This window comes from Mesoplodon bidens (genome assembly GCF_964165515.1).
Source record: "Mesoplodon bidens genome assembly, chromosome: 20".
NCBI classification, from domain to species: Eukaryota; Metazoa; Chordata; class Mammalia; order Artiodactyla; family Ziphiidae; genus Mesoplodon; species Mesoplodon bidens.
Window position 1 is genome coordinate 34,731,695 of NC_138181.1, and position 143,502 is coordinate 34,875,196.

Genomic DNA, 143,502 nt, shown 5'->3' on the forward strand with positions numbered 1-143,502 from the left:
AAAATCCAGGAGGTAAAAGATCAAAGGAAGTCCCAAAGTTTAAGGCTGCTTGGGCGGGTTGGAGCTTAGCAAGGGGACAGCTGAAGCTGGGGTCACCCGGGTTTTGGTGTGAGGGATCTCGTAGTCTGTGTTGGAGCGGCTCAGAGCTCCACAGGAGGACAAGAAACAGCCCTTGGAGACTTTGGGGCAGAAGTGAGGGTCAGGGCCTCGGAAGGTCTGGTCTGGCTGCAGACTCCCAAGTTTGGAGGATCCTTATTTCACCCCCAGGAGAAGGATGTAGCCTGGGACCATGGGTGGATTTCTGAGCTTCCAGGTCCTTGGTTTCCCTGACTCCTCCGTACGTGATCGGGCTCTACTAGGTTCTTTCGGAGGAGATGGCATCATTTGCGTTTCGAGGAGGAGGGTTCTGTCCCAGAAGAGGAAGTTGACAGGCTGCGCTCGTGCAACATGATGGTCAACGTGTATGGCCTGTGGCCCACTTTGGAGGGTTTTCGTGTTGTTTTGTTAAAATTCCATCACAGCCTTTTCCTGCTGCATCGCCTCCAAGGCCGGCGTGGGTTTCAGAAGGCAGAGGATTGCTATGGAAGCGTGAGCAGGCGGGGCTTGGCCCGAGAGATGGTCCATGGTATTAGCACAGTCACCTCCACAGCACGCGGTTGTTGCAGGGTAGGACCTGGTGGCAACGATCTCCTTCAGAGGCAGGTGAGGGAGCAAGCTTGTCACCTTTCTCTGCAGTTTACCTGTGTTCAAAGACCCCAAGACATGGAGAGGGCAAACATGTTCGTCTGAAGAGTCCAGATGAACCTGACAAAGATTATCGACACTGAACTCGGCTGAAGGACTGTTTCACCCATGAAGGGTTTAAAAATCCACTCAGGCTATAATTGTACAGGGAAAGACCTTGTGTAAATGGGTCTGTGTGTATGTATGTCTGTATTCTGATCACTAAATTATTCCACCCACTGGTATTCAAATGTGATGTGTACTATTTCCACGTTGAAAAGCAATCTCAAATCATTCTATGTCTTATTTGAATCGAGAAGTTTCCACCATTAATGAGCAAAATTAATCACCCGTAGAGGCCCAATGCTCTACCATTCACAAGGAATCTGAAATCAGTGGATAAAAATATATGCCCACATTTCAAATGAGGAGCCTGACAGGCATGACAGTTACCGGACTGGAATTGGGGGTTTTGATTCCTCAGTCAAGAGTCTTTCCATGACACTGTGCTCCTTACTGGGGGGTGGTTTGGTTAAATGACCTCTTGGGCCCCTTTTCCGTCTACAGTTCTGTGTCTGAGGGGCAGGCGCAGGCAGGCGAATACTTGTCGTGGAGACTCGGGGTCCAGGAGGGCTCTTCAGGGCTTCTCCCAGCCTTGTTCCTCTAGTTCTGCTGCCTATGGTGGGGAGCAGGGAACCCCCGAAAATGAATGGGTCATGTGCTCGGCTGTGAGGCTGTGTAATAGGGCAGAGCTAGTAAGGTCTTTGTCCCACTTTCTGACCAGTTGTGAGAGAAAAGAGGGGGATGCAGGCTTTAGGCTGTGACAGGGATGCGGCAGTCATCACAGTGTGGTGTCCCCAGTCCCCTGGTGGCTCCCACGTCCTGTCCTTGGGGCAGAAAGGACAGCAGTGGTAGATCGAAGATCGGAGTTTGAGGCTTGGATTAATTTATTCATTTCTTCACCTCTTTCACACTGACTGTGCTTGGCTGGTCACTAAAGTTCCATATAGGAGTAAGACCCAGACCTGTCCTGAGGATTTCACAGGCCAGCAAGGAAGTAGCCATGTCAATAAATAACAGCAGCACAGTGATAGATCCTAACATGGGGGGCACCGAAGAGCCTGTGGGGGCACAGAGCTCCAGCAATAGATTCCGCTGTGCAGCGTGCAGGGGAGGGGCCGGGAGGGGCCTGAGTGGAGGGCACTGGAGCCCGCTGGAGTGGATGGAAGGACTGCTCTTTCCTTCCTCACTGCTACTGGCCATCTCAGAAGAGGAAGCTGAGTCTTTGAGAGGCACCGTGGGAGATAATTATACTTAGCTCAGAAAAAGGAGCCATGGGGGATGTCTAAAGACTTTGCAGGTATAAACACTGGACCCCTGTGGGACCCAGTTGGGCCCCTGTGTCTCCCACCGGCTGCCTGGGGCCCAGGATCACCACCAGGAACAGTCCAGGCCCTCCTGGGGCCAGTAGAGCGTCCCTGCTCCCAACTCCACTTCCACCCGGAGAAGAGACTAGCCAAAATCCTGGGCGTGCCCCTGCCCCCCTGCCCCAGCCCCAGCTATCCCTGATCACTGATGAGACACTGATTCTACACCCACATGCTAAGCTGTCATGGCTCTCAGAGGTTTAGACCAGCTCCCTCATTTTATTTTTGAGGAAAATAAGGTCAAGTGAAGGGACTAGAGGCAGAACCAGACGCAGGTTCCCCAGTATTCTGGGCTCTGGCCCATTCCTTTGTGTGTGTGTTTGTTTTTTTAGTCGTTCGTGGACAGAGGTATGGCACATGGAGAGACAGGACCCCTGGCTGAGTATGTGTCTGCCTGTCCCGAAGCACGAAGACCTGTCGTGCTTCACCTGGGAGCAAAAGCTAAGCCTGTTTCAAATCCTTTCCCAGGCAGGGATTCCCTCCAAGTCCGGCAGAGCTCCTCCGTCCCTTGAGGGGACGACAAAGGGCTCCACAGAGATGCCTGTGATTAAGAGAGACTCCACTCCATGCAGCCCCATGCGTCTGTCTGATTCCATTTAGAAAACAACCACGAGTAAGTTTAGGAGAGCCTGGGGAGAGGCCAAGGCATTATACCAAATGTTCATTGAAACTTGAGCTGGGAATCAAGACAGGAACCAGAAGGAGAATTTCTTGGTGACTCTTTTTTTTTTTTTTTTTTTTTTTTTTTTTTTTTTTTTGCGGTACGCGGGCCCCTCACTGCTGTGGCCTCTCCCATTGCGGAGCACAGGCTCCGGACGCACAGGCTCAGAGTCCATGGCTCACAGGCCCAGCCACTCCGCGGCATGTGGGATCTTCCCGGACCGGGGCACGAACCCGTGTCCCCTGCATCGGCAGGCGGACTCTCAACCACTGCGCCACCAGGGAAGCCCTCGTTCTGCTTTCTGATAGACAAATGTTGGCAACGTCCTTATAAAAGCAGTTGGTGTCACACTGGTCCTAACAGAACAAAGTTCTGAGTCCTCTTCCAGAATTCTGTGTTCTAAAAAAACCATAAAGCAGTTTACCTGCCAAAAGCCACATCCATCCTGAGGGAGAGGAGAACCCATTTCAGAACATTCTAATCAATATAGCTCTAACTCTTGTTTTTTGTCCATGCAACTAATAACTAGTATTCCTTTTTGTTTGTTTTTGGAAGCCGCTTAGTATGTGAGATCTTGATTCATCTGAACCAAGTAGGTGAGCTAAAGTAAAATGGTAGAGGCTGCTCTGCCTAAGAAGATAATCTACAATAATCCCTGCTTACCCCACGTTCACATTTTCCAGGATTTAATGCGGTGCCACTGAGGAGGCAATAAAGAGGATGTGCCAGGGCTGAACATCTCACCCCCTGCAAGTTTCCTTTTTCCATGAAGAACTTGGATGGCAGAGCTGCTCACCCAGATGTTTGCTCCGTTAATCGTCCAACCTTCTCTCTCTCTCTCCCCACCTGTCTCGCTCTCTCAACTTCAGATAATACAAAATGTATAAAGGTGTTTGCAACATAGTGCTATCCTCATCCTATCACCCTTCCTTCCTTTATTAGCTGGACTACTGTCTGAAATACAGTTTGGACAGGAAAGCCAGGTCAAATGCTTTATTACTCCCCTTACTTTGCCGGTTTGCAGGTTAAGGAGTCCGAGGGCACCGACCCAAACCCTGCCCAAGGCCAGAGCTACTCTCTGCTGCCACCTGCTGGATGGGGCCCTCCATAGCCATCCAGTGGGGTCAACCCCACTGGATGTGAGATGCTCTCACAGAGCATCTCTTTGGTTTGTCTCCCTGGAGGTCTATGTTTCGAATTACAGTGTATGCCAAACAAATTGCACTTAATATTGATTTATTCCATTTTAATTAATAAAAGACAGGTAAAACTGTTGAGCAGAACTTCTGATCAGAAAAGAAACCCAATGTTATCAAGATCCATCGATATAATTCAGGCAAAAAATAAAATCACTTAGGCTTGTGGCTGATTGGATATGTTGTTTGGTTCATCTTTTCAAGTACTGAGACTCTCACGTAACCTGCATTGCCCTCCCCCCTCATCAGGTGGAGGCCCTGTGTTCTCTGCATCTCCTGTACTGGCTCTGCACGGGGGGAAAGCTCTCAGCAAGTCCTCCCTCAGTGGTTCCACCGGGGATGTTCCAGCTGGAAAGCCTGGAGAAGACTCAGAGGTCTAACTGTCGACAATTCTAAGGACCAGGCTCCACTGGGTTTCTGTCTTTCACTGGATTCAGTGAGTTGACGGTCCGCTTTTTCAAACAGCACGGATAGGTGTTGGGGCATTTTCCAGTTCTGAATTCTGGTCTTTTACAATTCCTCCAGCAGCGAGAAGTCCCGTAGCCGCGTATCCTGTCTGCATTGAGGTCACTTCTCACTAAATAGCAGAATAAGTCAGTGTGATTAATTGTAACCGAGGACCGAGAGGCGAGGCTTAGGCAGCAGGTGTTTGGGGGGAAATGACGGAAACTGACTGGAGAATGCGGGGAGGAGGAGTGGTGGGACTGACACAGGATGACAGCTTCCCGGACCACCCCACCTCCTCCGCTTTCCTAGCTGATTGGCTTCACCGTCTGATTTGCTTCCAGCATGACTTTTGCGTGTGTGTGTGTTTTAACCCAGTGGCCTTTAATACCATCATTTTAATCAGAATTATAACAATGTTGAAAAGTTTTAGCAAGAAAATATTTTACGTGGCCACCTTCATTCAGCCAATTAAAGGGAGTGTGGGGGATAGATGGTGGACTTTTTTGTTTCACGTTAATTGGTTCATGTCACACTTCTTTTTAAAATCCCTGCAAAAATTTGCTATTACTGGGCTTCCCTGGTGGTGCAGTGGTTGAGAGTCCGCCTGCCGATGCAGGGGACACGGGTTCGTGCCCCTCCGGGAAGATCCCACGTGACACGGAGCGGCTGGGCCCGTGAGCCATGGCCGCTGAGCCTGTGCATCCAGAGCCTGTGCTCCGCAACGGGAGAGGCCACAGCGGTGAGACGCCCGCGTACCGCAAAAAAAAAAAAAAAGGCGCAGCAGAGATGAGGTCGGGCCGCCCCGGCAGTTCGCGCTCCCTTTCCCCCAATCTCCCCACACCGCGCCCCCGCCGGGGGCCTTTCTCAGGCTTAGACCGCAGCAGCCAGCCCAACCCAGCCCTCAGCAGCCAAGGGCGGGCAGTGGCGACCAGGTCGGCCTGAGCATCCTCCCGGTCCTGGAGGGACCCGGACCCAGGTTCCTGTCTCAACAGGTTCTTTGTCTTGTGATCACAGGTCGAAGGGAAGCTGGTTTTTGATAAATAAATTACTATCATACTTTGACAGACCTGGAACACGCTGATGGCAGAATTTCAGGGAGGCGTCCATGGGAAATGGCCCAGGAAGAAAGAGCAAAGAAGGAAGAGTTAAGCTAAACCTGAACCCTTGGGATAAAGAAATAACCCGTGTGAATTACTGCAGACACTTAGTCCACAAGGGGACAAGGTGGGCAGGCTGGGCACCCTTCAGAGCCATGGAAATTCACCAAGCAGCTTGAACAAGATTAGGGAGTTTCTAGGAGTCAAACAATTGGTGTAATCCCAGCACAGCTGGATTCCTCTTAATCCTAATCCCCCGACATGATATGAAGAGGTGTTGTAAAATTTAGGAGGGTGAGTGGGATCCCCTTCTGGGTAGATCAAAGCTTTTCAGGGGGCTTCCCTGGTGGTGCAGTGGTTGAGAGTCCGCCTGCCGATGCAGGGGACACGGGTTCGTGCCCCGGTCCGGGAAGATCCCACACGCTGCGGAGCAGCTGGGCCCGTGAGCCATGGCCGCGGAGCCTGCGCGTCCGGAGCCTGTGCTCCACAACGGGAGAGGCCACAGCAGTGAGAGGCCCGCGTACCGCAAAAAAAAAAAAAAAAACCCTACAAAAGCCATATAAGGTCATAAAATTTTTGTTTTTGTTAATGAGCATAAGACTGAGGACCAAAAGGCATCTTTTCTGGCATATCTTGATGTCTTCAAACCTGTGACGCCCCATCCTAGATGATAACAAAAAATGCAAAGGCTTTACAGCAGAGGCATTAGAGGAGAATTGCTCTCCTTTGGCAGATTCAGGGCTCCTGGGCCGGGGGTGTCACTGCATCCTAGAGCGGACTGCACCCAGGTGCCCGCAGAGACAGACTCGCTCTCGGAGCCTCCACCTCCGATCACCTTCCCTGCGAAGGTGCTCGTTTTACCTGGGGCCAGAAAGAAGACGGCAAAGAGAAAGAGGGACATCCTCATGACTTGCGGGTCTCGAGAGATCAGCACGGTGTCCTCGAGAAAAGAGCAGCAAACACCCACATTTAAACGGTTCTCCAGCCCGATAACATCCTGATCGGTGAGGCGTGGCGGAAGTGAAGATGTGTCTGTGGTCTTCTCCTGGAGGCCACAGTCACGGGTGGAGAGAAAGACCTGAAATGTCCACTTTAATCCTCCCCCTTGTGAGAGAGGGAATGCGATACCTCTCTTTAAGAAGACGTGAAATTAGGGGGATACGCATCCATCGGCATCACCCCACTACTCCGATTGCTGCTAATGTCGAAATACCCTAGACGCATTTGTTAAAACAAGAATAACCCCCGCCTCGCCAGCCGCCACAAAGCAACAAAGGATTGCTGTGTTATGGAAAAGGTGGTTTTCACACGTGATCTGGGTAAGATCACCAATTTAGTTCCTTGTGCTCCACTGATACCAATGAGGGACTGAACGTATAACTACCTTCGAGAAAACATATAACTACCTTCTTTGCTTCCAAAGAATAGAATACAGAAGGGGAAGAACAGTCACTGAGGACTAGGCGAGCCTGGCAGGCAGCCTCACCAAGTGGTCAAGGTTAACCTCAGGAGGGGTCAGTCATGTGTCCCTGACATGAGGGGTGGGAGAAGACACTTCACTCTGGGCTCTCCTTCTCCCAGACCCTAAACCCCAGTCCACTCATGAGAAAACACCAGACAAACTGGAATACTGTAGTCATGTACTACTGTGACCTTCTCGGTTTTGACAAATGAACCATGGTTATTAACATGAATAACTATTAACACGGATGCTAAGGTTGGGGCACTGGGGGGAGGGTAGATGGGCACTCTCTGTACTATCTTTGCAACTTTTCAGTGCATCTAAAATTATTCCAAACTAAAAATTTTATTTTAAAAAACCATCGGGGAATATCCTATCTAACTTTAGCCTCAGTCACCATGATATTTTTGTTAGGCATTTTTTTATGCATATTGATTCTATATGATGAGTGATCCAGTTAGGAATGATAGACTGAAAACATGCATTTTCTCTATTCCCTTCCAACCTCACCTAAATAGATTGAAGCCCCCAAGAAAAGACAAACTTCCAAATATTTTCAGTTATACACGGTTTCATTTATCTTGTTTATCATCTCCTCATCTCATTTATTTTTGCTTCTTACAAAGTGAGTCTGATTCATCTGCAAGTGAAGGTTGCAAACATGAGAGACTGACCGTTGGATGCTCTGAAACAAGTGAATGTTGATAAGGTGATGGAAACTCCACTTCTTGTCAAGGATTCATGTGGTTTCTCACCTAAATTCAGGATGTATAGTGTCTCAGTCTGTTCAGGCTGCTGTAACAAAATACCACAGACTCGGTGGCTTATAAACAAGAAGCATTCATTTCTCACAGTTCTGGAGGCTGTGCAAGATCAGGGTGAGGACCCTCTGCGGGGTGGCAGATGGCTGACTTTTCACTGTGTCCCCACATGGCAGAAGGGGAAGGGAATCTCTCTGGGGGTCTCCTTTATAAAGGCACTAATCCCACTCATGAGGGCACCACCCTCATGACCTAATCTTGCCCCAAAGACCCCATGCCCAAACATTATCACCTTAAGGGTTAGGATTTCAATGTAAGAATTTGGGGGGGACACAGACATTCAGACCATAGCCTAAAGAAGCTTGTCTGAGCTCTCACAAAGAGCCAGCTAGCTCTCCTGAGGGAAGTGCTGTGTGTAAACTGCTAAAAGAGCACTCCTCCTGTTCACACCTCACTGGGAAGAGGACAAATGTATTTTACTGGGTGAATTCTAAGCGCAGGACTATGCTGAGTTCCAGGATTTGGGGGCTGATCAAGGAAAAAGCAGGACCGCGAGAGGCAGTACCACCACAGGCCATACTGGGGGGCACGTGGACAGGGTTACAGGAGGAGACCTTCCAGAGGGCGTGGCCTGAGGCCACCAGCCCAAAGGGCAAGGGGACTCTGAGGAGAGGGGCATCAGAGGCGGGCTCCTGCGTCTAGATGGCGTCACTTGGCAGCAGGGTGGGGAGTCTCTGGGTTGGAGGGCACGAAAGGCGGCAGCACGTTGGGGTCATGGCTACAGGGTGTGCCTGATCCGTGGTTAGCAGGTGGTGGGTGTGATTTTGCAGGGTGTGCAAAGCAGGGGGGGGGCTCTTCCTGGCTGAGTAAATGCCTATTTGTGCTACATTTGGAGCAATTGGATGTGGAAGAATTTGAGTTTGGAGCCGCGGGATCTGTGCTACAGAAGTAAACGACACAGGGACCAGCACACCGGGGCCATCTTTGGACCACTGGTACAGGGAGACCTCACGGTTCCCACGACGAGGACAGCCCTATAATTAGAGGTGGTTTCAAGCGTCATTTTATTTTTCTGAGATTGGAAGTTCACTCCAGGTCAGGACCAGCTACATCACTTGCTGGGCCTATCGCAGGATGAAAACGCAGGATTCCACGTTCAAAAAGCAGGGAAACGTTGCCATTAAAGCCACCAAAATATGAAGCTTTTTCCTTTCCTCCCAGGTCTCTGTCATAGTATTTTTTATCTGCTGTTTAATGTCGTACTCCCTTGGACACAGGGACACTCAGGGACACCTTGCAGACCCTCCCCGGTGCCCCCCAACCCTGCCGCTCTGCATATATGCTTGTGGCCCACCGGCTGCTGGGTTGCCCCCGAGTCCTGCCACCCGCTGCTGGGCAGGTGTGCCTTGCCCCAGAGAGGGTCAAGCCAGGCATCTCTCCTTCTCACGGGCCTGCTATCCCCACCATGACAACTGGGCGACTCCTGAGACACTGAAACGTCTGTGCTGGCTGCAGTCGGCACTGAATTGCAGCTGGGGAGAGGCTCGCTCCTGTCACGCTGCCCGCCTTCACCACAGCACTAGCAGCCCTGGGGCGGGTTGGTCGGTGTCCTGTCCTGAGACGCTCAGGGCTCAGGACCATAGCCCCAACCCTCTCTGGGTACCAGTCCAAGCTAAGAGTGCACGGTGGCAGCGGTTGCTGGGAGGGAATAGAAAGGAGGAGGCCAGGTTGGGGCCCAGGGCTCATGGGGCAGGGCCAGGGACCAGAAACCCTCCCAGGGAGTGTCAGGCTTCGTTTATAAAACACATAGTCAAAGGTAAAAGGACTGAAAATTTCAATACAGTGAGTGCAGAGCTTTAAACCCCAAGGTGGCAGGAAGAGCTGTGTGACCACCCTAGTCACGTGTCCACAAAGCCGGCCTGGTTACAGGTTATTAAAAATGCCCCGAAGTTGAAAGGCATTAGGCTCAGCTCTATCCCCCAGCACATACATATTAGCTTGTGTTCCTGAAGCTTAACTGTTGAAAACACATACACGTATCAGCGATGTTGTGTTTTATGAGCCGGGAAAGCTTCATTATGAATTAGTGGACTTGGAAAAGAGTTTACAGAAACGCTAGAGAGAGAGAGAGATGTGAATCAGTCCTAGTAACAATAGCCAGACACTCTGCTAAGCACTTTCCGTACATTATTTCAGTTAATCCTCTCAAATATCCTATGAAGTAGGTACCATTATTACTTCCTCATTTTAAGGATGAAGAAGCTGAGGCTCAGAAAATTAAGCAAACTGATGGAAGTCATATACTGGCTAAATCAATCTGTCTGACTTTAGAGTCTAATTATTAGAGTCTACTAGTTTTAAAATTATCCTATTTTTTCATTTCAAGAATGAAGAACAGGTGCTTCCCTGGTGGTGCAGTGGTTGAGAGTCTGCCTGCCAATGCAGGGGACGCGGGTTCGAGCCCTGGTCTGGGAGGATCCCACATGCCGCAGAGTAACTGGGCCCATGAGCCACAACTACTGAGCCTGCGCATCTGGAGCCTGTGCTCCGCGACAAGAGAGGCCGCGATAGTGAGAGGTCCGTGCGCCGTGATGAAGAGTGGCCCCCGCTTGCCACAACTAGAGAAAGCCCTCGCACAGAAACGAAGACCCAACACAGCATAAATAAATAAAAATAAACTAATAAACTCCTACCCCCAACATCTTAAAAAAAACAAAAAACAAAAATGAAGAACAGAGCCTTGCATGTGCATAGGCAACAGGATGGGACTTTCGGGGTACAGCAATACGGGTATAACTTCTAATACCCATGCTCTTCATGAATTAAAAGGGTGTGATAATTATGGCTTTGGTCTTCTAGGTGATGTTGTTACGGGCTCAGGGATTCAGAGGTAACTTGGCAAAACGATCGCTACCCCTCCCTTTCTCCTTGGGAATTTTAGGGACAGTACACATGAAAGCCAGGGAAGTGACACTATATTTATTGAGCTCTCACAGGGCACCAGGCCTCCTTCAAAGCACTCCATGTGTTCAAAACACTTTGTGTCATCATGACACCAGCTCCTCAGAGCAACCCTGAGAGGCTGGCGGACTGACTGTGCTCTCTCTCAGTAACTCTGAGTTGGTCCTTGTTTGATAGATACGCAAGCTGAGCTGGGAGCAGTGAGGCGTAGTTTGCTTTCTCCCTGGACTAGGGCAGAGTTGGCCTGGTGTCCTTCCCACCACCCCAGTCAGAATCCCCCCCACCCAGTTCAAGGCTCTATGGGGGCCAAGGGTTATGATGCATCACATAAGTCCTTGATCCTGGGAAATGGAGCATATAAATGTGCTTTCTTTATGGATCCACTTCACTGACCAACAGCATATCCTATTACTTTCAAATATAAGGGAGCCTCTCGTCCTCTCAAAGGAATCCCGAACTTCTGTTTGAAGAGTCTTCCCTCAGAGATGGCACCAAGCAGGAAGATGTTTTATTTTGTCTTTGCCTTTTTCTTCATTTTGGCTCAATTTCCATCAGGTAAATAGAGTAGATGGGGTCGTGACGGTGCAGATCATAAAGCTTGATGATTCTTCTGCGTACCACCCTAAAACGAGAGGAACAGTCAGCTCCCCTCTGCACGTCTCACGAGAATTCTTGAACCTGCAGTAGCATTTTCTATGAGCAAACTATGATTCCTTTTATTTGTTTTTATGTTTTTTAAGTTAATTAATTTATTTATTTTTTTGGCTGCATTGGGTCTTCGTTGCCGCACGAGGGCTTTCTCTAGCTGCAGGGAGCGGGGGATACTCTGTGTGGTGCACAGGCTTCCAATTGCGGTGGCTTCCCGTGTTGCGAAGCACAGGCTCTAGGCACGCGGGCTTCAGTAGTTGTGGCATGTGGGCTCAGTAGTTGTAGCTCGCACGCTCTAGAGCACAGGCTCAGTAGTTGTGGCACACAGGCTTAGTTGCTCCATGGCATGTGGGATCTTCCCGGACCAGGGCTCGAACCTGTGTCCCCTGCATTGGCACGTGGATTCTTAACCACTGCGCCACCAGGGAAGCCCTATGATTCCTTTAAAAAAAAAACAGACAAACAAACTTATTCTTGGATACCAGGAGTCCTGGCCTTCAAAAATAGAATAAAGATTCAACCTCTGTGAGTTGGGAAAACTTTTACACAGTGCTATTTCCCGCATGATATTCATATCCAAAATGTGCTTTGTTTTGAATTTAGGGTTCCAGGCAGGACTCGAGTATTCCCAGCCACTTCCAGCAGGTAGGTTGAATCCCTTTTTACTTTTAGGAACTCTGGCCCTGTTAGGTATCTCTGACTTCATGGAGATATCTCTGACTTCAGGAAGCCATGTAGATAGTGGTGAAAACAGAATTGCCTGAGATCGCAGCCCACTAACTCTACCTTCTTCTCTTCCTCTTGTTCCCAGCGCCATATCTGGATTTTCCATTTCACAGAGAAATCTCTGTTACTGGATTGTAATTTTGGTCATGGAGCTTTGGACCTCGTGGCTGTTCTCATTAGCTCATGGTACTAACTAAACCAAGGTCACAGGACCAAGCTGGTACCAGCCAATTAACACTGCCCTGAGAGCATGCTCGCCTATCTCTCATAGCCTCTGCTCCTACATCCAGCAAGGTGTGTCCCAATCGTATACCACTGGTCTAAAAAGGATCAAATAAAGGAGTCAGGGCGTTTCGGTGAAAACTCATCACCGCTGCAGAAGAGCTGTTCACAATGAATAGCCCACTGATCTTTTGTTCTGTGAACTCACCTCATACAGGGGAAAAAAAAAAGCATATTATAAACAGAACTGAAAGAAATATTCCTGGGTAATTCTAAACAAAATTTACAAGTGTTCAGACAGAATTACAGAGTGAGAAAGAGTAAGGTTGCCACTAGTCCATTCAGTGCTTACGGTGTACCAGGCAGTCTATTAACAACTTTATGTGGATCATGTCATTTGATCTCCAAAACATCCCTTTAAGGAAGGTACTATTGTAACCACCATTTTACAGAAAATGAAGCAGAGATATAGATTAGATGTTAAATAATTTTGCCCAGGGGATACAAATAATCAGTAGTAAGCTAGACTTCCAAGTCAGGACAAGTTTTAGTTCCGTGACTCTCAACCAGGTAGAATAATGCCCAGCAATACTCGTAAGCAGAGGTAGCAAACAAAATCTTCAACAAACTGTGTTGCACAAGCATTGAACAATCAGACCATATACTGCCTGGAGAAGAGCAGACGCTGCCTTAAGCAATGATTTTGCCAGTGCCAGTGGGTGCCAACTGCACGTAAGCCCTGTGTATAAACATAACCAGAGAGGGTTACTAGGGTGATGGGTGGGAGAATGGGTGTTCTAGGTCTGTAGCAAATGGGAATCTAGAGGTAATCCCTGGCATTCCAAAGAGTAAGTCAGGCGAGAAATACAACAGAATCCCATATCCTACCTGATTCCATGGCTGAAAATGTTGATTCTTCCCTGATTCAGTGATGAGAATCTCAGGAAGTAGGACAGGCTGAGACAGCAAAGCACAACTATTAGCAAATCCGTGTGAAGAGAAGTGGAGCTTACACAAGCTGGGAAAGCCAGGTGGATGTTAATGCAGAAGATCCTAGGTGAGGAAGGAGACTGGAATTTAGGAGAAAATCATAAAATTAGAAGCTAGACATGAACAAGAAGTTGAGAAGCCTGAGATTCAGCTATTGATCTGAGGTGCCTTGGAGCCACAGAATTGTACTGTAGGCGTTAGACCAGGGTGGTGGAGAAGAAAGATACTGGTTTGATATTTGTTATCAGGGAGACTTTGATGTCATCTGCTGCTAGCAGGAGTGCATCTTCAGTAGAGCTCTACCTGACATCTTCTCTCAACTCCAGTCAAAGAGAGTGAGAATAAGTCACCAGGGACTTTGTTTCGGAGTCGATCAGAATTCTTATCCGAAGGTGTGATGAGTGCACAGCGTCAAGGAAAAGGGGAAGGTGATATGAACCCAGGCTTAGTTTCGGGACTTCCCTGGTGGTCCAGCAGTAAACACTCTGCCTTCCAATGCAGGGGATGCCACAACTACTGAGCTCGCGTGCCTCAACTAGAGAGCCCACGCTGCAATGAATGGTCCCGCATGCTGCAACTAAGCCCCAACGCAGCCAAAAATAACAATAAATAAATAAAATATTTAAAATAAAATATCTCATTTTTCAAATTAAAAATACTTTCAAAACAATAAATAAAAAATACTTTCAGGTAACTGTGGTAATAAAGAAAACTCTGAAATTACAATATATTAGGACAATAAGGACTTATGCAATGTATCGGATGTCATTCACATGTCTCAAAGGTATCACAGGACTCACAGGACACGCTCCCAAAAGGGATTTTTGACTTAAATCATTTTCTATTTTTTGAGAAGGAAAGGTCTCCGCATTCAGCACAAGTGGCCGCCCAACTCTAAGCTTTTACCTTAAAGCACCGTCAACACCTAACTTGAACGAAGGTGTGCTCAGCGCCCCGCGCCAGACGCGGGACACCCTCCCGCCCACGCGGAGACTCAGCTTCCGTGCGCGGCGGTACCCACCGACCGGAAACTCCTTGGGGTCGGGGCGGAGGGCGCAGGTCACGGCCCCACGCAAGCCCCTCCTCCCTGGCCCCGCCCCCCGATCTCGCAATTCCGGCCGACCCGGAAGCGGCCCTTCTGGTTCGAAGGCCTGTTACCTGGCGTGTGTTTCAGTATTTCTCGTTCAAACTCGCTCGTGGATGCCCTCAGCACCGCGTCCTCCACACCCGGAGTCCCGGGCCCCTCGACCGCTACCGTCCCCGCCCGCGGGGAGCCCCGCCTAGCCGGGGGGAGCTCTGCTGCCGGGGCCGGACCTGAATCTGTTCCGGTAAAATCGCTGCGCGGCTGGTCCTCGCCCGACCTTTCTGCCCCGGTTCTTTTCACCGTCTCCGCTCCCCACCCCGCGCCTTGTCAGGTCCCTCTCGGTGTGTATTCTCCGGCCTTCGAGGGCGGCGTCGGGCCGTCCCGCCTCCTCCCGGCCCTACGTTCTGCAGCCCCCTGTCCTCTCCTGAGTCTGCGTCCCCATCCTGGCTTCATTCTGGGGCCCAGCCCTGCTGCTCTCCAGGCGTTCCCGTCACAGTCACCTCTTCAGAGAGGCTCCTGAGCCCAGTGCTGGGGGCGTTCACCCGTCCCCGCCCCGTGACGCCCCGCGACGCCCCGCGGTCTCGAATCCCATCCCACCGGCCGTGCCTGCAGGGTGTGTTTACATTCCCGGGGCCGCCCTGGAAAGCGTGCTCTTGCCGTGCTGGGGCTGCTGCATTCAATTCCTGCGACTGCAGAGGTGCGGCAGGGGGATGACGAGGAAGGCGCGAGATCAAGGGAGAACCAGGGAGACAGAGTGAGATCGCAAAAGCAGGGGTGAATCGAGGTTGGGGGAGTGGGTCCCACGGGCTTGAAAAGACCCGCTAACAGTGAAGGAGGATGACCTGGGCCGCAGGGGAATAAATGAAAATAGACGAAAAGAGGATCAGCAGAGAGATGGAAGAGGGCGGAGAGGAGGAGGGAGTTAAGAGCACCAGCAGCAGCGGGGGCAAGAGAAAGGTAGATCCCGGATTCATTCGTTTTGTTTTTTAATTTCCAGCTTACAGTCCCGTTTACAGGTATCGTGTCAGATTCCGATGATGAGGTCTCAGTGGTTTTCCAATCTTCATCACATGTTGAAAATATTCTTCAGTGCTTAGCAAGTAATTTTACACTATTTCAGTGTGTTCTTACTAAGGATATCGGTAATTTTCTATGTCAACAGTCAAAACCTAGATTAACCACTTAGTCTGATATTCAATATCTTTATCCCCTTATATGAGCTTTTAACTTAGTGGGCTGTGAGCTGAAGCTTCCAGCCAAGTATATATTCCCTTTGTCGCGTCTCTGAAAGTGATCAAGGGTGAGCTGGATTGTCCCCAGAAGTAGTTGGAAGAGAGCCCCTCTGTTCATGGTGAATAAATTGCTGAGCTGTTTCCAGTGCTGACCTCCTTTCGTGTTTTCCAGTGCTACCAGTTAGGTCTTCTTAAGATGATAAATTTCTTTTTGTATTTTATTTTTGGCTGTGTTGGGTCTTCATTGCTGCACGTGGGCTTTCTCCAGTTGCGGCGAGCAGGGGCTGCTCTTCGTTGCCGTGCGCAGGCTTCTCATTGCGGTGGTTTCTCGTTGCAGAGCACGGGCTCTAGGCACACGGGCTTCAGTAGTTGTGGCACATGGGCTCAGTAGTTGCGGCACATGGGCCCTAGGGTGTGTGGGCTTCAGTAGTTGTGGCACACAGGCTCAGTAGTTGTGGCGCACGAGCTTAGTTGCTCCGTGGCATGTGGGATCTTCCTGGACCAGGGCTGCAACCCGTGTCCCCTGCATTGGCAGGTGGATTCTTAACCACTGCGCCACCAGGGAAGCCCAGTGTCATTTTTTGATGGTTTTAATGTGAAGTTCTGGAAAATAGGAGTTACATACTTGAGATTATTGTGATTAAAATCGTGAAAGGAAGTGGCTCTTGCTCAGGAATAGGAAATGTGATTTTTAGGGGCAGGCAGGGGTGAGAAGGGCAAACCCTGCACTGTCCCATCCAGGCCGTGTCATTCCTGTGAGGACAGTGCTGGTTCCTCTCCGCTGGCCGTTTCTGCTGACCCCCTTGCCTGCTCCAACCCAGCAGGGAGTCATGAGGCCACTCGACAAGGGAGGGCCCGGACTCACAAACTAAGCGAAGATCAAAAGCCTCTCTCCAGGGAGGGAGAAGAGGGCACTTGATGCTGAAGGGAGCCGGAAGAAAGAGCAAGAATGCTGTCGAAGGTCAGGGAGCCGGGAATGGGAGGGAGACTGAGAGGCTTGGGACCAAGAGGAAGGGAAACGTCTTCCCGTCCTCCCCGGAGGTGACCCTGTGCTCAGCAGGCACGGAGGAGACCGCGGGGGCTCTCACACTCACTGCTGCCCCGGGGTATGTGGGCTTCCGTAGGATGGGAGGGTGTTCTGAAGAAGTGGGCAGAAAGACCCATCTGCGTCTCCTGTTGAACGCTTCTGAGTCCCTGTGGTTTCACTGGCAGCAGGGGACGGTCTTTGCCACTTAGTGAGTCCCTTCCTGTGTGTGGCTGAGGCGTAGGGAGCCGGTGTGAGAGGCACACCCTCCGCACCGAGGGAGGATCTCAAGGCTGATCTTGGTTGAGAAAGAAGCTTTCCACGTGTCTTTATTAATTCCTTGATTTGACCGTCAAAACTTTCATTGATTTCTGTCAAATAATCTGTTTCTCCGTTTTCATCTTTAATCTTTTATTTATTTATTTATTTATTTTTTTTTTTGCGGTACGCGGGCCCCTCACTGCCGTGGCCTCTCCCGCTGCGGAGCACAGGCTCCGGACGCGCAGGCTCAGCGGCCATGGCTCACGGGCCCAGCCGCTCTGCGGCACGTGGGATCTTCCCGGACCGGGGCTCGAACCCGTGTCCCCTGCATCGGCAGGCGGACTCTCAACCACTGCGCCACCAGGGAAGCCCTTTAATCTTTTATTTAAGCTTTTGTTTCTTTTAACTTTATCTTCTTAATTTGTAACAATTTGAAATGTCAACTCACTCTTGTTTCCTTTTACTTTCTCCTGGTTTATAAAGTTGAACAAGCCCTCTCTGCTTCTATTAAGTGTATTTAAAGTTAAACCCTTTTTCCAGGTAACAACTGTGGCCCTATTCTGTGGAGTTGATATGTTCATTCTTCATGGTGATGATGACTCACCCGAATTGGCAATGGTCATTCGATTGTAGTGTAACCCTGTTGTTTAAACTGTCGTTGTCTTTCAGATTGTTAGTTTTGTTTGTACTACCTGATCATTGTTTATTTTCATTTTCATTTTACTGTGGTAAGCATATGTGGCCTATTTGATATATTCTCTTTTGCATTTAGCTAAAATTTTCTCTGTGGCTAATTACAAAGTCACATTTGATGCGTGCACTGGATGTACTGAAGTCTCTACGTTGGAATAAATGGGGATAAAAAGGCTCTACATTTTGGATGTACACACATATACCCACACGTTCATTAAAGTATGTGTGTATGTGTCTTCCAGGGAATCTGGCCTCCTGGGAGGAAGGCCAGACTCAGGGACCATGCCCTGCCCACCAGCCCTCCAAAGCTCCATCTACTCTGAACAATAGCACTAGAGCACTTCCTCAGCCCCGTCTTGCTGTACTTTCTGCCACTGCTCCACCCTACAGCCTAGAGGTATGTATCATTACTTTGGGATCTTGCTTCTGAGCCTGGGACTGTTGGTGGGCAACTGGGTGGTCCCTCCCTGCCCTCCTGTGCTTGCAGGACTGTAGAGCAGCATGAGCAGTTGCCTGGTTCTGGGCGCACTTAGAAAATACTGCACAGCCTCCAGGCAGCAAGGACCTCCTCTTTAGCTTTCCACGCTTGTTCTCGTGTACCTATTCCAGGGCCTCTGAGGGGTCTTAGGAAATTTTTCATTGAGCCTGGCCAGCCGTGGACTCCCTCCCCAGGCCTTGCAGGCAGGCTCACATGGTTGCTGGTCCCCAAGATGACTTAGAATGTTTTCTAGAGGCTCAGGCAGGCCAGAAAGTCCTCGTCTCGTCTCTCCTGGCAAAATGGCCACTCCAGGCCTCCTGAAACAAACTTGGGAAATGTGTGGACACTCGTTTCTGGAAAGGGCGCCGGGAATGACTTGAAAACATCCGTGTGTTTGTATTTTGTGGAAGCCTCTGTTGTCTGCTTCAGTAAACTCGACACCCCGCGTGGGCAGAGAGAGCTGATTCAGTGTTTTTTAACAAGAGTGATAGATCATGATTGTTGTAATAAGTACAGTCACGGTGATTAACATCAATAATGATAATGGTCTTTATGACAAGAGCAATAAGAAGAAGAAACTGAAGGAGATGGGAGAATAGACTACAGACCTCAGTGAATGAGTGATCGGATACCCAGTAGGATTGGGGTGGTTCGAATCAGAGTCCTAGGTCTGCTCCTTGAAACGCATTCTCTGAAGGTGAAGGACAAGCAGCAAAAGAGAAAAAGAAACACCGGAAGTGGGGCATAGGTGAAAGCAAGGGCTCCTAGGAGATCATCTGCAGGCGAGACTTTCCAGGAAGAGAGGAGCCCAGGTCCAGGGCCTCCCTGCCGCCCGATCCCATCCCCTGGACGTCTGGCAGGCGTGGGGGTCTCCCTGGAAGGCAGGGATCCCTGCTCCCCTACAAGGAACATTAAGCCCCAGCGCTCTCAGCCCTGAGTTCTGGCTGCCTGTCTGCCATCTGCTCTTCCTGGGTCCTTCAGTATCTGTCCACCTCTGTTCCAGTATCTCTGCCTGGGGCTGCTGGAAGGTGTCATCTCCCTTTCTGTGGCTGGCAGGAAGCCTGGGAATAAAACACCAGATGAAAAGGGGGGCAATAATTATGAACAAATCAGAGGATGGGAAAGATTTTTAATCATATGAGTACTTATAAACTGTAGACACTCAAAAAAATCAATTCAGAGCCAGAGCTAGATCCCATTCTACCTGGAGTAGACTTTATGAAGAACTCCGTGAGATCCTCCATGATAGAAGGATGGTTTAAGGGAAGATGCAGTGACGTGTGGCACTCTGTGGACAAGAAGATAAAGTTGAGCCAGAGCCTTCTTAAAAATGCCATGAAATTTAGTGTAACTACAGAAAGCAGGAAATTCATATTAACTTGCTATAAAAACTCCTCCAAAACAGGCATAGCATACGAACACTCATCGCCCAGAAGTGCTCGAAGAAATGGATGTACCTCTGTAAACATAGGAAGGTGCACAGACATATAGATATGGACACAGGGGAATAGCTCTGTATATTGACAGTGGGAGGGCAAAGTATTGAAACAATCATACAATAATGTAAACGTGCCATGCTTAATCTTCTCTGACTGGTAACATTAACAAAGTGAAAAATCCTACTTCATATGATGAAAGAAAACTGGATTCTCATACGTTGCAGATAGAACAAAAGTGTGCTACATTTGGGGGTTAACAACCAGGCAATATCTGTTCACTTTTAAAATACACATGAGCCCACAACTAGAATGCATCTTCTGCCAATCTCCCTCAAAGTAATAAACTCATTATTAATTAAGAATGCCAAGTATTCGTTCATGTTGACATCAATGTAAGGGGCCGGAGAAACCAACTTAAAATCAAGCAGTGAGCAAATGGTTGATTAATTTGAGGTTCGTTCCTGTATTGGAACAATAGAGAAATTTAAGGAATAAATTCTGTCTCTGGCAGAACGCTCAGAGAGCATTCCAGCCTCATTTTTTTTTCAGTTTTTTTTTATTGTGATAAAATACACATAGCATTTACCATCTTAACCATTTTACGTGTACAGTTCAGTGGTGTTAGGTGGTATTACGTTTATTCATACTGTTGTCCAAACGATCACCACCATCCATATCTAGAACTCTTTTCATTTTGCAAAACTGAAACTAAATCCATTAAACAATAAATAGCTTCCTGTTCCCTCCTTCCCTGTCTCCTGTCCACCATCATTCTGCATTCTGTCTCTAATGTACTGTATTGTTGTATGTATTCCTTTTTTTGTATGTTTTAATACTTCTTTATTGAATTAAATCATAACATTTTTGTCATATCATTTCCTTTGTTATCTTTACCATTAACATGGATTTTATAGGTTGACATGTCTCTCACATCTTTCCGTTTCTCTCTAATCCTTTCAGTAGTTTTTACTTAATCCTTACTTACTTAATTCTTTTTTCCTTTGCTGATATTAAAGCCTGTCATCCATGTAAATTAATGACTTTTTAGCATTGTCATTTTCCTTTCTCTTATCTCCCACTGTGGTCTTTTCTCTTAAATTATTAATAAATCTTTATTTATTTTACTTTGGAAGTTTTGGAGCTCAGTCAAGTCATTTTTCTTTCTTCTGTTGTCTTATAATCTCTTACTTTCATTTTTGTAATTACACTTTGAAGTTCTGTTAAGGTTTTTAATAGTTTGTAGTCCATTACTAAAATTATTGGATAGTTTTTTTTAATTTATTAATTTATTTATTTTTGGCTGCGTTGGGTCTTTGTTGCTGCCTGCGGGCTTTCTCTAGTTGCGGCGAGCAGGGGCTTCTCTTCGATGCGGTGCACGGGCTTCTCATTGCAGTGGCTTCTCTTGTTGTGGAGCACAGGCTCTAGGCACATGGGCTTCAGTAGTTGTGGCTCGCAGGCTCAGTAGTTGTGGCTTGTGGGCTCTAGAGCGCAGGCTCAGTAGTTGTGGTGTGCGGACTTCTCATCGCAGTGGCTTCTCTTGTTGCGGAGCACAGGCTCTAGGCATGTGGGCTTCAGCAGTTGTGGCTCGCAGGCTCAGTAGTTGTGGCTCGTGGGCTCTAGAGTGCAGGCTCAGTAATTGTGGTGCACGGGCTTAGTTGCCCCGCGGCATGTGGGATCTCCCCGGACCAGGGCTCAAACCCATGTCCCCTGCATTGGCAGGTGGATTCTTTTTTTTTTTTTTTTGCAGTATGCGGGCCTCTCACTGTTGTGGCCCCTCCCGTTGCGGAGCACAGGCTCCGGACGCGCAGCCTCAGCGGCCATGGCTCACGGGCCCAGCCACTCCGCGGCATGTGGGATCTTCTCGGACCGGGGCACGAACCCATGTCCCCTGCATCGGCAGGCGGACTCCCAACCACTGTGCCACCAGGGAAGCCCTGGCAGGTGGATTCTTAACCACTGCACCACCAGGGAAGCCCCTGGATAATTTTTAAATAATGTTTTGCTCCAAGGCATAGGGTTCCTTGAATATTAATATTCAATTTTATTTTACCCCAACCTTTCTTATGCTTTAGTCTTTTAATAGTTACTGCTTTGGTTATTTTTTCCAAGTTATTTTCATTGAGTTGAGTTCTCCTTAAGCCACATCAGTTCATGGTAATAGTTTGGAGAGAATAGCAGGAGCTCCTCCTGGCTCAAAGAAGTGACTTTAACACAGGACATTTGGAAAGTTTGTGGGACCTGGTTGAGGTTTTCCACAATCTAAGAAAGATCAGCTCCTGAGGGGCTGCTTTTATTTACAGTTCTCATCCACTCGTGACCTTCTTTGATGCCTTCTGTTTTGAAGTGTGGGCAAAGCACAGTGATACCTAGGTACATTCCTTCCCGCTCACAGGGCTGTTCTGTTTCATGTGCATAGTGGTTCCCTGGATGTCCCTGGATGTCCTTAGAAGAAAAATCCTCAAGGTAAAAAAAAATATTTTATGTTTCAATTTAAATCTGCCCTGAAGTCAAAACCTAACACAATCCCATGGACAATGCCTTATTAGTCTTCCTAGATTTTCCTTCCTTGTCCTTGGATTCTCCCATATGCTCTTGATAACTCAGTAGGTAAACCATATTTATGGAGTATCTTCTGGAGATTGTGAACTGTCCTAGATATTGACTACCTTTCCCTAATTATCAGATCCTTGCATTAATCTGGGGTTTTTCTTTCAGATCTGATTGAAAGTACTCTCCTCCCTGCTGGGTGACTCACAGAGGAAAATAAGAAGAAACAGTGCCCAGAATCCAGCTATCACGCCACCCACCCACCCACAGACATTTAAATAACCCTCCAGTTCCTCAGTCCCCTCAACTCACCCTAGAAGATTCCACTTCCTCATCAGAGTGCATGCATACAACGGGCAGAGAGCAAAGCTCGAGAACCACCCTGGCACTACTTGTCTCTGTGATGCTGAAGTCATTCTCCTTCCTGTGTGTTACAGAGAAGATTCAAATTTCCAGGTATGGACCAGTGTCTGGGGGAGGGGCGTCCTCACTATTCTAAGATCAGGTACCTCGAAGCTTGGGGTAGAGGCAGGTGTTTGAGGGGTGTAGAACATAGAACCCAGTCCAAGTGCACTAAAACGGAAACACTGGGAGAAGAGCTTAGGGCACAACTGCAGCAGGGTTTCCAACCACTTTCTGGCCTTGTGGTCACGGAGGAGGACAGCAGGGGCTCGGAGGGGAAACCATGGACTCGCGTCAGTTTCCGAGATCAATGTCAGTTTTCTCTCTCTGCAGAGTTTGTAAGCTTTGGAAGATGCCAGTTGAACATTCTGCACTATGGAGATGTGTACCTGACACCTTACAAGGTACGTATGGCCTCTATTTGGGAAAATGCTTGAGGGTCTCTGCTGTAAACTGGGCATGGCAGTTCTTACACAAAACCCATGCTGGGCTCCTCGGAGCAGGTATATATGACGGCTCAGTGAGCTTTGATATTGTCCAGGGGCCCTGAATATCTGTCATTCCACTCCGTGATTCAGGCTGAAGGCAGTTGATTTTTGTCCTTTGATCATCGGAATGCTTGGGTGTTGCAGGGAGAGGCCCCGGTTGTCAGGCATCTCTTCCAGAGACATGTGAGAACAGGGTTCCAGTCACTGAGTGTGGGGCTGTACGTGATCTGAAGCATAAAACCTTCTGAAGTCATTCCAGCTTTAATTAAGGAAGCTGGGAAGAGGTGCCCTCACCACACTGAACTCTAGTTGCATGTTCTATACTTGAGGAAATTCGCAATCACCAGACTTCCCCAATCCTCACAAGTGTGGAACTATACAACTGTGAAATTACAGAGTCACAGATCTTCAAGGAAAGTGACTTGTCTCCACTGCTTTTCTAACACAACCTTGTCCTGGACCCTCTTCTTACCTTCCAAGGCAGGCAGATGATGAACCTGCCCAGGCTGCAGGCTCTGTGTTTCCTGGAGTTGGTGGACGTTCCCCTAGTGCCTGACTAGGGGCTCATGATGGCTGTCTCTGAAGTTGATTGACTCCACAGCCTAAAGCTGGTGACCTCCTTCTCGTCAGGTGGATTCCTGCAGGCGGTAGCCCAGCATCTTCAGGAGCTCAGTACGAGAGTGGGCTCAACAACCAAAGTATTGTCTCAACTAGAAAGGGTGGATTCCCTGCTATAACTGGAGCTAAAATATTCCTCCCAGCACTGAAGCCTTCCTCTCTGCTTCTAACATCCCCTCTGTTTGCCTCAGAATGCCAGATTCCAAGTCCTGCAGCTCCTGGAAGTCCACGCCTCAGGCCAGGGGAGGGAGGATGCCAGGGCTCTTCTGCAGGAGGTGCCGCTCCGCTGCGTGGTCACTTTCAATTCCAGGCCACACTCACCCACCAGGTGGTGGAAGCGATGCCCCAGTGTAACTCAGGCCTACTCCTCACCGTCCTTACCTGCACACCCTGCATCCTTTCTATCCATCCCCTCCCTGCCGAATGGTTATCCCTCTGGGGTTCCAAGTTTTCAGAGGCATTTTAAACCATGAGAGGACACAACTCACATTAAACTGTGGTCAGGGAACAGACTTTTGAGCCAGATACACGTGAGCGTGAAGCATAGTTCAACCAATTATATGCTACGTAGTTTTTGTTAAGTCACATGAATCCTTTCCAGGTTGGTTTCATGAAAGGAAAAGTGACAATAATAATGGCAAATGAGGGAATTCCCTGGCGGTCCAGTGGTTAGGACTCTGCACTCTCACTGCCGAGGGCCCAAGTTCGGTCCCTGGTCGGGGAACTGAGATCCCACAAGCCGCATGTGCCGCGGCCAGAAAAAAAGTAATAATAATAATGGCAAATGAATAAATGGCAAGATTATAAGAATACTCCTGTTACCTAATATGTGATCAATATTGATGACAGGTTTGGGTAGAGGGCTTCTGAGATCTTCCGTAAGAGTTATCCATAGACTTTGTTGTCTGTACTTTCTGCTCAGTTTGCTTTGAACCTAAAACAACTCTAAAAAAATAAAGCATTTTTAGGGGCTTCCCTGGTGGCGCAGTGGTTGGGAGTCCGCCTGCCGATGCAGGGGACACGGGTTCGTGCCCCGGTCTGGGAAGATCCCACATGCCGCGGAGCGGCTGGGCCCGTGAGCCATGGCCGCTGAGCCTGCGCGTCCGGAGCCTGTGCTCCGCAACGGGAGAGGCCACAGCAGTGAGAGGCCCGCGTACCGCAAAAAAAATAAAAATAAAGCATTTTTAGAAAAAGAATGAAAGGATATCATCTGTTTTCCTTAATTCCATATATGTGATTTACCTAATTAGAAAATATTTGATTAAAAAAGGTATGCCTTGATTAGATCTACATTGACTTGGAATCCAAATTAATCAGGGTGTGTCTTTCGATTTACATGATTGATGAGGTATCTGTAGGAATATCTGTAGCTATCATGATGGTGAACCGAGTTACTTTGTCACATCATGTAATCCGTCTGTTACGAACTGAATTGTGTGCCCCCAAAAGTCAAATATGGAAGCCATCCTCAGACCTCAGAGTGTGATGGTTATTTGGAGATTAGGCCTTAAAAGCGGTGATTAAGTTAAAATGAGGTTCTTAGGGTGGGCCCTAATCCACTTTGGCTGGTGTCTTTGCAAGAAGCAGAGATTATGGCACAGACATGTCCAGCGGGAAGACACAGGGAGAAGACAGCCATCCAGAAGCTAAGACGGGCAGCCTCAGAAGAGACCAGCCCTGGCTTCACTTTGATTTCGGACTTAGAGCCTCCAGAACTGTGAGAAAACCAATTTGTTTAAGCCGCCCAGACTGCGATACTTTGTTACAGCCGCCTTAGCAAACCAATACAATGTGTGTAGTAGGAAATCACCTCATCTTCTGAAATGTGAAGAGTGTAGATTCAGAAGGCATGGTGACAATCTGAAATACTTAGGGAGCAAATATTTGAAGTATTTCTGTTTTATGTTGCAAAACATAGTAGAGTTGCCAGAAATACTTGAAAACAACTAGGAGTAGTGATTCTGTGTTTAGACAGGGGTCAACATCGTCGTCGTGTGTGTCAGATGCACTCATGGAAAAGGCAGGTACAAGGAGTCACCTGCTATTGGGATTTTGATGGGGAAATCAGGTTAATAGTCCAAGGGACATAGAAAACGTTCTGGTCTTGGTAAGTGCCTGTTGAAATGAGTAAGTGTGGATTAAACTGAGCAGGAAAAATGTAGAGAGATGTAGCTTGATGAGAAGTGAAAAAAGTACATTGGGGGTCCCCATGTGGCAGAGGACCTGAGTCTGGGGTATCAGAAGGCAGAGGGGTTGTAGGTACAGGTTGGGGCTCCTGATTCACGTCAGAGGTGATATCCCAGGTAAAACCTGGATGTGATGTGTATTGCATAAGGAATACGAGCATAGGAGACAGAACAAACTTACAATTATAGACGCGTCATTTCTAGCTGTGACTTTGTTATATGATTAACTGTTTGGACCTCTTCTGTGTATGTCCTTTGTTATATTGGTAAACAAACTAAAATCGCCAGATTTATTTTAAGGCCTAAATGAGTGAATATACGTAAATATCCAAAAGCACTAAGTCATGTTTGATGCAAACTTTTTTTTTTTTCTTTTTCTGGACCTCAGGTACAAATGGGTGAGTTAATCCTACTTTTGTTTATGATGCATTATCATCATTTTCCCATGAAATATATTTAGTTATTGGTATTTTAGGGGAGAATTTACACTTTATAATTGCTTTCTCTGTGTGTCTCTTGCACACATTTGTGTGCATATATATATATATATATATATATATATATATATTTATGCATGTACACATACGTGTGTTTGTGTATAGTGAAATGCAGGGATATTGCAGCTAATGAAGATTAGTGCAGAACAGGATTTCAAGGATTTCAGCTACCCCTTTACTAAGATAATCAGATGGACTTACCCCAGCCATCCTTGACACAGAGGGCTCAGACAGTGCACGACCGTAACACTATGACTCATGTACCCCTGCTACCTTCTGGAGCAGCGGATGTTAAGGACTAGACCGGAAGGGTGGGTGCCACGGTTCCTCCAAGTGGAATAAGTCCTTAACTTACCTCCCTCATAAAAGAGACTTTTAGTTGATTGACTTCCAGGTCTGTGGGGGTCAGATCCACAGAGTTAAGGGAGCACTGCCATGAATGCGGGGGAACCCCTGCCAGTGTGTACGTCAGAATAATGAAATCTGAGAATTCCCAGTGTTTACCTGCAGGTGGGAACCAAAATCTACCTGCAGCGTGGGTCAGGGGTCACTGGTTTGGAGTCAGGGAGAGAACTGAATAACTCTGGGTACCACAGGCTAATTAACATAGGAAGCTCAATACTTTCCATGTTCTTGTCTGTAAGTTATTTGTATTTCTGCTTTTTAAATTAACAATCACAGTGAAAGTCTTCTTACTTTTGACCCTGGGAGAGGAGCAGAGACCTCTGTGTGTTTCCAGTAGAGTGTGCACTGCATGTTTGTTGGTTAGACTGGGCGTCACACCCAGGTGAAGGTTTGGGGCTTCGTGAAGGTGTGCACAGGACTGGAGTCTCACGGCTTCTTCTCGATCCTCAGCTCTGCCTGCTTAGTGCTTGGACTGTCTGTGAGTGAAAACCCAGAGAAAGCCTGCTCGCAGCTGAGTTACTGACAATGCAGCCATTGGTGAGTAAGCAGTGCCTCTTTCTGCTGGAGTTGCACACGCTGCTGCTGACAGCAGATGGGCAGGTTTCTCTTACTTGCATGCATGTTCTAAGCGCAGTCAAGAAACATTCAGGGATCTGAGCTCCAGTGAAAGTTCCCCAGGACTCTGGGATGGTTGTCACGGGTCAGGAACTCCTTAATAACTAGTATCCTTCCTAACATCACACTCTTTTATTCCAGCCTCCGCTAAGCTTGTGTATTTACAGAAGAGGTGAGAGAAGTTTTCTTTCTCTAATCTGTCCATGGTCTCATTGGGGAATAATTCACTCGTTAATCATGTTAGTGGCTATCGTGGTCTAAGGTTGTGGTGAATAGAGAGGAGGGAGGAGGAGAACATTACAGTCCAATAGGGAGGCCGAGGTCTCATCAGGTGGGTTCAGTCAGTCCTGTCTTCACAGGTCCTGGGTGCGGGCTGTGAGCTGTGAAGGGAGCACGAGAGAAGCTGAGGCCAAAGGAGGCATGAGGAATCATTCATTTATTTTTTTCCAATTTTAAAGTTTTGATAGAATATATTTGCTCTTTTAGGAACTTCTTAAAAAGAAAATTAACCCTTTTTTTCATTTTTGGTAACTGGAATTAATGTATAGGGAGTACTATTTCCTTAATTGTGGCTCCATATTGAGGAGGAATAGAGTAAAATTTAAGACCCTGTGGAAAGTTTTGAAGAACTAGATAGACCAAAACCAGTCAAGAGGCTTCTGTTATCCTTTAGCAGAGAGACAAGCTAAAGAAAGGTGACAGTGAGGACTGGTGTTTGAGGTCCCAGAAAAAATTGAGAGTGGGGGTCCTCCCACCAGAGGGATGGGTCAAGCTGGGTCTGTCCTTCAGGACAGCCACCCCAGAGTCCCCCCGGCTTGTGCTGCTGGACCATCTGACCTTGTACCTTCTTATGAACACCCAAGTTCTGTAGAGTTCAGCGAGACCACACCTGTTGATACCAAGTCCTGTATGAAACTTGTTCATTTCTGAATAATGCTGGAGATGGTTTCAAGGTTCTTGGACATTTTAATAAGTAATAGACTAAGGCTTGTATTTAATACATGTCTGCTTAGGTAGGGAGAACTTCATTAGTTCATTGGATCTTTCAATACTCATAACAGGTTATTAAACCATTTAATAGATGAGTCTGAAGTTCATTTAGGGGAATGATACAACTACAGTTATGGTTTAGAAGTGGCAAATCATAGTTATCGTTTGCCTTGGATGTGTCAATAAGTTATTTGAAATTAATCAGGAAGAGTTTTATGAATTTCCAAATGCAGCTTTTAATCACGTCTGAACTCACAATTACCAGTTTTGGGGGGAAATTTCCATGTTTTTTTTTTTATTACACCACACTTCATGTGATATTCCTTTATAATAAAGTTTTATTAATTCAGACTGTGTGTATCTCTGTGATCTATTGAAAAGCAGATGCCAGCTCAGCACTGAGAATGAACTGATGGGAACCCCAAACTCAGTTTGATCCTTCTGTACCCAGCTTCTCCGCCCCTTTCCTCAGTGCCGCCACGTCAACCCTCCTGCTCTGGACATTAGTAGGGGCTGCTCTGTCTGAACCACAATATCCATGTTTAGGAATCAGTGACGTTTGAAGATGTAGCGATCAGCTTCACCCAGGAAGAGTGGGCCCTGCTGGACACATCCCAGAGAAAGCTGTTCAGAGATGTGATGCTAGAGAACATCAGTCATCTGGTCTCCGTGGGTGAGTCTGTGAACATTCATGTGTGTGTGCAGGTAGGTAGGTAAGTAGGTTGGTAGGTAGGTAGGTAGGTAGGTAGGTATTCATTGATTCAGTCAATAAGTATCTAGAACAGCTTCTGCATACTCACTCCACTCCCTGTCCTGATTCTTTCATAGACCTTATAACAACATGAGAGAAAGTTGTTTAATATATTACTTACATCTAGTTTGTCACCCAACTGAAGTGTAGTCTTGACCACAATTTAATGTCTTCCTTGCTACTCAATCTCTAACACTCAGAACAGACCCAGGAACTCAATGAATGTTTCTGAATGCATAAATAAATTGAGTAAATATTTTCTAAATATTCTGCTCTAGTCACTATGCTGAGGCTTGACAGCAGACTAGAGAAAATAGCAAAACCTTGATTATTCTTGTGGAACTTATGTTTACTGGCGTCTGTTTGAAAATAATATTCAACCGACTGTGGAGACATTTAATTTCTCCATTTTTCAAAAGACTGAGGATTCTGTGTTCTGTCTTCGAACTTGGCCATGGACATCCGCATCCAGAGGTCTTCACTATTTTGGTCACGTGATCTATACTTCAGTGTTTCCTCTGCTCATGGTGTTGTTGCCTGGGCTGAACTTCAGTGGTCTCCTTGTTCTTCCTCAGTAGCGTGTCCTGAAATTGATGATAATGCCCTTTTATTAGCACAGAACTCAAAATCCACCTTTTTTCCATGAACAGGGTATCAGCATTGCAAATCAGATGTGATTTTCCAGCTGGACCAAGGTGAAGAGCTGTGGATTGAAGGAAGAGGATTTTTCCAAAGCCACAGTCCAGGTATGCAGCAGCAGCCTGTGCTTCAGTATGAGGAGATGCCTAGTCAGTGAGTGAGTATGTACTTAGAAACATCAACTGAAGATTTTGTTAAGTGAGTGAGGTTTTCTAAAACATAGGTGAACGACATTGGGGCAAAATTCTTTAGATGTTATTATTCCTTACATATTTCAGTCACATTCATGTGTACTCCTGCCATTATCGTTCTTTGGCTTTAGGGAAAGTTAAACTTTCACATAATAACTCTTGTTCTCATCCTCCCCTTTGAAGGTTTTCCCTCTCTCTACCCAACATCTCATCTCCATTTTAATATTTTCATATTTCAGTCCTGAAAATCTTTACTAATTGTCAATGCCCTATAATGTGTTTCTGTTTCCTAGAGTATTCCCTATTGAAGTACCAATTTTTGAAACATACTCATAAAGGTCTTGGAGCTTTTCAACATTTTCATTCCCCTAATGGCATTCTAATTTTTTTTTTTCAATTATTTTAGGCAGGGAAAGTGCCCTTAAAGAAATGTTAGCCACACAGCATATCAGCAGGAAAGACACATCTACAATCATCCCACTGGTAAGTTTCCTGAGTGTTAACCCTGGTCATCCAAATTAAAGACCTGGCAATGGAATGTTAGTAATTGAGCACAATAGCCTGATTTACATTAAGTTGGGATTAAGCTATGTCTGAGCAAAACGTTATGGGTGGTTTGAATTTAGTGCAGAAATTAACCTGAGCTCAAAACCATAACCTCAGATCTTAAAAAAAAGGGTCAACTGCATAAACATTGCTCATATGCCTAGTCTTTGAAACATATTGCAGTCTTCAAAATTAACCTATAACCTCTGCAGCTGGGAGGCTATAAAGAGAAAGCCTTTGTGTATGTAGGGAGTAACACATCAGGCGTATGCAGGTCATATCGGAAGGATTTTAAATGGAGACTCTCACTGAATGCTTTGTTTTAGATTCACGTGTAGAGAAAAGAATGTATGTATGTGGACAAACGGTTAATAGCCTTTTATCTCCTTCCCAAAAGCAGGTATCTCACGCTCCAGAGGATCCCTTCGAATGTAATGATTTGGGAGAAGATTTCACTCATAGCTCCACACTGAGTCAACATTTGTTAACTCACATAGAAAAGACACCCTATATCAACAAACAGTGTAAAAAATTCCTTAGTGACCAATCATACCTTAATCAACATAAGCAGATCCACACTAGAGGTAAATCGTGTGAGTGCCATCTATGCGGGAAAGCCTTCAGTAATTGCTCTAGCCTTAGAAGACATGAGATGACTCACACTGGAGAGAAACCGTATGAATGCCATATCTGTGGGAATGCCTTTATTCAGAGCTCTGACCTTAGAAAACACAATCTAACTCACACCGGAGAGAAACCATATGAATGTCATCTCTGTGGGAAAGCCTTTAGTCAGTCCTCTAACCTCAGACAGCATGAGAGGACGCACACTGGAGAGCAGCCGTATGAATGTCAGCTCTGTGGGAAAGCGTTCAGTAAGTGTTCTGCTCTTAGACGACATGAGAGAACTCACACTGGAGAGAAACCGTATGAGTGTCATCTTTGTGGAAAATCCTTCAGCCAGTGTTCTGCCCTTAGACGACATGAGGGAACCCACAATGGAGAGAAAATTATGAATGCCTTCAGTAAGTATTCTGACCTCAGATGACATGGTATTATAAATGTAACAAACGTGGACAAGACTTCAACCATAGCTTTAACATTTAAACACACCAGAGGACTCACATCGAAGAAAATGCCGTAATCAACGGGGAAGATCCTTCGGTTATTCTTATTCAACTTGACATATGCAAACTTCTAGGGAAGAGAGTCCATATGTGTGATATTTATGTGGCAAAACCTTCAGTCAGTGGTCTGACCATAGATGACATGAGAGAACGCATACTGTCAATAATAACAACAGCTCTAAACTTTAAACACACTAGGGGACTTGCATCAGGGAGGATCCAGGTCTGCCATCAATGCGAAAATGCTTTCATTTATAATTCATGGTTAAACAACATGAGCAAACTCCATTTGGGAGAGCCCTTAGGTCTAATCACTGTGAACAAACATTCAGCCAAGCACAGTCTTGATGTGCACGAGAAAACTCAGTGAAGGAATGAATAACCACTACAACAGGAAGTAAGAAGATGAAGGCTCCTAAGGAATACCAAGTCCTTCATCCAGGAGAAGTGATTCAGTGTAAAATCATGAGAAATCCTTTATTCGTAGAGCCACGCTTGTGGCACCTGTGTGGATTCAGACTGTACAAAACATGCTCAGTGTCATGAAAGAAGGACGACACTGCAGTGACCTCTCAGTTCATCATCAACGTCACGGTTCTCACACTGAGGAGGCGGCAGTCCTCCAATCAGTGTGGCGAACACGTCCTCTAGACTTCACGTTCAGGAAAGCTAAGTTGAGGGGGTGGAAAACCCTTTAAAAGAGGCCTTAACGTACAAGTCAGCAAATAATTCAGAACTCTGAGAGAACTGTGGGGAAAAACCTGACATAGAAGTGCAAACAGTAAAGTGATCTGGGAATACTGAATGCAGAATTTTGTAAGAAATTAAACTTTTTCCAATAGATTGTTTGTAAATATTTAAACAATAAAGTCGGTTGCTGAAAAGTGTCGTCTGTTGGTGACGTTGTAGTTTTCTCCAAGCAGCTGCAAACACACAGATCTGGGTCTGCACTCCATGGCGTGTTGGGGAGACTCGGCCCGATTCTCTGTCTTCCCTTTCTCCACAGCCCCTTCCACACAGCTCACCTCCACTCATTCCAGCTTCCCACCAACATCAGCTGTCTCATCTATGCACTGGTGGTGACACAACAGGGGCCTTCACCCCACTGGCTGGTTTCTCAATGTGCCATGACCCTGGCCTACCAGGTGGACAGTAGCATGGATGTCTAGTGTAAACCACGGGGTAGTCCCCAGCCTGTCTCTGCCCCTGGGCAGCTCCACGGGGTCAGAGAGACGGGCAGCTCTGCTGTTCGAGGCCAAGAACACTCCTGGGACTTTTCCGTGAAGCCCCTGAGTTGAGCTAGCTGGGGGCAGGAGCTCATCGTACGACGCCATCCCACATCTTACTCAGGTGAGTCCTGAGTTACGCACCTACTTGCTTCACCAACGGAGCCACTACTGTGCCCTCCCCGCCAACACACATGCACACAGCAGCCCTGAAAAGAAGACCCCAGCAATATATCCCCTAATCTATCAGACACCACACAAGCCTGTCTTATTAACTTAATGTTCTTTTCCCCAAGCAAAACGAAAGTTCTCTCAAAGCAGGTCTCTCCTGCTTGGCGCCTAGGTCGTGTGCGAGGATGATGAGCAACCAAAATTCAACATCTTGGTGCTCTGGCTGGAGGGGTATTGGCTGTGATCAGGCAGCGACACGTGGAAGTGTGAACAAGGAACAAACTAGTGAGAAGTTCAGATCTGGAAGACAGACCCCATGGGTTATTTCCATTGTCACAGCCCATGAGACCTTGTTACTGAACCTTTCTGTGGTTCAGTCTCCTCCATTCTAAGGTAGAAGCAAGCTTAGTGCCTCTATCTTAGAGTTGTAATGAGTACTACTGAGTTGATAACTGTATACACCAAGTTGTTACTGCAGGTAGTAGGCACTTTGTGTTTGCAAATAGAGAATATTTTTTATATATTGAGATCTGGAAACACCATTCTTCCTTACCTCATTCTTATATTGAAATATTACATATCACCTAAAAATATAATAGATTTGTATTATGACTACATTTAATCTGCTTAGGACATACATAATTTACCCTAAAGCTATAGTTGACTTTAGCTGTGATCCTGGGCCACAGATGAATTTGAGACTTATTTGGTGGCTTAGTCAGAAATCACCTCCTCTGCCTGTGTCTCCAGGAGGGAAGGGCCTGGTGCTGCTGGGGGCAGGGCCTGTGTAGGTGCCGGGGCCCCCAGGAATGAGGTGCACACTCCCTTCTCAGAGGAGCTCATGTCCCACTGGAATCTCTCTACACTGACCTATGCCTGTGAGTGTGCTGGGCATTTTCAGTGAGATCAAGGGATTTCCGGACTGATCACATAAAGTCATGACCACAGAGGAGTAGCATCACAAAATGAGAGGTATTGGGTGGCACAAAGGTGCAGCTTCCCTGTCAAGGATAACTCCTTCCAGAAGCTAGAGTGTGGGACCACCACCAGGAAAGGGAAGATAACAAGGGAACACCTGGGGGAGAAGGAGTTTGGAAAGGGGTGGTGGTTTCATTGTCCAGATGAAGTCTCTCAGCCCAAAGATGGGGAGTCTCTTGGTCAGAGAACTATAAGAGGCCAGCAGCAGCTTAGAGACTTGTATAGTCCATGGTTTACCTTATCTATGGTCAGCAAATGTCGGGTGCATTTTCACAGGGGATGCACAGCAGGCAGGCTCTAAATGGTTAAAAATCTAACGTGAGCTATGTTTAAAACAATTCAGTATATAAAAATTTAAATTTGGCACTGGTGGGCTTTTGAGCTAATGGGCCTGGTCTCTTGTGAAGACATAAACAACAGGCCCAATATACAAGGACCATCTTGGACTCATTTATAAAACACTACTTGATCATTTCAACGGATTTTTTCCTTCATATTCACTGGTTATTTATTTTGCCTGCTCAAATCTGATGTTGCAACCCTCTGTTAGTATTTTATATAACATAAAACATAGAGGTGAAAACCCATAGCAATTTTCAACTCCAGAATTCCTATTTGACTCCATTTTATAATTTCTATCTCTTTATCAAAACTCTTGATTGGGTGAAGCATCATCTGCCTGCTTTCCTTTCATTCTTTGAGCATCATTGAGACAGTTGTGTAAAGCCTCTGTCTCGTCAAGTCCAATGTCTGTACTCCCTCAGGTACAGTATCTGTTAATTTTCTTTTTCTTCTCCCTGAGGATGGGTTGTACTTTCTTGTTTCTTTGCATGACTCAATTTTTTGTTGAATACCGGATACTTTGAATATTATAATGTGCCTGGAAATCAGATTCTCCTACCTTCCTGGGATTTGTTGTTGACACTTTATGTGGTCTGGGCTTAGTTGTTTATTTACTGATTTTCTGAACTCTTCCTGTAAAAGGTTTTGTCATGAATGCCACTGAGGTCTCTGTTCTATTAGCTTAATGGTCACCTTGTGATTTGAGAAGTATCTCCTTAAACACTGGAGCCAAAAAAACCAAAACCAAAACCAAACAAATAAAAAACCCACACACACAGAATACTCTGCCAGTCTTAGCAAATCTCCTCTGGGCTGGTGCTTTTCTGAAAGCTTCGCAAGGCACTTTACAACTGCCTTACCCTTCACTTGCTGCTTGCACCACTTACTCTCTTACCATCTTGCACCACTGTGCCATATTTGACACGATTTGTGAATACTGATACATTATTAACTAATGCCCACATGTTATTCAGATTTCCCTAGGTTCACCCTTACTGTTTCAGAATCCCATCCAGTAGACCACATCACGTTTATTCAGAATGGCTCCTAAAGCTTCTCTCGGCTGTGACGTTTCCTCAGACTTTTTTATTTGTGATGACTTTTGACAGTCTTCAAAAGAACCAGTCAGGTTTATCTGACATGAAAATGTTTGAAACACAGGCCTACTCGTTTTACTGGACTTCACTTTATTCGCTTCACAAATGCTGAGTTTTTCACTCAGCATTTGAAGGTTTATGGCAACGCTGTGCATCGATCAAGTCTACTGGTGCCATTTTTTCAACAGTGTCTTCTCACTTAATGTCTCTGTGTCACATTTTGGCAATTCTTGCAATATTTCAAACTTTTTCATTATTATTATATTGGTTATGGTGCTCTGTGATCAGTGACCTTGATGTTACTGCAGGACTCACTGAAGTCTCAGGTGATGTTTGGCATTCTTTAGCAATAAAGCATTTTTAACTAAGGTCTGTACATTGTTCAGACAGACATAATGCTACTGCACACTTAACAGGCTGCAGCATAGTGTAAACGGCACTTTTCTATGCGCTGGGAAACCAAAACTTCCATGTGACTTGCTTTAGTGCAATGTTCACTTTTTGCTCTTGTCTGGAGCTGGTCCCACAGTGTCTCCAAGGCAAGCCTGTATCATCTTAAACCATTTTTGAGAGGCGGTACTTCATGTAACGGCAATAAAACAAATGTCTATCACGACGAACGTGTGTGCACCTTACTTCTAGGTAGGCCTCTCACTGCTGTTTTCCATACAGGACATGAAAACCACCCTCTCTGTCACCTACCTCTGTGTCCCCAGATGGTGCATGGGAACCAGGTTTTTCTACGAAACCCTGGTGTATTCCATCACCTCACACAACGGTTATACACGGACAATACCTCCCAGATAAGAAAGCAGGTCCTCAAATCCTTTGAGAAGTTCCTCCATAAGACATGCGTTAAGACCTGGAGATTCCTAAGTTTAAATATATAAGATATTGAATGACATGCAGAACTGTCTCTAAAACTGGTTCTAGTGTTGCCAAATCAGAGAAAAAGCCATTCGCGTACGTGGGTCTCCCCTTATCCACTGCTCTGTGACCCTCCTCATCACAGTACCCAGAGCCCAGCCACAGTCCTCTGAGTAAATCAGCCATAACTGCAGGAAGGAGAACCATCAGCCGGTTTCTAGTCTTCTCCATATGGGAAGGCAACCTCTGGGTGATAACTGTGCTGTATTTAGAAGATTAATATCCCCACTACACTTAATATTCAAAGGTATCCCTCACTCAGTTTATTAGTTCCTGAAGACAAACTGTACAGCTGCCCTTTGGGGAAAACTAGCCCCGAGAAAGGTTAACCAACAGGTGATTCACGATCACATGCATATGGAAGCGTTCTGAAAAGCATCTTTGAATTGAATGAGAAGAACTATAGTTAAATTCAAGTTCCACTGCATTTAATAAAGAGACTATTCTTAGGGGTTTTCACATTTTAAAAGTTGTTTTAATTAAAATGTTAGAGATCAAATATGACTGAGATGAAAACAAAGTTACATTTCTTCCTGCAGCACCCAGGCAGTCAGAGCCCTCAGATTTTAGAACAGCAGGATTCTATGATAGGTGGACTTGTAGTCATATCTGGAATTCCAAGGAAAAACCAATGAGATTTTGAGTAGAAGGGTGAATTAAAATAATAAGCATTGCAGTATTGATGATACAGTAATTAATGAAAATATTAATTCATAGCAGAATATTTTAATGGTAAACATAAATTTCAATTTCATTAACATATTTATATAACCTATGCTTACTTATACTATTGATACTAAATTATGCAGTGACTAAAAGTAATGATACTTTAATATCAAATTATGAATACTGTTAATATATTCTAGTTTACATGACTAATATTATGTTAGAATTTGAAAGATATGTGATGTTGATAAAATTTTTAAAGACAGTTTTTTAGAGCAGTTTTAGGTTTACAACAAAATTGAGAAGGTACAAAGATCTCCCATTTCCCTCTGTCTCCACCCACGCATGGCCTCCTGCATTATCGACACTACTACCAGATGGTACATTTTTCACTAAGGATGAACCTACCCGGATGCATCATAATCACCCACTGTGCAGAGTTCACAGTTCACTCCGGGAGTTGTACATTCTGTGGGTTTGGACAAATGTACAATGACATTTATCATCATTATAATGTCATACAGAGTATTTTCACTGCCCTAAAAATCCTCTGTGCTGATTAACTTTTTAAAAAGTGTATATTTGCAAAAGAATGGGTTATCTGAAGTTATAGTTTAATGTCTTGTAATTTTTCACATAATGAAATGATTACCCCCTTATATTTATGAAGGATTCCCAGTATTGGTTAATGTTCTCATCTGTAATGTTAAGTGAGTCACACTCTGGCATACTTTAAATATATCATTTCCTGGTAAAGAGCGCTTTATTTGAACGTTCACATGACTATTAACTAGACTGCCTTAATCTACAATATCTGACAAGTGCTATAAAAATATTTGTTAATACTACTGATTTTAAATTTCATAATAGTTGGTTATATTTCAATGTACATTTTTCATTTTACATAATTTTTTTTATTTCAGTTATTTTGGAAGAGTTTCTTCTGTACATCGACAGTGCTGTAGTGTGTGAATGAGCCTAGCATGATATGTTGCTAGATGACAGACCCTAAGATAGAATGTAAAAGAGACATTATTTCAGTCTTTATATGCCTGGAACATAAGAATCCACATATTATCACAGGAATCAGCAATGTACATCATGCATAACTAAAAAGACACTTTAATTTTTCCACTCTGCTGATTCTCTAAAAAACAAGCTGTAGTAGATTTCTAAAATCAACTTCTGGGTATTCCCTGGTGGTCCAGTGGCTTTCACTGCCGTGGCCGGGGTTCAATCCTTGGTCGGGGAACTAAGGTCCCGCAAGCCATGCAGCATGGAAAAAATAAATGAATAAAAAATAAATAAATCAATTAACTTTTAATATATATTCCAAATGTGATAACCCAGATTTAATAGTGGCAATAACAAAACAGCATCATATTCCTGTACTATGTTAGAGGGATCATTCAAAAGTACTTAGTAATTACTCATATGGTTCCTTGTTATTCTTCTCCTTAATCAAATTAAAAAGCTAGAGAATGGGCTTCCCTGGTGGCGCAGTGGTTGAGAGTCCGCCTGCCGATGCAGGGGACGCGGGTTCATGCCCCGGTCCGGGAAGATCCCGCATGCCGCGGAGCGGCTGGGCCCGTGAGCCATGGCCGCTGAGCCTGCGCGTCCGGAGCCTGTGCTCCGCAACGGGAGAGGCCACAGCAGTGAGAGGCCCGCGTACCTGAGGATGAAGACAGTTCTTCATTACATTTATAGTGTGGGTTCTTTCACGTCAATTAGGGTTAGAGAACCATTTGAAGGCTTTTCCATTACACGCGGCTATTTTAAGGATAGGACGTATGCCTGGAATTCTGGCCGTATTCATTTCATATACAGGGTTCCTCTCTAGTGTGAACTCTCTTATGCTAAAGCCAGAGTTTTGACCAAAGTGTTCCTATGGTTTTTCCCCAGTGTGAATTCTCTTATGTTGACTAAAGGATGAAGGATGATAAAAAGCTTTTCCACATTTATTGTAAACATAGGAATTCTCTCCCATGTGACTTTTTTTGTGTGAATCTAAGTTAGCCTTTTGATTGAAGTGTTTCCCATATTCATGACACTTATAGGGCTTCTCTCCAGTGTGTGTTCTTCGGTGTATACAAAGCTGAGGGCTCCGATGGAATTCTTTGCCACACACATTACATTTGTAGGGTTTCTCTCCTGTGTGAATTCTTCCATGTGAGCAAACATTAGCCTTTTGGCTGAAGCATTTCCCACATGCGTTATGTTTATAGGGTTTTTCTCCAGTGTGTGTCCTTTTGTGTATAGAAAGCTGAGTGCTCTGGTGGAATTCTTTCCCACATTCATTACTTTATAGGTTTTTTTCCCAACGTGAGTTAGCACATGGTGCGTCACTGTGGATCTGTTAGTGAAAACTTCCCCATACTCATTATATCCACAGGCATCCTCTCCAGTGTGAAATCTCTGTGGTTGGAAGGAGATGAGAGGCTGTTAAAGAATTTCTCACAGACGTTCATTAATTCGTTTCTGTACACATGACTTCTACTTTTTTTTTTTTTTTTTTTTTTTTGCAGTACGCGGGCCTCTCACTGCTGTGGCCCCTCCTGTTGCAGAGCACAGGCTCCGGACGCGCAGGCTCAGTGGCCATGGCTCACGGGCCCAGCCGCTCCACGGCATGTGGGATCTTTCCGGACCGGGGCACGAACCTGTGTCCCCTGCATCGGCAGGCGGACTCTCAACCACTGCGCCACCAGGGAAGCCCCATGACTTCTACTTTGACCGTGATGTGAGTGTCTCCTGCTGAAATCTTCCCCATGTTATTTACATATGCATTGCGTGCTATCTTCCAAACACAAAGAGATTTCCTGTTTCATAACATTTCAACTGCAGGGCTATCAAACTTGTTAAAGATTTCACTAGTTTCAAAGACTTAAGTATGAGCCACGTTTAAGCAATTGTTCTTTTATAAGAACTCAGGTTATGGTTTTGAGCACACATTAATTTTTCCCTAAATTGAAACTACCCACAACCTCCTGCTGGGGCAGCATTTACATCCAACTCAAATAACCATCGTGTCCTGCATTCTAAAGCCTTTCAGTTCCCATGACTTTAATATGGAGGAAAGGGTTTACCCCCTTGAAACTCACCACTGACATGCAATTAGATGGGTCCTTTCTGCAGATATCTTGTACGAATATTATTTCTTCTCCCAAAAGGCCACTCTTCCTATCTAAAATACTGTTAAAAAATGCTAGTGTGGCATTGGAGAAAGAAACCTGCTGAAAGCATGCAAGGCCTGTGTGAGTATGTTTCAAATACTGACCCTGACACAGAGCAGGAATGTGAAAAGGAGGTAAAGTGAGTTGAAACACATTTCAGAAAACTGAAAATTAGGAAGTATTTTCAGGATTGAAATAAGAGAAAAAATAAAATCAATATCGGTAAAGAGAAGGAAAATTGTCTAAGGGAAGGGAACAGGACAAAGGACACTATGTGAAACTTTAACTCTAAGAGGACATGAACAGTCCCTTTCTGAGGCCAAAAGAAAGTGCAAAAGAGAGTATAGGCCCCAGTGGCCTCTACTGCTTTCCTAAAAACATAACTCGCTCAAGAAAATCTTCAGTGAGGACTTCCCTGGTGGCACAGTGGTTAAGAATCCACCTGCCAATGCGGGAGACACGGGTTCGAGCCCTGGTCTGGGAAGATCCCACATGCCATGGAGCAATGAAGCCTGTGCACCACAACTACTGAGTCTGTGCTCTAGAGCCCGTGAGCCACAACCACTGAGCCCGTGTGCCACAACTACTGAAGCCTGTGCACCTAGAGCCCGTGCTCTGCAACAAGAGAAGCCACCGCAATGAGAAGCCCATGCACCGCAACGAAGAGTAGTCCCCGCTCACCTCAACTAGAGAAAGCCCACGCACAGCAACGAAGACCCAACGCAGCCAAAAAAAATGAATGAATGAATAAATAAATATTAAAAAAAGAAACAAAATCTGCAGCGGCCATTTCCCAGCTTCTGCTCTCCCAATATCAGGATCTTCCTCGTGCTGAGCACACGTGAGCCTGGAGCTCACCTGGACTCAGGCACTGGTGAACTCCTTTTCCTTCCTTCCTCAGCTCCACTCCCTGCTCCAACTGGGAAGTCACGTCTGACTTGCGGAGTTGATACCCTGTTTGTGTGTGTGTGTGGGGTGGGGGAAGGATACATTGGTTTTGCATTTTCTGCTGAGAACCATGCACGTCCTTTAATTTGAGGGCAGGACACCAAGGAGGGACAAGGTGAACACTGGAGGACAGCCCAGGGAAGAGCACCCCCAACGCTGAAACACTGCCACTGTGACAACACAGGGAGCTCTTCTCGTTGCTGCTGTGCAGGCCCAAGGTCAAAGCCAGAGTGAAGAATCCTCAGCGTTTTCAATGGAGAAATTAAATGTTCCCACAGCAGGATGAACTTTTTACATTTTAAAAAAGAATCCGAAACACAGAAGCTCCACCAGAACAATCTAATTTCTCTTTGGAAATAGATCACTGGTATCATTTTCAAGAATGAATTTTTAACCATCAGGTGAGTATACAGAGCAGGACAGTTATTTAGTAAAAATTTATTACTTTTATTCACTTAAAAATACTCATTGAATTCCTGATTGTTAAAGATAAAGAAGAGAGAAAGGGAAGAGTGGTCAGGAGAACTGTATTCTTTTGGGCTGACAAAACAGGTGTAAGTAAATAAATAAATGAATTAACTTCAAGTAGTTTTAAGAACCATGAAAGAATGTGAATGAGGGTTGAGAAGGGAGGGGGATATGTGGAAGCTGTTCTGGATACTTGTTAAAAATATATCAGTGTTGACCAACTCACCCACAGACAGCAGTTGACTGATGTTCTCCAGCGTCACATCTCTGAACAGGTTTCTCTGGGATGTGTCCAGTAGGGCCCACTCTTCCTGGGTGAAGTCCACAGCTATATCCTTGAAGGTCACTAATTCCTAAAACATCATGGACATTTTGTGCACCCAGGGCCTTCCCTACAAAGGGCCACGGGAAGATACTGGACACGGCAGTGCTGTGGCTGAGTTGCTGTATAAGAGAAAGCCCAACCCTGTTTGGGGTTCCAGTCAAATGTTTATGGTGACATGTCGTGTGTCTTTCACACAGACAGAAATATCCACCCACTTTGAAAACATAACATCATTATAAACATGAGTGAGATAACTGTGGTGGAAATAGCCTGGGCACAGATAATGGCCAAATTCTGCAGGACTGAACGTCCTCCTAGAGAATGAGGATAATCAGGGGTGGCCTCTCTCATCTCTACACAACTCACACGTTCACGACACAGAATAAGTCGTACAGTTCAGAAGCAAACCCCAAGGGGCCCTGAGACTGCTGTACAGAAGGAGTGTCCTGGCCTGACCCTCCTGTGGTGAGGCTTTGCGTTTCCATTTTCTCTGGGACCTTCAAGCAGGGGTTATCGTTACTCTTCCCGTTATCACAGCCCTGTCTATATGCTGACGGGACATAGAGGCCCCTCAGCTGAACTTGATCTTTCCAGTCCTTCAAAAACTGCTACAAGACCCTAGGTTTATTCTGTTACAATCCTTCTTTGCAATGCACAGCCCGAATTAAGAAAACGATTCCAGACATTTCTTTCTGTTTTCAAATTTGAACAAAGTTTAATTACAAAGAAGGGAACTGGGGTTTGGGGAGCAAGAGGGGTAAGGAGAATTGTTTTCTTTTTTCAAGTTATTTAAATGTTCAAGTGTGTTCTATAAACACTTGAATAAATTTAAAATTGGCAAAAATAAATCAATTATTCCTCATTGCTCTCCTCCCCGCTACCCCAATCTCAATGCTGCACAGCCCTCCTCTGCAGCATCTGAACCACTGGATGGACTGAACTCACCTGAAGAAACATCTGTCTCCCTGTAGGACTATAAACGTTTGCTCTTACTCATTTCCATCACCTGCATCCACCACATGCCTAAGCCCAAAGCGGACACTAACATGGGATAAATTAGCAGAAACAACTTTTCACCTTTTCTTCAAGGACATGATTAAGGGGGTGGGGAATGGAATAAAGTAGTGTAAATATTGGGTAGGGGATTATTTCTTGATCGGTCCCTGACCTGCCGTAAGCCTCCCAGAGTCCTGAGGAAATATGACAGACAGTAATTTAATTTCACGGGGGCACAGAGGAGATCCAGGCCAGGAGGGGAAACGCCCTCCTCCCCTGAAAAAACAGGTATCAATTCACAAGAAAGAGCAAGTCCTACTCACCTGGGGTTGCATTGTCTGGAACTCAGTCGCCCTGTCTTCCTGTGTATTCTCACCAAAGGACAGTTCAAAAACGAAGCAGACAAAGCTGAGGAAAGAGAAAGAAGCCATGAGAATCCAGTCTTTTCTAACATTCCCAGGCATGCCCACCATCTTGAATCTGCAAACCTTCACATGGTAGTGACCCCTCACCACAGTCCAACCCACACGTGTCTGCAGCAGGGACAAGGACAAATGGGGAGGGGGCTCTCCTCTCCAAGGGTCAACTATAAGTCTTGGGCTCTTGAGGCTCATACTGCAGATATTAACATCCTCACTACATAGATAACAAAACACAAGTATGGGGCTTTACAGTTTAATTAGACGTGGCGTTCCGATGTATTATTTAATTCCATCCCTGGCACCAAATCCTAAGAGAACCTGACTTCTGCCATATGGAGATTCTCGCATCCATAACCCAGGACGCCATTCCAGAGTTGCTGATTTTATAAATCTTGGTGAGGTCCACTAGCGTTGGTTTGCACCACCCGTCTCAGCTCAGTGTCTCGTACTCTCGCTCAAGATAACTTGCCTTTAGTCATCTGGCTCCTCCACACGTGGAATTCAGGCAATGTCAGTGTCTCAACCCTAGCTGTATCCTTCAGGGCCTTGGCTATGTGACCAAGCAAGTCTGGAATCTCTTTCATGCTGAGCAGAAACAATTCAGAGACCAATCCCTTGCTCAAGTGCTCAATGACTGTCATCGTGCAAGTCTAGCACATACAACCCCTTGCACAGAAACAAGCAGGAGTACAAATGTCATAATGCTACAGTTATGCTGCACAAGCCCCATAAGGCAGACAGGCTCATAAAATATAGTGAAGGGGTTTTGTTCTGGAGGAAATTTATTCACTGGGATATCTCAGTGAAATGGTGTCTGGAGTTCCAGTTATTTTTATGAACAAGATTATCCCTTCATTTTATAATTTAAGGATATGAAAGAATCTTGTCAACTCTCAAGTACTACCTCAAACAAAGTTTACAATTAAATATATTACATCACCAAATACTGATACTGTGTCAACAGAATATGATTAAAACCCTTTGATGCTGAGGACCTGGAAACAGAAAAAAAAAATCTGCTGGTATTAAGTGAGACTCTGAGTGGAATTCACATGTATTTGCTTACATACATATGTTGTTGCATTTAATACAAAAACCCTGCCTTTATGGATTATCACACATTTTTCTTTTTTTAAATAAATTTATTTATTTATTTATTTTTGGCTGAGTTGGGTCTTTGTTGCTGTGCGCGGGCTTTCTCTAGTTGAGGCGAGCAGGCACTACGCTTCCTTGCTCCGTGGCATGTGGGATCTTCCCGGACCAGGGCTCGAACCCGTGTCCCCGGCGTTGGCAGGTGGATTTTTTTTTTGCGGTACGCGGGCCTCTCACTGTTGTGGCCTCTCCCATTGCGGAGCACAGGCTCTGGATGCGCAGGCTCAGCGGCCATGGCTCACGGGCCCAGCCGCCCCACGGCATGTGGGATCTTCCCGGACCCGGGCGTGAACCCATGTCCCCGGCGTTGGCAGGCGGATTCTTAACCACTGCGCCACCAGGGAAGCCCTAGTCACACATTTAACAACTGTTGTGTGCTAGGTTCAGGAAGCTTTATTTACATGACAAAATTGCGTGGCTAGAAATCGACAGAATAAGAATTTTAAATGAGCTCTGCCCATCTCTGAATATCAAATAACTAAATATTCTAATCTTGTGGGTAGACACCAAAACCAGGTTTTACCTGTATATGTCACCAGTTAGATCCATGACCAGAGACCTCTCCCTCACAAACCTCCTCCTTTCAGCCTGTTCCTACAAATACCGCCCATGCCCAGGTTCTCCTACTACATGGGAACCTCCAGTTCACTGACCTCAATTTCCCAACTCAGCCCTCACCTCTCCTCATTTTTACTGACCAGTGTAACACACAATTACTCATTTCAGCATATACACACCAAGACCAACAAGTCTAATGCCCCTTAGTCCTTCCCCATATCCGCTGACTGAGTCGCCAGTCCCAGGTGACCCCAAATATCTCCTCTTCCCATGGCTGCATCTGTCACAGTTCAGGTTTAGGTACTGATCTGGTCTAATTACAGTGTCATATATCTCCCAAAGGCTTTTTCTAAATCTCTGGCATCTTACTATGGCTTACTAATCACTCTGCCATGCTTCATTAATATGTCAGTATTCTCTGTACCTTTCAAATCTCACAAATTCTCTTTTCCTCTTTTCAAAAATGGCTTCACTTCCTACTGCAGAGATGAATTAGATAATTTGAAGAAACAGTTCTGCTCACTGGCATGAAATCTATACTTATTCCTGAATTCCAACTCACCAGTGTGTCTGCTCATGTAAACACTGAAAAGTCATCTCTATTCCTAACTAAATCCAACCTCTCCAGTTGTACCCCTTTTTCACCTATTGCCTCAAATATTTCATATTATAGATTAGAAACTGAACTTACTGTACCACCAACCTCTTCATCACTTCCCCATCCATCTCCTTAAACTCATTTAGTCTCTACACTCTTGAAATAAAAACCAGCTCTAAGCCAATTTACATCTTGTCCCTGCCACGTGACCTTTCCCCTTCAAAATAAAACTGAAAAACAGTACACACTTGGTCACAGTTTCCTCACACTCCCTCACTTGTAAAAATCATTAATGATCTCGTTAATAAATTTTGATAAGATCACAGTTATTCCCCCATAATTAAATGCAATGAGTGTTTCTCAACCTTCTACTTGGAACCAAAGCATGATCTCCTTTTGGGAACTTTCTCTCTCCTAGGATTATCTGACGGCTCAAATTCCTGTCTTTAAAATATTCTAGGGCTTCCCTGGTGGCGCAGTGGTTGAGAGTCCGCCTGCCGATGCAGGGGACACGGGTTCGTGCCCCGGTCCGGGAAGATCTCACATGCCGCGGAGCGGCTGGGCCCGTGAGCCATGGCCGCTGAGCCTGCGCGTCCGGAGCCTGTGCTCCACAACGGGAGAGGCCATGGCAGTGAGAGGCCCGCATACCAAAAAAAAAAAAAAGTAAAACAAAAAGTGATCATCTTTATATAGCCCCTCTGAGCTTTTAGCTTGCCTCCTGTTGCCTGATTTGAACTTGTTAAAAAACATTTCAGATAAAAACACACTGGCGACACTGCCAAGAAGCAAACATACTGGGGGTTATGGAGAGTTCATGTGTTAATACAAATTAAGAAAAGCCAACCAGTTTGCATCTCTCCAAGAGTATTTAGCTATATCCTAAGTATGTAAATCACTACTACAAAGTTTAAAAATATTAGGACCTTTCAGAATAACTGAGCCACAACTTATAAGTGATTTGAGTATAAATAAAATGTGTTTTAACTAATTTTTTAATGCAGGGGACACGGGTTCGAGCCCCGGTCCGGGAAGATCCCACATGCCACGGAGCAAAGAAGCCCGTGCACACCTACTGAGCCTGAGCTCTAGAGCCCGCAAGCCACAACTACTGAGCCCGCGAGCCACAACTACTGAAGCCCTTGCGCCTAGAGCCCATGCTCCGCAACAAGAGAAGCCACCGCAATGAGAAGACCATGCACAGTAACGAAGAGTAGCCCCCGCTCACCACAACTAGAGAAAAGCCCACGTGCAGCAACGAAGACCCAATGCAGCCAGAAACAATAAATAAAATAAAATAATAAAATTTATAAATAAATAAATAAAACTTAGAATTCAGATGTCTCAGGCTACTGGTGCAAGAAAGAAGAATATAAGATTCTGAAAAGCCATTTAAAAACAATCTACTGTCATTTTGAGTATAAGCTATTGTTTGAAAATCAATATTTTCCCTCCATGTCTTTTTATGACAATTTTATAAATTTGGGAGTGTCCTCGGTTTATTTCAACAATTCCTGTCACACTGAGGCCCTGCAGAAGACCTGTCATAAGATGAAATTAATTCAAAAGTATCTAGGGCTGTCATTGGGTCACACACAAAAAGTTAATCATGGTAATAATTCAACTTGAAAACGAGATACACTGAGAAGCATTATTTTAAATATATGAGAGAGAAGGCAACTTCCTTTAAAGCCTGCCAAGTGAAATCATAAATTCTGATTTGGATGTGAATAAAATATCAACATTTAAACATGGTTGGGAGTTTTAATTACACCTACTCTTCAATTCTTCAATGTTTTTTCAACTACTTTCACTTTATAGAAAAACTACCCTCTAGAAAGTAATAGACACGTGTAGCGTTGCAAACACTACTTCCCTTTCCTCTGGGGACCGGGTGCGAGTTGACCAGGCCCTTCCCGTGTCCCCAGGTCACTCAACCAAACACCCCGGCTCGTCGTGGTGCTTCCACCAGCGTCCACACGGGTCCCTTCCTCCAAATCTGTAGCAGAATTTCCCCTCAGAAATGATCTTGAACCCGTAAAAAATATGACAGCGTGCTGTGATTTTCACCCCGAACCCCTCACTGAACGCATACTTCTGTAAAATAAGTCTTGCTAAATCACTGCACAAGACAGGGAAGAATGAAACACTTGGAAAAGCCCACAAAATGGAAAGCACTTTCCCACTCTTTGAGATAAATATGTACCTCCGGGTAGGGTCTGTCCTGAGGAAACTAACCGCCAACTGTCGGGGGCAGGCGGCGTCCTCGAGGTCGGCGGGCAGAAAGCGCATGCGCCCTATGTGCGTCACGCCACATGACGCTCCTGCGCCCTCTGCCGGCGGCCGGGCGCGGTACAGTCCTATGTTAGGGAACCTTGCCGGTTGGGACCCATTCGGGCTACACAAAAGCCCTCTCTAGTGGCACCCCTGGAAGAAAAGGAGCCCCAGACAGAAGATCCAAATACTTTCGAGGGGCACATTGTATGTGCAACCCACTTCATCCGCCAATCAGCCCCCCACATCCGTCGGAATCTTCTGAAGCTTGCCATGGGCCTCCAAACCCCTCTTAACCTTATTGACAAGATTTCAGCGTCTTTAACAATAGAGACCAGGCTGAAGAGGAAAAGAAGGAACAGTGTGACTTAAGGAAGGGACGACGGCAAGCCAGGCTTTGGGCAGCTGTGATGACAAGACCTAACCCACCTCCTGGTCACCCCAAAAGGACTCCCAGAAGACCTCCGCCAGGGAAGGGAGCCTGTTCAGCTGTGGGAGTCCCAAACACTGGAACGAGGACTGCTCAGGAAACAGGTCCCCGCCTAAACCCCAAATGCCATGCCCACTCTGCAAGAAGATGGGCCCCTGGAAGAGGGACTGCCCCCAGCTCCGAAGGGAGCAAGGAAATTCCTCCCTGTCAGTCATGGCAGTGGCTGATTGACAGGACCTGGGACCTCCCAAGGCTCGCGAGAAGGCAGCCATCATCACGCGGGAGGAACCGCGGGTGACCACTGACATGGCAGGTGAGCTTGTCCAATTTCTAGTGGACACAGGAGCTACTAACTCTGTCCTGACTTCTCACGCTGGGCCCCTTGCCCCTGTAATCTGCTCTATTGTTGGGGTCAAAGGAAAGCCAAAACTAAAACCCCTCTAACTTGCACCTGGGGAAAAAGCCTTATAACTCCCAAGTTTCTTGTCATGCCTGAATGCCCCAGCTCGTTATTGGGAAGGGGTTTTCTCTCAGCCTGTGGTCAACTCTTAGTCTCTGAAAACCAAAGCCAAGGAATGGTTTTGGCTGGACTATGTATTACACAAGACATGGACAGCCCAACCCAAAATATTCCTCCCCAAATTAAAAAACTTATAGATCCGCAGGTCTGGGATCAGGGAATCCCAGAGAAAGCAAAGTTTGTCACTCCTATAAAAATCACCTTAAAGGAAACTAGTAACTTCCCTTCCAGGTGCCAATACCCTATAAAACCAGAGGCTCAACAAGGCCTCCAACCCCTAATCTCAAAATTCGTTAAATACAGGCTTTTGGTGCCATGCCAATCTCCCTGTAATACTCCAGCCCTACCTGGTCTTTTCCAGGAACCCTTATCTCCATCATCCTTTTAAAATGCAATTTCAGACTTTCCTGGTAGCACAGTGGTTAAGAATCTGCCTGCCAATGCAGGGGACATGGGTTCGAGCCCTGGTCCGGGAAGATCCCACACGGAGCAACTAAGCCCATGCACCACAACTACTGAGACTGCGTCCTGCAACTACTGAAGCCCATGTGCCTAGAGCCCGTGCTCCGCAACAAGAGAAGCCACCGCAATGAGAAGCCTGCGCACCGCAATGAAGAGTAGCCCCTGCTCTCTGTAACTAGAGAAAGCCCTCGAGCAGCAACAGACCCAACTCAGCCAAAACAATTTTTTAAATAAAATAAAATGCAAATTTCAAAGAGGGTAAGGCAATTTAGAACTTAACTTGTGAAGGATAAAGGACACTTAGAAATCCTAAGTGTCTTCTGTAAACATTAGTAAGAAGGGTTTAGCCATCTAGACAGGTGACGTTGATTTTTCCATCTGCCAGAAGCCCAGTTTGAATCCAACCCCTTGAAACTGATGGGTTTTACGTTGTACCTGACAGAGCTGAAATTTTGAAATGGGATCTATGAAGTCTCTGTCTGTGTGTTCGTATGCATCTATGTGTGTTGTAGGAGCGTGGTATTGCCAAAATTAATTCGTAAAAGAGCTCTATTTAATTGGCTTAAAGGAAATTAAGTACTTATAGCTTATATAAATACTCAGAAATATGATCTGGCCGGAATGAATTTCAGGTTTATGTCACCTGGAAAATATTCAACACTAAATTAATATCTGGCATTGAAGATGGCTTAAGCTTGTTGGTGTAGTGAATATAGACATGTCTTTCGAGTCATCCATGTTAAGTATAATATTTCTGTTGTACCTAGGTTTACTAGAGGTGAAATAAGACCTCATCCTATCAGCTAAAATTTGTCAACAAGAAAAGTAACTCGATGTGAAAAAAACTTTTAAGGAAAGTAAGGTGTGTGTTTTTAGTAAAGAAGGTATGAGGAATGGAACTGCATTTTATTAAGGGAAAAGAAAGTAAGTCTGGATGGTTTTGGATGGACAAAAATAATGCGGTGGTTGTAAGGCCAACTGGCCCGAGGCAGGGGAACGCAATCAGATTCACAGGTTGCATCAGACCGAAACTCTCCGGACCACCCAGTTCCAGAAACTGACCTGGGGACCTCCCTCCCGGCCCAGCCTTCCCGCCTTTCGAGGGGTGGGACTAGCGGTCCCAAGTCTGATGTAACCGGCACCACGATACCCGAAGAGACCACCAGATAAGGAATACCCTGCGCCCTCCCAGATTCACCACGCCCCTTTCCCTTCTTCCCCTATAAAATCTTGCCCAACCCGCGCCCGGGTGCGACTTCTCTGGCCCCTTTCTCTCGGACCAGTGAACCTCGCCCGGGAGCGCCCCCTAATAAAGCTCACTTGAAACTTTCCTCTGTTTTGCGGTGCCGTTTGTTAGGATCCGACCTTACAGTGGATACAGAAAGTGATGGAAGTTTTGTGGAAAGTGAACCCTGAGAAAAGAGTTTTGTGCATGGTCAGGATTGAGTAGGTTTAGAATACATTTAATTGAGTAAATGAATTTTAAATGTAAGCTGGTGCAAAACCTGAATTTGGCCTTTCTCTCTGTTAAAAGGACACATTTTCTTAAAATGTTAAACTGCCTTTGGTAACAGGTTTTAAGTTCTTTACCTTTTAAGTGATCTGTTATGTATTTGCCTTTAAAATCTTTTATTGTGGGGCTTCCCTGGTGGTGCTGTGGTTAAGAAGCCACCTGCCAATGCAGGGAACATGGGTTTGAGCCCTGGTCCGGGAGGACCCCAACGCAGCCAAAAATAAAATTAATTAAACAAAACAAAACAAAACAGAAAAAACCAACAACAAAAAAACTAACCATGCCATGTTTCAAAGTCTCTTGCCTTCGGTGGCCCACACTCTGTCTGTGGAGTGTGTTTCTCTCTAAATAAATCTGATTCTTACCTATCACTTCATCTCCAAATTCTTTCATGACAAAGAAAGAACCTGAAATTCACTGGGAACACTAGGGGCAGTGAAAGTATTATACGCAATAATGATGACTCTAAAGACAGGTCTATATTAATTAGATCAACAAGCTTAAGCCACCTTTAATACCAGATATCAGTTTGATGCTGAATATTTTCTAAGTTACATGAGCCCAAAATTCATCCTGGCCAGTTGTGTATTCCTGAGTATATAAGCACTTAGTTTTGTTTTTCTTTTTTAGTCAATTAAGTAGAACTTTTTTACGAATTAATTTTGGTAATACCATACATCTACAACACACATAGACACATACAAAAGACACATACAAACACACAAACAGACCTCATAGTTCTCATTTCAAAATTTCAGCCCTGACTCAGGTACAGCAACGTAAAACCCATCAGTTTACAAAAGAGGTTGGATTAAAATTGGGTTTCTGGCAGGCGGAACAAATCAAGCTCACTTGTCTAGACGCTAAATCTTTTTACTAATATTTACAGAAAAGACACTTAGGATTCCTATTTATACCTTGCCCTCTTTTAAAAGGATGGCAGAGGGCTTCCCTGGTGGCGCAGTGGTTGAGAGCCCGCCTGCCGATGCAGGGGACACGGGTTCATGCCCCGGTCCGGGAGGATCCCACGTGCCGCGGAGCGGCTGGGCCCGTGAGCCGTGGCCGCTGAGCCTGCGTATCCGGAGCCTGTGCTCCGCAACGGGAGAGGCCACAACAGTGAGAGGCCCGCGAACCGCAAAAAAAAAAAAAAAAAAAAGGATGGCAGAGATAAGGGTTCCTGACAAGACCAGATAGGACATTTGCATCTCAAAGATACAGGCAAGTTTCTCCTAGGATGACTTTGTAAAATAAGTAAGGAAAGTCTGGGGAGTGGTGAAAGGATTGGTGGGCTCTGGATTATTTTTGGAGCCACACCTCTGGTCCTGTAAAGACTAGATTTGTAAAACAAGGACAGTTTTTTTCTTTTTTTCTAAGAATTGGGTGGCTACCTCAATGACATGGGAGGACTGACATACCCATTTACCTATGCTGGGATGTTTTACTTTTAGCTGCTGTGATTCTTCTGCAATCAGATGCAGATAAAAGCATCTCTTAAGTCTAGGACTGAGAACCAGCAGTATTCTCCCGGAATAGTTGTGAGCAGAGTGTATGGATTAGTTTAGGCACCACAGGGTGTAAGTCTTGGATACTTCATTAATAGCTCTCAAATCTTGGACAAAGCAATACTCTGCTGCGTTAGGCCTTTTGACTGGGAGGATAGGGGTGTTATATGGGGACCTGCCAGGTTTAATCCGTCCTGCTTTCGAAAACTTTTCCAGAATTGGCTGAATTCCCTTTGGGGCCTCTTGTCTCAGTATATTATTTTAGATTAGGTGTCCCAGCATCCCTTTTGCAAAGGGGATCTCATCCCAAAGAGGGGATTGGACACTCTGGCATATATAAGAAGCTATGTTTCAGGGTGAGGTCCCCTAGTTGGCATTCTAGAGGTTGTAAGAACAAACAGTTTTGTACTTCTCCAGGAACTCCCATGACCACGATAGACTGAGGTGTGTTCTGTGCAACCTTAGTATTTACCACAGAGCATGTGGCACCCGTATCTGCTAGAAAGTCAATCAACTTGCTCCCCACTTGTCAAAGTTACCCGGGCCTCCAGTGGAGAAATTAGAATCGGATGCCTCAAGTCCAAGGGAGTCCCCCGGCCTCTTCATTCATTATCAGAGTGTTCCTCTCTTTCCACCATATGAGAGGCTCCTGTCTCCTTTTTATGATTCTCCTTCTTATTCTTTAGTCCAGGGCAATCTTTTTTCCAATGCCCTTCCTCCTTGAAGTAAGCACATTTTCCCCTCCCCAATGGTTGCGTACCGTCCTTTAGGTTACTCGCCTTCCAGGAATTCAGTGCTGCCAGAAAAGCTGCCTCTTCCAGTTTGCATCTTCTTGCTTCTGTCGTCATTCCCTGGTGCTGAATCCTTTAAAAGCAACATCTACTGATTGAGAAGGGTTCATTCCACATACACCATCTAACTTCTGTAATTTTCTTATATGTGGGGCGCGTTGCCCGATGAAGGCGCATCCTTACGTTCTCAGGGTCTGTATCTGTGTAGTGCCTATAACCTTGATAAATCTTTTCTAGAAACTCCGATGGATCCTCATTTGGTTTTTGTTTTATCTCCTGACTTTTGTTAAAGCTCTTTTGTCTAGGTCTGCCCTTGGGTTTCCTTTCAACCGCTGCACCATAAGGGGGCAGCCCTCTGACTCCTTTCCTCCTGATGCAATAGCATAAATGCTTCTACATATGGAATCTCGTCTCTTTCCCCTGCTCTTTTGCAAAACACTTCTAATTGCGAGATCATACAGTAACTGAGGGAGCCATTCAGGAGCCATCTGTCCTCTGATCCTAACATATATTGGGTCCACACCCTATTACAATAGTATATCACCTCTTTCTTAGTCATAGGCTCATGGCTATGTTTTGCCCATTTATCTAATATACGCCCCAAAGGGCTCTCCTTTGGGATAGATGGAATATTTCCCATTTTTTATGTTTGATAACACCAAAACACAAAAGACGCAAACAAATTCCAACATCGATGCAGGCAAATGAACAGCTTCCCAAATCAGGTAGAGTCCAAGAACAATTCCCCTCTCCAACAGGGTAGCCCAACCAAATGCAAAACAAACTGAGGGGGGAATTTGTTCACAGTAGTACCAGAGCTACATGCCTTACAAAGAGCGAGTCTCGCAGAAGTTTGTGGATTCCTTGCTCCAACTGCCAAGTGCTGGGGTAGCCGGTGCCACTTCAGGGAATTTTGAAGGGAAGATCCTCAGGAGAAATAGTCCCAGAAGTTGCTAGGGCCTTGTCTCAAAATTCCTGACTGGGGCCGGCTAGCCATGATCAGCAAGGCTCTTGGCTGGCTAAGCCAAATTTGTTACCGAGTCCAAGCTCACTCTGCTCGCCACATGACAGGCCAATAAATTGGAGATGAGGTGTTGAGGAAAGGAATAGCGACTTTATTCGGAAAGCCCGGCATCCAAGAAGATGGCAGACTAGTGTCCTAGAGTACCATCCTATCGGGGTCTGGATGCTACTTTCTTTTATAGAACACAGAGGGGGAGGAGGTGAGGAAGTACAGTAAGAAGGGCCATAAGTCTTGCAAAACCCCTGGTTTGGCCAGCCTGTGGAGGAGGTGTGTTAATTTCTTCTTTCTTGCAACCCGTTCACTGGTGGGCAGGGTCAGAATTTCTCCCTGTGAGCTGAACAAAGGCACTTTAGTTTATCATTCAGGCAGAGGGACAGGGTTCCCAGAGGCAGGCTATTATGGATGCTTATAGCTACAGACAGATAGTAACAAAAGCAATGGAGAGCAAAGGTTAAAGTAAAGGAAACAGATCCAACATGGAGTGAGATTTTGTTCTTCCCTGTTATAAAATGTATAAATCAACTGTGAATGACCTGGAAGTAAATTTATTTACTATATTTTACTATGTAGGGACATTTTTTATTGATTCCTCCATTAACCAAGAAATAAAGTATAAAATTGTCTTCCCATTTTCTTTGGACAATTAATAAATTATTAACATGTTCTTGAAAGTTCTACGCAGCCAGTGCTTTAAGAGTCAAGTTCTCCATCCCAGTAATATAACTTATATTGTCACCTCATAATTTACATTTCAGTTTTTCATATTTTCTCATCTTTCATTTTATTTGTAAGTACATGTTTCCTCCAGGGAACTCCAGCTTCACATACCTAGAATTCCGTTATGTCTGATGTCCTGCTTTATTTCCAAGATACAGAATGTTTCCCCATACATAGAATGCACTCAAAAGTATTTATGGATGAAAAAGGTTAAATGGATTTTCCTAATATCCTTTTACAATGTCCTTTCATCTTTGCTCTCCAACTGTGTGTGAGGGTTATAATTTTATATCAGTCTGGAAAATCCAATCCAGTTGAACAGGGTGTGTGGCTCACAGACTGAAGCCCTATTAGAGTCTAGTTAGGGTGTGTCCCTGGAATGTAGCCAGATTAGGATTCCAGTAAAAGGAAAGTCAAACAGAGGAGGCATTTGTCCCAAGAAGAAGAAACAGAACAGGAGCAGTTTGGGATGGTGGAGGAAGAGGAATTGGCTGCTTGCAGTGGAACTTGCCTCTGAATCTATTTTAGCTTCACTAGCTCCTCTGATTTTAGGTTCTGGTAAATTCTCCAAACAGTGAGTTGTGAGGTGGCTTCATTCCCTTAAAATTGTCTAAGTCGTATCTGTCTTTAGACTTTTGTCCTATCAAAGCTGCTTCTTATGGTCTTTAAATTTTATTGTGCCAAGATTTATTTTATCACTCTCATAATTTTAGATTTGACTATTTGTGTCTTTTTTTGTTGTTTTTTGGTCCCAACAATACAGTCACTACCAGCCACATGTGGCTATAAAATTTAAATTAATAAAATTAAATAGCTATATTTCACTACCTCTGTAGTGTTACTTAAATTTCAAGTATTCCATAACCACACATGTGTGGCAGTTACTGTATTGTACAATGCAGATACAGATCACTTCCTTCACCTTGCAAAGTTCTATTGGCACGTTGATCTGTAACTTATGTGTTATTTTTTGTTGTTGTAAATACTTCATTTCCTGCCTTTCTGGATTAATTTCCTTTTATGGGTTTCATCAAGCGATTTTCTTCATTTATTTACTTATTACGTTTTATTTATTACATGTCTTAAGTATCTCAAGATAAAATAAATCTCTTGAGGTATTTATTTTAATTATTTTTAAAAATTAATAAATATTAACCTTTGATTCTTATTACTTGAGAGATGGAGTTGCACAGGGATTCCTAGGTATATTGGTTCTTTCTGCTTATAGGGGTGCCCTGTTGCACATGCCTGGGGATTTCCTGCATACCAGATAGGGACTTACATATTCCTATCTATCTATAGAGTAAATAACCTGAGAGTAAAAAATAACAGTCCATTTCACTCTGAATTTGCCTTGACGTCAAAACCAAACATAATCCACGGCCAAGTCTGAATTAGTTTTCCTAGATCTTCCTTCCCTCCTTGAACACTCCCATGTTCTCTGGCTAATCCAAATCCTACACAGTATTTCCTGGGGGTCCCTTAGGCATAGTGAATTGTCCTGGGTAAATGAGTTACTTGGTCATAATATGTAGTTTATCTGTGGGTGCATGAGGTAAGAGAATGATCTGAGGAGTTGCAGAGTGTTTCCCTACAGGAGGAAACCACAGTCTACACGTGGCATGAGTCACGATTCCTGAGAGTTTGAATCAAGGAGGACATTGAATCACTCTGGATGCCCTAGGCTGCTGAACACACAAAACTCAAGGCTTATCATGGCTTATTTGTAAGAGGTCTGTAGTTTGACCTTCTTTATTAACATCCACGTCTGTAGCCTTCTAACATGTTACCCTGCAGAGAAGATTCTTAGAGTGCATCAATTATTTTGGTTTGAGGGGCTGGGGGTCACGCCCAGGTGACAGTTTTGGGCTCCATTTCAGGTGGGTCTGGAAGTTCTGCACAGGACTGGAGTCTCATGACTTCTTCTCCATCCTCAGATTTGCGTGCTCAGTGCTTGGATTGGCTGTGAGTGAAATCCCGAGAAAGACTCCTGGCGACCGAGTTGTTGACAATGGAGCCTCTGGTGAGTAGTGACGCCTCCTTCTCCTGAAGCTACACCCCGAGTGCCATTAGATGGATGAGTTTTTCAAACTGGCTTGTATGTTCTAAGTGTAGTCAGGCAGTGTTCAGTCATCTGAGCTCAAATTACTTTGCTCTAGGACTCTGGGATAGTTATCATGGGTCAGGACTAATCAGAAACTAATCTCATTCTTTAATTAAACTTATGAGAGCGGGCACTAATCATAGTATTTACAGAAGAGATAAGAAAACTTCTTTTAACTGGTTCAACCCTTGTCCCGATTGGCAAACAAAGATTAACTTGTTGACCCGTTTTTGGATGTGCTGGGCTTAGGAGCTGGTGATGGCAGGTAGCAGAGCTGAGGAAGGAGCAGACCTTCCAGTCCCTAGAGAGTCAGAGCTTACAGCCTGTGATGTAACGAATCCAGTGTTACACCACCTGGTGTGAGGCTGTTCAGTGTTGACAAGAGCAGAACACAGGTTTAGAACTAAAGGGGAATCATTTTACTTTTTCTCCATTTGAAGACTTTCACAATTATTCAGTATCTATGCACTACTGAAGATTTTGGAAAAAGTCACCAAACTATCATTAGCATTCTTTCCCCAAATCACACATTTTACATACCTGTTAGTAATTAACCTTTTATTCATATTTGATAACTGGGAGGAATGTGTAGGGAGGAGTATTTTCTTAATTATTCTAAAGAGAAAGGAGAAAGACTAGAGTAGGTAGAATAAAATTAGGTTCTTTTATAGATTTTTTAAAAACTGGAGAAAACAAAACCAATCACTAGGCTTCTTTCATCCTTCAGCATGGAGACAAGATTAGATTACAAGAGAAACAGTGATAACTAAGGTCTAGGTCCCTGAGAAGGTAGAGAGTGGGAGTCCTTCCATCACAGCGATGGTCAGGCTAGGTCTCTCCTTCACTCCAGCCACCTGAGTCCCCGGCTTATGCTTCTGAACCATCTGACCTCAGAGTTTGTTATGAACATCTGTGTCCTGTAGCGTTAAGAGGAAACACCTCCTGCGACCGAGTTCTGTATGAATCTTGTTCACTTCTGAGGAATGCTAGGCATTCCTTCATAGGTCTTGATTGATAGAATAATGTATTTCTTGTAGGTTTGCTAGACAGGAACCACTTAATAGAAAAATACTTTGGATGTTTTAAAGCCCATAACAAGTTATTAAAGCAGTTCATATTTGGGGAATGAAAGGTTCCCCTAGGGAAATAACTTAAGACAAAAGTCATGTTTTCAAAGTAGCCCATCAAGATTATTGTTTGTCTTGTCATGAATCTGGAGAGTTCCTTGAAATTATTAGGGAACAGAAATTGAGTTATGAATTTGCAAGTGAATATTTTATAATCACCTGTCTGGAAGTCCTAATTCCCAGGTTATTAAAAAATGTCCATGTCGTATTATAACACACTTCAAGTGATATTTCTGTGAAATAAAGCTTCATGACGTCAGAGTGTGTAGGTGTCTGTGAATGTACCTGAAAGGCAGACACCAGCTCAGCAATGACAGAGAACTGAGGGGAACCCCACACAGAGCGTGATCCTTTATCCACCCAGACCCGTCATTTCCTCATCTCAACCCTCCCACCCTGGACAGTGGTAGGGACTGCTCTGTCTAAACCATAATATCCCTGATGTTTTAGGAATCAGTGACATTTGAAGATGTAGCGATCAACTTCACCCAGGAAGAGTGGGCCCTGCTGGACACATCCCAGAAAACCCTGTTCAGAAACGTGATGCTGGAAAATATCACCCACCTGGTCTCTGTAGGTGAGTCTGTCAACACGGATGTATGTGCACCTGTATCCAATCCATTCATTCACTCACTGAACAAGCATTTAGATCAGCTTCCCCGTGTCCCACTCCAAGTCCTTCCTGATTCTTTGATAGTCCTCATAACTACTTAAAACGAAGACGTTTCATTTCACGGCGCTTTTCATTACTACACTGGAAAGTAATCTTGGCCACATTTCATATCTCTGTGGCTACTCAGTGTTTACACTCAGAACAGAACTGGGGATTCAATGGATATTTTAATGCATAAGTAAATGGATCAAATATTTTAAAAATGATTCTTCTGTTCTAGTCACTCCATGAAGGCCTGAGACCACACTCGTGTATATGACATAATTTTGATGATTCCTGTAAGGTGTATCCTTCCTGGCTCCTGTTTGAAAGTAATATTCAGCCCACTGTAGAGTCTTTTAATCTTTCCCATTTGGAAAACACTGAGGATTCTGTAATCTCTCTTTGAACTTGTGCGCAGGCATCAGCCGCTAGAGGGCCTCACTGTGTTTGCTGCTGCTCTGGATTTCCTCCTGGTCTGCTGAAGGACCTTCACTGTTTTGTCTGTTGAAGATGTTGTTGCCTGCACTGACCTTCAATTATCTCTTTATTTTCCTCTTTCCCTTACCCTGGCCTTGAGCACAGCAAAGGGTAATTATCCCAGACTCAAAATCCAACATTTTTTTTTCTTTTTCAAATCAAACAGTGTATCAGATCAGCAAATCAGATGTGATTTCCCAGCTCGAACAAGGAAAAGAGCTATGGAGTGAAGCAACAGGATGCCTCCAAGGCCAGAGTCCAGGTAAGAATCAGGGGCCTGTGCTTCACTGCAAGAAAGTTTCAGTCAGTGTGTTAAGTCCTTGGAAACACCAATGAAAGTTTGATGAAGTGAGTATTCTAAACTGGAAGTGAGGACACTGGGCTGAAATTCTTCATGTTGTTATCATTCTTTGCATCTACCAATCACAATTCATATTACTTCCTGCCATTTTCTATTCTTTAAGGAAAGGGTGCTTGTGGACTTACTGCAGTTAAGCTTTCACTTAGTGATTCTTGTCCTGATCGCCCCATTTAATGTGTTTTCCATCATTTGCTGACCCAGTGTCTCTCCACCACATTATATTTTTATATTTTAATCCTGTTTTTTTCTAATAGACAATGACTTTTAAAGTATTTCTACTACCTTGAGTATTTCTTTATTATACATTGTTTCTCCAACTAAGTGCCAACTTTTGAAAGATACTCACATGGACCTTGGTGTTTGTTTACATTTCTATTTCCCTAATGCCATTCTAAAATCTATATTTTTTCCATTTCTTTAGAGGGTGAAAGTCCGCTTAGACAAGAAATGATATTCACGCAAAGTGTCTACAGGAAGCACATATCTGCCACCATGCCAATGGTAAGTTTCATGGGTGGAACACCAGTCATCCAAATGAAGCACCTGGCAGTGAGATAAGTTGGCAGTTGAGCACAATTACTGGTATGTAATTAAGTGGAGATTGAGCTCTTTCTGGGAATATTTTTGGACAGGCTTAAATCAGTTAAGAAATTAATATGAGCTCAAAACGACAACATGAGACCTAAGGAAAAAAGGCAGTTGCACAAACATTGCTCATCTCCTAGTCTTTACAACAGACTGAAGTCTTCAAAATTAATCTGATATCTGGGTTGGGAAACTATAAAAGAGAACGTTTGTGCCTGCAAGGGAGTAACACAACATGTGTATGCAACTGACACTGGAAACATTTTAACAGGAGACTACAACTGACTGATGCTCTAGGGTGTAAATGTAGAGGCATGAGTGTCTGCATGGATGGGGGTGAACCAGTAACAGCCTCATATCTCTTTCCCAAAGCAGGTTTCTCACACACAAGGGGATCCTGTTGGATGGACTGATTTGAGTGATGAATTTACTCCTAGATCTTCACCTCAACATTCACCAATTCCCTTAAGAAGGAAAAGTAATGTCAACAAACAGCATAGAAAATCACTTAGTCAAGGGTCATTCCTTGACGGACAGGATCACATTCACACTAGAGCTAAATCGTATGAATGTCCTCTATGTGGGAAAGCCCTTAGTACTTGCTTTAGGCTCAGGCAACACAAGATGATTCACACTGGAGAGAAACCATATAAATGTCAAGTGTGTGGGAAAGTCTTCAATCAAAGTTCCCACGTGAAACGACATGAGAAAACTCACACAGGAGAGAAGCCATATAAATGCCGTCTATGTAAGAAAACTTTCAGTCAAATCTCTTACCTTAGAAAACATGAGAAAATCCATCCCAGAGAGAAGCCCTATGAATGTCATCTGTGTGGGAAAATCTTTAGTCAAAGTTCTAGACTTCGCACTCACAAGAAAACCCACACTGGAGAGAAACCACATGTATGTCTTCTGTGTGGGAAGGCCTTCAAACAAATTTCTGAACTGACTCGGCACAAAAGGACCCACACAGGAGAGAAACCCTATGAATGTCAGCGGTGTGGGAATGCCTTCAGTCAGCGTGCAAACCTGAGATGCCATGAGAGAACCCACACTGGAGAGAGGCCCTATGAATGTCAGCAGTGTGGGAAATGCTTCAGTCGTGGCTCTTCCCTGAGACGACATGAGGGAACCCAGCACTGGAGAGAAAGTCAGGAGGGCCCTCAGTAGACGTTCTGACCTGAGATGACATGGCGTCATATATGTGAGGAATGTGGATGGAACACCAGCCATAACTTTAGCATTTAACCACACCAAGGTTCACACCCACTAAAGAAACTCTGTCTGTAATCAACATGGACAATTGTTCAGGCATCACACTCCTCAGTCCAGACAGGCATCACCTGTGGATGTGGATCCATACGTGTGTGCCCTGTCTCTGTGGCAAAGCCTTTAGTCATTGGTCTAATTTTAGGTAACTTAGTAGAACTCACTCTAGAAATATAATATGGGTGTTTTCAGCAACAGCTCCCCACTCTAAAGACCCTAGAGCAGTGGTCCCCAACATTTTTGGCACCAGGGACTGGTTTCGTAGAAGACAATTTTTCCACAGGCAGAGGGGTGTGGGGTGGCATGGGGGATGGTCCAGGCGGTAATGCGAGTGATGGGGGGCAGCAGATGAAACTTGGCTCATTCTCCTGCCACTCACCTCCTGCTGTGCGGCTGCGTACCTGACAGGCTGTGGACCAGGTGTTGGGAACCCCTGCCCTAGAGACTTGAGCAGAGGATAACCAACCCCTAGTCCTTCTTTGATAATTATTGTTCAACACGAGCCAACTCCAGGTGGAGAACCACTAAGACTGTAATGACTGTTAACAAACACTCAGTTGATCACCAGGCTTGATGCGCACGAGAAACTCAGCAAAAAAAATAAAATAAACACTAAAACAAGAACGAAGATGTAAAATCTTGAGAAATACCCAAGTATGTTGAGCAACACAAAAGCATACTTATAAATAATTCATCCTGGAGAAGTGAATCAATGTAAAGTCATGAGAAATTCTTTCTTCATAGAGCAACCTCTCTGGAACATGTGTGCTCAGACTGTACAACACAGCCTCCGTGCTGTGAAGGAAGGAAAGTCTTCAGTGATCACTTATTTCTTAGTCAACATTAAATTCTTGCACTGAGGATTCAGCAATCCTAAAAATCAAAGTGGAGCTACAGCTAGATTTCATATCAGAAAAAACTGACCCTCTGAGTGGGAGGGGGAGCCTCTAAAAGAATCCTTTAACACACATTCAGGCAAATTGTGATTTGTGGAAATACCTCTTCATTAAAATGTGGCATAAAATGGAGAGTGAAGTGATCTAACAACATAGAATGTAGAGTTTGGAAGAAATTAAAATTTGTGTATAGAATAATAGTTGCAAATATTCAAACAATAAAGTCTGTGGCTAAAGGAGCTAAGTGTTGGTGTCTGGTTTTCTTTGTGCCCCTGTAAACATAGGAATTCAGGTCTGCACCCTCGGAAAGTGGGCAAAGACTCAGCCCCACTCTCTGAGTGTCCCCTTTCTCCACAGCTCTTTCCACACAACTCAGCTCCACTTATTCCAACGTCTCTCAACCCCATCTACCCTTTCAGGCCCTGGTGGTGACACAGCTCTGATCTTCAGCTTCACTGGCCAGGTTTCCCAGAATGTCACCAACCTGGTCAGGCAAGGTCATGAGGAAGTCTCAAAGACATCTATCTAGTCCTACACTTTTTGAGGCCTCTCAACATATTTCTGCAGATGGAAACCACCGGGGGCTAAAGAGACAGGCATCTCTGCCCTCCCAGACCTCAGAAATCTCTTTTGTTATTTTGTCCCAAAACCTCTGAATTGAGCTAAGTGGACGAAGAGTTCCTTCCAGGATCGTACTCTCTATCTTATTCAGCTGATTCCTGAATTATGCACCCAGCAGTCTCACTAAAGAGGAACCCAGCCTTGTTACCCACGCATAAGCTCATGGAATAAACCTCCAGGATTATAAAATGCCTGAAACTGTCAGCCATCATGCAAGCCAGTTTTTAAAATAATTACTGCAATGTACTTTTCCCCAAGAAAAAAATGAATGTTCTCACAAAGCAGATCTCCCCACTTTGTCTGCAGGACTTGGAATTTATCCTTCAACACAAACCAATATTGAACATAAATCTCAAGGGAAATTCTTCCAGGATATCCACTGGGATTACTTGTATTCTTGTAACACAAAGTAGCACAATTCCCAAACCACAGGCCTGAGTTCACTTTCAGGAGCACATACAAGGATGATACTGATCCGTCATTACTTTTCAAATCTCCACAAGGGATTCTGGGGAACAGTCAGGGTGAAAAACAATCTTGTGTGAGGAGGATGAGCAACCAATTCTATTGTCTATCTATTGTGACAGATTTCTTTCCTTGGGTACAAAAGGCTTAACAAGGTCCTGTGAGCTTGGAGCAGCATAAAAATCAGCTCGGAAAGAAAATTTTCCCCATGGACCCTTCCTCAGCCACCTTGGAAGCTGCATCTCAACCAGTGGGGTTTGTCCAGCACACACTTTTCTGAGATTCTACTGACAGGAGGAGCACAGCTGGATTTCAGGTTGGTTTGAAGTAAATTTGGTGTTCAGTTAATCCCCCAGAGAAATAGGACAGTGGTCAAAATATGTAGTGATATGGCTTTAGGCAATGGGGTAAAGATTCTTTAATTTTTTAAAATTTACATTCCAATTGTTTTCTTTTTTTTACTGAGGTATCATTCAGTTATAATATTAGATAAGTTTTATGTTTACAACAATATATTTCAACTCCTGTATACCATGCACCTGCTCAGGACAAAAAACTTAGTTTCTGTCTTTTCCCATCTTGTGGCATTTTACAAATTGGGCCTTCCACCTGCCACTTCCCTTCTGGTTTCCAGTATTCTATCTTGCGCATCTATGTGTTTGTTTTGGTGCCCTTTGGTTTCATCATTAATTTTTTTCTTTATTTTTTCTTGTAATTTTTTTGTATTCCACATATGGGTAAAGTCATAAGGTGTTTGTCTTTTCTGCCTGTCTTACATTGTTAGCATGATACCCTCCAGGTCCCACCATGTTGTGGAAAATGGCAAATTTCATGTGTTTTATGACTGAATAGTGTTCCATTAAATAACTACCACCTCTTCTTTATCCGTTTTTCCATTGATGACCACCTATCTCAAGGAGTGTACTGCCACTGTTTTCTTCTAGCATTTTTACAGTTTCAGGTCTTATATTCAAGTATTTCATGAGCTTTGAGTTCACGTTTGTGTATGGCATGAGTTTGTGGCCTTGATTCTTTATTTTTAAGGGTAATTCTGAAAACAGAAACTGGTACAATACATCATTCTTCACACTATTTATTACAAGAAGATGAAAATTCAGAGGGCATGTAAATCAGCATTCTGATTTATGTGGGGAACTGAAACAGCAGTTATCAAAACAAGGTGGGATTTTCTATAGGCATTGAAAGCCTAAATAATGGATTTGTTCATTCTTAGCTGAAACCTCTTTGTCTTCCATTAACAGAAACTAGATAAAAAAGGAACAGTGAAGAGAAAAGATTTAAAGCTCAGCTGTGAAGCTTCTAGTTTAATAGAGGGGAAAATATTTTTCCTGAGTGAATTTGTACTTGAAAACGGCCTGCTCTGATGTGCGATGGGAAAGTCAAATTTTCAAGAAGTAAGCATAGTTTCCTTTGATTTTCAAATGCATGTACCACAATATTAAATGCAGCTTTCTCATTGCATAATTATTTGTTCCATGTGGGGAAATGTTGTCTTTCTTTCTCCTGTCTTTTTTATCAGGACATGGATGGTGCTGGTGGCTGCAGGATAACATGAGCGCACTTGATGCCATAGGACTTGACACCTCACTGTGATTAAACAGTAAATTTTATGCCATGCATGTTTTGCCACAGTAAAAATTGTGATTCTCAGAAAAAATAAGCATATGCAAAAATGTTTAGTTTTCTTTCAGATCATAATTATTCTTAAAAGTAAGTACAGGTGTCCCTCTAGTTTTAAAATGCATGATAACAATAAATCACAATGTATAAACCTTCCTTAGAGACAGGGTAAGAAAAAAAGGGATAGATATCTTTCCTTGGCTACAAATGTCTTAACAGGGTCACGTGACCTGGAGTAGTATAACAGTAAGCAAGAAAAGGACCCTTCTCCCATGGACCCTTCCTCAGGCACCTTGGAACCCACACTGTGTTCACTGGGGTTTGTCCAGCACACATATTTCTGATGATCTACCAACAGGAAGTACCCAGCTGGATTTCAGGTTGATTTGCTGTATATTTGGTGTTCATCTTGTTCTTCAGGTAACAGGGCAGTGGTAAAAATAATGATGTGGTTATGGGCAAAAGATATGGATTCTTTAATTTCTTTTCAATTTATTGTTCAGTAGACTTTTTTAATGAGGTATTTTTTGGTTATAATATTAGATAAGTTTTATGTGTATGACAATATATTTCAACTCCTGTACCAGGCTGGATTTCAGGTTGTTTGATTTTATTTGGTGTTCAGAGTATCCCCTAGAGAATTAGGACTCTAGACAAAATATGTATAGATGTGGCTTTATGCAATGCGTCATGGATAATTTAATTTTTAATGTAATTACTTATTTTTCTATGGTATCATTGGGTTATGATATTACATGTTTTATATGTATAAGAACATATTTCAACTCCAGTATGCCATAAAACTGATCAGCACCAAAAACTTAGGTTTTTTCTTTGCCATCCTGTGGACCCATTTTACTCATTGGCCATCCCCCTGCTGCTACCCTCTGATACCCACTACTCTGTTGTGTGAAGATATGTGTTTGTTTTTGTGTCATTTGCTTTCTTCTTTAATTTTTTTTACTCATTTGCTTTTTCTTTGTATACAGTGTTCCACGTATGAGTGAAGTCGTAAGGTATTTGTCTTTTCTAAATGCGTCTTCAAGACATTATTAGAGTAAAGGTGATACGTAACCTTGATTGGTTAAGAAAAAACTCATCAAGGTCATGTGGCCTGGGAGCAGACTCAAAGGCAGCTTGAAAGTGAAATTCCCCCACTGACCTGTCCTCAGCCCCCTTCAAAGGTGCACAGAGTATCCAGCACCCACCATTCTGAGCATCTACTGACAGATACGAGGTACACAGGTGAGATTCAGGTTGTTTGATTTAAATTTGGCGTTCAGCTTGTCTGTCAGAGAAATCCGACAGTAGACAAAATATGTACTGATGTGGTTTAAGCAATGGGGTGCAGATGCTTTAATCTTTTAATTTAATTATTTTTGTAGGGTATCATTCGGTCAAAATGCTAGATAAGTTTTATGTGCACAAAAATATATTTCAACCCCAGTATATCATTAAACTGCTTACACCAAAAACTTAAGTTTTTTTGTTGCCATCCTGTGGACCCATTTTACTCAACGGCCACCCCCCCCAACCCCCCACCCCCGATCCTACCCTCTGATATCCACTGCTCTGTTCTGTCAATATATGTGTTTGTTTTTGTGTCATTTGTTTTCCTCTTTAATCTTTTTTACGTATTTGCTTTTTGTATTTGTGTTTAGTGTTCCACATATAAGTGAATTCATAAGATATTTCTCTTTTCTAAATGTGTCTTCAAGACATTGTTAAATACAAGGTGATACATAATGTTGATTGGTTAAAAAAACCTCATCAAGGTCTTGTGACCTTACAGAAGTATAAAGTCAGCATGAAAGGGAAATTCCTTCCTGAGCCACCCATAAAGCTGCATCTTCTCAAGTGGAGAGCATCCAGCACCCACCATTCTGAGCATCTACTGACAGAGAAGAGGTATCCAGCTGAGTTTCATGTGGTGTGATTTAAATTTGGTGTTCAGCTAGTCCCTCAAGGAAACAGGACAAGAATAAAATTATGTAGTGATGTGGTTTTAGGCAGTTGAGTATTGATTCTTTAATTTCTTTTTAATTTAATTAAAAATTTTAAAAACTTAGATATCATTCCATTATAATATTAGTAAGTTTTATGTGCACAGCAATACATTTCAGTTTCTGTGTACCATACACCTTCTCAGCACCAAAAATGCAGTTTTCCTCTGTCACCATCTAGCTGCCCCATTTTGTCCATTTTGCCTCTGCCTGTGGCTTCTCCTCTAATTTCCACTACTCGGGTCTGTGTATCTTTGTATTTGTTATCGTGTCAACTTTTTTCTTCCTTAAAGTTGTTTTTACTTATTTTCTTTTTGTTTGTTAAGTTTTTGTATTCCACACATGAGTGAAATCACGAATTATTTCTTTCTCTTTACATGTCTTCAGACGTGGTTAGACCAAAGGAGACAGATGATGTTGATTGGTTAAGCAACCCTTAACAAGGTCATGTGACCTTGGAGCAGTATCAGGTCAGCTGGGAAAGGAAATTCCCCCTTGACCCGTCCTCAGCCCCCTTCAAAGCTTCATTCCTCCACCCACCTCCCTGATACTCTCCTGACAGAGAGGAGGAGCACAGCTGGACTTTAGGATAGTTTGCTTTAAATTTGTGTTCAGCATATCCCTCAGAACAAGAAGTCCATAGTGAAGATATGTAGTGATTTGGCCTGGCAATAGGGTAAGGTGTCTTTTTTTTAATTAATTAATTTATTTTTGGCTGCGTTGGGTCTTTTTTGCTGTGTGTGGGTTTTCTCTAGCTGCGGCGAGCCGGGGCCACTCTTCATTGCAGTGTGCGGGCTTCTCATTGCGGTGGCTTCTCTTGTTGTGGAGCACCAGCTCTAGGCATGCAGGCTTCAGTAGTTGTGGCACACGGGCTTCAGTAGTTGTGGCTCATGGGCTCTAGAGCGCCGGCTCAGTAGTTGTGGCTCACGGGCTTACTTGCTCTGCAGCATGTGGGATCTTCATAGACCAGGGCTCGAACCCATGTCCCCTGCACTGGCAGGTGGATTCTTAACCACTACACCACCAGGGAAGTCCCAAGGTGTCTTTATTTTTATAATTTTATTTTTTAAATTGCATTAACAGTGGGTGTCAATATTAGATGTTTCATTTGTACAGTATTACATTTCAAATGTTGTAAACCTTAACACAGGCTCACCACCAAAATTTTCCTCTCCCACTGTCACTACACATTTGACCACTTTTACCATTGTGCCTTGGCCCCTGAGGTTTCCTCCTTGGTATCCACTACTCTGTTCTGTGAATCTATATGTTTGTTTTTGTCACTTGGTTTGTTCACCGATTTGTTGGTTTATTTCCTTTTTGTTTTTTCTTACTATCCTACTCATGAGTGAAGTCCTTTGGTATTCACCTTCAGCCTCTGACTTTCTTCTTTAGCATCATAAGACTAAGTTCTATCCATGTTCTGGAAAATAACAAGATTTCAACTTTTTTTACGGCTGAATAGATTTCCATAGAATATACATACTATTGTTTCCTTATCCCTTTTTCCGTTGATTGGGAACTATGTCAAGGAGCATATATCTTTTGTTTTCTTCTAGGAGTTTTACAATTTCAGGTCTTATCTTCAAATCTTTCATCGATTTTGAGTTGAGTTTTAAGTATGGTGCCAGATAATGATCTAGATCATTTAACTTCAGTAGCAGTTTTGAGAACAGAGGCTGAAAAAATATATCCTCTAAATGCTCTTATGACGTGAAGATTCAAATTCTAAGGAATTTAGCATCCTAGCTTTCTGATTGATGTGGGGCACTGGATGAGCAGTTGTGAAAACTTGGTAGGATTGTCTGTAGGCATTGAAAGCCTAAAAAATTATTCATTCACCCTCAGTTGAAACATGTATTTCACATTTTATTAACTAGGTAAAAGTGAGACACTGAGGGTGAAGGATTCAGAAAACAGTTCAGACCCTGCGTTGTGCCCCGTCTAAGCTAGCAGAGGAGAAAATAATTGTGTTACGTGAGTTTGTATTTGAGAATTGCCTTCTCTGATGTCCGATGGGAGAGCCCAATTCTCAAGGAGTTATCAAACTTATGTTTGGTTTTCAGATGCCTGGGCGTCAGTATTAAATGTGGCCTTTCCATAGCGTAAGTATTTCTGTACGTGTGGGGAAATCTTTTCTCACTCTTATCTGTTAGACTGTGATACATGTAACCAAAGTCTCTAACTTTAGTCTTTCAAAGATGCAAATCCAAATTCACAGTTCTGCCTAAAACTTCTAACCAAGTCAGGGTCCTCATCTGTGGGTAGGTATCTGGAGAGAATGGAGAAATGTCTGGGCAGAGAAGTCAAAGTATCAGAAACCTGGATTTCCTTAGTGGTCGTGAGGTTTCATGACCCCATTTGTGTGGAGGGGGCAGGGGTGACTTGTATGAATATGACAGTTTTCTCTTTCTTTTTACAGAGGAAATCCAAAAAGTAAGATTGGTGAGAAGCACCGAGGAGGCGGGGAACATGGCCGGTCGCTGCAGACAGCTGGGTCCCTGCAAACTCTCTCAAGCCCAGCAAGTGAGGAGGCAAAACCCGGGCGCAGGGAGGCAGGTGGCTCCCCAACCAAAGGACGAAGACCCCAGGGTAAGTGGAGGCATGGACTCTGGAAACAGGGTTTGGGCCTGGAATACCTGGGTCCATAACTCCCTTGCCCAGCCCCATCCAAAGACAGCTGCCTTGGGACTTCATCCCCAGGGAGACAGGGCCGTTCAGAGACGGGGGCCACCTGACCCCTCCTTAGTGTGATGTCTGGCCTGCTGTTATGCAAATCCTTCAATTGGGGTCTCGCTGTGCACACTTAGAGCACCAGCCCTTCCTCCTTTGATGCTCCCTGGCAAAGGCTTTGGGAAGCCCCACAGTATCATAAATATCCTGGCAGCTAAGGGGCCGTGTGCTGCCGTCCTTTCTCCAGAACCAGTCAGTGTTCATCACTCTCAATACATCTGTCTCAATCTGTCCTTGTGTTCGCTTTGCACGTGCGCCTGTGAGTTCTGCTGACTCACTGACCTTGTTGCCCTCCACCCACAGGTGAAGTGTAGGGACTGTGGAGCCTTTGGGCACAAAGCGAGGAGCCTCAGGTGCCCCATGAAGCGCTGGCATGGGGCCCTGGCCCCCCAGCCCTTGGGCTCCAAACTCGGCAAGGAGAACCTGGAACCACAGAAGCTGCAGGACCTGCAGACCCCCGGGACCCCTAACACGGCTGAGAGAGAGAAGGCTGAAAGGCAAAGGTGAGCAGTGAGGTGGGTGGTACCCAAGCTTCGGGCTGAAGTCGCTGGAGACGGTTCCCGTCCTTCTCTACACTGGGTGCTGAGCCATCTCTGGAAGTGACAGGGAAAATGGGGAAACAGGAGCCATGTCCCGAGGGGGCCACACTCGGGAGCTCAGAATATGCCTTGAAGTCACTGAGGGGTGTGGAGAACACATGCAATTTTGCACCTGACAGGCCCCAAGGCCATAGGGACAAATAGACAGGACTTGCTGGGAAACTCAGGAGGGAACCCTGGAGTTGGGGGGAAGGATATGAGCGGGGGAGGAGTCTGCACAAAGCACAGGGTTTCAGGTCCGGTGTCACCCCTAGACTTGGAAAGGGTCTGGGCCACAGCACCGTTGGTCCCAATGGTGACAAGGAAATTGAGTTTCTGCCCCTTAATGTGGTTTGTTTTGCAGGAGAGACGAGCAGCAGAGGAAGCTACTCCAGAGATTCCCCAGGAAACCCCAAGGGTGGCGGCGGCAGCACTGGAAGGAGGCGACAGGATCCTGCCCCTACCTGAGGGTCCGTCTCCTGGTTCCCGCTCTTCCTCCTTCTGGGGTAACACGATTGGCCTCAGTCCCCTTCTGTGGGAGGGAGCGGGTCACATTCTTTTCCAACCAACGTGATCCTTTAGAGTCCTTTTCAGAGGCCATTTTCCCCGGTTTCTTTGATTTTGCATTCTTACTTGCATGGCTGGCAAGATATGCTGTTTGGTAAATGGAAGTGATTTTATCAGCAGCATTCCATAAGCAGAATCCTTTAAGTGAAAACACGAATCTGTCAGTTGTGATTCATCCTCCAAAACTGGCCATCCAAACTTATTTTGCCATCAAAGTGCCTGCAAAACACCAAGTTGTGTGCAGCCCTAGGAAGGGGGTATACAAAAAGCTTGTTTCCACTTACTTAACAAGAGACATTGTTAAACTCTTTCTATTTGCCTATTTGATGTATAAATGTCTCAAGGTGATTTTGTAATTTTCTTTTTCATGAGCACCACTGAGGTTGAGTGTCTCATCACATACAATTAGTTCCTATGAGATGGTTTTTGGTTAATTTTAATTTTTCCTGGATGGAGAGAAGATTCTCATCTCTGGCCTTTCTGTTTGGTCTTCTCCTACAGCATCCAAACACGCCCACGCTCATCCAGGCATCCAAGAGGAAACCCCTCCGGGATCCAGATCTCCTGAGTAGGTCACCTGTCAGGAAAGATGACAGGGAATCCACCCACCCTGCAGTGTCTCTCATCAGCAGAAGTTGGATCCAGGACTCCAAAAGCAGCATCAAGGCCCCAGGCAAGAGATCTGCCCAGATCCCCATCCAGACATGTCTGAGCCCCCCAAAGAAACCTAGACTCAGCCCCATCCAGACTCCCCAGAGGAGCACTCTGACAGCAGATCTGGGTGCTTTCCAGAATCTCCCTCCTCCACCCAGTACAACTGGACCCACAGGGACCCCCCAAGTCAGCAGGAAGACACCTGCCCAGGGGCAAAGCCTTACCCTCAAACCTCCACTGGACAGATCTGGCCCCAATAGTGTCCAAGCCTGCACTAGACACCATCCTCCACCCATCAGCCATGCTCCAGGCCAGCCTCTCAGGAAGCTCTTCGTGAGAGTAGACGAAGGCCGGTGGAGCTGCAGGGACGTGGCGCCTCCCTCCTTGCCTCGTCCTGAGCAGTCGGCCCCTCCTGCTCACAACCCTCCCACTGGCAGGAAGCCTGAGGGACACTGGGCCCCTGGCCCCCGGAGTGTCCTCTACGATGACCTTCAGGTGTCTTCTTCCTCTGAAGACAGCGACTGCGAGGGACACGCCAATGGCAACTAAGACTTGTCCTCCAGCCCCAGGTGCCCTGGAGGTGACTGTGCACCTGAGGAGGGGGAGGCACAAAGAGCAGCTGTTCCTGGAGAAGCAGTGAGTCCCCACCCCTGGTGGGCGAACAACGCTGGAAACTCAGACGAGCCCCAGCGACACACACGTGCACGCACTGCACTTTCTCCTGATGGAACTAGAGTCACCTGTCAAAGGGTGCTTATCACGCTGGCATGGCAAGTTGTTTGTCAGCCTGAATCTATTTCAAGTAACTGAGACAAATTCCAGGAGTAACTTTGAACTATTGTGTAAATAGGAAGCTATGGTAGTAATCTGCATTTGGTGCAAATGTCTGAACTTTTAGAACCTGGCTAAAGGGCCCAGCGCTGTGCTTTGCAGAAGGTCAGCAGTGCCCTGTCCTGAGATGAGACTCGTGGATTCTGTGGAGTCTTTCACTGTAAATCATGGTGGGGACACTCCCATGGCTCTGCTTCTTATGTTTCATTAAATGTTACTATAAAGCTTTGTTTTCAAAATTTCTTTCCATTTTAATAAAGTTCTACCGTATAAGACATGTTGTACGTGGTTTTTATCTCTAAGCCTTGAAGATCATCTTAACGTCTATTTTTACTCCAGATAGGTTTTGTGGGGGCTTCCCTGGTGGCGCAGTGGTTGAGAGTCCGCCTGCCGATGCAGGGGACACGGGTTCGTGCCCCGGTCCGGGAGGATCCCACATGCCACGGAGCGGCTGGGCCCGTGAGCCATGGCCGCTGAGCCTGCGTGTCCGGAGCCTGTGCTCCGCAACGGGAGAGGCCACAGCACTGAGAGGCCCACGCACCACAAAAAAAAAAAAGAAAAAAAAAAAAAGGTTTTGTGGAGACTTCCCTGGTAGGCCAGTGGTTAAGACTCCCTGCTTCCAATGCACGGGTCGCGGGTTTGAGTCCTGGTCAGGGAAGTAAGATCCCACATGCTGTGTGGCCAAAACACAAAACAGAAAAAGTAAGATTGATTTTGTAACTGAGGGGAAAGAGGAGCTTGGGAGGACCTAAGGCTTATTAAACATACAGAACCTCCGGCCCTCCCAGATCCACGGGTCAACATATGCACATTAACAATGCACCGTGTCAATCCCCTGCATGGACAATGTGATAACGTGTAGGCTGCCTTATTCTCACACTGGGCCACATTGGACTCAGTTGGTGAATCTTAATAGGTGCACAAGCCTGAATCCTACTTCAAAAGGTACGAGTTTATGTTGTCTGTTTTGAGGCCTGGGCATTGGGATTATAGCTGCTCTGGAGGTGATTATATCATCTAGTTTGAGAACCACTGGAGGTGGTGGCAGTGATGTCACCTACGTCACATGCTGCCTCTGTTCTCTAACAGGAGGAGACCTGAGCAGGTCCAGGAAAATTCACTGAGCTGCGTAGAGAGGGCTTCCTGGGAAGAGCAAACCACGTTCCTACCTCCACACGGAACAACTGTCTGGGGACAGCATCTTCATTCCGTAGAAGCCTGTACCTCAAGGGCAGCAAGCTGCTGGTTGAAGGCACAAGGTTGTTAAAATATCGGGAAAACGGAGCTGGCACACTCGGGGCCATGCCCACACCTACTGGAACTTCTGAAATGACCTTTCTCTTTGTGACCTGGGTCTAAGCCTATTCCTTATACTCCCTTATCTCATGACCTCAATCCTGTCCCAGTACTCTCTTAGAGGTTCTCACAAAACAAAACACCATTGATCCTTACTTCTGGCATTTCAAAGGGTCTGAACAGGCCCTGACAAATGTTCTATTTTATGGAATCCTCTGAACATCACAGGATTAAAGAGGAGTCTGTCATAGTAGCCATCTGGGATTGGAGTTGTTAGGATTGGCTCGGTTTTCTTGGACCTGCAAATACAGGGGACAGGGTTTCCGGACACAGGATGGGTTTAATGAGACAGCATTGATCTGGGGCTCAATAGAAACACGTGTTGTCAGTTTTGAGAAGATGGTGTTCCTTCCGTCTACCCAGGTGATGGCACACAGCTCATTATCCATACTCGACCCAAAATATTCAGAGTAAGCAAAAATGGGTTCAATAATCTCCTACTTTCAAAATAAAGATAATCTTTCAAATAGTCCAGGGAAGAAAGATAATGAAAAATGCGAAATGACAATATATTTAGAAAAAGTGAAAAGTATGGGATACCATCCAGATTTTTAAAAAAGTATTTGAATTTATAACTTATCTCAAGATCTGTGAAATAGAATATGTGACAAATAAAGAATATATACAGGTGATATCGTATAGATATTAGATATATACAGTAGCACGTGTTCTTTTCAAGGAATTCCTAAGCCCTCCAGCCTCACTGACCACATCCTGGCCCCGTGAGGTCCCCGGAGCTGAGCCCTGTGTGGAGTCTGCCTCCTGAGGGAATGGACAAAAGACATGGAAAATACGTTCTGAAGTCTTTAGTGTGAAACAGTGCATTCCTTCCAGGCCAAGAAGGAGTTTCCCATTAGTTTCCATTTAAACAAAGGTTTCTAATTGCTGGAAGCAGCACAGTCCTGGAGCCAGAATTTCCCAGATCCAGGTATAGATGGGTTTGTTTCTCCCCAAGGCCTCCATCCATGTCGAGCCGAGGGGAGCTGACTTGCTGTCCTCGCGTGGCCTTTCCTCTTGCTCAGACCCCTGGTCTCTTTTCCTACTTCTAAGAAGTTCACGTACTGCAACGAAGAGTAGCCCCCACTCACCACAACTAGAGAAAGCCCGCACACAGCAACAAAGACCCAATGCAGCCAAAAATAAACAAATTTTTTAAAAAAGAGGTATTGATACAAACTGCCATGTATAAAATAAGTAAATAAGCTACAAGGATATATGGTACAACACAGGGAATCCAAATTATTTTTATAATAACTTTAAGTGGAGTATAATCTATAAAAAATACGGTATCACTATGTTGTATATCTGAAACGAATATAATATTGTACATCAACTATACTTTAAAAGTTAAATGAAAATAAAATAAAGTGTATTTGATTTAAATTATAACATACATTCTGACATGGCAGGAAAGAATAGGAAAGAGCACAAATCTAGAAATAAATTCCTGAGCTGAGAGGAAAGGCAATTCCTTTCCTTTTTTTTCTTTTTTTAATGTATTTACTATTATTTTATTTTAGTTTTTTAACATCTTTATTTCTTTCCTTTTATACAGGAGATGGCACGAGTAATGAATGACAGTACAGAGCTCTTTAAATCTCACAGTGGAAAGTACCTACATCCAAAAACGTCTATTTCATTTGGGAAATAGGTTATATATAATCTGAGGGATGTAGGAGAAAAGGATGAGTCCTTGGAGATTGAGGGGTAATGGAGAAGGTTTGAAATACTCTTTTTTAAAAAAAAATAAATTGAAGTATAGTTATTTACCTTAATATACTAGCTTCAGGTGAAATATTCTTTAATGTGTATGGGAGATGGAATTGAAATGCACGAGATAATAGGATTGCCAGTCATTGTATGCGGTACAAGCAAAATGTCCTCAGATACAATGAAATACTCACCATGTCCCCTGGTTTAATTTTTTCCATTTGGGAACCAGGAATTTTAAACTTAAACAGCCATCTCCACACCCGTAAGATTGCCACTCAAATGTATAAATCAACTGTGAATGAGATGGAAGAAAAATTATCTACAATAGTTTACTATGTAGGAACATTTGTATGGATTTCCCCACTAACCAAGAAATAAAGTATAAAATTGTCTTCCCATTTTCTTTGCATAGTTAATAGATTCTTAACATGTTCTTGAAAGTACTACGTGGCCAGTGCCTTAAGAGTCATGTTCTGCATCCCAGCAATATATCTTAGTTTGTTGCCTCATTATTTAGATTTCACGTTTTCATAGTTCCTCATCTTGCATTTTATTTTTAATTCCGGATTTCTCCCAGGGAATCCCAGCTTCGTTTCCACAGAATCCCCATGTGTCTGATGCCCTGTTATTCTGAAGACACGTAATGTTTCCCGGTATAGAGAATGCACTCAACAGTGTTTACGGATGAAGAAGGGAATGAATGGATCTTCTCACTGTCCCTGGACAATGACCTTACATCTTTGCTCTCCAACACTGTGTGAGGATTACAATCTCCTATTAGTCTGGAAAATCCAATCAAATTGAACAAGGTGTGGCTCACAGACTGAAACCGTATTAGGGTCAGTAACCTTCTGAGAGGGTGGATCTTGGAATGTAGCCCAGATTGGGTTATAAACTGTTATCCAGGTACAAAGGAAAGTCAGACAGGCAAAGGGATGCATTTGTCCAGAGAAGAAGAAGCTGGACAGTTTGGGGCTTTGGAGGAAGAGAAATTGGCTGCTTGCTCTGGTACTTGCCTCAGAATCCATTTGGCTTCACCAGCTCCTGCAACTTGGGGTTTTGGTGAGTCCTCCAAACTGTGAGATGTGCCTTGGCTTCATTCCATGAAAATGTTCTAAGTCCTATCTGTCTTTACACTTTTGCCCTATCAAAGCAGCCTCTTATGGTCTCTGAATCATATTGTGTCAACATTTACTTTGCCACCATCATTTCCTACTCTTGACTGTACATGTCCTTTTTTTCAACTCCAACACCGTTGTCTTGAATCTATTTAGTTATTTTATCTGCCTAACCTAAGATTGTAGCCTTGTGCTCTCCCAATACAGTGACAACCAGCTGCATGTGGCTAGAACATTTAAATTAATGCAATTAAATAGCTAAACTTCACATCCTTGGTAGTGCCAGCCAGATTTCAAGTATTCTGTCACCACATGCATGTGGCAGTTTCTGTATCATACAATGCATATGTAGAGCATGTTCTTCGTCTTGGAAAGTTCTATTGGCTGTTGATCTACATCTGATGTTTTTACTAATTTGTTTCTAAATACTTCATTTTCTGCCTCTGAATTATTTTTCTTTTATGGGTTTCATCAAGTGATTTTCTTCATTTCTTATGTGTCTTAAGATAGATTTTTATGTTGAAATAATTATCTCAAGGTAAAATAAATCTCTTGAGATATTTATTTTAATTTTTCCCCCAAATTAATATATATTAACGCCCTTTGATTCCTCTGACTTGTAATCTGGACATAGACAGGGTTGCCTAGGTTCCATCTTCTTTCTACTTGTAAGGCTGCTCTTTTGCATATGCCTGGTGTTTCCCTGGATATCATAGGGATTTACATATTCCTATTATCAATAGAAGAAAAATTCTAAATGTAAAAAAAGACATTTCATTTCACCTTCAAATTTGCCTTGAAGGCAAAACCAAAGGCAATCCATGGCCAACTCTTGATTGGTTTTCCTAGGTAGTCCCTCCCACCTTGGATTTCCCAGGTGCTCTGGATAATCCAAGCACTAAACTTTTTCTTGAGTGTGTTTTGGGCATTGTGAATTGTCCTGGATACTTGATTCCTATCCACAATAAGCAGATGCTGGCATTAACCCAAGGCTTCTCTTTATTTCTGATAGAAAATGATCACTGCACTTTCACTTTGATTGTGAAGGGAGTTCAGGAGAGAAGGAACTTGAGAGCAAATACCTTTAGAAGATATTTCTGTTTCAAGATAGACAGGATGTAATGAGGGGATCCATTGTGCATCAGACGGAGAGGTTTCCCCCAAAACTGGGCGATAAAAATGAAGACATAAATAACAGGGAGCTTCTTCTGATTGTTAATGTTAGCGGTCATATTACAAGTAAAACCTAGGTGATCTTTGTTACCCTAAAGGAATTTAAGCACAGGACACAGACTGAACAAAATTAAATGACAGCTGATCCTTCTTCTAGATGTGTAACTCTGTCATATATTAAAGTTTTTGGAACCTCTGAATGTCATTGGTAAATAAACTAATTTCCTGCTAAACCTAAGCCAATCCATATTTCTGAGCATCCTTGACACAGAGGGTTGAGACAGTCCATGACCGTAACACTATGACTCGTGTACCCCTGCTACCTTCTGGAGCAGCAGATGTTAAGGACTAGACCGGAAGGGTGGGTGCCATGGTTCCTCCAAGTGGAATAAGTCCTTGGTTTAACTGCGTCCTGAAATAGGTCCTTGGCTGATTAATATCCATGTAGATGGGGGACAGAACTAAAAGGTCAGGGTTGAGGGAGAGCTGGAAGGCAGTGAGGCTCCAGAGGGCTGTCAGGGGTGTTGGAGGACCATTGTGGGTGCATAAGGGAAGAGAGTGATCTGGGGATTTCCAGTGTTTCCTACAGGAGGAAGCCAAACTCTACTCTGGCATGAGTCAGGGTTCCCGAGGGTTGGAATCAAAGAGGACATTGAATGCTTCTGGATGGCCTAGGCTGCTGAACACACAAAGTCAACGCTTAGCACATTCTTATTTGCAAACTCTCTGAACTTTGACTTTCTGTATTAGCAACCACAGCTCTAGCTTCTTACATGGGATCTGGGAGAGGAGAGACTGCACCGTGTTCTTAGGATGCACCACTGGTTTCCGTTTGCTGGGCTGGGGTCACACCCAGGTGGAGGTGGGGGGCTCCATTTCAGGTGGGTCTGGAAGTTCTGCACAGGACTGGAGTCTCATGGCTTCTTCTCCATCCTCAGGTTTGTGTGCTCAGTGCTTGGATTGGCTGTGAGTGAAATCCCGAGAAAGACTCCTGGCGACTGAGGTGTTGACAATGGAGCCTCTGGTGAGTAGCGACGCCTCCTTCTCCTGAAGCTACACCCTGAGTGTCATTAGCAATCGACCCCTCATTCACACCTTCCACCTCTTAGTAATTAAGCTTTTATTCATATTTGATAACTGGGAGGAATGTGTAGGGAGGAGTATTTTCTTAACTGTGCTGCACAGAAAGGAGAAACAGTACAGTAGGTAGAATAAAATTAGGTTCTCTCATAGATTTTTGAAAAATTGGAGAAAACAAAACCAATCACTAGGCTTCTTTCATCCCTCAGCATGGAGATGAGATTAGATTACAAGAGAAACAGCGATAACTAAGGTCAAGGTCCCTGAAAATGTTGACTGGGAGTCTTCACGCCACAGTGATGGTCAGGCTAGGTCTGTCCTTCCCTCCATCCACCCGAGTCCCCGGCTTATGCTTCTGAACCATCTGACCTCAGAGTTTGTTATGAACACCTGAGTCCTGTAGTGTTAAGAGAGAGGACACCTCCTGGTACCAAGTTCTGCATGAACCTTGCTCAGTTCTGAGGAATGCTAGGCATTTCTTCATGATCCTCTGACAATTGCATGATTAGTAGAATAGTGTTTTGTATTTAGCGTAGGTTTGCTAGAACGGAAACACTTCATACAATTATATATTTGATGATTTCAACACACATAACAAATAATGGAAGCAGTTTCTTTTTGGAGAGTCAAAGTTTCCTCTAGGGACATAATTTAAACCAATAGTCATGCTTTCAAAGTAGCCCATCATGGTTATTGTTTGTCTTGTCATGAATCTGTACAGTTCCTTGAAATTAATAGGGAAGAGAGATTGAGTTATAAATATGCAAGTGAATCTTTTACTATCAACTGACTGGAAGTCCTAATTTCCAGGTTATTGGAAAACTTCCACAATGTATTATAACACACTTCAAGTGATATTTCTATAAATTAAAGCTTCATGACATCAGAGTATGTAGGTTTCCATGAATGGACGTGAAAGGCAGACACCAGCTCAGCGCTGGCAGAGAACTGAGGGGAACCCCACACAGAGCGTGATCCTTTATCCACCCAGACCCCCTCACTTCCTCATCTCGACCCTCCCACCCTGGACAGTGGTAGGGACTTCTCTGTCTAAACCAGAATATCCCTGATGTTTTAGGAATCAGTGACATTTGAAGATGTAGTGATCAACTTCACCCAGGAAGAGTGGGCCCTGCTGGACACATCCCAGAAAACCCTGTTCAGAAACGTGATGCTGGAAAACATCACCCACCTGGTCTCCGTAGGTGAGTCTGTCAACACGGATGTATGTGCACCTGTATCCAATCCATTCATTCACTCACTGAACAGGCATTTAGATCAGCTTCCCCGTGTCCCACTCCAAGTCCTTCCTGATTCTTTGATAGTCCTCATAACTACTTAAGAGGAAGACATTTCTTTTCATGGCACTTTTCTTTACCACACCGGAAGGTAATCTTGGCCACATTTCATATCTCTGTGGCTACTCAGTGTTTACACTCAGAACAGAACTGGGGATTCAATGGATATTTTAATGCATAAGTAAATGGATCAAATATTTTAAAAATGATTCTTCTGTTCTAGTCACTCCATGAAGGCTTGAGACCAGAGTCGTGTATATGACATAATTTTGATGATTCCTGTAAGGTGTATCCTTCCTGGCTCCTGTTTGAAAGTAATATTCAGCCCACTGTAGAGTCTTTTAATCTTTCCCATTTGGAAAACACTGAGGATTCTGTAATCTCTCTTTGAACTTGGGCACAGGCATCAGCCGCTAGAGGGCCTCACTGTGTTTGCTGCTGCTCTGGATTTCCTCCTGGTCTGCTGAAGGACCTTCACTGTTTTGTCTGTTGAAGATGTTGTTGCCTGCACTGACCTTCAATTATCTCTTTATTTTCCTCTTTCCCTTACCCTGGCCTTGAGCACAGCAAAGGGTAATTATCCCAGACTCAAAATCCAACATTTTTTTTTCTTTTTCAAATCAAACAGGGTATCAGATCAGCAAATCAGATGTGATTTCCCAGCTCGAACAAGGAAAAGAGCTATGGAGTGAAGCAACAGGATTCCTCCAAGGCCAGAGTCCAGGTAAGAATCAGGGGCCTGTGCTTCACTGCAAGAAAGTTTCAGTCAGTGTGTTAAGTCCTTGGAAACACCAATGAAAGTTTGATGAAGTGAGCGATATGTTCTAAACTGGAAGTGAGGACATTGGGCTGAAATTCTTCATGTTGTTATCATTCTTTGCATCTACCAATCACAATTCATATTACTTCCTGCCATTTTCTATTCTTTAAGGAAAAGGGTGCTTGTGGACTTACTGCAGTTAAACTTTCACTTAGTGATTCTTGTCCTGATCCTCCCATTTACTGTGTTTTCCATCATTTGCTGACCCAATGTCTCTCCACCACATTACAATTTTATATTTTAATCCTGTTTTTATCTAATAGACAATGACTTTTAAAGTATTTCTACTACCTTGAGTATTTCTTTATTATACACGGTCTCTCCATCAGAGTGCCAATTTTTGAAAGATACTCACATGGACCTTGGTGTTTGTTTACATTTTTATTTCCCTAATTTCATTCTAAAATCTATATTTTTTCCATTTCTTTAGGCAGTAAAAGGCCACTTATACAACAAGAAATGATATTCATGCAACAAGTCTACAGGACGCACAAACCTCACGCCATGCCAATGGTAAGTTTCATGGGTGGAACACCAGTCATCCAAACGAAAGACCTGGCAGTGAGATAAGTTGGTAATTGAGCACAATTGCCTGTATGTAATTAAGTGGAGATTGAGCTCTTTCTGGGAATATTTTTGGATAGGCTGAAGTCAGTTAAAAAATTAATATGAGCTCAAAACCACAACATGAGACCTAAGAAAAAGTCAGTTGCACAAACATTGCTCATCTCCTAGTCTTTAGAACAGACTGAAGTCTTCAAAATTAATCTTATATCTGGGCAGGGAGACTATAAAAGAGAATGTTTGTGCCTGTAGGGGAGTAACACAACATGTGTATGCAACTGACACTGGAAACATTTTAACAGGAGACTACAACTGACTGATGCTCTAGGGTGTAAATGTAGAGGCATGAGTGTCTGCATGGATGGGGGTGAACCAGTAACAGCCTCATATCTCTTTCCCAAAGCAGGTTTCTCACACACAAGGGGATCCTGTTGGATGGACTGATTTGAGTGATGAATTTACTCCTAGATCTTCACCTCAACATTCACCAATTCCCTTAAGAAGGAAAAGTAATGTCAACAAACAGCATGGAAAATCACTTAGTCAAGGGTCATTCCTTGACGGACAGGATCACATTCACACTAGAGCTAAATTGTATGAATGTCCTCTATGTAGGAAAGTCTTTAGTAGATGCTCTACACTCAGCAGACACAAGATGATTCACACTGGAGAGAAACCATTCAAATGCAATCTGTGCGGGAAAGTCTTCAATCAAAGTTCCTCCTTGAAACAACATGAGAAAACTCACACAGGAGAGAAGTGCTATGAATGTCATCAGTGTGGGAAAGCCTTTCTTCAAAGCTCTGGCCTTAGTTCGCACAAGAAAATCCACACTGGAGAGAAACCACACATATGTCTTGAGTGTGGGAAGGCCTTCAGTCACAGTTCAGGGCTTAGTTCACACAAGAGAATCCACACTGGAGAGAAACCACATGTATGCCTTCTGTGTGGTAAGGCCTTCAGTGGACATACTAAACTGAGAGAACATGAGAGAACCCACACTGGAGAGAGGCCCTATGAATGCCAGTGGTGTGGGAAATGCTTCAGTCGAGGCTCTTCCCTTAGACGACATGAGGCAAATCAGCACTGGAGAGAAAGTCAGAAGGGCCCTCAGTAGATGTCCTGACCTGAGATGACATGGTGTCATACATGTGAGGAATGTGGATGGAACACCAGCCATAGCTTTAGCATTTAACCACACCAAGGTTCACACCCAGTAAAGAAACTCTGTCTATAATCAATATGGATGCTTCTTCAGGCATCACACTCCTCAGTCCAGAAGGGCATCACCTGTGGACGTGGATCCATATGTGCCCTGTCTCTGGCAAAGCCTTTAGTCATTGGCCTGACCTCAGGTAACTTAGCAGAACTCACTCTGTAAATACAATATGGGTGTTTTCAGCAACAGCTCCCAAATCTAAAGACCCCAGAGGACTTGAGCAGAGGATAACCAACCCCTAGTCCTTCTTTGATAATTATTGTTCAACACGAGCCAACTCCAGGTGGAGAACCACTAAGACTGTAATGACTGTTAACAAACACTCAGCTGATCACCAGGCTTGATGCGCACGAGAAACTCAGCAAAAAATAAATAAACACTAAAACAAGAACGAAGATGTAAACTCTTGAGAAATACCCAAGTATGTTGAGCAACACCAAAGCATACTTATAAATAATTCATCCTGGAGAAGTGAATCAATGTAAAGTCGTGAGAAATTCTTTCTTCATAGAGCAGCCTCTCTGGAACACGTGTGCTCAGACTGTACAACACAGCCTCCGTGCTGTGAAGGAAGGAAAGTCTTCAGTGATCACTTATTTCTTAGTCAACATTAAATTCTTGCACTGAGGATTCAGCAATCCTAAAAATCAAAGTGGAGCTACAGCTAGATTTCATATCAGAAAAAACTGACCCTCTGAGTGGGAGGGGGAGCCTCTAAAAGAATCCTTTAACACACATTCAGGCAAATTGTGATTTGTGGAAATACCTCTTCATTAAAATGTGGCATAAAATGGAAAGTGAAGTGATCTAGCAATATAGAATGTAGAGTTTGGAAGAAATTAAAAATTGTGTATAGAATAATAGTTGCATATATTCAAACAATAAAGTCTGTAGCTAAAGGAACTAAGTATTGGTGTCTGGTTCTCTTTGTGCCCCTGTAAACACAGGGATTCAGGTCTGCACCCTCGGAAAGTGGGCAGAGACTCAGCCCCACTCTCTGAGTGTCCCCTTTCTCCACGGCTCTTTCCACACAACTCAGCTCCACTCATTCCAACGTCCCCCTAACCCCATCTACCCTTTCAGGACCTGGTGGTGACACAGCTCTGATCTTCAGCTCCACTGGTCATATTTCCCAGAATGTCACGACCCTGGTCAGGCAAGGTCATGGGAAAATCTCAAAGACATCTACACCTACACTTTTTGAGTCCCCTCAACATATTTCTGCAGATGGAAACCACCGGGGGCTAAAGAGACAGGCATCTCTGCCCTCCCAGACCTCAGAAATCTCTTATTTTGTCCCAAAACCTCTGAATTGAGCTAAGTGGATGAAGAGTCCCTTCCATAATCGTACTATATTATTCAGTGATTTCTGAATTATGCACCCAGCAGTCTAACTAAAGAGGAACACATATCCCTGCATAAGCTCATGGAATAAATCTCTAGGAATGAAACTATCAGCGATAACACATTCCAGTTTTTAAAATAATTAGTGCAATATACTTTTTGCCAAGAAAAAATGAATATTCTCACAAAGCAGATCTCCCTACTTTGTCTGAAGGACTTAGAGTGTTATCCTTTGGCACACATCAATATTGAACCTAAATCTCGAGGGAAATTCTTCCAGGATATCTACTGGGATGACTTGTGTTCTTGTAGCACAAAGTAGCACAATTCCCAAACCACAGGCCTGAGTCCCCTTTACAGGAACACATACAAGGATGATACTGATCCATCATTACTTTTGAAATTCTCCACAAGGGATCCTGGGTGGAAAAACACATCCTGTGTGAGGAGGATGAGCAACCAATTCTATTGTCGGCCTAAGAAAAAACGTGTTTTACCCACAAGCTGTATTCGAATTTAGCTGTAATTATGGGCAACCACCTTATCTGAGACCTATGTGGTGGCTTAGCCAGGAATGCTCTCTTCTGCCCCAGTGTGTCTCCAGGAGGGAAGGGCCCGGTGCTGCTGGGGGTGAGGCCTGTGCAGGTGCTGGGACCCCCAGGAATGGTGATGTGCACACTCCCTTCCCAGAGGAGTGCACGTCCCACTGGGATTTATCAACACTGACCTATGCATGTGCCTGTGCTGGGCATTCCTAACTAGACAAGGGATTTCAGAGCTGTTCCCCTACAATGGTGACCACAGGGGGGCAGCATCTCACAAGGAGGTGTGTTTGGGGGGCACCTTGGCAGCTTGTCTGAGTGGCGGAGGGGCCCGGAGTCGGGAAGAAACCTCTCTGAAGCTTAGTCACTGGGGGGAACTCAGGGCTCTCTTGGTCGGGCTGACCCAGGCTTCTTCACAGGCTCAGGTGCTGAGAGTGACAGGCCCACAGAGACAAAGTGAGAGGCAAAGGCAGAGAAACAAAGAGAGAAACTCCCAGAGAGAGAGAGACAGAGACAGAGAAGCAGTTGCGGGGCCACTGGGCTCGGCTTAGAACTCCTACCACATAACTTCTCCCACATTCTGTTGCTCAGAGCAAATCCCAGGCTGGCCAAATTCTGGGGGTGAAGAAAAAGGTCCAGCCCTTAATGAGAGAAGCGGCAAAGGCACACAGCAGAGCCGTGGGCCCGAGAAGGTGGAAGGAATCTGTGATTTGTTCCAATCTAACTCAAAAGGCTTAGATATGGGGTCAGGTGTTTACACTTTAGTGATACACGATTCTCTAGTTTCCAAGATTTCTGCAGAACCCTCCCCCTCACCCCCTCACACCGCATCACAATCTCTTTCATCCCATGGCTGTGATGTAGAGTGGGAACCACTATTTTCTGAGCTGAGGCTATTCTCCTGGGACAGTATAAACCCCTCTCTCCATGAAGTTTTCTATTTTCTACCTTTCCTTCCAAAAACCCTCCCATAGCTTCAAGGCAGAAGACATTGACTGTAGCTCCTATTCAAACTGCTGCTGTCCCAGGAGAAAGACCCTCCTCCTAACCTTTAAATCACTGCGTTCGTTTTTAACATATGAAAATGGGATACATGTTCATTCTTCAAAAATACCTAGGGGGCTTCCCTGGTGGCGTAGTGGTTGAGAGTCCGCCTGCCAATGCAGGGGACCCGGGTTCGTGCCCCGGTCCGGGAAGATCCCACATGCTGCAGAGCGGCTGGGCCCGTGAGTCTTGGCTGCTGAGTCTGCGCGTCTGGAGCCTGTGCTCTGCAACGGGAGAGGCCACAACAGTGAGAGGCCCGCATATCAAAAAAAGAAAAAAAAAAAAAACACTAGGAATTCAGGAAACATTTTTTTCTAAAACTTGAAACTTTGAGCAAAGTATGGAATACCACAACAATTCCCCCTTTACTCTCAATCACAATTTCTGTACGTGACTTCCATTTTCTATTCCTTTACTAGTGGAGGAGGGTCCTTCTCCCCGTGTGTCCACATTATGACATACTCCCTTTGCAGGACAACCAGGAAAAGAGGATCTGGGGACTGGAAGTCAATAAAACTGGAGGCTGTCGTACACCAGAGGCAGTGGGCCTCTTAACAATGAGGTATGAAGCTGAAGGTACGGAAACCCAGACCGTAAACCTGCTCCCTTGTATTGATTTAGAGGGAAGAGACCCAAAAGGTTTACAGGGGGTTTGGTCATCGGTATCACAGAACTGAAACTCTGAAATGGGGAGAGACATAGAAGATCAGAGTTCAAAGTTCTGACCAGAAAACCAGAAATGCATTGAAAAGTTGAGTGGAAAATTGGTCGTGGGGGAGGGAAGGAAGCCTCTTAGGATAAATAAACATTACCTTCAATGAAATAAAGCATTTTGTAAGAATCACATCGAAAATGCAGGGAAGAGCCAAAGATGTCTGACTTTGAGGTTTTACTTTGGTAAATGGAAAATAATCATGAGTTTTGTAGCTTCACTTGATTTGTAGGGTCACCCAACTCTATATTTTTCCTTCAAGATGTAAGTTCTTCAACTGTGGCTCTTTCTACTGCAGGGCTTTTGTAGGGAAGGAGGAGGTACTCCATCTCATTAAACCAGTGGGATCAGCGCAGCAAGATTGTTTGGACGTGGCAAATCCTTGATGGAGGTGGAAAACTCCCCCCAAATAAAAAGGAGGAATAGTTTGGATAATTGCCTGCTTTAAAAGTTAAAGACCCCAACTTCATCTCAGCATCACCATGACTAAATACCACTTCTCCTTTACACCATAGTTAGATAGATAGATGGATAGATAGATAGATAGATAGATGATAGATAGATGTATGTCCTGGAAGAAAGTTTTCCAGTGGGCAGTTTTACTTCTTGCACGTGGGAATCTTGATTAACCCTCAAGCCCATGTGGAAAAAAACCTTTTGTGAGGACAGAGATCGGGATGGAGTTGAGAGGGAAATACAGGAGAAGATACCAGTTTACATGCCCTCTAAGATTTTGAAAAGACTAATGAACGGTTCTAACTCAACTCCTTCCATAGACCTACATGTGCTCTCTGCCTAGTGGTTGACCAGACTGCCTTTCAGCGGCTCCGGAGGCGGTGGCCAATTTAACTTCCTGCTGACCACCGACCTGCGGTCCTAAGGTTCACGTAGTACTTTTCCAGGGCCCGTTATAAGGTTGGGGGACGGCAGAGGAACCGCTTCTGCGCACATCTAGAGGCCGGGTGTAATCGGTACTTTCCCTGCTTAGGAAGCAGACAGCGCAACTCTGCCCCGCTCCCTGCCTCCCTCCGACCCGTCTAGTTACTCGGGAAAACCCAGGACGAGACGCTCCGTGCCTAAAGGCTCCGCCGAAATGCATCCTGCAGTCGGGTCTCTGGCCGGAACCCTCCCCGACTCGGGGCGGCCGGAGGGGAAGGGGCGGGGGCCCGGGAGGCAGGCCAGTGGCGCGGCGGGCGCGGAGGATGCACGCGGGGGTCCTGGGCCTCTCCGCCCTGCTGCTGGCGGCCGAGCAGAGCGCGCGTGAGTGCCGGGCAGGCCATGCTCACCCCTCCGACCCACCCTGACGCCCGGGGACCCACACGCCACCCCGGCCACGGCGGCGGCCTCTCCCCGCCTGCGCCCAGCACTGCGCGCCAGTGCACGCATGGTGGCACCCCAGCTGCCCAGTGCCTGGTAGATCCCCGCGAATGCACGACCCTCCCGGGGATGCGTGATTGCCCCCGAGGATGAATGCCGCGCCCCCTCCGCCCCCGCATGCATGGTCCCCGTGTATCCGAGGCCCCTCCGCGGCGGCTGCACGATCCTGCCCCCTCCCCCTCGCATGCATGGTCCCCGTGTATCCGAGGCCCCTGCGCGGCGGGTGCACGACCCTCCCCCCTCCCCCTTGCATGCATGGTCCCGGTGTATCTGAGGCCCCTCCGCGGCGGGTGCACGATCCTCCCTCCTCCCCCTTGCATGCATGGTCCCCGTGTATCCGAGGCCCCTGCGCGGCGGGTGCACGATCCTGCCCCCTCCCCCTTGCATGCATGGTCCCGGTGTATCTGAGGCCCCTCCGTGGCGGGTGCACGATCCTCCCTCCTGCCCCTCCAGCGGGTGCGTGATCCTCTGCAGGAGTCGCGGCACACGTGCCCCCCACCCCCTTTCCCTCCAGAAAGGCCTCCAGGACTCGGCAAAGTGCTGCAGGTGCCCGAGGCGCTGCACGCTGGCCTGGGGGCGCCCTGCTCTCCCCACTACCCGGCCGGCCTGGGAGTCTGGGCGGCGGGGGAAGCCGCTTGGGGCCAGGTTGTGGTGGGACTGGGCTCGGCTTCCGCGGAGCTCTGGAGGGAGGACCGTCTACAGCCGGGCCGGAGGCGGCGGGCGCGGGACGCCCTGGTCGCGTAGGGAGAGCGGTCCGCCGGCCGAGGCGGGGCCCGAGGGCGGAGCGGTTCAGCGCTTTTCCAGTTTGAACTTGTAACTCCTTCGGTGCCGGAGCGGAGGCCTCCGCCCGCTGCCGCCCGGCTCCCTGCAGCCGCTTCTTCCTCGCGGGGCCCCCGCAGATGGGGGGAGGGGTGGGGGAGTGGAATGAATGGGGCTTCAGCATCCAGACCCCCCAGGGTTCCTCGCCACTCCCCAGCTCTCAGGCCCTTGGGGACCCCGGCGGGCGCTCGCTCTACACTTTATCCTGGGAGGGAGTTGCCCCCGCGCCGCGTCGGAGGGTCCCTTGTTTGAACCGCGGTCCACGAAGGCCCCCCGGGGTCGTCCCCGCCATGAGGTTTCAGAGGCGCCCAGAGGAGGTCCCAGGTTGAGATCGGCTCCAAAGCTCCGGGGTCCAGCGCCGCCACTGAGCAGGGCTAAGATGAGACAGGACCCCGGGTCTCAGCACCCACCGCAGGTGGCCCCGCGGACGTGGGTTCCTCCTTCCCTCCCAGCTCGGAACGCCTGGGCCTCAGCGTTCCTCAGACTGGTCAGGGCGGTGACTCCCCCAGAGGCTTCTGGTGCTTGGGGCTCCTGGTTTGCCTTGTGTGCCGGGTGATTAGAGCAACAGACAGAGCCTGGGCACCAAGGAATGGCTGCCCAAGCCCCGGCTTCTCGGGGAACCTGCAGGGTTCCCGTCTGTACCTGCGGCAGCGCTCTCTTACCGCTGCAGTTCACAGCTTTATGTGCCCGTAAATCCATGTTAAACTCTAACACTGGGAAACCCAAGCAGTAGGCCTGTAAAACAATTACTGTGAGTCCCGAGCACCTACTAGTACTGGACGGAGGTAAGCACCCACCTCTACTGTCATTCATCAGGGAGGGCAGATCCTAACCTAGATTTATCAAGCTCTTTGCATTCCCTGACCCTATCCTACAACCCTCAAAAATAAAATAAATGAAGCCGTCCCCAGAGAGGAGGTTTTACATTTTTGAGCCCATACTAAATGCCAGGTGTTTTTTTTTTTTTTTTTTTTTGCATGCGATCCAACAGTCCCTTTGTACAACCATGGTGTCTGGGCCTTTGGGATCCTTTGGGAAGCTCTGGCGCTTTCATTCGACCTCATTCTGGTCTAGACTGCCTGCAGGCTCTGCCCACTTCAAGCTAGGTGTAGGAGGCAGCACTGCTGGCCGTAGGGACACAGCGTTGGCTGGTCCCTCCCTCCTGCCTTCCACTAACCCTCTGGTCCTTCCTCTGGTCCCCAGGCCTCTGCACCGTGGTTTACTACTTCACCACAGGCCGGCTCCTCTGGGGGTGGCTGGCCCTCTCTGTGCTACTGCCTGGCTTCTTGGTCCAGGGCCTGAGCTACCTTTGGTTCCGAGAAGATGGACATCAAAGTCACTGCTCGTTGGTGGTGCTACACCTCCTCCAGCTTGGCGTGTGGAAGCGGTAAGGCAGCCCCTTTCAACCCTGAAGCGTGATTTCACACGTGTGATAGGAGGGTTCTTCTGAGCATTCGTATTCCATCCTTAGGATCACAAAAGTGCAGGCTTGGGAGAATGTTCGAAGCCACCATTTGCTCTGATATTGGTCACCTCACCGAGCCTGAACTTCCTTGAGCATCCTCAAGGGGCTCCTACCAGAAGGAGCCGTGACCCTTCAAAAGCTTTTTCTTGACTTGGGCCAAATCCTATGTGCTCTTGTTTCATTCAGTTGGTCTCGCCTTTAGAGTCATGGCAAGTGACTCAGTTAGGGTCCATGTAAACACCTACTCCCTGACTCCAGGAGGGTGACACAGATTTAAGCAGACTCAGCAGTGGGGTCGGCCTGGTAACATTTGCATTAAGCTTTTATTGCAAGAAGAAGCCATTTGGGTGCCAGGGCCAAATGTTTCCATTAAAAAGCATCCTGGACCGGCCTAGTGCTCAGCAGGCTCACCTTTGGTCCAGCAGTGCAGGTAAGTTGTTATTTTCCCTGGGATACCTGGATTCCTGGAGGGTCAGGGGAAGTGCGGCAGTGAGCTTACACTGGGGCAAATTTCAGCTCTCAGCTGCCTCATAATCCCATAGAGTTGCCAGGAATTTTAAAAGGGAGAAACTTGGGAGATCGGCTCGGTGATGGCCTCCGGCTCAAGAGCACATGAACTTGTAGACGCTGAGGAGAGAAAGGCTATCAGGAGTCACGGCCAAGTCTCAGACCTCGGGCTGTGCTGCTGGTTGTTCTGGTGGTTTATGCCTTCAAGCCATGCCCAAGGCTTTCTTTGGAGGCGCTGAAGTGAGTTTTCTGATTTCCCAGTCTCAGGAGGGAATGAATCTCAGCTTGGAGGCAGAGGGTACTTCTGATAAAGACATCACCCAACCACCCGAATTTCTCTGGGTCCCTCGGAGCTGGAACCCTACATCTCTAAAGGCACCAGAAGCAGTTTCAGCTACAGCAATTTTGCCTAAAGCTGAGCCTTTGTGTTCAAGCCATGTGGTTCCTCTGAAACGATAGGACTCTGACCAGTGGGAAGAGAGCAGAGGTGGCTTTCCTGTTGGACTCAGGGAGGATCGGAGCCTGTACTGGGCGCTACCCACATGTGCTGACCCTTCTGTCTGCCCAACTTGGTATGAAAACCATTAAGGGCTCAGGTCCTTCCAGGGACCACGTGGTACGTCATAGTCATCAAGTTTGCGACCTCATTGAAAAAGAAGGAATCAACTCTCCCCTAAGCAAACATGTCATAGCTCAAAAGAAGACTGAAGTCAGGGCCAGTCACTTGAGAGAAGCCTCCTGAATAACTGTCAGATAAATCTGTCTTCTGGGGCTCCGTGGGGACCCTTGGTCCCATTTGATCCAGTGCCTTCTTCAGAGATGGGGCAGCGTCAGGCTTGCATGTATCCACCTCCATGCTGGTGTCCAACACTGACCCCCGCTCATCTTCCCCAAATTTCTCAGATGATGCCATGACTACTAAATATATATTTTTAAAAAAACTAAAATGGGTAAATGAACAGAGACAGGAAAATTAGAAATTAGGAAAAACAACTAGTCATCTATATCTCTTCTTATTTAAAAAAAGAAGTTAGTGGGACTTCCCTGGCAGTCCAGTGTTTAAGACTGCGCTCCCACTGCAGGGGACACAGGTTTGATCCCTGGTCAGGGAACTAAGATTCCATATGCTGCTCTGTGCAGCAAAAAAAAAAAAAAAGTTAAGGTGACTAAAAATATATATGTATAATTTAAAAGGACAAAAAAAAAAAGGCAAGAAAAAAGAAAAGAAGTGAGAAAAGCCAGGAAACGGAAGGGAATGTCGGAAAAGAAGATAACGCCAGAAAACGCACAATTACTCTTGCTCACCGTGAACCACAAATTTGTCTCTCAGTTTTGTAACAAGCATAAGAAGCTACATGGTTTGCAATGCTTGTGTGATAGAAAATAAACCAAACAAATGGAAATCTGCTTCCTTAGAAGAAAACTTTGAAAGTCAAAGTAGAAAACAAGAAATCTATTCCTTATCCTGCAACCAGCTTACTGGGCTTTCACAAAGAAGACACTGGGTAATGGAGTGTCTTTCAGCACATCCACACGGAACTTTGCAAGACTGATTCCCAGTCAGGGCCAGCAAAGAAGCCGCTCAGAAAACTGCAGTTCAGCGAAAGCACCTGTAGGAGGAGCCAAAACAATTCTGTTTGCACAGCCCTATACAAATAGCATTTAAAAAAGGGGTCGTGGGCTTTCCTGGTGGCACAGTGGTTGAGAGTCCACCTGCCGATGCAGGGGACATGGGTTCGTGCCCCGGTCCGGGAAGATCCCACATGCCGCGGAGCGGCTGGGCCCGTGAACCATGACCGCTGAGCCTGCGCGTCTGGAGCCTTTGCTCCGCAATGGGAGAGGCCACAACAGTGAGAGGCCCGCGTACAGCAAAAAAAAATAAAAAATAAAAAAGAGGTCGTAACGTAATGCAGAAGAATCTAGTGACAACAAAAAACCAATTAAACGCAAACTTCATGAAATGGCATTGTAAAAAATGCAAGGACTTAAAACATAAATGTAGGGCTTCCCTGGTGGCGCAGTGGTTGAGAATCCACCTGCCAATGCAGGGGACAGGGGTTCGAGCCCTGGTCCGGGAAGATCCCACATGCTGTGGTGCAACTACAACTAAGCCCGTGCGCCACAACTACTGAGCCTGCGCTCTTGAGCCCGCAAGCCACAACTACTGAGCCCACGAGCCACGACTACTGATCCTGCTCTCTAGAGCCCACGAGCCACGACTACTGAGCCCGCACGCCTAGAGCCCATGCTCCACAACAAGAGAAGCCACTGCAATGAGAAGCTCGTGCAACACAAGCAAGAGCAGCCCCCGCTCGCAGCAACTAGAGAAAGCCCCTGGGCAGCAACGAAGACCCAACACAGCCAAAAATAAATAAATTTTTTAAAAAAACAAAAAAAAAAAACCCAGGAAACAAGTGTTAGCAAGGATGTGGAGAAATTGGAACCCTTGCACACTGTCGGTAGAAATGTAAAATGGTGCAGCCACTGTGGAAAACAGAATGGTAGTCCCTCAAAAAATTAAACATGGAAGTACCATATAATCCAGCAATTCCACTTCTGGGTATATATCCAAACAAGTTGAAAGCAGGGTCTGGAAGAGATCTTTGTACACCCATGTTCCTAGCAGCATTACTCACAGTAGCCAAAACATGAAGCAACCCAAGTGTCTATTAACAGATGAATGGATAAGCAAAATGTGGTCTGTACATACAATGGAAAAAAAGAATGAAATTCTGTAATATGCTACAACGTGGGTGAATCTGGAGGACATGAGGCAGTAAGCCATGCAATAAGACAAATATATAATTCCACTTACATGCGGCACCTAGAGTAGTCAAGTTCATAGAGTCAAGTTCATAGAGACAGAAAGTAGGAGGGGGGTGCCAGGGGCCGGGGGAGGAGGGAACGGGACTTATTGATTAATGGGGACAGAGTTTCAGTTTTACAAGATGAAAAGAGTTACAGAAGACGATGGTGGTGATGGTTGCACACCATTATGAATTATTGCAAATTGTCAATAATCTATTAAATTATGACATTTAAATTATTAATGTCACTGAACTGTACTCATAAAACGGTAAAGATGGTACGATTTATGTTATGTGCATTTTACCGCAATTTTAAAAAGTTGAAAAAACTGTACAGTCCGAGCGGAAACCTCAACTGTTCACTGTCTCAGCTTTCACGTCACCATAAAGTGTTAAGATGGAGAGAAGTATCACTAATTCTTCACCTTGTGGGGCTACGATAGACTATTCCGGGTGAAGCAGATAAGTCTGGTTTTTTATTTAAGCTGTTCAGTGGAGCTTGCTGAGAAACATCATCCCAAAGACCAAGTTAGTTTAATTAAACGTGTTAAACAAACGTCAATTTTTAGTGCATGTTGCCCTTAGTGCAACTAGAAATCTTAGATCATCATTAGCACAGCTCAGTATGCTCGGTATTTATTCGTTCATGTTTACTAACCTTGTGTGACCAAAGGGGCTGGAGACACGTGATTAAGACACAGTCGGAGGCCAAATTGGGAACAAAGCTGGAACAGTGAATTAGAAGAAGAGAGAGAAGTTCACAGGATGCTGGGAGCCCCCAGGTTTGCCACGGTGCATCCCTGGACCAGCGACGTCTTCATCACCCGAAACTCGTTAAAAATGCAAATTCTCAAGCTTCACCGGGACCCACATGACATCACGGCAAACTCCTCATAATTCTCCAAACGCGTCTGTTTAATCAGAAATTCTAGGCCTGCGGCCGGGCAACATGTCTTTAAACAGCCCACCTGGTGACTCTGATGCTGCTCACGTTTGGAACCGCCGTCCGGACACAGGGGCCGTCGTGTGAGGGCTGAAGGATGAGGTGGACTTGGATGCACGTGGGAGGGGGAGGCACTTCTGACCCAGGCAACAGCAAAGCCGCTGCAGAAAGAAGTGCTGGAAGTGGTGGTTTTGGAAAACTAGAAGTCTGTTGTGCTGTGAGTGCAGGGTAAGGATTTTCTGGACAAGAGCAATGTGGATGGAGACAGATTGGGCTGGACCATGAAGGAACTTGTCCACCAGGTAAGGGGTTTGAGAGCCACTGGAAAGGTTTAAGCAAAGGAGTAACCTGGTCAGATAAGGTCCTTAGAGACAGCACAGGAAAGGAACTGAGAAGGGAGAGTCCACGGGTCAGGCCAGAAATCCGGGCAGGAGCTGGTGAGGACCTGGAAGGAGAGCATCCATTCCCATCTCCGCCCTCCTCCCCCCACTCCCCGCCCCGTACCTCAGCTTTCACCTGGGCCCCCCGAACCCCCCTAACCAGGGATCTCAGCCTGAGTCCCTCCCCCTGCAGCAGGTTCCAGAAACACGATTCAGAAAACCAGGTGAATCGCATTCCCACTGGTTCTCCGTTTCCCACTGGTCCAGAAGGGACACCCAACTCCTCAGCTGGGCCAGAAGAGGCCTCCGCTGTCCAGCCCCAGGAAGGACCACCTTCTCCTGCCCCCCACCGATGCCGCCGTGCTCCCTCAGGCTTTGTCCCTGTCCTGAGTATGCCCGTCCCTCCTGTCCCTGAATATGTTTTCCTCTCTCCCCGGGACCCCTTCCGCCCCGCTCGTTTTCACACGTCTTTCTTCCTGCTTAAAACTTTTCGCGTGTGTATGTCTTTCTTTCCACAACTGAATCTTGGGCTTCCGGAGAAGGTCTTCAATTTCGTTTGCAGCCTCTGCAGTCTCCAGCAGGTGGGAGCAGCCCAATAAAGATGCACATGAAATGAATGGAGGAGGCTGGGAGGGTAGGAAGGGAAATAGGCACGTCCCCAGAATGGAGGATTCAGGACTGAAAGGGAAGCTACCGTATTCAGCTTCATATGCTTTTTTTTTTTTAAATAAATTTATTTATTTTTGGCTGCGTTGGGTCTTCGTTGCTGCGTGCAGGCTTTGTCTAGTCGCGGCGAGCGGGGGCTACTCTTCGTTGCGGTGCACGGGCTTCTCATTGCAGTGGCTTCTCTTGTTGCAGAGCACGGGCTCTAGGTGCACGGGCTTCAGTAGTTGTGGCACATGGGCTCAGTAGTTGTGGCTCGTGGGCTCTAGAGCGCAGGCTCAGTAGTTGTGACGCACAGGCTCAGTAGTTGTGGCTTGCGAGCTCTAGAGCTCAGGCTCAGTAGTTGTGACACATGGGCTTAGCTGCTCTGCAGCATATGGGATCCTCCGGGACCAGGGCTCGAACCCGTGTCCGCTGCCTTGGCAGGCGGATTCTTAACCACTGCGCCACCAGGGAAGCCCCATATGCTTTTTCTTAACCTTATATTTGGGTCAGAGATCACGGCTTCAAAGACTCAGTAAGAAATCAGTTCACTCCAGGATCCAAATCATGAAAGAGGAAAGCTGTCTTTCTTACGTGTCTTTCCTGGGCCCTGTGTACCCTGAACAAAGCCATTTCAAAGAGGACCCCCTTCTGCTCTGGCCGTAGAAATGTTGGCTGGAGATCAGAGCGGGGTGCGTTCGGGGTAACTTGAAAGGCGCACCCAGCTCTCTTTCAGGAGTCGGTAAATTAAAACAATTCCCAGTTTTTCTGAACTTGAACAGGACAGAAGTTCACAATTGCACGTGGACTTGGCTGGCACGCCAGCCCCTGCTGCAGGCAGGTGTAGGGGTCACAGTGTTCCTGCTTCTGGGCGCGTAAGTGGGAAACTGCTGTGAAAACCCGAAGTCCCCAGAGCCCACACGTGCCTGGGGAACGGTGTCGTTTTTATACGTGCACGACCCTCCTGGGGGCGCGGGACAGCGACCCGTGGCACCTCCAGACGGCTTTCATAAGATGGAAGCATCAGAAAGGTTTCTAGGGTGGGTTTTGGGGGAAGTAGAATGAAACAGGCGCATTTCCTCCTTTTTCTTCTGTTTCACTGACTCCCTTTCCTGGATGTGTGTCCCTGCAGCCAGGGCAGCCCGTCCTTGCACACCCCACAATGGCACCCTGACCTTCCTGCTGTCCAGCGGAAGTGGATTCATTCCCATCCCGAGAGGCCCTGGGGCCGGGGAGGTAGTTCAGGGTTAGCTCTAAACTTTGCAGGGCTCAGAGAGAGCCCGCAGCAAACCTGTGTGGTCCAGGCTCCCGGCCTAGCAACCCTTCCATGTGTGGCCAGAGTGTGTTCCACTGGCCGGGCCTTGCTGGGCAAGGTCACCTGCTGCAGCACTTGGGTCAGACGTGCCACCTTCACTCTGGAGTCAGAGCTCAGGGACTTGGGGTGTAGATGTGATCGGTTAACCCCTGGAAAGCTATCGGTCTCTACGCGATAAGCCAGAGAAGGGGGTTCCTGTTTAAGCTATCACGGTGTGGTTCTGAGTCCTGGGCTCTCCTCTTCCTCAGGCACTGGGACGCCGTGGCCCCTGTTCTCCAGAAGAAAGGGGAGGCCTCCCCCTGGGGCCAGCTGCGGATGCAGGAGGCCGACCTGTCGGCCCTGCGCCTCCTGGAAGCCCTGCTGCAGGTCGGGCCCCACCTGCTGCTTCAAACATACGTCTTTCTCGCCTCGGACTTCACTGGTATCGTGCCGGGTGAGTGTCTCCTACCACTGACCTCAGACCGTCCGACTTCTCAAGGGGGACAGAAAGAAACGCCTTATTTAGCAAAACCCGGCAACCTAAGATTTCCTGTTTGGGAGAATTAGGACAGCCAAGGGCATGGTTAATACTGGCTTTTGTTTGGGGCGCTGAGTTCCCGGGGGTCGGCTTCCTTCATGGGGCTCAGTCCATGGGACAGAAATTGCAGAGAGTCAGATGACCCTGAAAGCACCTTGGGAAGGTACCATGTGCTGCCTCTTGTGAAATCAGTGTGTCTGTTTCTCACGGGACTAACTGTGCAGCCTGAGCCTCACACCTCGAGAGCCATGGAAACAGAGCAGCTCAGGCCCCAGCAGTTGTGCATCTTCTGCCGGCTCTCACTCGGGGGTGCAGGCTCTCTCCTGTGGGCCTGGAACCATTTCATGTCCTGGTCTCATTTCTCTGATGAAACCTCCTTTATGTGGATTGAATGGCAAAGTGCGTTTGGGATGAAATAGCACGTTCAGGCCATTAGGATCTGCTTCGTCATAAACCAGAGGTGCTTGAGGAGCAGTGACTGGGATGCTTTTCTTAAAGGGTGAACACAGAGAGCCCAGCCCACCTGAGGGCACAAGCACCCATGGGCTAAGCAGAGGACACCTCTCCTGCACGTCCTCATTTCTTCAGAGTGGAGAAAGACATGCGTGTGTGCCCGGAGGTGACGATGCCCTCTGAGAAGTCAGGTTTCGTTAGGGGTTAGACGTCCTGTAAACACGAGGTTGTCCTGTCCGCTTCGCTCGCAGGGATCAGTGCTCTGTGCTCCTGGTCCGTGCTGTCCTGGGCCCTGGTGTGCTATGCTCGTGCCATGGACTCCGTGAAGCCAGGTCACCTCTCCATGCCGTGGACGGCCCTCGGCTGCCAGCTGCTCTGGAGGATGGGCATGGTGGGAGCCCGCGTTCTGAGTCTGGTTCTGTTCTTCCAAGTTTACCGCGTCTGGGTTCTGGTTGTTGCAGGTGAGCTGAGCGTACATTCCGACTGTCTATTGCTGCCTGACAAGCCACCCCGAACTTAATGCCTTAAAAGAACCATTCATGGGGCTTCCCTGGTGGCGCAGTGGTTGGGAGTCCGCCTGCCGATGCAGGGGACACGGGTTCGTGCCCCGGTCTGGGAAGATCCCACATGCCGCGGAGCGGCTGGGCCCGTGAGCCATGGCCGCTGAGCCTGCGCGTCCGGAGCCTGTGCTCCGCAACGGGAGAGGCCGCAACAGTGGGAGGCCCGTGTACCGCAAAAAAAAAAAAAAGAACCATTCATGACCAACAGCCCCGGTTCTGAGGGCTGACTGGGCTCCGCTGGGGGTTCTTGCCTGGGGCAGGGCGTCCTCGCACCATCGCAGTAGGTTAGCAGGTGTCTGGATCCATAGGGAGGCTCCACTGGGCTGGCTGTACAGACGTCTGGCACCCAGGGCTCCTCCGCCCTTTCTCTTCAGCAAAGTCATCTGGATTCGGACATGTCAGCTGAGCATTCCAAGAGAAAGGGGGTGGAAACTGCCAGTCCTCTTCAAACTGGCCCGGAACTGGATCAGCATGGCTTCTGCTGTATTCTGCCTGGCAAAGCGGTCTCGGCCAGCCCAAGTTCAAGAATGTGGAGGAATAGATTGAGCCCTTGAGTGTCCAGGGAGAGGAGGAATGCATGGAGGGTCTCTTTGGAGATACGCATCCACAGCTCAGAGAGCCCAGCCCTCAAAGGACCAGCCAGCCCCAGAGCACAGCTTTAGCTGCTGTGAGGGCTCCACATTCTGTATCGTGGGCTGAAAATCCTTAGTAAAACTGACACTGAAACGGGAGGGAGGCACAGGTCCCACGTGCCCTGACGCAATACAGAAACGTGCAGGACATACTGCGCTGTTGCTCATAGCCTCCCAAAGCCCTCCATGTTATTCAAATGCTGAGTTTTAGCCATCTTCTCTGTTTCAAACAGGACATCTCCACTGAATCCTAAGCCCCCCTCAGCCCTCAGTCTAGCCGCACCTGATTTGACCAGTGATGACAGGGAGTCTGCTTGACGATGCAGGATGCCTGCAGGGGGCCTGTGTGTCCCTGCCCAGTGAGGAATCTCTTCCGGTCATCAGGGAACACCCTCTACAAGAAGGAACCAGAAACACTGAGAGATATTTAGACTTGAGCCTAGAACAAGCAGGGATACATTTATTGGCAGAAAGCAGAAATCTGTGAAAGAAATTGTGTTCCTAATGAGACGTTAGCTTTTTTAAATTCGTTTTTTAAAAAAATTTCAGTTCAAACTCCAGTATGACATTATTCCTCCTAAACTATAGGAACAAATATTACAGCTGGACTGCGTACAGATGTTTCCTTTGGATGTGGAGGTTTTTAGCCCTTCGAGCAGGGATTAAAAAAACAGTGAGCGATCCGTTTTGTCACTGGCTCTTTAAACAGTTTCTGGAACTAAAAAGGCCTAAGTACGCAATATTTAGTGAGTGTTACTGAAGCTAGTTTTCTTTGCTCATCCCCAGATCAGGTCAGCTACCCTTTATGAGGATCCAGTGAGATAATACTTGCAAAAATGAAAAGTGTGGGTTTCCTGTGCCCCTTGAATCTCTTCTGGGTTTTCATTTGTTTTCTTGGGTGCCGAGTCAGATGCAGTCAGAACAGAGAGGAGGGCTACAGGCCCTGGTTTCCAAGTTCCTGCCCTCCCCCCACCCGTCTCCTCCCTCAGCCCCCCACCCCCACCCCGAGGACCCTGACTTCCGAGGCCGCTCTCTGCAGGTGCCCACTGGCTGGTGATGACATTCTGGCTCGTGGCTCAGCAGAGTGACATCGTGGACAGCACCTGCCACTGGAGGCTGTTCAACCTGCTCATGGGTGCCATGTACATCCTCTGCTACCTCAACTTCTGGGACAGCCCTTCCCGAAGCCGGATGGCCACGTTCTACACGGCAAGTGGTGATGACGGACTTGCTGAATCCCAGCTTTTACTGTATACGTAGAATGTGTGCGTGCATGCGTGTGTGTGTGTGTGCATGTGTGCACTTGTGCACACATATCTATTAAGAAGGAATAGCTTAATTTTAGGAAAATTTCTAAAGGGAATTATAGTCTTGAACAGAGATGATGGGCTCTGAAAATAGCAACCTGACGTCCAGTCGTTTCCCCGTAGTTACTGTGGCGCCTTTGGCGATGTTTTTCAGCCACCCTCTACGTCAGCCCATCTGAAAAATACAGTCACAGTTCTATTCTGTGTCATATACACGATGCCCTTGTTAATCAGCTCAATCACTGAGTTACAGCTGTGGTCCTAGATGGTGTGAGAAACACAAAGATGACGTAATGCCTGTCTGCAGGCTGCTTCTGGTCCCCTGGAGGAGATAAACTTCTACCCAAACAAGTTTTAAAAAGAGGCAGAATGTGGACAAATGCTGGCAGAGAAAGCAGCGTCTGAATCTCACAGGAGTGTCACTTCCCACTGGGATGACCAGGGACACTTTTGATGAAAAGGGGGAAGTTGAACTGCATTGCAAACGGCAAAGGAGAGAGGACCAGCCAGGGCTTCGGAGCACAGGCTTTGGAATCAGACGGGCTGACGTGGGACCCTGGCTGTGCCACTAACTGTCACCAAATGACATGGCCAAGAATTTAAACTCTCTGGACCTATTTTTTCATCAGCACATCAGGACATAGCCACCCACCTCTCGGTGTCCCTGTGACAGTGATGTAAGACCTACCTGCTTTTCAGGGTCCCTGAGAAGATTAAATAATAAACAAGTTGGGCTGAAATAACCAACAAATAGTGGCTGTTACTAATACAAAAAGTTGAAGAGACTTTCAGGGGTGCAGGCGCTCCAGGGTGGAGCAGGGAGCAAAGAGAAGAGCCTGGAGGTGCAGCTCCTGTCCAGCAGCAGGTGGGTGGCATTGGTCACCTCCTGGTTTTAGGAGAGCACCATAGAGCTTGGTGACCCCATAGGCCATGGGGCCCACAGATCAAAGAGGACCTGTGATGTTGAACGAGTCACAGAGCCCCACCAAGCCTCAGTTTCCACATCTGGAAACCGGGAGTAACAAGGCCCATCTCACTGCGGGGGGATGAGGGCTGAGTGTGTGGCAGGGCCCCGCCCCCACGCACCGTGAATAAACCTGAGGGTCACCTTTCCATCGTCCATTTGCCGGAGCAGTGTGTTCATGTGCCAGTGCCCATGGGCGCCCTGAGAAGCAGTACTACATAAGGAGACATTTCACAGTTGCTGCTTTTCTTTCTTTGTTTTTGTCACGTTCACACCCTTGTCCCAGGAGTTCTAGGGGCTGTTACATAAGGAAGGGAAACAAATGCTTAATTCTTTGCAGCTGTCCTAGTCACCGGCCCACTGAGTTCAGAGTAACTGAATAGGAAAAGACAGAACTTAGACGCTACGGAAGTTTCGAGCGTGGAGCAGCAAAGATGCAGAAGCACGATGCAGGCCACGGGGTGCGGGGACGCCATAGGAAAGCCAGCGTGGACGGTACCGAGTTAAACACACCCCGGACGCCAGTTGATGGCGACAAAAACAGATTCTATTAAGTCAGTCGCAACAAGGAAAGGGGTCCAGCGTGGACGGACCCCGACCTTAATTTTGCAGAGGCGACTGCATATTTTAAAGGGAGAATGGCGTGGGACAGCGTGGGCTTACTCAGAGTCGGGGAGTGAAGGGGTGTGGTCAGTGGGACCCACCATCTGGGGTGTTAGCTGGCAATTTCGGAATGAGAAACACACTTCCTGTCTCTTCACGACAGGAGGCAGTGTTTACACACCTTAGAGCAAGGAGCTCGCGGGCTGGGAGAGTCGTCTCCTGGGATGTGTGGATTTCAGAGAGCTGGTCCTCAGGTCCTGGAGAAGACAGCTCTGGGTGGTAAAAGATGTACATTTCAAAGGGACAGAGAAAGGATTTATAATCGCAGACTTTCTAAGGTAGCGCCCCCTAAGAGGAGGTTCGGGGCCTATCTGCCTATTACCAGATTTTGGCTGGAGTGAACGGTACATTTCCTGGCAGCACTGAGCTTTCTTAGGCAGGGACTTAATTGCGGCTGGGGTCAGCTTGCTAGGGGTGCAGCCCTGAGCTGTTAGAAACTATGGTAGTGTTGGTTCGGGTCTCTTAATGTGCAGAGGTGGGCAAAATCGTTTCCGCTACGAGTCTGCAGTTTTTATAGGCCAAGGCTGAGGCCTCGTCCAGAAGAGGGCTTGGGGAGCCTGTCTGAGTCGTTGGGTCAAGAAGAGGGTCTTTGTCAATGGAAAGTCATTGCATTTGTCAGCGTCCTCCAGACAAACAGAACCAATGGGATATGTATGGAAGCGTAAGAGCAGATTTATTATAGGAATTCGCTCATGCAATTATGGAAGCTGAGAAGTCCCACGGTCTGCCATTCGCAAGCTGGAGAACCAGGAAAGCCCATGGTAATTTAGTCCAAGTCCAGTAGACCAAGAACCAGGAGGTCGGTGTCCAAGGACAGGAGAAGATGGATGTCTCAGCTCAGGAAGAGAAGGAGAATTCCCTCTTCCTCTTTTTTGTTCTATTCGGACCCTCAACAGATTGGACGGAGCCCACCTGCATGGGTGAAGGTGACCTTTACTCAGACTACTGATTCAGATGCTAATCTCTTCCCAAAACACCCTCATGGGATACACCCAGAAGTAATGTGTTACCAGCATCTGAGCATCCCTTGACCCAGTCAAGTAGACACATAACATCAGCAGTCACAGTCCTTTTGGGGGCAGCCTGTAGGAAGATGACCCTGGACCGGAGAGTCAGGACACACTGTCAAGAGGACCGCTGTGTTGTCAAGGAGTGGACACTCGACCCTGGGTGGAGGTGGGGCTGTTTCCGGGTGTGTTAGGGTGGATGGCAAGGCCTGATCTGCAGGTGAAATGGGTCACCCCGACAATGGTTGGGGGGAGAGACTGCAGTAGAACCCTGACAGGAAGTAGCAAGTTCAGAACTGTGAAATGGCGGTAAGGACAGGAAAAAGGAGATGGATTTTTTTTTCCACAGTCTGCACTACCAGTTTTTTTGTTTTGTTTTGTTTTGACATATACAAACTTAAGAGTTTGTATATGTCAAGAGGGCCAGAGAGCTGAGGAGATGTGGTTGATTTAAGGAGAGAGGGCACCTCCAAGCTTTGCAGGCTGGGCTGCTGGGCAGTGCCATTTAGAACCGAAATAACACCTGCTGGACCCTTGAAACACAGCTGCCCAGAGCCTAAGGCACAGGGAGGTGGGTATTCTTAGGATTTTTAAGCAGCCCCTAATATTATTTTTTATTCTCTCCTTATTTGACCTTTCTAGAGTTTAAATGATGCCAGTGAATGGCTATGGCAGACCTTGGAAGACTTTTAGCATAATAGTATGACAATTCAGGGTTTTTAAAAAATGTCTCCTACACAGTGTTTAAATACATCATCTTTGAATTACATCCCATTTATTTACTTATTTTAAGAAATATATTTTGTATTATATTGATATATTTTATATTAAAATATTTTTATATCAATTTATATTTATATCTAAAATTATTAGCTTTGGAAACCTTAGCTAACAAGCCTGCCTGGACGGGAGGTACGGAGAGCCTTCTGTAAGAGCTGCCCTTATTTCAGGCCAGGGAGGAGGGCTCCCTGCTCAGCCAGCACGCGTACCTCCCCTGCTGCTACCTGGTGGCCGGGGGCCAGATTTACCTTTAAAGAGGTAAATATTCGAAAAAAAATGCTGCAGTTGTTACGAAAGTCTGTTGTCTGGCTTACTGGAATTCAGTGTCACTGTGAGCTCTGCAGATACTTTTAATTACTGCATGGTAAAGCCAACAGGTGCATACAGTTAACATGAGACTGTGGAACATATAAAGTAGGAAATAAAAGTCTCTGTCAGCCCCACCTGACTCACCAAAGGGAACCCCCCCCCAGCCTTGTGAGCTGTGCCCTTACATTTCCGGTGCGTTGATGATTCTGCAGACATTTTAATGAGCTGCACGAGAACAGGGAGAGCCCCCCGTTGCTAGAGAGGCTCACTCGCCCCTGAGCCTGCTTCCAGGAGGGCCCCGCCAGCAGTGGGAGCCCCCGTGGGCACGAGAACAGAGCCCCCAGCCCTGAAGGGAGCTGCAGCAGGTCGCAGGCCGGGAGCGTGCCGAGGCCGCCTGCACCCGGCCAAGCGTGCTGACTCTCCTGCTGCTGCCCTAGGTAATGCTGCTCGAGAACATGGTCCTCGTGCTGCTGGCCACGGATTTTCTCCAGGGAGCGTCGTGGACCGGCCTGTGGACTGTAGCCGGAGTCTTGTCTGGATTTCTGATCGGTAAGACCCCACGTCTCCTTCCTAGCCCCTCCCTCCCTCCCCCAACTTGCTTCTTTACAATAAGCTTCTCCGAGGGTAGGAAACGGTGCTCAGAAGCAACTGGATGGAGACCAGGGAAGCTCCCTGCCCTGCGGGCGGCAAGGCCGCTCCCATCGGGGCACGAGACACCGGATCCGCCTCCATCTGCCTTGCTTGGCTGTGCTCAGAGGAGCTGCTGGTGAGGCAGGGGCCGCCTCGGGGGTGGGACCCTCTCTGGCGCGCTGGCAGGGGTCAAGGCCGTAAGCTCCGGCTCTTTTCCCGGCATCGAGGCACTGGGTTCAGAGCGGGCAGAGCAGGGACCTTCCTGACTCCACACACGTGCGGTATCTCGACAAGAACCCTAGGAGAGGGCTGAGCCTCGCCCAGCCTGGGGTGAGGCACAGGCGAGGTAAAGCGATGCTGCGAGGTCAGGCGGTCTGGGCGCCGCAGAGCCACGGGGCCTGGCGGTTGAAGATGATCCGTTACGGCTCGTGATGAGGGAACGGCTCCAGGGTCCACGCTGTGCCCACCACGCTGACCCGGCCCAGCAGATCGGGTGTGAGCTCCTCTCCTGCACTTGGAAAATAACAGAAGACGCACCCCCGCCGCCGGCCTCCTCCCCGCACTCCTGCCCCAGCACACGCTGGCCCGGTGATGGCGGTGCCTCGTTCTGCAGCCTTTGCCAGAGCTTCCAGGACAGCACCCGAAGGTTCCATGCGGGTCCTTGCGCTTCTGAAACACGGTCCAGGGCAGAGGTTTCTCCTGCTGTTCGCAGCAACTCGGGGCCCGAGCTCCTGCGCGCGCCCCAAGGCCTTGCCTCTGGCCACACACGTCCCGGGCGGAGCGCGTGGGAGTCGGGGCACCACCGGGCAGCCCTGACCCCTGACGCAGGAGGATGGGTGGCTGGGAGTAGGGTCCTTTTACTGGCCAGCAGCCGGGGCTTGGACTGGCCCGTCGGGGTAGCACTGACCAGGGAGAGGAAACGCCCTGGAGCTTCCAGCCTTTGCAGACATGAAGAGACTCTTCCAGGGACGGAGCAGGTTCATAAACGTGGCCATAAAACAAGTATTCGAGGGCCACAAACCAGCGGTGGCCTTTAAGCTCGACCCCCTCCGTTGTCAGGAACCAAGGCTCGTTAGAGATGCCGGTGGCCAAGTCAGCTCTTCTCTTTCAAATTAAACTTTTACCTTTGAGATGATTGAAGTTTTCAGAAATAATACAGAGATCTCCACACCAATAAATGTTTTTTAAAAAACATTTTAGGGGCTTCCCTGCTGGCGCAGTGGTTGAGAGTCCGCCTGCCGATGCAGGGGACACGGGTTCCTGCCCCGGTCCGGGAAGATCCCACATGCCGCGGAGCGGCTGGGCCCGTGAGCCATGGCCGCTGAGCCTGCGCGTCCGGAGCCTGTTCTCCGCAACGGGAGAGGCCACAACAGTGAGAGGCCCGCGTACTGCAAAAAAAAAAAAAATTTTTTAAGAGTGTAAAGTGAGAAATGATTCAAGGATGGCTAATGTGACTGGAGAGGCATGAAAATAATTCACCGAGAAGGTAACTTGAGAGTCGGATCTAGGAGGATGGATGGAAGGTATTACGGAAAAGAACAGGGAAAATTTTCAAAATTGTGCATGAAAGAGAGAGTTTGAAAGAGAGAGTAAAGAATAGAAGGAAGGAAGGACGGAAGGAAAGGTAGCAGGGAGGGACGGAGGGAGGGGAAAAAAGAACGCAGAGAGGTCCCTGCATCCCTCCCCAGTCCCCCCAGTGGTGGCTTCCCGCAAAACTACAAGCAGAACAGCAGAACCAGGATGCTGACGTGACACATTCAAGATGCAGAGAGAACTCTTCCGTGGCCATAAGGACCAGAAGGGTTAAAACCATATCCACTTCCTCTTATCTCCTCCTCCTCTGTAACCCCCGGCGACCGCTAACCTGTCCTCCATTTCTGTAATTTGGTCACTGCAACGATGTTATGCAACTGGAATTGTACAATGTGTGGCTTTGGGCATTGGTTTGGTGCACTGAGCACCATCCCCTGGCAGTTCTTCTGGGCCCTCGTGTGTATCAATGTCCCTTCCTTTGTTGCTGAGAACTGGTCCATGGTTTGGATGAAGCTCAGTGTGGCAACCACTGGCCTATTGTAGGACAGCTGGTTGGTCCTCTTTAAAGTAATAATATATATGCCAGGCGCTAGGGTGCAGGTAAGTGCCCAGGGTGCCCAGGCATGAAGCGGCCGGGCTCTCTCACATGGCACTGGGTCTGGTGCTCCCGGCACTGCTCAAGCAATCCTTCCTGGGGGCGTAGGCACCATGACACTTGGGATGAAGGGACGGTGAAGCTGGGCAACCCAACCACTCATTCGGATTTTCCAGTTCTCACTGAGTCCTGTGAGCACAGCGGGGTCGGAAGTAAAAAGGTTCCCCCCCCAACCCAATCTGCTTTACACTCCAGTTGGAAAAGAGGTGTCTGACACCATTCCTAAAAGGTGTGGGGCTCCTGGGAGCTGCCATGCTGGGTACCCACCCAGTGTTGCTCCAAGGAGAAGATGTTTTCATTCTCTGGGTGTTGACCCAGGGCACAGGGAGCCGGGAGCCAGGTCCGAGGCTCGGCACCCAGGGTTCAGAAGGCCTGAGGGGCTCAGACAGAGCCCGGCCTGCTGGTCCTTCTCCCCGGCTTCCTGGGGCAGCCTGAACTCCTGATTCCCCTGTGGTGCTGGAGGGAGTCCTCAGTGGGAACATGGGGCATGGATTATAGTCAGCGGAGCACAGGCTTTAAAGCAGCAGCTCTGGCTGCCATCTTGAGCTCCCTTGATAAGCATTTATTGAGTACCTACTGCATACCAGCCTGGGGCTGCAACCAAGAACCCGGTGAAACACGCAGCCTCAAGGAAAGTCTACCTTCGCTGAACACATGTACCTGGGACTTGCAGGATGGAGGGAAAGGGGGTCAGCTCCCATTTCTTGGCCTCGGGTGACTCACTGTAGAAGGAGAGTGACAATACCTCCCTCACGCTGACTGGGAGAACTTGGAACAATGTATAGAAATGGCCGGAGCCGTGCCCCCTGCAGAAACAACACTCGGTCACATCCCATAGGAATTCTGTCTCCATTCCCCCAAAGATACTCTGAGAGGATGCAAGGGGACGTCTGTTAGGTTCCTTCTAGCTCCATCCTTGCTGCGATTTCCTGGCCCCTCCGATGCTCTCCCCCCTCGTCCCCCGCCTATGTCAGGTTTCATGCTGTTTATACCGGGCGCCCTGAAACCAGGCGCTTGGTCCAGTACAACAGGAAGCTGGAAATAACGTGGGAGGATTACTGGAAAGCTCTGTTAAATGAATTATTGCCGCAGCCAACACTTCTGATCAAAATAAATGAACCTGACAACAAGGTGATTAAGATGTTTATGCACAAAGGAAGTATTGTTGCTGTTCATGGAAGTTCCTTGATACGAGGTTTTTGATGCATATGTTTAACCTCTGCTTGGGTCTTGTTTTTGAAATGATTCCTTACCTCCCCCTCCCCTCGCTTTGGAATCCATCAACCGGTGAGTAGATGGTTGACTTCTGAGTATCTGACCCAGTTTTCTGAAAGCAAAATAATCATTTCTACCAAACCTCTCTCTGTCTGTCTCTCACACATACACACACACATCCAGAGGACTCAGTTGGAGCATCCCTCAAGGAAGAAGTCATAGAATCCACCGGACTTAGACTTTGTTCTTAGATTTTCAAGTGTAGACACATTTGCAGCTTATGGGAGCTGGAAAAGACTTAAATTCCCCCCCAAATACCCAGTTCTGATGCTCCAATGAGTCCTGTTCTGGATCCCAAATTCCAGAACCTGGAATTCTGCAAACCACAGCGAGGACGCAGGACTTCAAAGAAGATAACCTTGTGCTCTTTTTCTTCTTCTTTTTCAGGCAGTGTCTCGCTGGTCATTTATTACAGCCTGCTACATCCTAAATCCACAGACATCTGGCAGGGCTTTGTAAGAAAGTCCTGTGGCATTGCAGGGGGTGATAAAGCAGAGGGAGACTCTCCTCCCCGGGCCCCAGGGCCAGCTGGGGAGGGGCCGGAGAGCCTGGGGACCTGCCAAGAGGAACGTGATGTGCTAACAAGCCCGGGGAAGCCCCCCAGCCCACAGTGGGGTCCCCCACAGGCTGGGATGGAAAGCCAGGTGGCTGGGGAGGCCTCTTTTCTCAGCCATCATCACTGGCTATTGGTGAAGCTTGCCCTGAAGACGGGAAATGTGTCAAAGATCAACGCACTCTTTGGAGAAGACAATCCTGGCTTCTTTTGTTCCCCTCCATGGGGCTTGAGCCAACACTGCAACCAGGAGAGGAAGCCCCCATCCTCCCAACAAGAGCCCCCGTCGTCCCCCCACAACCCCCTAACCTCAGAGGAAGGCTCTGAGCTTCGAGTTGTCCCCAGAGCAGAGGCTGACGAAACTTCAAATTACGTCTCTTTTGCCAGCGATAATCATGACCAAACTCCTGCCCAGAAGCCGTCAGCTATGCAGCAGGAGGGCAGCCCAAAGGAAGGAGACGGGGCTGCTTCTGGGGTGCAGGGGAGGGGTGCAGGTGGGTGGCTGGGTGGAGGGGAAGGACAGGAGAGCTCCACACTCTACTTCAGTGCCACCACTGAAGGGGCCATGTCCTCACACCAAGACGGTGGGAGGGCAGCTCTGACGATGTCCCTCTCTGGGAGGAGATTGGGGGAGGGCAGCCCTGCCCAGCCTGCCTCACCTCTGCTGGCCGCCAAGCCCTTTCCCGCCACCATAGCCAACATCAGCCCCATCTTAGGCACCGGCCCAGGTAGAAGCTTCCACCCTAGTGGCAGAGCCCTGGGTGGCTCAGGGCACGGGGAGCAGCAGGAGTCCACGAGGGACCGGAACCATCCTGCCACTGCCGGCACACAGATGCCATGGCCGAAGGTGAGCCCGAGGCCCGCCGTGGAGCCTTGCCTCACGTCCACCCCCAAGTCTGAGTCCACTCACAGGGACAGCAGCTGGGGGGAAAGGCTGAAGACCGAGACAAGTTTCTTCATCTGACCACAGTCACTGTGAGATGAAGCAACAGGCCAGCGAATCGAGCTGGTCATTGGTGTCGGGATAGGAGGAATCCCACTTCTGACACCTACACCCTTGTGTACATCACATCCCCTCTGGACCTCTGTCCACACAGCTAGAGAATGAGAGAACCAGATTAGATTAGATAAGATCCCCTGCAAACACCACATGCCACACATATACGTAGGAGTCATTCTCTAACACAGTGTAGAAGGTGGTAGAGATAAGGCTTCCAATCAAAATTGACTGCTTCCATTGACAAACTCTATGATCCTTTTGTGTCCCCCACTGTGGTTCCTAGGAAACTCAAAGGTAAAACCCAGAGTCCTATTTCGTTCTGGGTTTTCATGATACAGCTAGCTCCTGACACTGGTTATTAATCCAGTTTTTTTAAATGTATTTTAACTGCATTATTTTATGAAATTCCTTGGTAAACTTCAGGACATCTCAGGCCTCTGCCCAGTGGAAGCAGAGCCAGAGAAAAACCAGAGCTGGACAGGGTTAAAGTGGTGAAAACAGATTTTATTCAGCAGCTATTGCAATAGGAAAGAGACCTCAGTATCAAACCAGCACAACTCTGAACTCACCGTGGACAAGTCGGGGTTTAAAGCCAAGGAGCAGGTGGAGCTTAGTGGATGGAAATTACTAAGAAGCAGCAGCGGGGTAAAGGGGGATTCTTGCTAAACTGACCTAACAGATTCTCGCTGAAGGCAGGCCAGGGAGGTCAGACATCACCTGCGGGGTGGAAAGGGGTGAGGAACCTGATCAGATATGGAAGGTAATCAGATATTGAGGGTGAGGGTTTCTGGTTAAAATGGACTTAACAGGATTCCTGCTAAGATTGGACAATGCAGGGAGGAATGTGGAAGTAGACTTGGTTGAAAAGTTCAAGGCAGCCTGAGCAGGGTTTGGTCAAGGAGAGACTCTGTCAGGAGGACGTGGAGAATGGCATCAGTGGCTCTGACCAGGGCAGGAGAGGAGCCTTGTCTCACCAGGACGTCTGGCCTTTCCCCTCCACGCCAAAGGCTCACCAGGAACTGCATGCTCACTGCAACCTTGAGAAAAGGGTTATGGGATGAAGCATCTACATTACTCCTTGTCTGAATCTCCATGGCCGGGACCCTTGGAGCACAAGTGTGACATTTGGAGATGGCAGTGCCAGTGACCACCAGGAACCCACTGAACTTGGACCAGTTGGCTTTAGGACATCACAGCGAGGGAGAATGCACCCACGGGGCGTCTCAGGACCTCGGGGAGCCGGGGCTCGCTCTGGATTGGGTGCAATTCTGTGACTGAGCATCAGCATCCTTCTTACCTGCAGAGAGGGCGGGGACCAGCGTGAGAAGGAAGCCCTATTTGGTAACAGCAGCCATTGCCCCTTTGGGTAGAAGGGGGTGTGGGATGCGAGGTGACCTTGCTTTTGTCTCTATCACCGTTTCCACGTGGCCTCTTCTGAGGCTGATATCCTGCGAGAGGCTCTGTGTCCCACAGAACACATGGCCTGGCTGGGAGCATCAGATGAGTCCCAGACGTCAGGGGCTGCTCTGTTCTCCCTCAGAATAGCTGTTTGTTAGGCTAAGTGTCATTATGTCAGATCTCTCCTATTGACGTTACTGCCCCAGTAAGTGGCCTTCACCCAGAACTTCAAAAGTGTCTGCTACCCCCATGGTATTTACTCTAAGGGCGTTTATCTTATATTTGTTGTCACACCTGCTTTTCTTAATTTTTTTTTTACGGCTATCTCACTCCATTCTTCTCCCATGAAGCTACCTAGGAAGCAACAAAAGGACTCCTAGTATCCTTCAGTGCTACAGGCTGTCTGCATGTCCCCTCCAGGCCATTGACACAAAAGAGGGAAAGCCGGCTAGCCAGAACCTGCAGGAAATTAGGGCTGGTTTCCATGAATGTTTCTATAGTGATTTTTCGCTCCTTGCGGCAGCCTATTTTCTTCAGCTGTTGCCTGGTGAGGCCTGGCTGACGGACAGCTCACAGCAAACACTCAGTAAACACGCGTAAGTGGAATTGCAATTCTAGATTTTTCTGAATGACTAGGGATTTTACCTCTCATAAGCAAAGCATCTTAATAACCATTTGGGGAGTGGGTCTTTGTAAAAGAGTTGCGCATGCCTGCCTTTTTAGGAGAGGCCTCTGAGATCTCAGAACCTGAGGGCCTCTGTGTCCCGCTCACAGGGTGATTGTCAGTCTGACAAGGGGACTGTTGGCGGCATTGTGGGTGGAGTTCCAGGAACCAAGGAGGGATTGCAGGGCGCCCCAGCTTTCTGTTGCTGTCCCTCAGGGCAAGAGAGGGGGGTGCCACCAGATCCAGGGGGGACCTGTAGCCGCAGTGGGGTCCTGGGTCTGCTGTGCTGTGGGTGAGGACCAATGCCGACCTGCAGTGACCGAGCAGGAGGAGGCCAAAGGGACGAAGGCCCCGTCCCCACTCTCCACTGGCACTGCCAGAGCCGGACCCACCGGGCAGGCAGAGGACTCGGACTCTCCGTGCAGTCTCTAAAAGTGGGGGCCCCTAGCCCGGCAGAGAGGGAGGCCAGCCCTGGGGGGCACCGACCATAACCGCCCGATTGCCCACAGCAATGCCCTCAGCTTCTTTCACAAGCTGTAGAACACCTGCCTCTAAGCCCCGCACCCCCGCACTGTGACGTGGCCATCTTAAATGTGCGTCTGCGTTTCGCTGTTCTCCTCACTCCTCATGCAAAAGGAAAATAAAACAATTTATTTTTATATGTCTAGTTTACTTAGATTCTGGATTGCTGCTTAATATCTTTCTAGGGCCTTTGCAGGCACAGTGACAAAGTTCATTGCAAGTTCTTCTGTTCATAAGTAGGAGAAAAATGTGGAACTGTGTACGGTGATGGGTGGTGTCATTGTGGTGACCATCTTGCAATATGTACAAATAGCGAATCATTATGTTGTACACCTGAAACGAATGTAACGCTATATGTCAATTATACGTCAATAAAAAAAACAGAAGCAGAAAACTAAGAATGGAAGCTTTACATCTCCTGCCACCTCTGACATTAGAAGAGACCCTAGAATGAAGACAACTTTGAAGACCTGATACACATGGACTGGTCCAAGGGGAAGAGAATCAGATGCGACATAATGAGGCGACACCTTCTTTAAAAGCAGGTGTATTCGTCAGCTTTGGATGCGAAGCAAACAGCGTAACATCTCAGTGGCATAAAACAACAAGCGCTTATCTTTCACTCAGGTCTGTGGGTCATCTATGGGTCCCCTCTTCAGGCTGCAGGTCAAGGTCACGTGTGCTCCACATCCTGGGGTTGAGGGGCAGTGGGCACACCAGCCAGGAACTCCCAGAGGGGCAGGGCCTCAACAGGCCACACGGCCAAGCCCAAGTTCTGTGGGGCGAGGGTTGAGTATCTCCGCAGTAGGTCAACATCCTCCCTACACTCCTGTCCTGTTTCTCCATCTCACGATCCTGGACCTCATAGCTACAGAATCTGTAACAGCAGAAAGAGTTAACACACACCTACCAAAGGTTCTGAAATTAGAAATCCAGAAACAGCTTCTATTCATAGAAGTCTCGGCATTTATAACTCCAAAGATGGATTTAATATTCGTGCCCTGAGACATCTGTTTTTACAAGTCCAAAAGGGCTTGGATGCACATTTCCTCTCACCCCTATGCAGAAGTGTCTAATGTTCGGGGGTTTCGTGTTGGCCGTTTTTGCCTTCGTTTTGATTCCATACTCCCTTTCTTCCTACCGCAGTCAGCCTACCAGTTCCTAGAAGTCAGAGGTTTCCACTCTGATGGCCATCAGAGTGACCTAAGAGAAGACCTAGAAAGCCACCCTCTGGGACAGGGCACTGTCACCCCAGCTCACATCTTGGCCCCTGCGCTCCTTGTCTCCTGCATCCTTTTTGTCTTCCAGCAGAGAGAAGGGTGTTTGCCAAGCAGTCGAGGGCCTGCAGGACAGGCTTGGAGGAGAGGGGCCCTGGCAGCAGCTCCTGGGAAGGCCTGCACACCAAGAACTGCCTTGTTCTGTTCACGCCTCCAGAGACCGGAGGGTAGACTAGCATAAGAAGTTGCTAGGCAGAGCAGCAGTGTCTTTGGTTTTTCATATTATATTCTGCTATGCCAAGCGTGAGATTTCTACATTCCTTCTGAGACTGCCCTGAATCAGTTCTCAAGCTAAAGGCTGATGACCCTGAAGTTTTTATTTTTTATTTTTTTATGGTTTATACTTTTGTTTCTTTAAACATCTTTATTGGAGTATAATTGCTTTACAGTGGTGTGTTAGTTTCTGCTGTGTAACAAAGTGAATCAGCTATACGTATACATATATCCCCATATCCCCTCCCTCTTGCGTCTCCCTCCCACCCTCCCTATCCCACCCCTCCAGGTGGTTAAGTTCTTTTAAGCACCAAGAAAGGACTTTACTTTAAAACTCAGTCTGGTTGTTCTCTTTAAAATAGACTATAGGGACTTCCCTGGCTGTCCAGTGGTTAAAACTCCGCCCTTCCACTGCAGGGGGTGAGGGCTCGTTCCTTGGTTGCAGGACTAAGATCCCACATGCTGCTCAGCACAGCGAAAAAATAAAAAAGTTAAAAAATAAAATAGACTGTTAACTTTTCTGTCCTCCAGAGTTTGATTCAATTTTCCATATTTTAAAGATGACCAGCCATCCTTGTTTCCCTAAGACAGGGGGTTTCCTGGGATCTGAGATTTTAGGGCTAAAACCCGATAGTCCCAGGCTGATCAGGACGGCTGGTCACCCTGATACCTGTTCACCCTAGTCACTTTCTCTATTTTATGTAGCCACTCAGAGAGCAGAGAAAACATGCCCTGGTTAAAAATCTGGGCGACAATGCAAGTTTCCCGAAATAAGGTCCTCCAGCACCAAACCCCTGACCCACACCCTGATCAATCTTGCAAAAATCCGTTTGACTACTGTCCTCCTTGCTAATCATGACTACCAAAGCCAACATAATGGTCACCTTTAATCTCTACCAATGCCAGGAGAGGTCCTGCTCTGAAGTCAAAGCTATAATCCAGATTTTAATTTAACATCTCTCAGGAAAAATACTATGGAAAAATCCATGACTTTGACCGCTTCATTATGGCAAGACTATAATTACAGCACTGCCCATCAGGGTTTCCATTATAAATGGGGTCTAAATCTAGGTGGAACGCAATTCATTCTAGCTGGAGCAAACCGTGGACAGGTTTCCAGCGCATTGGGGATTTTTCTGATTTGTTTACAAATTGGCCGGGGGTAGGGGAAGGGAGAGAGAGGAGCAGAATAAGCAATATGGATTTTTGTTCTTAGTGTGTCCTTTAAGCTGAAACTAGGAGAACAGAGACCAACAAGAAAATAACCAACCAGTGTCAACTGAAGATGTCATCCAGATCTGAAAATTCTGGATTTAAAGGTGACATTTTGTCTTTAATTCACTTTAAAAGATGGAGCATTCGATGAGAGAATAGAGATTTGCTTTTTTTTTTTTTTCTTATACCTGAAGTTTGGTCAGTCGCTGAAGAGACGAGCTTTGGCCAACTGTGCCTTTGAGGAAGCACTGAGCTGGGGAGATGGTGCGGGGCATGAGACCTGGGTCCTCTTCCAGCTCTCTTTCCAGCTAACTCTCTGACTGTATGGAAATCAATTCATCGTTCTGAGGCTCAGGTTCCTCTTCTGTAAATCAGGGATACTGTCTGTTGGTCTGGCTAACTTACAGAGTTCTTGTGTATGGCCTCAAAGCCAATGGGAGATGAACTCTCTTACCCAAGGGACAGGGTCCTTCTGTTTGTTTGTCCCATTTCCCAAGCCAAGTGTCCCAGCCACCCTCCAGAGAGAGTGGAGCCTGAGTCACCCTGTGTGGGTGGAGGTTCTCTGTCCCTCAGACCGTGGAAGGAGGGAGACACCACCACCCCTGGGATACTGAGTTACCCCAGAGCCAATGCATCCTGGATCCTGATGGAAGCTTGTTTTTACTAAAAAGTTCTGCAGTACTTGCTCCAAAGCCATAAACTCATCTCGGGGCATCTTGCCACAGTTTTGTGACCTTGCAAGGCACAAGGGGCAAAAATTTCCTCCACAGAGTCCTGCTGGGCGGGGGCCGAGACCCTTCTCAGGCCTTGTAGGCTCATAGGGTTATCGTCAGGACCAATGATAAAATGGCCCTTAGGAAACGACTAACAAACAAAACAGGAATTCCCAAAATGTTAGGTCCCAGCCTTCCCCTCTTATAACCCCAGAACTTCTAGGAATACGGGAGGGAAAGAGATTGATTCTGGCTGCCAATCCTGTATTTGCTTTAAATCACAGCCATTGCGAAGTGAATGATAAAGTTTTCCTTAGATATTCAGACCCCACCTTCCTTTCTCAAACGTCTGAAGAATTTGGAGGTCAATATTTTTTTTCCCAGCAATCAGGAAGCAATGTGATTAATCTGAGTAACGGAGTTAGGTGGACAAAGGTCCAAGTGGCATTTTGTAAGGTTATAAAAACTTTCAGGATTTGAGTCATTTATTTTAAATGACTATCAGCTAAAAAGCTGAATTTGGCTTAGTTTTGACTTGGGTTTGAAATAAATGGCCAACTGCCTTCTTCTCTCACTTAATTCATGACAAGGCTTAGCCATAATTCTAAGTTGCAAGAAGCCCGTTCTATGCAGAGATCAACATCCCATGACATGTTAATGCATTAAGCGGCCATAGATCTTACTGACTTTTGCAATGACCACGTGCTGTGCCGGGCTGTTTCAATAGGTGTATGTTATGGATTGAAGCATACTGTGTACATCCATGTTCTGTTTTAAGAGTGAACGCTCTCGTGATCTCACATGATCCTCAACCCTGGGTAGAAGGGGCAGTGGACTTGTTAACTGCAGCTGCAGGCTGGCTCCCCGCACCTGCAAGGCAGCGCGGGCTCAGTAGGTGGCGCCCTTGCCCCTCCATCAACCCGCATCCTGGCCTGGAGACCCTGTTCTGTTTAATGCTTCATCTTTCATCCCTTAAGTATAAGTTTAGTTGGTTGATTTTTTAATCCATTGCTTTCAGTGAGGCACACAAACCCCCCGCGTGGATGGTACCAGCAGCTCTGAAAGGCTGTGCAGGACCTTCGCATTTCCCAGCCGGCTGAGGCCCTGCCCTTGTAAGTTGTAGGCTTGAGGGTTTAATGAGATAATTAAGTGTTAAGGGCAGAGCCATTTCCCATAGAAGGAGTACAATAAATGTCCATTGTCAATAGCAAGTGCCCTTAACTTAGAAGTCAGCACTTACGAATTGACTTATTCATGGAGTTCATTCATGGGACAGACATACACAATCCCTCACCCGCATTTCATATAACAGGGCCAAAGGGGTGATTTTTTTTATTATGGGGACCCATGAGTTAGGCTCCCATTGCTACGGTCCTTAAGGAAAAAGAAGTCATTTCTGTGTCTCTTCAGGGACAGTGAGTTCTGGGATGTGCCATCGGTTCTGTGGTGTCCCCAGCTCCCAGGTTCAGGCTAAATCCCATGGACCTAGAAAGGGCTTTTCATTTCTATGCAGTGAAAAGTATGCTTTTCTCAGGCAGTGGAATACTATTCAGCACTAAAAAGAAATGAGCTATCAGGCCATGGAAAGACATGGAGGAACCTTAAATGCGTATGACTAAGTGAAAGAAGCCAACCTGAAAAGGGTACAGACTGTGTGATTCCAGCTACGTGACATTCTCGAAAAGGCAAAACTATGGAGACAAGTAAAACTATGGAAATCAGTGGTTGCCGAGGGATGGGGGCAGAGGAAGGGATGGATAGGTGAAGCACAGAGGATTTTTAGGGCAGTGAAACTATTCTGCATGACGTCATAATGATGGATACACGTCACTATACATTTGTCCAAACCCATAGAATGTACAAGACCAAGAGCGAACCCTAATGGAAACTATAGACTTTGGCTGATTATGATGTGCCCACGTAGGTTCATCAGTTGTAACAAACGTACCATCTGGTGGGGATGTTGATAACGGGGGGGCTGTACATGGGCGGGGGCCGGAGTTAAATAGGAACTCTCTATACCTTCTTCTCAATTTTGTTGTGAATCTAAAACTGCTCTTTAAAAGAAGTCTATCTTTTTTAGTTTTAATTTTTTTTTCTTTTTTTTTTTTGCAGTACGCGGGTCTCTCACTGTTGTGGCCTCTCCCGTTGTGGAGCACAGGCTCCGGACGCGCAGGCTCAGCAGCCATGGCTCACGGGCCCAGCCGCTCCGCAGCATGTGGGATCTTCCCGGACTGCGGCACGAACCCGCGTCCCCTGCATCGGCAGGCGGACTCTCAACCACTGTGCCACCAGGGAAGCCCCAGTTTTAATATTTTTTATCTACAAAAGTTGATTTACAAGTTGATTTACATTAATTTCTACTGTACAGCAAAGTGATTCAGTTATACATACATAGACATTCTTTCTTTACATTCTTTTCCATGATGGTTTATCATAGGATATTGAATATAGTGCCCTGTGCTCTACAGTAGGACCTTGTCGTTTATCCATTCCATATATAAAAGCTGACATCTGCTGACCCCAACCTCCCAGTCCATCTCTCGAAGTCTATATTTTAAAAATTCTTAATTATTCTCTCTTCTCAGCCATGAAGCAGAACCTATTTTTATCTCTCCAAACGTTTCATCAAGTACCTTCATGTGCCAGGCCCTCCACCACGTGCTGGAAACACGAGGTCCAGTGCTCGAGTACTGGAGTCAGGCGAAGAGGGTCACAAAAAAGGTGGAGGGCTTGTCTGCTTTGCTGGCTGTGAGCATCAGACGCAGCCCACCCGTGGATTGGTCAGCAAAATTTTTAACTGATTACAGATGCTTTGCAAATGTTAGATCTGAAAACCTGCCAGTTTGTTTAAAGAGGATCTTGGGGCGAGTCAGATAAAACCTGGAGAGTCTCCCAGGAGTCATGCCCTTTCCCTGGTGGGCATCCCCTCCAAGTCCAGCCTGGTAGTTAGCGGTCAGCGTTGCAGTCAGCCTAGCTGGGTTCTAGTCCCTTCTCCATCCCAAAGAGCATGTGATCCCTGCAACTGAACCTTTCTGTGTGAAGTTTCCCTCACTCTGAAACAAGGGTGATAGGAACAGCCCATGTTAAAGGATCATGTGTAGAATCGAGTGGGGTAAGACCCGTAAAGCTTGTGGCCAAGTATTTGGCACAGATAAAAAACACAAGGTTATTAAAGATTACTTTCCCAGGTGGTAGGCATGTGGGGAGAGCTGAACTCATTATTTTCTTGCCTACATTTAAAACTATATCTTTTCTCTGAGACGTTTGAAATCCCTAGAAATGTGCAATACCCACTTGGCAGACTTTGTCTACCGTGTGCTCCCAGGAGGGGTGCCCTGGAGGGATGCCTCAGGAGAGAAGCCCTAGGAGAGGTGACCCAGGAGGGATGCCCCGGGAGGGGTGGCCCACGAGGGATGCCCCATGGTAGGGAAAGGACACCAAGACTCCACCCTGTGCCTTGCGGGCTTGCTGTCAACCATTCAGACTCTCATAAGGCAAAGGTGAAACTCCTACAGGGTCTTTTGGGCCAAAGATAAAGGCCAGGAGTAGCTCACATAGAACTTTCTTTAGGGGGAAAAGAAAGATTACAATTTTTTCATGGTTCAGAGTTTTTGACGTGCTTCTTCTTGTTTTTCTTCATACTTGGGGACAGCAGAAATGACACACGGCCGCCCCATAACCGTGGTGTGCTCTCCAGTGGACCATGATATATTTACTGAGAAATTTTTAATAAATAAACCACAGGCTTGAACCCATGTGCCCTTATAAACCAGCCGGTTCTCATGGGGAGAGTTCAGGAGTTTTTATGGAGCAATACTATGTTCTCATGAGAATTTTATTAGAAATCAGAGACTTGAAATGCATCAAGCAGAAAATTTATGAGGTTACATGGGAACCATCCTTTCATTTTGTCATTCTGGGTTAATTTATTTCTTTGCAGTGTGTTGATTTACTTTGTAAATTTCAGTCATGAATTCTGAACTTTTCATCAACTTTAAGCCAGCTCGTTGATTTTTTGAACTTTTCAATTCCCATTTTTATCCTTAAAATAAGATAGGTAATTATTGATAGCCTATATAAGAAAGTCCCAGCATCTATGGGAAACACATATTCCTGGTCAGAAGTATGTCCAAGCAGGTCTTTCCAAATGCCAAGGAATAAACAGAGCTTAGAGAAAAACATTTTTATAACTGCATGCAATTCTTTACGTCTCGAACTTTTCCACTTAATAGTTTCTCCAAATAATTTTTTAAATTGTGTTTTGCAAAGTACCCAGTTAAAGTTTCACTCACAAAAAAAAAAAAAAAAAAAAAAAACTTGTTTATTATCATGTAACCTAACTTGGAAAATAGCCCAAACCCAGAATAGATGTTTGTACTGGTGAAGTGGGGAGGAAGTGTTCTAAACAAGTTTTTGTCTGGGCCTGTTCCAGCATTTCATTAATTGTGTGTTGATGGTGTGAGGAAAGACGCCAGGCCAGGACTGGCCTTGGCTGGCGTCAAGAAAGTGAGCCAGGGATGCGGGAACTAGTCTTCTATTAACCAGCTATTAACCCCTTCTATTTGCCCCTTTGCTGATATCTGAGCTTGACTCCTGGGTGAAGTCCCCAATAGGTAATTTCTCTTAATCTCTAGTTTTAATTCTCAAGTCATAACTGTGTTTTTCCATCCAAATATGTGCTTCAGGAGTTGGAGTTTACTGAGCTGTGGCCACGGCATAGTTGCTTTGTTTTAACCTTTTCTATCTACTCATCACCCCCAAACTCCTAGGCACCCATTTTAGAACAAAATATTCATAATGAAACAACACAAGAAGGCACCCTGGTTGCTGGCTTCAGGTTTCCTGGAAAATGATTTCAGCTCCCTTATCGCAGCTCAGCTATTATTTGGATTAATGGAATCTGGTCATTCCTCCAAAATGCAAACTGAACAATCCTCATCACCATCCACTAATCTTTCCTAGGGTCGCCCATGTGCCAGGCTCTGAGCTACGCTACATACATCAGCAGGTTTACCACTGGAAACAACCCTCTAAAGAAGGCCCTGGGGTTTCCCTGGTGGCGCAGTGGTTAAGAGTCAGCCTGCCAATGCAGGGGGCACAGGTTCGAGCCCTGGTCTGGGAAGATCCCACATGCCGCAGAGCAACTAAGCCCGTGTGCAACAACTACTGAGCCTGCGCTCTAGAGTGCGCGACCCACAACTACTGAAGCCCGTGTGCCTAGAGCCCATGCTCTGCAACAAGAGAAGCCACCGCAGTGAGAAGCCCATGCACCTCAACAAAGAGTAGCCCCCGCTTACCGCAACTAGAGAAAGCCCGTGCGCAGCAACGATCACCCAATGCAGCAAAAAAAAGGGGAAAAAAAGAAGGTCCTAGGCTTCTCCCAGGCTCAGGTGGGTGAAGTAGCTTCTCCTTGATCACACAAGCAGACATGCTCTTACTCGCCCTGAGGTGCCCAGATTCTTAGGGACCAAGCTCCGACCTAGGAGATGTAGACTCTGCCCTCAGTAAGCTCTCTTCCTAATTTCAGGAATAAGGACCATGAGACCAAGGCCAGTGCTCAGATCCCAATGACTGCCCAGTACGATGCTGTCATTGTGTGGGAGAAACGATGCTCTGATGGCAAATAAGCACGTGAAAGAAGATGCTTTGCACATCATGTGGGAAGTGAGATAGCCCACACACCTATGAAAATGGCCAGATCCAGACACTGACATCACCAAATGCTGATGGGGATGTGAAGCAGCAGGAACTCTCATTCATTGCTGGTGGGAATGCAAAATGGTGCAGCCACTTTGGCACTTTCTTACAAATTAAACACACTCTTACCACGTGATCCAGCAATCACGCTCCTTGGTATCTACCCAAAGGAGGTCAAAACTTACATCCACCCAAAAATCTGCACATAGATGTTTATATCAGCTTTATGCATAGTTGCCAAAACTTGGAAGCAACCAAGATGTCTCTCAGTATGTGAATGGATAAATAAACCGTGGTCCATCCAGACAATGGGATATTATTTAGTGATAAAAAGAAATGAGGGACTTCCCTGGTGGTGCTAGTGGTTGGGAATCTGCCTGCCAATGCAGGGGACACGGGTTTGAGCCCTGGTCCGGGAAGATCCCACATGCCGCGGAGCAACTGAGCCCGTGTGCCACAGCCACTGAGCCTGCGCTCTACAGCCTGCGAGACACAACTACTGAGCCCACGTGCTACAACTACTGAAGCCCACGTGCCTAGAGCCCGTGCTCCACAACAAGAGAAACTACCGCAATGAGAAGCCCGCGCACTGCAACAAAGAGTAGCCCCCGCTCGCCACAACTAGAGAAAGCCCACACACAGCAATGAAAACCCAACGCAGCCAAATAATAAATAAAAATAAATAAATTTATTTTTAAAAAAAGAAAAAAGAAATGAGCTGTCAAGCCATGAAAAGCCATGGGGAACCTTAAATGCATAGGACAAAGTGAAAGAAGCCAATCTGAAAAGGGTTCATACTGTATGATTCCACCTCTATGACATTCTGGAAAAGGCCAAACTATAGAGATGGTAAAGATCAGTGGTCCTCACAGGTTGGGGGTTGGAAAGGATGAAGGGGTGAAACATAGAGGCTTTTTAGGATAATGAAAATACTCTGTAGGATGCTATAGCGGTGGATACGCATCGTTATCTATCTGTCCAAACCTATAGGAGGTACAACCCCGAGAGTGAAGCCTAATGTAAACTACGGACTCTGGGTGACGGTGATCTATCTGTCAGTGGAGGCTCATTGATTGAAACAAGTGTAGCACCTGGTTCAGGATGTGGCTGGTGAGAAAGGCTGTGTGTGGCGGGGACAGGGGATCTATGGGCAATCTCTGCACCTTCCACTCAATTTTGCGGTGAACTTAAAACTGCTCTCAAAAAAAAAAAAGACTATTAAGAAAAACAAAACAAATGATCAAAGATGCCCTGGACTCAGGGAACGTTGACCCCAGTGGCCTGAGAGCAGGCACCCTGAAGCAAGGTTGCACCATCTTAACAAGCATAAAAGCAAATCAGAATGATCAATCCGGCTCATTGCTGTGGAGGACGCATCCTGCAGGGCAAAGAGTGTTGGTCACGAGATGGAGACTGGCAGGAAGCCTTCCTGGTGGAGGAGGCCTTGCAGGGCATGAGGGCCCATGGCTGGATAGGAGGCAAAAGCCGGGCCTGGACCAGGGCCTCTCACTCGTCTGGCTGTGGTCCTTGCCCTGGGATTTTGCCTCTAGATTCCTCCGCTATCTGCCCTGGCCTCTTTTTTTCTGAGAATTGTTAACAAATTGGTTTCTTCCACCTCCAGGCAAGCTATGTTTTGGAGAGGAGCCAAGGAAAATACCCACTGAATACAAACCAGTCTCACAGAACATGCCCAGCAAAGTGCACAGGAAACGCTTTGTTCTCAGCCAGCACTGCAGATGGTCTCTCCTCCCTCCTTCCTCAGAGGCCTGAGGGCCCGGGTGGCAGGTATCGAGGGACCACACTCTCCACGGGTCTGCAAGGAAGGACCAACGGGCCCTGGGGGGGACTCCTCCCGCCTCAGTTGGGACGTTTCCAGCATCACACACAGAGGAAAGTCTTCCAGCCCTGGGAGAAAGCTCGGTCTCCTGGGAGCTGCTCCAGAGAGCACAGCCTCCAGATTAGAGGCTTCCGGGGGTGGGGACCACAGCGGGGTTAGAGGAAAACATGATAAGTCCAAGTGGCCCCGGCTGAGGCTGAAGCCTACCCCCTGTCCCCGCTCCCAGCTTGGATGGCGCTGCTCCTGCGCAGGCAAAGGGGTCTCGGGCATCACAGTTGAGATTCCAAACCGGCCTCCACCGGTGCTCTCGCTGTGGCCCGTCCCCAAGGCCCTGCTCCAGTCTGGGCGGGAAGGTGACCCCCTGTCCACTGTCTCCTGCTTTTAACCAATTGCCCTGTCAGGGGTGATGGCGATGAGAGTGCCTGATGTCTTCCTTTCTTTCCTCCTCCAGAGAGTTCCCCAACATTTGGAAAGGCTCTGCGCCCGAAGCAAAGGCACTGGGGCTGGGCAACGGTCCCCTTTCTTCAAGGGAAGCTGTTGACACCCTCGGTGGCGTGTCTGTTCCAACAGCTGTGACCCACCACCTGCCTGTCGTCCTCACCTACAAGGCTGAGCTGAGAGCAGGACGCAGGGCAAAGCCGCTGCACCTGGACGATCGGGAGCCTCACCCGACGGAAAACAGCTTCGTCTGGGGGGAGCGGAGAGCCTGGCCAGAGCCCAGCTGGTGAGCGAGGTAGGACCCGCTGGCCTCCTGAAATCTGTTCCTGCGGCACACGGGTCTGTAACCACCTCTCAGTGCAGGGCCGGGGGGCGCGGGGGGGAAGGAGATCCGCTGGAGGTCCTCCTTCCTGCGAGCTGTTTCCCTGCACAGGTGGTGACCGTGGCCTCTGATCTCTCCCATCAGACGTGGGCCCGGGGTGGCTTCGCCCCGCACTGCACCCCGGGGCTTAGGACCCTGCCTGGTTCTAATACCTTAAGTACTTGATATGCATTTGTTGAATAAAGGACCTTTCGATGTCTTTGTCTGTGCCGTGAAATAGCAGGGAGGCCCCAGCTGGTCCCCTTTGGCGTGGTGAGTCTGGAGTCAGGGCCTCTCCAGAGCCTGAGGAGACGAGGCCCTCAGCAGCAGCTGTCGAGGGGCCCCTGTGCTCCCCTCTCCAGAGGATGCGTGTGCAGCTGCTGAGGGACCCCAGACCCTCCCCACCTCCCCCTGGTCCCCAGAGGCCAGACCGTGGCCCAGAGGTTGGAGAGATTTGATGGCAACTTTCACCCTCCGACACTGACGGCCGTTATCTAGGCTCTGGGGGAAAACCCGCAAAGCAGGAAGCCAGCTTCACTCTCAATCCCCCCGCTTCACTGTGAGCGGGGCTCTCTGTGCTGCTGCTTTGGAAATGCTTGATCCACCTCCCTTCTTCCCTGCGACGTCACCCCCGGCACTGACACCGACTCCCTCCTCTGTGCTTCAGTCTAACCGAGCTGGGAAGATGGACCCCATCGAGGGGAGCCCTCTTGACTTGCCATGTTTTCCCCTGGAAAAGGGTTGGGAGTTTCACGCACCCTCTCTTCTATCTCCTGTCCTCTTCCTTATAAGACCCCGTCTCCCACCCTGGCACCTCCATCCCTTCCTGCTTGCCCCGACCTCCTCCATGAGTTATCCTCACCACCTCTCTCTCTAGATGTTTCTGCTAAGAATCGAAACACACCCGAGTGTCCACACAAAGAAATGCTGCTCCGAACCCTTGCCCGGCACTGCCGCCTCCTCAGGCCACCTGCTCTCCTTTCCCTGCTGCGTCCCCAAGTACAGCTCAGCCCCTGAGGCTGCCCCCATCCTCGGGCTCTCCCTGAGGCTAACCGTGACCATAACCCTAACCCTAACCCTAACCCTATAACCCTAACCCTAGCCCTAACCCTAACCCCAACCCGATGCATGGCCTCCAGTTGACACAGAGAATGTATTTGGTCTCGAAGAAGTCTCAGGGGCCATCGAACCTGACCCTCTCCTTTCAAGGCTGAGAGACAACCGAGGTGACATGACTGGCGCAGAGTCGCAGGAGTTCAGGTGGACTCAGGATCCGGACCCTGACCCCACCTTTTCCGTTCACAGCACTCTGCACTCCCACTTGGCTCCCCACCCCGGGACCACGCACGTTTCAGCACAGCTGACTTCCCGCTCCACAGCTCACCGGCTTCTCTTCCTGCCTCTCCGAAGCCTCCTGCTTGGGCTGGTTCCCTCCCTGCCCACCCTTTCCCCACTGACCCACAGATGCTGCCATCTGGACACTAACCTTAACCCTAACCCCCAAGCTCCCCGTTAGCCAGCCCTCCCAACCCTACACTTCTCTGCGTTTACTTCCCCAGGCCCTGCTCTTGAGGTGGGGAGTCTCTCCCATCTCATTGCGTTTCTGCAATAATGATGAAGACAGTGTAAACAGACAGAGCCCGTGTTCCTTGGACAGTGGGGAAAAAGGCTGAGGCAAAAGACATTTTAAAATAATTTACTATCCAATGATCAGTTTGTTAAATGTGAATATTTTCATAATTTCCTTTCAACAGAATATAGTTCTCTTTCCAGAGGGCAGATTTACATCCTCAACAAATTCTTTTCGCATCTGTCTCAAGTCCTGAGTTAAAGCACCACCGTACGTTTGTCCGGTAGAAGATATGCTGGATGCAGCACCACCGTACCTGCTGCATAAGACGTAGACATCCTCTGTTTAGAGAGCTAGTCAGGGAAATTTTTTTTCCTTTCCCTCCCCAGATATCCCCAAGACAGTCCTGCTGAAAAAAAAAGAAAGAAGAATTCTAGGACTTGTCCACTGCACCCTAATAATAGAAACAATAACACTTTGTGCAGAAATGTATAATGAGGTTGTTTAAAATACCTTCTTTGTAACACTTGGCAATTTTCAAGATACTTTCTCATCATGCTTTGGCCATCTCCCAGAAAGATTCTATTTTTATCTGAAAATGTACACAACATCTATAAACTCAGGGTGGAAAATAAATGCATCACTGAGCAGCAGGATCTGGACCTCCACAAGGGGCAGGCAAATGCAAAGGGCAGTGCTTGGCTTTGTGTCAAGCGGGCCCGCCGTGACCTCGGCCGGGGTCCCTGCCTCCTGCCTCAGTCTGCTGCTCCAGGAAGTGGGCTGAACGCTAGCGCCTGTTTTGCAGGGAGGTTGTAAGCCGTTTTGAGGTCACACAAGGAACAGGCCTACCATGGTGTTTGGCATGTGGGGCTCGCAATACATACTAATTACCAAAAAAAGGAAGAAAGAGAGAACCTAAATTGAAATACTGTAGCAGTAAACCTCCGCGATGTTAGTTTCTTCCTCTCTCTGGATTGTCAGCCCTTAACTTGGTTCCATGTCCCCCGCCCTCACCGCCACCAGCTCCTGTCGCCCCGTCCTACACAGCAGGAAAAGTCTGCCCTGTCTGGTTGGGTTTTAGCTTGTCCTTCACCCCAGCCAGACGCTTGCTGCAAAACACAGCTTCCACAGTGATGCCTGCCCCAGCGGCCCTGACTGCTGAAGCCCCACCTGGTCAGCATCAAGACCAGGTGTAAATGGATTTGTATGTTCGGTTCTCTAATCAACTGGTCTCACTCTCTGCCAGTAGGTAATTGCTTTCAGTGCTTCATTTCCCGCCAGGTACCCAGTTTAAAAGGCCTCCCTGGGGCCTGGGATCTTTGCCAGAGAACCACAGAGACAGGCCTTTGAATTCCCCTCACAAAACCTAACCAAAAATTCCTGCTGGTGGGGATCTGGGTGTCTGCTGGAGCACAGCCCTGCATGAGATGGGACCATGGCAGCTTCTAGGAAGAATGGCATCAGCTGGAGGGGCCGTCACGTTGCCTGCATTAAAACCTTACAGCAGTTTTTATCATAAATGGGTGCTGAATTTTGTCAAAAGCTTTTTCTGCATCTACTGAGATTATCATATGGTTTTTATCCTTCAATATGTTAATATGGTATATCACATTGATTGATCCAGGTATACTGCAGAATCCTAAAGTAGGCATAGCGGGAAACTACCTCAACATAATAAAGGCCATATATGACAAACCCACAGCCAACATCATTCTCAATGGTGAAAAACTGAAACCATTTCCTCTAAGATCAGGAACAAGACAAGGTCGCCCACTCTCACCACTATTATTCAACATAGTTTTGGAAGTTTTTGCTACAGCAATCAGAGAAGAAAAAGAAATAAAAGGAATCCAAATCAGAAAAGAAGTAAAACGGTCACTGTTTGCAGATGACATGATACTATACGTAGAGAATCCTAAAGATGCTACCAGAAAACTACTAGAGCTAATCAGTGAATTTGGTAGAGTAGCAGGATACAAAATTAATGCACAGAAATCTCTTGCATTCCTATACACTTATGATAAAAAATCTGAAAGGGAAATTAAGGAAACACTCCCATTTACCATTGCAACAAAAAGAATACAATACCTAGGAATAAACCTACCTAAGGAGGCAAAAGACCTGTATGCAGAAAACTATAAGACACTGATGAAAGAAATTAAAGATGTTACAAACAGCTGGAGAGACATACCATGTTCTTGGATTGGAAGAATCAACATTGTGAAAATGACTACTACCCAAAGCAATCTACAGATCCAATGCAATCCCTATCAAACTACCAATGGCATTTTTCACAGAACTAGAACAAAAAATTTCACAATTTGTATGGAAACACAAAAGACCCTGAATAGCCAAAGCAATCATGAGAAAGAAAAACAGAGCTGGAGGAAGCAGGCTCCCTGACTTCAGACTATACTACAAAGCTACAGTAATCAAGACAGTATGGTACTGGCACAAAAACAAATATAGATCAATGGAACAGGATAAAAGTCCCAGAGATAAATCCATGCACATATGGTCACCTTATCTTTGATAAAGGAGGTAAGAGTATACAATGGTGAAAAGACAGCCTCTTCAGTAAGTGGTGCTGGGAAAACTGGACTGCTACATGTAAAAGAATGAAATTAGAACACTCCCTAACACCATACACAAAAATAAACTCAAAATGGATTAAAGACCTAAATGTAAGGCCAGACACTATAAAACTCTTAGAGGAAAACACAGGCAGAACACTCCATGACACAAATCACAGCAAGATCCTTTTTGGCCCACCTCCTAAAGAAAGGGAAATAAAAACAAAAATAAACAAATGCGACCTAATGAAACTTAAAACTTCTGCACAGCAAAGGAAACTATAAAAAAAAAATGAAAAGACAGCCCTCAGAATGGGATAAACTATTTGCAAACGAAGCAACTGACAGAGGATTAATCTCCAAAACATACAAACAGCTCATGCAGCTCAACATCAAAAAAACAAACAACCCAATCCAAAGATGGGCAGAAGATCTAAAGAGACATTTCTCCAAAGAAGATATACAGATTGCCAACAAACACATGAAAGAATGCTCAACATCACTAATCATTAGAGAAATGCAGATCAAAACTACAATGAGGTACCACCTCACAACAGTCAGAATGGCCATCATCAAAAAACCTACAAACAAGAAATGCTGGAGAGGGTGTGGAGAAAAGGGAACCCTCTTGCACTGCTGGTGGGAATGTAAATTGATACAGCCACTATGGAGAAGTGTATAGAGGTTCCTTAAAAAACTAAAAATAGAACTACCACATGACCCAGCAATCCCATTACTGGGCATATATGCTGAGAAAACCATAATTCAAAAAGAGTCATGTACCACAATGTTCATTGCAGCTCTATTTACCATAGCCAGGACATGGAAGCAACCTAAGTGTCCATCAACAGATGACTAGATAAAGAAGATGTGGCACATATATACAATGGAATATTACTCAGCCATAAAAAGGAACGAAATTGAGTTATTTGTAGTGAGGTGGATGGACCTAGAGTCTGTCATACAGAGTGAAGTAAGTCAGAAAGAGAAAAACAAATACCATATGCTAACACATACATATGGAATAAAAGAAACAAATGGTTCTGATGAACCCAGGGGCAGGACAGGAATAAAGACACAGACGTAGAGAATGGACTCGAGGACACGGGGCGGGGGAAGGGTAAGCTGGGGCCAAGTGAGAGAGTGGCATGAACATATATACGCTACCAAATGTAAAACAGATAGCTAGTGGGAAGCAGCTGCATAGCCCAGGGAGATCGGGCTCCGTGCTTTGTGACCACCTAGAGGGGTGGGATAGGGAGGGTGGTAGGGAGACACAAGAGGGAGGGGATATGGGGATATATGTATATGTATAGCTCATTCACTGTGTTATATAGCAGAAACTAACACAACATTGTAAAGCAATTATACTCCAATAAAGATGTTAAAAAAAAAAAAACCTTACGGCAGGAGAAGTGAGGAAGCCACCACTCGGAACTCGCTGAGCCCAGGGGCAGGGGGTGTATGGAAACCCGCTGTACCCTCCCCTCAATTTCGCTGTGAATCTAAAGCTGCTCTAAAATATAAAGTCTATTTAAAAGGGGAAGAAAGGCTGGAGATGGATAGTGATAATTGAAGTAGAACAAAGTGAATGTATTTTATTTTTGCAGTATGCGGGCCTCTCACTGTTGTGGCCTCTCCCGTTGCGGAGCACAGGCTCCGGACGCGCAGGCTCAGCGGCCATGGCTCACGGGCCCAGCCGCTCCGTGGCATGTGGGATCTTCCCGGACCGGGGCATGAACCCGCGTCCCCTGCATCGGCAGGCGGACTCCCAACCACTGCGCCACCAGGGAAGCCCAAAGTGAATGTATTTAATGCCACTGAACTGTACCCTTAAAATGTTTGAGAGGGAACTCATACAACTCAATAGCAAAAAAACAGACAATCTGCTTTTTAAAATGGGCAGAGGACCTGAATAGACATTTTTCCAATGAAGACCTACAGATATCCAACAGGTATAAAAAAGGTGCTCAACATCACTAATCATCAGGGAAATGCAAATCAAATTCACAATGATATCATCTCACACCTGTCAGAATAGCCATCATCAAAGAGACAAGGGATAACAAGCATTGGTGAGGATGTGTAGAAAAGCGAACCTTGTACGCTGTTGGTGGGAAAGTAAATTGGTGCATCCACTATGGAGAATGGTATGGAGTTCCCTCAAAAAACTAAATACAACACCACATATACCAGCAATTCCACTTCTGGGTACTTATCCCAAGGAAAGGAAAACACGACCTTAAAAAGATACACGCACCCCCATGTTCATTGCAACATTCAAGACATGGAAACAACCTAAGGGTTGTCAGCGGATGAATGGAGAAAGAAACTTATCTATCTTTCTATCTATAGATACGTACAGAGATGGTACCCAACTCTACTTAAAAGTTTTTGACTTTACGATGATGCAACAGCCATAGATATTCAGCACAAACCGCACCTTGTATTTTGAATTGTAGTCTTTTCCCAGGCTAATGATAAGCTGTCCGATAACCTCTTATGACCCCCGGCATCACCAATTAGTCACTAAGAATAACTATTTCGTCCTAATGATGACAGCATCTGTGAGAATAAAGGAGTTAAGGCATCAGACTGAATTGTGGTTTTAAAAATCTGTTTGACAAGAAGAAGTCTAGCGGAATTGGCAAATCACAGTTTTCTCAGCTTGTGAGGGACCTGTGTTGACTCTGAAACAGGGAGAGAAGAGTGTGTGAAGAAGTGAGATAATGGATAGTGCATGCCCCACGGGGTGTGAGAGTGACTGGGAGTGTGTCCGTGTGTGTACATGTTAGTGTGTGCATGAGAGAGTGTGTGTGTGTGTGTGTGTGTGTGAGTGTTCATGGCAGAGATAGTCCAAAGCACAGCCCAACGATGAGTGAACAGGAGGGACTGATTTTTTTTAACTTTTATTTTATATTGGGATAGAGGTGATTAACAATGTTGTGTTAGTTTCAGGTGTATAGCAAGGTGATTCAGTTATACATATACATGGATCTATTCTTTTTCAGATTCTTTTGCCATTTAGGTTATTACAGAATACTGAGCAGAGTCCCCTGTGCTACATAACCAACAAGGAGGGACTGATTTTTTTTGAATTTTTAATTAATTAATTTATTATTATTATTATTATTTTGCTGTACGCGGGCCTCTTATCGTTGTGGCCTCTCCCGTTGTGGAGCACAGGCTCCAGACGCGCAGGCTCAGCGGCCATGGCTCACGGGCCCAGCCGCTCCGAGGCATGTGGGATCTTCCCGGACCTGGGCACGAACCCGCGTCCCCTGCTTCGGCAGGCGGACTCCCAACCACTGCGCCACCTGGGAAGCCCGAGGGACTGATTTTTGAAGGAAGGCGGAGTGACTAGATCTGTAGAACTTCACTGCACTGGGACTGAGAGGGCAGGGCATGTGCTAACAGCCCGCAGATACGGGAAAGTTGGAGCAAGCAGGAGGCATCGCTGTACAAGGAGCTGGAAGCAGGAGTCAGGGGTGTCCTCAAGGAGAAAACTTCCTGCCAGCATCACACCTGCTCACTGGCCGGCACGTGGGCTGCAGAGGAAGGCAGGGCTGGAGACCACGGGCTCGTCCCAGCGCTACCCAGGGCCGTGGCGGTCCCGCTTCTCTCCTGAGGCCAAGAACACGGGGTGAGAGGGATGGCACTGAGGGATGCCGGGGCCGTGTGGGCGCTCATGAGGTGGGCGCTGGTGACCCCAGAGGCCACCCTCCGGAGCCAACAGAGATTAGAGCTGACCCTCTGGAGGACCCCAGCCTGAGACTGAACCTGAACCTGGCCACACGGGTCCTGGAGGCTCAACGGTCCCCAAGGGAGAGACAGCTGGGAGGGAAGAGACCCCCAGACCTCCCTGCTCCACCCACCTGCCACTGAGCTCGGGGTAGTCCCTTCCCGAAGCAAAACTAGGTGAACTTCAGCCAAGTCTGCCAGTAATTTGTACCATTTACATCTCACCTCAGAGCCAATGTGGAAAATTACTAGGCTGGAGAAAAATTTCCTATATTACTGCTTTTGTGTTTGATAGAGAAAACAAGGGTGTGTACATAACAGTGATCGTGGTGAGGCCACTGCTTCACCCGAGAAGTAGGTCATCACCACCAACTAACACCCATCCCACTGCCCCCCCCACCCCAGACAGGACTCCACTCACAAATGCTGGGTTTATCATTCTCTTGCTTTTCATCTGTTTCTAGTTTCATGAGCTAAAGTCATTTCTAAGGAAAAAGCATTGTTTATAAATGGCAAGTTGAGTAGTAACTATACGTGATGATTTGTGAAAAGGATGACATACCCTAGAGCACTTGGCCCTGGGGTGAGTGAGGTCTTTAAGAAAGATACACAACAGCCAAGAGGTGGAAACAACTTAGGTGTCCACCAGACGATGGGCAGATGAACGAATATGGTCTATCCATACACTGCAATATTAATGAGGCTTAAAACAGAATAAGAGGGCTTCCCTGGTGGTGCAGGGGTTGAGAGTCCGCCTGCCGATGCAGGGGACGCGGGTTCATGCCCCGGTCCGGGAGGATCCCACGTGCCGCGGAGCGGCTGGGCCGTGAGCCATGGCCGCTGAGCCTGCGCGTCCGGAGCCTGTGCTCCGCAATGGGAGAGGCCACAGCAGTGAGAGGCCCGCGTACTGCAAGAAAAAAAAAAAAAAAAAAAAGGAAGAAGATTCTCACCCACGCTACAACATGGATTAACCTCGAGGCCATTAAGCTAAATGAAATAAGCCAGACACAAAAGGGCAAATACCGTATGATGCTACTTACGAGAGGTCCCTAGAGGAATCAGATGCACAGGGACAGGAAACAGAGTGGTGGGGGCCAGGGGCTGGGGGAGGGGGAGGGGAGTTCGTGTCTCATGGGGACAGAGATTCTGTTCGGGAAGATGAAAAGGTTCTGGAGAGGGATGGTGGTGGTGACGGTCACACAACCATGCGAATCTAACTGATGCCACTGAGCTGTACACTTAGAAATGGTTAAAAGAGTGAATTTTATGTTATGTATGTCTTACCATAATTTCTTTAAAGTAAGTAAGGAAAGAAAGGTACATGGTTACTGGTCTTTGGGGAAGGCCTCCTCCCATTCCCTGAGCAGGTACCACAGGCGGAAGGCCATGCAAAGTTCAAAGTGGTACCAGCCCCAGCTCACCGCACACCACCCTCTACCTGGCTCTGGGTACCACGCCCCCTCCGGGCGTGTGTATGCCCTGTGGCCCCTCCCCTCCCAACCCCCTTCCTCCCTACAGAGCCATTCCTCCCCGCCCCGGGAAACGGAGCAAAGTGGGGGACACTGGAAGCTTTATTAAGGGTATACACTAGATGCTAGCCAGCTCTGCACACCACTGCCTGAGATCTGTGCAGCGCTGGTTTCTGAGTCCTTTCTACTACCCTCTCCGGACAAATGCTTTCAGGTATATCGTTGGATGTGAGTTAGGGTAAAAACTGGGAAATTGTTTCACCTCTTACCCTCCCTTTACACTAAAATGCAAAGCGCTTTGGCAGCTCCAAGAGTTAGTAACATTGTGATTCTGTGCAAGGTCTTTAATCTCTCACAGCTTCTCTGATGTCATTTACTTAAAACAATGGGGGGAGGGGGAAATGAGGTGCTGGCCAAGTGGTACAAAGTTTCAGTTACGCAGGAGGAAGGAGTTCTTGAGATCCTCCAGCACAGTGACAATGGTTAGGATAGATCTTACATCAACTCACCACACACACGTGCACACACACACGGTAACTATGCAGAGGTGATGGATAAATTATTTAGCCAATCTCGAATGTTTTCAAAATTCATACATATGTCAAAACATCAAGTTGTACACCTTAAATATACACAATTTTTATATGTAAATGACATGTCAATAAAGTTATTTAACAATAAAGTAATAAAATAAAAACGATGGGGAAAAGAGTAACAAATACTAAGATAATTGAATGAGATAACCTATACCACCTGCGGGGAGCGCTAAAGAAATGAATTTTTTTTTTTGCGATACGCAGGCCTCTCACTATTTTGGCCTCTCCCGTTGCGGAGCACAGGGTCCAGACGCGTAGGCTCAGCAGCCATGGCTCATGGACCCAGCCGCTCCACGGCATGTGGGATCCTCCTGGACCGGGGCACGAACCCACGTCCCCTGCATTGGCAGGCGGACTCCCAACCACTGCGCCACCAGGGGAGCCCAAGAAATGAGTTTTAAAAAAAGTTTCTGCTGTTGTGTGAAGTCCAGTCTATCCTCTGTACACTGGCTTATATCATAAGAAAATATGATCTCCTCTGGGTCAAAACAGCAGCATCAAAAGGCACATCAAAATGCTCCTGGAAGCAACATGGCAGGGTCTCTATAGCACTCAAGACACCAGGAGACCTGCTTCCAGGAGAGCTGGACCCCAGCCTTGCCTCAGCTTCCATCAGCTTCTCTCTGAGAAAGTTTCCTGCGTGGAGCAGCATTCTTGTCACCCTCCAGGATGACACCATCTCTCTGATCTTCCTCTAGACCACCTTTCCATAACAGTTGAATCTCCTCCCGAGCTGCCTCATAAAAAATGTTGTGGCCTTTGGTGCCTTCACTGGGAGACAAGTAGTCTGGAAGCAGTTTGACAAGTCTCTTCCGACACTTAGAGAACCTTGCCAGACACCTTTGGGGGACCCCGTAAGGGGTGCCATTTTTCTTCGTCCAGACAGAATTATTTAAGGTGGTGAGTGGAGAACTTGAGGAAAAAACATCTCTGCTGAAGCTGGCTGGTCCAGAGTGGGCAGGCAACTCAGTGGCCAAAAGACAGTTTGCTCTTGTCCACAGGTGCCCAGCAAGGACTTCCTCCGTGCTGAAGAAGAGAAAGAAATTATCTGATGGTAAGAAAGTATCAGGCAAAATAGAGAAATTGCTTAAGAAATGCCAACTGGATGGATGGATGGATGGATGGATGGATGACTGGATGGATGGTCAGATGGATGGATGGATGGATGGATGGATGGGTGGGTGGACGGATGGATGGATGGATGGATGGATAAATTGATGGATGGATGGATGGATAAATGGATGGATGGATGGATGGATGGATGGATGGATGGATGGATGAATGATTGGATGAGTGGATGAATGTCAGGTGAACATATCAATAGACTCACATCATTAGCAACTTCTCAAAGCAGAGACAGTGTGGCTTTCCACCCCAAATCCTCTCCTAGTGTTTGCTCAGTTATCAGCACATGACCCAGGTGGAGACATCTGGCTTCATAATCTTCTATTTCCACTTTTCTCTCTGCATGGACACAGATAAGAACAGGCAAGGCTGAGTCTCCTCAGTTTGCTTTAGAAGACTAAAAAGAAATTGATGCATCGTGATCACTTTTGTCTCCAGGTATGGAACTACTTCACAGCCTGTACAAAGCATGCTTGCGATCTGGGGGTTGGGGGGCTATTTCTGAGGGGTTTCCTGCTACACGTTGGCAAATTCTGATCTAGCACAAGGATCCTGTTTTCACAGGAAAAGTCATAACTGAGCGATAAAGCGTTCTGTTCTCTGCGATTTATAGGAAAGGATTCAACATGCCAGCTGGAAGTTCAAGCAGTTCTACTGCCTGTCCTAATGTAATTTCTTCTCAGTCTGTATCAAATGCTTTTAAAAATGAAGTTTTATGATTATTGGTACTCATAATAACTGGCACAATTACATGTTCCCTGAGATAAACACTTAATAGATACAGAAAAATTTAGAGTTACCATATTGAATGAATTCTGCTTTTTTCTCTAGATGAGAGCAGGTGAAACAGTCACCAGACACATGTGAGGGCTACAACAAATCCCTGCTGAACTGAATCACTGATATTCAGCACTTAATATACTAGACATGTACCACAGTGTTCATTGCAGCACTATTTACAATAGCCAGGACATGGAAGCAACCTAAGTGTCCATCTACAGCTGAACGGATAAAGAAGATGTGGCACATATATACAATGGAATATTACTCATCCATAAAAAGAAACGAAATTGAGTTATTTGTAGTGAGGTGGATGGACCTAGGGTCTGTCATACAGAGTGAAGTAAGTCAGAAAGAGAAAAACAAATACTGTATGCTAACACATATATATGGAATCTAAAAAAAAAAAATGGTCATGAAGAACCTAGGGGTAAGATGGGAATAAAGACACAGACCTACTAGAGAATGGACTTGAGGATATGGGGAGGGGGAAGGGTAAGCTGTGACAAAGTGAGAGAGTGGCATGGACATATATACACTACCAAATGTAAAACAGATAGCTAGTGGGAAGCAGCCGCATAGCACAGGGAGATCAGCTCAGTGCTTTGTGACCACCTAGAGGGGTGGGATAGGGAGGGTGGGAGGGAGGGAGACGCAAGAGGGAAAAGATATGGGAACATATGTATATGTATAACTGATTCACTTTGTTATAAAGCAGAAAGTAATACACCATTGTAAAGCAACTATACTCCAATAAAGATGTTAAAAAATATACTAGACATGCAACTCAAATATTGTATATAGATAAAATACTATTTGTAACAGGTAATCTTGATTCTTTAGCAAACTTATGTTTGTTTGTTTGCGGTACGTGGGCCTCTCACTGTTGTGGCCTCTCCCGTTGCGGAGCACAGGCTCCGGACGCACAGGCTCAGCGGCCATGGCTCACGGGCCCAGCCGCTCCGCGGCATGTGGGATCCTCCCGGACTGGGGCACGAACCCGTGTCCCCTGCATCGGCAGGCGGACTCTCACGCACTGCGCCACCAGGGAAGCCCCACTGGCTAGCATTTTGAAAGCAAACAATAATTTTCTAATTTATCAGTTTTACTTCATCTAGAAAACTATGTATGTTCGAATCCTCTCCCTTCAAAGAGATTGGTCTGCCCAGCCAGCTGGCATGTTTATCTGCGTTTGGAAACTTCACCTGAAAGTAGGGCTAACTGCTTCGGTCCAACAACTTTGCTGCGCATAAGAATGGTTGATCAGACCTACGAGAATCTCAACTTCTCCACCTAATTTTATTCTGAGTTAGAATTCCTCACTGAATCAGTTAAACCTCCCACCCCAAACCTGTGTGCATTTCCTAGGGCTCCCATAACCGAGAACCACAGACTGGGGGCTTAAACAGGAGAAATGCAGTGTCTCTCAGCTCTGGAGGCTAGACATCCAAACTCAAGGCGTCAGCAGGGCCACGACCCCCCTGAAGCCCCTCCTGGTGGTTTGCTGGTGAGCTCTGGCGTCCCTTGGCTTGTGGGCGCCAGTCTCCAACCCTCCGGCTTCACGTGGAGGATTGTGTGTGTCTCCTGTGTGTCTTCACTTCACCCTCCTGCTGCACGTGCGTTTATCGTTATGTACATGAAATACAATTAGGATTTGCATACTTTTCATATATAACATGCATCTAATGTTTCAGAGACTTTTCTGGAAGTCTCCAGGAAACAGACTTCCTCCTCCTGGACCCATACGGACCACGTTGCCTGGTGCTGACCTGTCTTACTGGATAAATGACTATATGCCTTTGACATCTAGTTACAAACCTTCTACAAGCTTTTGCTCTTACGGTTTCTTTACCTGATCCTCAGCAACACGTCAACCCTTCCCCTCCCACATACTCATAGTCAACTAATATCTATGCATCGAGCGTTGTATAACACAATGCCACTTCCCTCGGTTTTATTCTGTGAGATAGTTTAATCACCTCCTTTACCGATGAATACACAGGAGCTGAAAAGGAAGAATTTCTCAAGATCATACAGTTTGTAAGTAACCGATTTAAGACTGGATTTGCTGGATCCAGCCCTCTTTCAACGAGCGGCCTGTGTGAAGGCCATTCCTGTTCGTACCCTGGGCAGCAGCCCCCGTAGGAATAACGTTAAGGATGCTTCCCAACTTGAGGCAGATGTGGCCGTGGCTTGGGGAAAACTCTCGTTATATCAGGTGGACTTTCGTGTTTGCAACGGGGTCAGTGCTTTCTGGCGGTCGGACTCCAGGGAAATGAACTAGGAAATGCTTCTGTCCATGGTGAGATGCAAAGGATTCCACGACTGTGATGTGATCTCTCCCATTAAATGCGGTTTTTCCATGCGGAAAGAAAGCCATCACCTAGTCACAGGCCTCAGACCGGTCAGTGGCCAGTGGGAACTGTCCTCACAGCACTGCAGATGGAAAATTGGCCTGCATCATTTTGTCCAGTCCCAGGAAGGGCACTCTCGAATGATTCCATGAGCTGGAGCAATGGAGCAATGGCTTCTCCCCGGCCCCCAGGGAGGCCTTGAAATGTAATGGCTCCTGCAATTGTAAATTTCCTTCAGTTCATTGGCTCATTTAAGTTTGGGGAGAGCTTTTTTAACTTTTTTTTCATGAAAAACCAAACCAAAAAAGAAAAATAACACGGTTCTTTTTTTTAGCCTAAAGATGATAGCTTCCCAGTCACTGAAAAACACGCCAGCTTAAAATTTACGTTGATTTCCATGAACTTCTTTGAATGTTATATTGTCTTTAGGTCATAATTGCAAACATTTATCAAGCACTTATATGCCAGCCCTGATGCACCGTTTCATCTGATTCTCCCAACAATCCAACGGGGAAGGAACTGTCACCTTCGGCTGTTGCAAATGAGGAAACCAGGCCTCAGAGAGACTCTTCCCCGGAGCCACTCAGTAAGGGCAGGGGGCCCAGGCTTATATGACCACTGGACACCAGACATGGGAGCAAAAGCCCTCACTCCATGACCCTCCTGCCTACGCCAGCTTCGTTCAGCCTGGAAAGGAACGCATTTCAATAGTAACCCCAAGAATTAGGATCTGTTGCAGATTAGACATGGGGCCCTAAGCATTTTAATAACATTCCACGATGCATTTCTTCCCAAGACCTTCTTCAGACCTTGCCGTGTGCATTTAGGGGCACGATTTTCCACTAGTCCGTGGAAGGGGAATTACCGAGGGGTGTTTCCTCTGTGTCTCCTGGCCTCTGAAATCCCCGAGCACCGCAGGCCTCTGAGGCCAGGCTCTCTGTGATTCCCCTCTCTGCAGCTCTTGGAAGCTGTCCCCTTGCTCTATGCTTGCAGTGAATATCTTTCCTCTGGTGTCCAAAGAGAAAGCAGACATCTCTACTTATAGGTATTCTCCACAGAGGGAAAACCAGTCTCCCCAGCACGTGTTAGCTGGGCCTCCACCACGTACCAGCAACAGCAGCTCTCCTCCGGGGAGAAGGAAGCCCCCAGCCACCCAAAAGCGGGGTTCTATCCTAACTGCAGAGCGGGTCCTGCTTTACTGGTGTGCGAGACTGTGAAAGTGGGAGGTTCCGGCCCAAGGTATGAGGTCTACAGTACACAGGGGATCTTCTGTCCACGGCGTTTATCATATGAGCCATTTCCCCGCCTCCACGGGCCGCATTCCTACATCCAAAGGCCACCTGTGTCAGAATCGCCCGACAGGTGGTGAACAGAGTGAATTTCTGGGCTTATCCCAGACCTGCTGACCCCGTCTCTGGAGGATGGGCCTGGGAGCTTAAGGACCAGACCTCCCGGGACCCACCCCATCTCTCCCCACACTGCGAGGCAGGGGTGACTGCTAAGGGCTGGGGAGCTGTCCTGCCAGAAGGTCAGTTCTGTCCTCCCAGCAACTGGGAGGCAGGAGGGAGACGGCGAAAGGACCAAGTCACCCAGTCGTCTCTCCACTCGCCACTAGATGGCGCCCCATCCCGATCTCTGCCCCTCGCCCGCCAGGAGCTGCGGGCCAGCGCCCACCCTGGCTGGGAAGGCAGGTTAGAGGAGAGAAACGGGCAGGGGAGTCCAATCCAGGAGAGAATTTCGAAAGCATCCGGGAAAAAAAGAGCCAAAGGCAAATGCGCTGCATCTGGAAGCCCGTCTGGGAAAGAGTATGGAGCCAAAATAATTCCTGGGTCACAGAGGCTGGGATGCTCTCCATGGGAAGCATCGTCTCAGGCCCCCAAAGGTGAAAATCTTACATGAAACGGGGGCCCCCCACCGCCAGGAAGCCGCGGGGCCGCCCACGGGCCTCCCTGACTCCCTGTCTCCACCGCAGTTGGGTTCTCCCGGGCTCCGCTCGGAAGCAGGCGGTTGGTTTTGTGTTCCCATCAGCCTGGTCCTTCCGGCCGCTCCATCCCTCGCAGGAAACCCGAGCTGTTGGTGCCTCTGCGTCCACAGGACAGGCTCCGGCCTCCTGTGTTCACCAGGCTGGTTGTGAATCCCTTAGCACCTCGGGCAGGCTCATCCCCTGATGAGCAGAAAGCTGCCACATCTGTGGCCCGTCCTGTGGAAACTGCCTTTCCGGGCCGTGACTTTTGAGTAGGGCCCTTGGGAGCGGCAGGCGGCAGGGGAACTGGCTCAGGCAGCTGTGACTCCTGCATCCGGCCGTCAGCGCCCGCAGGAGGCTGCCCTCCCAGGAGCAACAGGAAGGCCCGGGCAGAGGCCTGAAGAAGCAACATTCCCAGCTTCCCTGAGCTTCACCTTGATCACCTTTGAGCGTGGTCTTCTCATCACGGAGAGGATAGAGGCTTTTCCTCGCCTCCTAAAACATCACCAGTTCGTTTGCTTCTGCCTCTGAAGTAAAATGAACAGAAACGACGAGGCCCTACGTTTAAATAACATCACCTCCTAGGTTGCTCCAGGCTCGCGGGCGGGATCCCTAGTCCTGGCGACTCATTAATTCACTTCGTGTTAATGGAAATCCATCCAACGCCTGTGCCCCATGCAGAGAGGAAAACTCCTGCCCCCCAGGGGTCCCCGTAGACCATCTCAGTCAGCCTGGGCGGCTGTAACAAAATGCAGACTTGGGGGAGCCTAAACAACGCACGTTGTTTGTTTCTCCGGGGTCTGGAGAACGGAAGTCTGAGATCAGGTGTCTGGTGAGGGCCTGCTTCCTGGTTCACAGACGGCCGCCTTCTCGCTGTATCCTCACAGGGTAGAGAGCGCGCCTGCTCCGGTCTCTTCCGTTAAAGGCACTAATTCCGTTTTGAGAGCCCACCCTCTTGACTTCATCTAACCTAATTACCTCCCAAAGGCCCCACCTCCAAATACCATCACATTTCGGGGGGTAGGGGTTTAACATATGAATTTTGGGGGGACACAAACATTCAGTCCAGAGTGACCTGGTCATCAGGTTTAACAAGGAGAGATAGTTTTAAGAAGGGACTAGTCAGGGCTTCCCTGGTGGCGCAGGGGTTGAGAGTCCACCTGCCGATGCAGGGGATACGGGTTCGTGCCCCGGTCCGGGAAGATCCCACGTGCCGCAGAGCGGCTGGGCCCGTGAGCCATGGCCGCTGAGCCTGCGCGTCTGGAGCCTGTGCTCCGCCACGGGAGAGGCCACAGCAGTGAGAAGCCCGCATACTGCCAAAAAAAAAGAAGGGACTAGTCATTTCAGCTTTTGGGGGAGACAAACCCCTGAGTTGGGTTTTGAGAGACGTTTTGAGGGTTTTGAGAGCCGCCAGCCCGTTCTCCAGCAGTGTCACCAGAGGCGTCACTGTCCGTCCCCCTTCCAGCGGGACTGAAGTCTGGTGACGGGCCACCACCCTGTCCCTCCTGTTATTCAGGAACGTGCCTGAGGTCCTGCCTCGGGGGGACGGGGGGACGCGGGCGAGGTCCAGGCTGAGGGCCGCGGAGAATTAGGCAGAACGCCCCGTCTGCCCGCTTGCTCTCTGCCCAGGTTTAACAGGAAGGCCCAGATCAGCCCGGAAACGCCGCCTGGAGACGGAGGCGGGGCCACAGCCTCGGGCCCGGGCCCCGGGGGTCCTGCCGGCTCGCGCGGAGCGCGGTGCAAAGCGGGGACCGAGGCGCAAGGGCGGGAAGGCCGGGCTTTGGGCTCAGCGCCCGAACGTTCTCCATCGCTCCTGGGGTGGCTCGGGCCACACGGCACCTGGGAGCCAAGTCCTCCCGCCGGGAACACGGAACCTCACCCGCCGCCCGCCGGGGCCGCCGAGGAGAGCGGGCCGGCCTTGCTGCCACCCTGGCGTCCAGGACCCTCGGGCTGAGCGGCTGCCGGCCAGGCTGAGGCCTCTGTGCCCTCGTCCCCGTCCCCATGGCACACGTGGCGCAGGACAGTCAGGGACGCGGGGTCCAGGGCCCCCCGGAGGAGGTGAGCCGGGGAAGCTTCTCACCCACGTGGCCTCCGGCTCTCACCTGAGAGGCACCTCCACTCCGTCTGCCCGGCTCGGAGGTGGCCCCGCGGGGTACCCGAAGCCTTGCCGGCCTAGTCTATCCACTGGCCGCAGGAGATCACCCTTAACCTAACCGGAGCCCAGGTGCTGTCCAAGGCACCCTGACCAAGGCACGGGGCCGCCGCCATTCCTGACCCGACGTCAGCGTGAGTGAGGACGAGGCCAATGCCTCCCCCGAGGCTCCTGGCGGCAAGTGGCCACCAAGGGGGGGGGGCGAACAATCATGGAGAAGGGGCTGGAATACAAAGGCCCGAGGGCGGGGCTCCCGCTCACCCTGTCTACACTTGACTCGATGCCCGCCTTTTACCCCAAAGTCCATGAACCTAGAGAAACCCACCACCACCCACAGGGTATCTGGAAGTAGGCTTCAAAGTAACTTGTATCGTGAAAATCTAAGGTATTGTGCAATACTGTCTATGAACTAGGCCATTTCTTTCCTTACATGTTTACGGTTTCAAAAGAAATTGTTGGTGACTTCTTTTACCCTGTAAACCGCTGCCCTCCCAGAGGCAGGGGATGTGTTTTTTTATTTTATTTTTATTCTTCTTTTTTTAAGACCATACTTCATTCAGATTTCTTTTGCTTTTTTTAAAAATTTTATTTATTTATTTATGGCTGTGTTGGGTCTTTGTTTCTGTGCGAGGGCTTTCTCTAGTTGCGGCAAGTGGGGTCCACTCCTCATCGCGGTGCGCGGGCCTCTCATTATCGCGGCCTCTCTTGTTGCGGAGCACAGGCTCCAGACGCGCAGGCTCAGTAATTGTGGCTCACGGGGCTAGCCGCTCCGCGGCATGTGGGATCTTCCCAGACCAGGGCTCGAACCCATGTCCCCTGCATTGGCAGGTAGATTCTCAACCACTGCACCACCAGGGAAGCCCAGGGGAGGTGTTTTTCCAGCTGGCCTTGTCTCTGCAGACCTGTTTCACCCTCTATGGACATAAGAGCAAATGTCAGGCATCTCTCGGGACCCAGCTCTGCTTTTGGATGAGATTTTTCAAAGGTAAGAAATATTCATTCTTATGACTAGGACATTTTAGGGACCCCTGTCTACTTCCCAAGGTTATTGTGAGAATTTAAGTAGAGTGTATGAAAAGCACTTAGCACGCTGTCTATCAGATAGTAAATACTCAATAACGGAGCTATTCTAATTATTATGAATGGAGCTTTTATTTGAATATGGGTATGGCTGATAATTTCAGAATTTTGTCAGCTGTGAACCCTTTATTGATTAAACATTTTTGCCCTAGTTTAGCGAAGACAGATACACATGGCATGACTATACATATACATGTAGTATGTTTTAGTAAAGAAAGATTTCTATGAGGTAAGAGAGACGGTAACAGGGCATGGGTGGATATTAGAGAACACAAGAAGTCACGTATCAAAGTCAGCCGTCCCTGGG

At 47.0% G+C, this 143,502-nt stretch overlaps 3 protein-coding genes and 2 long non-coding RNA genes across 12 annotated transcripts; 4 read left to right on the forward strand and 1 right to left on the reverse strand.

The window, feature by feature from the left end:
• Nucleotides 1-9,575: 9,575 nt before the first annotated feature.
• Nucleotides 9,576-14,431, reverse strand: LOC308608237. Of its 2 annotated transcripts, none has more exons than XR_014014113.1 (3): nt 14,228-14,431; nt 13,220-13,384; nt 9,576-11,357 (listed from the first exon to the last, which is right to left on the reverse strand). It is a non-coding gene; the product is annotated as an uncharacterized lncRNA (long non-coding RNA). The 2 variants fall into 2 exon arrangements; XR_014014114.1 differs by having other exon boundaries at nt 9,576-11,824; nt 14,228-14,330.
• A 125-nt stretch (nt 14,432-14,556) lies between these two features.
• LOC308608236 (uncharacterized protein) lies at nt 14,557-32,406 on the forward strand. Of its 7 annotated transcripts, XM_081221010.1 has the most exons (10): nt 14,557-14,649; nt 17,858-18,012; nt 21,925-21,995; nt 22,248-22,535; nt 22,815-22,885; nt 27,126-27,212; nt 28,827-28,953; nt 29,682-29,777; nt 30,268-30,344; nt 30,805-32,406. In XM_081221010.1, exons 6-10 carry the CDS (start codon nt 27,201-27,203, stop codon nt 31,453-31,455), a joined length of 963 nt encoding a protein of 320 aa, XP_081077136.1. In that variant the 5' UTR covers nt 14,557-14,649; nt 17,858-18,012; nt 21,925-21,995; nt 22,248-22,535; nt 22,815-22,885; nt 27,126-27,200; the 3' UTR covers nt 31,456-32,406. The 7 variants fall into 7 exon arrangements, with proteins under 7 accessions (XP_081077136.1, XP_081077140.1, XP_081077134.1 ...); XM_081221014.1 differs by lacking the exon at nt 21,925-21,995 and having other exon boundaries at nt 28,732-28,953; XM_081221008.1 differs by lacking the exon at nt 21,925-21,995.
• Nucleotides 32,407-68,890: 36,484 nt separating this feature from the next.
• On the forward strand, nt 68,891-69,606 carry LOC308608193. The gene is made up of 3 exons (XR_014014107.1): nt 68,891-68,989; nt 69,079-69,117; nt 69,435-69,606. It is a non-coding gene; the product is annotated as an uncharacterized lncRNA (long non-coding RNA).
• Nucleotides 69,607-69,616: 10 nt separating this feature from the next.
• Nucleotides 69,617-72,093, forward strand: LOC308608200 (putative protein FAM90A23; the record flags this gene model as incomplete). Its single annotated transcript, XM_081220923.1, has 4 exons — nt 69,617-69,634; nt 70,049-70,248; nt 70,688-70,829; nt 71,392-72,093. 4 exons carry the CDS (start codon nt 69,617-69,619, stop codon nt 72,091-72,093), a joined length of 1,062 nt encoding a protein of 353 aa, XP_081077049.1.
• A 15,303-nt stretch (nt 72,094-87,396) lies between these two features.
• XKR5 (XK related 5) lies at nt 87,397-121,086 on the forward strand (the record flags this gene model as incomplete). Its single annotated transcript, XM_081220924.1, has 12 exons — nt 87,397-87,618; nt 89,758-89,941; nt 96,865-97,049; nt 97,838-98,047; nt 99,818-99,987; nt 104,246-104,357; nt 108,289-109,301; nt 111,273-111,448; nt 111,627-111,940; nt 113,347-113,482; nt 118,045-118,239; nt 120,987-121,086. Exons 1-12 carry the CDS (start codon nt 87,561-87,563, stop codon nt 121,084-121,086), a joined length of 2,853 nt encoding a protein of 950 aa, XP_081077050.1. The 5' UTR covers nt 87,397-87,560.
• Nucleotides 121,087-143,502: the final 22,416 nt, after the last annotated feature.

Coding starts and splice junctions, on each gene's coding strand:
- LOC308608236 (XM_081221010.1), top strand. Junction 28,954..29,681: donor CAGTCATCTGGTCTCCGTGG/GTGAGTCTGTGA, acceptor TTCCATGAACAG/GGTATCAGCATTGCAAATCA. Junction 29,778..30,267: donor TTTCCAAAGCCACAGTCCAG/GTATGCAGCAGC, acceptor CAATTATTTTAG/GCAGGGAAAGTGCCCTTAAA.